Raw genomic sequence first — 144179 nt, forward strand, 5'->3', positions numbered from 1 at the left:
GGGAGATGATTTCTGTTGTTTAAGCCTCCAAGTCTGTGGTACTTCGTTAATGTAGTTCCAGCAAACTAATACGACGTTAAATCAATACTCACATTCTATGTGTTTTTTAAACGCTAGTTTTTAAACGTAAATATTCGAAGACTGTAATATTTTAATCTGTTCCGACACTTCTGTTTTTTTTTAAGGAGACCCACACCTGGTGTGAAGCCCAACAAGGGGCTTGAACTCACCACCCTGAGATCAAGACCTGAGCTGAGATCAAGAGGCAGACACCTAACCGAATGAGCCACCCCAGTGCCCCGGCACTGCTGCACTTTGAATATACTGGAAGCCACCACCAGCCATAAAAATCAAAGTGGCTGGCGTCTCTGCGTGCGCCCGAGGAGCCCCCGTGCGGTGTCGGGGCTGTGACGAGACAGTCGAGCTGCCCGCTGTCGGCTCTCCGGCGCTGGGGAGCCGCGGTGTGCCTGCACGCAGCCGGCCGATCTGGCCCGGGAGCCAGCTGGCACCGCTGGGCTGAGCTCGCTCGGTGGGCTGGCAACAGCCCAGCCCCCTCCTCCCAACCCCCACACAACCATCTGGAAAATGAAAATCATACCTTCTGCTTCCTGCCAGGCTGCAGGGACTCCGTGAGGGACGGGAGAGATTACCCACTAAGCCCCCACATTCCTAGAGAAGCCTGTCCTGGAACAGGCCGGTTGTCTAGCCTTCGTGACCCTAAAAGCACAAGGCGCTCGGCAGAGCTCTCTCCAACTGCCCTGGCCTCAGGAGCCCCGCGACCTCCAGCCCACGTGACTGCAGGCGAGGCTGCGCACAGGCGCCAGCCCCTCCGCGGGGTCCACTCCTCCCACTCCCGGGGCCGGGGCGTGTGAGGCCAACTCCCGGCACCTGGGCATTTGTGAGACTGCAGACTCCCAGCTTCTGCCTTTCGCCCTGGTGAGGCACGTGTTACCGCTCAGAGTGGGGAAGAGCTAGACGGTAGGGCAGGAGGGAACTGGAGTCTCGAACGCATTCCTGCAGAAACTCGCAGTCAAGCAGCCTGGTGACCGTTTGGAGGAAAGTGCGCTGCTCTCCCTGGAGGCTCCGAGGGGGTGCGGATCCGTCCGAGCTTTTGCTGGGCCACGTTGCCCCACACCTCAAGATGCGCACGCAGCCCCAGAGTTGGGCAGTGTTTAGCTGGCTTTCCATCCCGCACCAGCAATTAATTTGTAAATTAGGGCCCTGAAATCCATAGGTGGGCACAGCTCAGTTTTGGAGTGTCCCTGAGAAACAACGCAGCCCCTCTCCGAAGGGCCTCTCTGCGCCTTCCCTCCCTCCGGTGAGGGCTGGCCCAGGCCCCAGGGAAGATTCGTGCTGGTTAATTGCACTTTCCTGGCAGCGTTTCCAGGCTCATGAAATTCGTCTCTTGCCAAAGGCAGAGGATCAGCTGGCAACAAAGAGCGCGGGCTGCAGCTAATCGGGTGTAATCATTTTTTAATGGCACCTTCTCCCCCTAATTATCAAAATCATGAGACGCACTTCAGCAAATGTAGAAAATGTTGAAAAGTTTAAAGAAGGAAATGCTCCTGCAATTCTGGAACTCAAAAATAATCCGTGTTAACATTTTGAAAAATGTCCTTCAAATCTTGTACGTGTTCAAGTGTGATCGGCACACAGTTCCACGCTGGGCTCCCCAGATTCTTTGACAGCAGGATTTTCAGTAGCCGCATAATACTTTCCCCAAACAGACTCTGAGCCACTTGAGGCTAGGACTTGTTCCTTTTCGTATTGCTAGAATCTGACACACCGTAGGTGCTCAACAGAATTTTGGTGAATAAATGAAAATTTCCCGAGTTCACTGTTTACTGCATAAAAGATGATCCATTTTTGCTAATTTCAGTCCCAGCTGAATCTCTGAAGGCGATGTAAGTATTACAAAAACTATATATAGAGGTCGAGTGCAGTTACCCTCAACAAGCAAGGCCATCTAGAACTTCTGTGGCCCTTTAACAAACCTTCAGTGGGACTACTGCCTCTGCTGACAAATGGGGAAAATTCTAGAAAGGAAGAAAATCCTTGATTGGGGTGCTTAATAGATTGGTCACAAAGTTAATTCAACATTGAAATGGTTAGAAGATGTCAATTCCAACAAATGTAAAAGAAATCAACAGTCTGGTCTCACCTGGGAAACCCATGCTGGGGAAGAGGGGGGCGGCTGGGCTAGTGTGGGGCAGAGCGGAAAGCCTCCTGTTGGCTGCTGCAGTGCAAAATCAGGCCCCTTACCTGTGGCCCCTCTGGCATTCCACCTTGTCTCTCCCCTCCCTGGACAAGCAAGCTATAGTCAATCTCCTTTACAGATTCTAAAACCAGGCTTTCCTGTTAGAGTCAGGGCCAGAGACTTTCCACCTCCTCCTGCCCTGGGAATATTTTACCTGGGCCTTAAGTCCTAGAACATCGGTGGTTTCTGGGAATGAAATAGAAACAAAAATCTAGCCTTGTGTCCCCTCCTCTCACTGAACAGGGTGGGAGAGGCTGAGTCAGTCCAGGTCACTATGAACCTTACAGGAAACGTCAGTGCACAATCCCTACTTCCTTCTCTGGGACGTGGGTGGCCTTATCTCCTTGCCCTGCGGCTGAGGTGGGGCGTGGCAGGGAGGGCTCACCTGCTTTCTCCCCCACTGTGGGCAGAAGCTCAGAAACTGGTGGTTTACCTCCAAGAGGATGTCATACACTCCTCCAGTGGCCCCGAAGCAGCCAGAGCTCAGCGGGCACCCCAACCCATCCCAACCCATGCACTCATTAGCAGCCCTCCGCCGAGCCGGACCTGGCCTGGCCTGGAGGGGAGGCCGTATACTGGAAGACATAGGCTCGAGGAGACCAATTTTCTTTCCGCCCCCTGGCTCTGGCCCCCAGAAGTCAGGGAACCTCGGAACAACAGTGACCAAGCATGTGCCAGAGAAATAACTCACAGGGAAAATGGTGCAGGGGACTGCTTAATCCAAGATGTGGGGGTAAGACAGACCTGAATTCCAGGTATCACTCTGGCCTGACTCGCCATACCACCACCGAGCAGATGTGACCCCTCTGCGCCTCAGTTTCCTCATTTGTACCCTACTGGTACCTCCCTGGGAACTGGCGGGGGGGCTTAAGTGAGATGTGCCACTCCAGCGCTGTGAATGGGGCCTAGCACGGATGAAGCAGTCAACAATATTAGAAACGATGAAGGCAATGACGACGATGCCGTAAGTGTGACACAACCAAGAGGAGGGGGCAGATGCTGACTGAGGATTACAGTGGGCACCCTGACTCCCCGGTTTCGGTAATCTCCTTCTCTGATTTTCAGTGATTTTTTTTTTCAATCTGTCAGCCCACGACATTCCATCAGCCCTGAATGCTCACTGATGTTTTTGCTTAAAGCAAACAGGCTGTATTAGTTTAGTGTGGTTGCAGGGGAAAAATGCTGCAAACCGGTGTCTTACAACACAGAAATTATTCTCTCACAGTTCTGGGAGCCAGAAGTCTGAAGTCAAGGTGTCGCACTACCTCAGTGCTCTGGGTCGTCACCCCTCGCCTCTTCCAGCTTCTGACTGTCGGCATTCCTTGGCACTCCTTGGCTCATAGCCGCCTCCCTCCAATCCCTGCCCAGTGGGCACCCTGCCTTCTTTCCTGTGTCTGTTTTCTGCTCTGGGTGTCTCCTAGAAGGACACTTGTCACCCACCTGGATACTCCAGGATTATTTCATCTCCGGTTCCCTAACTTCATCACATCTGCAAGGGTAACACTCACAGGTTCTGGGCATTAGGATGTGGGCATATCTGAGGCAAGTGGCCTTTCAGTCCACTACTCAGGGTACCTAAGAACATGGACTTCAGAATCACACTAACCTGGTCTCAAATACCAACTCCACCACCACAAACTGAAGAGATCACTTTGACTGAATTACTTCACGTCTTCGAGCCTCAGTTCTTGGAAAAGAGCCAACAATGCCAATTGCTCAAGGTTGTTTGTGAGTCCTCAGTAAATACTAGCTTGCATTCATGGTGGGTTGACCCTACTAGGCTGCCAGCTCTCTCTGCTTGCTTCACAGGTCTGTGTAGCGCAACTCTGCAAGCAATCCACGCTCAGCGCAGACGGGCTGAAAACCTGGCTGAACAGTGACCGAGGCAGCAAGCATCGCAGAGAACGCGAGATTCCGCAGGTGACAGGAAAGTTGGGGCCAAGTTCTCCAGAGATCCGAAAGAGGCCACTAGAGGGCCCAGCAGGAGGGCCTTGGGCAGAGAATAGGGCCACTACGACAGGCACAGAACTGTACTCAGTTGGCCCTGTTACCATTCTCTGGAATCCCTCCCTGGTGACGTCCTTCATTGGAGTGGGGCAGGGGAATCCACTCTGGAGAAGCCCCAGAATTTCATGAACCCCAATTCCCAGAGTGGGACACTTTTCCAGGCCTCAAATGGGAATTCACCTCATCATTTCCCCCATTCCAAAAGGGCCAGCAGCACTGGCATGTTACAAACATGACAATACATCTGAATAACCCAGGGAGCTTGCTAATGCAGGTTCTTGCCCCCACCCGCCAGACTGGCTGCAGGAAGCTTTAGTGGTGTGGAGATAAGAACTAACCATTTCAAACAAGGGCCTCAGGTAATTGACTCACTTGGAGAAAAACCAGCCATGATAATGAAATTATAACCCAACCAACCCACCCATAGCTGCGGGCTCATTCCCCAAACTTTCTAAGAGCCCATATGTCAGACTGGAAAGAGTAAGAAGTTGGGAGCCAAACAGGATTGAGATCCAAACGGAGGTCCTCCACATAATAGCTGTGGGACCTTGGGCAAAATACTTGACTTCTCTGGATCTCAGCTTCGAGTTCCGTAGAGTGGGAATAATACATCTCTCAGGGTTGCAGTGTTAATTAAATGACGATTACACAGAATGCCAGCAGTAGGTTGAGGCAGAGACTGCCACTGTTCACCGATTCAGTCCCTCTTCTTCACTGATACACAGCTAGGCTGCATTTCCAAACACCCCGATAATTAGGTGTGACCGTGTGACTGGTGCTCACCGAGTAAATGACTGTGTTGTGTGCTTGTGCTGGACAAAGGCTTAAGGAACAGTGCACCTACTCCATGTTTTCTTTCATCTTGTACCAACTGGATGCAGATGGCAGGCCCCAGGGAAGAAGGGAGCAACAGTTACGGGAGGAACCTGGGTCTCTGAACTGCTGGACAGAGAAAGGCCTCCAACACCAAGAAAACCTGCCTTGGAATTTTTTTGCAAATGAGATTAAGCCTGTATACTTTGAGAATCTATTTTTCTTTTTAAAGATTTATTTATTCAAGAGAGAGAGCAAGTGCATAAGCACGGGGCATTGGGCAGAGGCAGAGGGAGAGAAAGACTCCCAAGGAGACTCCATGCTGAGCGTGGAGCCCAATGTGGGGCTCGATTTCATGGTCCTGACATCATAACCTGAGCCAAAACCAAGTGCCCAGGAAATGTTCGTCTTCTTTCTGCACCTCCAAATAATAATTATACATTACCTAGAACTGGTACAGGAGTTTTATTCTACTCAAAATATCTTTATAGGATAAAACACGAGCTCTCTGTGGTAGGCTGAACTCAAAGATGGCCTCTCTGAGATTCCTGTCCACTGCTTATTCAATCAACTGAACACAAATCTAGGTACTTTTATGACGGAATTCTTCAGATGTAATTAAAGGTCCAAGACAAGTGACCTAAAAATGAGATTATATCAATGGGACTGATTCAGTCACATAAGCCCTTTAAAAGACAGAAGGGGAGGGGCACCTGTGTGGGGCAGTTGGTTAGGACCCCAGCTCAGTTCCTGATCTCAAGGTCATGATCTCAGGGTCTTGAGATCAAGCCCTGCCTCAGGCTCCCTCCTCAGTGGAGAGTCTGCTTAAGTTTCTCTTTCTCTTTCTCCCTCTCCCTCTGCTCCTCCCAGCTGCATTCTCTGTCTCTAAAATAAAGAAATATTTAAAAAACAAAACAAACAGTGGCACCTGGGTGGCTCAGTCAGTTAAGCGTCCTACTCTTGGTTTTGGCTCAGGTCGTGATCTCAACTGTGATTCAACTGTGAGAAGGATCCACACGCCCTTGCTGCTTTGAAGGCAGAGGGCTATGTGAGAAGGACCTGGGGGCAGCCCCTGGCTGGCGGCCAGCAAGGAAACAAGGCCTTCAGACCTACAGCCACAAAGAAGTGGATCCTGCCAATTACTTGAAAAAAGATTCTTCCCAGAGCCCAAGATAAGAGTTCTGTCTAGCCAACATCTTGATTTCCAACTTTGTGATACCCTGAGCCTAGACCTTACCCAAGCCCACCCAGACAGTCAGAAGGGTGAACTAATTTGTGTTGTTTTAAGCTGCTAAGTTTGTGGTAATTTGTTACAACAACAACAAAATAATATATTCTCTAAATGCAGACATGGGAAGTTAGACTAGTTGATATGCAAGTACCTTTTCAGATTTCCACTCGCTCAGTTCCTGGTGCTTGGTTGTCTATTCCGAGCCCCTTGCCCTATGGCTCTTGTAATCTGGTGGGAGCACAGTCTGGATGTTAGCTGCAGTTGTAGGAACAGAGACAGTCCACTCCCCACTTCACGAGCCCCTAGATCCCAAACTTAGAAGTGGCACTTCTGACAAGAAAAAAAAGTTGAGCAAAGCGATTTCAAAGCCCAATGTGCTCACCTTCGAGTAATGGTGGCTGAGGGCCCTACTATGGGGCAAGTTCCGGGTAGCCTTTGCCTGTTCTCACTTAGGTGGTCTTCATCTATTTCCACCACGCTTATTTTTCAAGTAGATTTAGGGCTCTGAGATAAGTGACATATTAGGTGTTTTTAGTAATGTGAATTATTCACACTGATTCCAATAATAAAAGGGTAATTTCATATAAGCAGACTACAGGAGTGCTTTGTGGGACCTCAAGGTCAGGAAAGCATGTGGGCCACAGGAAGATCCTAGAACCAGAATCTGGAAAAGCAGCCAGAGCTCTCTCACTATCTTGTATCTTGTCTCAGAAATCTTTTTTTATCTTATCTTACTGCAAGTAGGCTTCTCTCTGCTTCCCTGGTCCAGATGACCAAAAAAAAAAAAAAAAAAAAAAAAAAAAAAAATGTGACCGTGAACATGGCCTTTGTTTAATGATTATCTTGCCACTGGCAGAGAAATAACTCTCTCTCCCTGCCACTCCCCTATTCTGATTCCAAATTCCAGGGGAAGGGACACAGACTGGACTACCTTGGTTCAAGTCCCATTCTAGATTAACTCACCAACTACATTGCCAACCCCCAACACCAACTACATTGCCAACCCCCAAACCCAGGTGGTGAGTGGCTGTGGGCAGTCTTATTTATGAATGTGGCAATCAGCCCACCCTATAAAGCTGTGGAAGGAAGGGCCGCGGAGGGGACAATTCCTAGAGAAAACGTAGAGGGACAGACAAGGCAAAAAGGGTTCACCCCATTCCTGATACCATGGTGAGATAGTAGTTATATGGTGCTAGACTCTGTGCCTCCCACTATCTCAGTATCACTAACCAACATGGTATAGTTGTACTTCCTTGTGAAGCCATTCACCCACCATTCATTTAATAAACAGCAACTGTACATCGCAGCATTATGGTAGGTACTTGGTACGTAATGGCGAAAAAGATCATACTTTGCCCCCTTGGAGGGGCAATACTGCCACATAAATGGAAAATTACAGTACTGTAAATAAATATTGTACTTAGTCTAAAACCCAAAGCAGATCAAGGGCTGGGCTGAGGAGGTTGTCAAGAAATGCTTCCTAAAGAACATGATACCTGAAAGGAATCTTGAAAATTAGCGAGATTCGTAGAAATAGGGGAAGAGTGTTCCAGGCAACAGCAAGTTTCATCACAAGGAAGAGCATTAGGAGAAACCAAAAAGCAGTACAGAAGTTGACATGAAGTGTATTGGGGTGAAAGTATTGGGAGATAGACTAGAAAGGCGGACAGAGACTGGATCTGAAGGGACCTGGAAACCATAAGCACATGATGATGGCAATGGGCTTCCTACACAGGCATTACCTAGGTAAACTGAGTTACTTTCTTGAAAGGTCACCATGGCTTCTAATGGACTGGGAATATCCGAAGATGGAAATACACAGGTGGGCGGTTGTTCCAATAATCTTGGGGTGGCCAAGGTGAACAAAGCTTTGGAGATGGAGAACAAAGAGATTCAAGAGATGTCATGCATGGGTCGAGGAAAGGCCATACAGTAGGAGGGGTGGTGAGACAAAGATACATAAATAAAGTTATTACTTGAAATAGTGGGAAAAAGACTGAGATTGATTCTACCAGCACTTATTCAGCAGACCCACAAAGCTGAACCACGAACATTCCTGCAAACCTAGTCTATAAAGTTTGAGACTACCTGAGCAAGGAGGAGCTTATGGGTTACCTGTCAATGTGGGTGCCTGGGTTTTCTTGTCTCCACAGGACAAAGAGGAAGAAAACACTTCAGGATCATCGTTACGAAAATTCAGTTAAATATAACGCAATGCCCAAATGGTGGGGGTGGGAGGAGAACTGAAAATTTGATGGAGTCTCAACCTCCAAGTAGAACTGGGACAAAAATGACCAACGAGGCAGAGACCCAATTTGGGTTATAAAAAGCTAGTTCATCAGTAAGATCAGTACTGACTATAAAATCAGAAGCAAATGAAGAGTCAATTAAGTGCAAAAGTTTTGCTGTGATGTTATGCAGGAAGATCCAAACTGCACTAAATATGAAATTCCCTGCCAAGGAGAAATACAATCTTCCCTGGTGGCAAAAGTCAGAATCTCATGACATCAGCCAGATAACCACGAAAGAATGTATCTTGTAATACCAGATGTCTGTAAGCCATCATGAGACTATGCTCTCCCCACTAACTAACCAACATTCATCATTTACTGACTTATTTATTTAACAAACACATTCCATTTCATAGCCCTGTTCTTATTATGCTGACAGGTTGAATAGAGATCTACCTAAAACATAAGCTTTCCAACAGACATTGTTTCCTTCAATGTTGTGACATATATCTTTCTAAAACAGTTGTACACATTCTACCTTTCTGTATTAAAAACAACAAATTAGTTATCTACTGCCTTTTTGTCCAAATAAATTTTATAAATTTTAATCTGGCTACTAAAGAAATTTTTAATTAAAAACTTTAATTTAAAATGTTTAACCTGGCCACAGTATCTCGCTATATTCATTGCAGAAATTTCCAAAGAGGGATATTAAAAGCATATAATTCTAACACTCAGAAGCTATCAATTCTATAAATTAGGGTATATTGACAGCATAGGTGACAGAGAAAAAAAGGAAACTGTAAGAAAAATTTTAAAATCTCCTTATTCCATATTATTATTGTATTATTATTCTAAATATTTGCTGCCCCACCCTTGGGGGAGTTAATACTTCCCTGTCTGACTGCATCAGCCCTGGGTGTGTGACTTGTGTGGCCCCCAGTGTGGGAGGATTATATATCCCCACCCTGTTGACCTCAAGAGTGGCCATAGGACTTGCTTTGAGCAATGCAATGGTAACAGAAATGTGCACCACCTTTAAACAGAAGATTTAGGAATCACCATGTGCTTTTCCATCTTCTCTCTTTCTTCCATATGATGAAGGATAATTAGAAGGCAGGCAGGCACGGACAACTATACCCCCCCTCCCCAGCCCTAAGAGGAAACCGCCCTTCAAAGAATTTTACATCACCCTGGAAGGAGCCCTCCACCCTTTTCCATGTGACAAAAACCTGACTGGATGACAGGCACAGGGAGGGTTAATCAGATTAAAATAGCCCACCAACAAGCTCATAAAAACCCCTAGACTTGGAGACTCCAGTGGCAACCCCTTCGGGTCCTCTCCCTCCTTGGCAGCTTGTATTATCACTTTGCTATCACTCAATAAACCTAAACCTTGCTTGCTGGGGCTCCTGGGTGGCTTAGATGGTTAACCGTCTGCCTTCAGCTCAGGTCACGATCTCCAGGTCCTGGGATAGAGTCCCACATTGGGCTCCCAGCTCAGCAGGGAGTCGGCTTCTCCCTCTCCCTCTGCCTCTCCCCCTGGCTTGTGCTGTCTCTCTCTCAAATGAATAAATAAAATCTTTAAAACAAAAACAAAAAAACCCCTTGCTTTCCTGCCCACCACTCTGTCTGATCTACCACTTCATTCTTTGAAGTGGTGTGACCAAGAACCATGGGCCCAATGGAGAAAAAATCCTGTAACACATGAAACCAGTGTAGGGGAGAAAAAATAATTTTCCTTCTACCCTTCTAAGTTCTAGGCTGGGGCCCCTACAACAAAAGAGAAAAACAGAACAAAGAGAAGTTTAATGACATGTTCTAGGAAAGGAAAAAGAATTTTCACTCTACCCTTGAGTTCTTGGCTGAGACTCCTGTATTAATAATAGATCAGCAAGAGAAAAACGAACAGTTTATTAATATGTACATCTCATGTACACATGGGATATAACCCAGGGGAAAATGACTCTCTGAGGTGGCTTAGAATTCAGGCTTAAATACTGTCTTGGGGCGCCTGGGTGGCACAGCGGTTAAGCGTCTGCCTTCGGCTCAGGGCGTGGCCCCGGCGTTCTGGGATCGAGCCCCACATCAGGCTCCTCCGCTATGAGCCTGCTTCTTCCTCTCCCACTCCCCCTGCTGTGTTCCCTCTCTCGCTAGCTGTCTCTATCTCTGTCAAATAAATAAATAAAATCTTTAAAAAAAAAAATAAATAAATACTGTCTTAATAGGAAAAGGTGTCTGTAGGGACAGGTGGGGGGGATGTAGGCTTCTTAGGGAGAGTAAATGATTTTTAGAAAAGATGAATGGGCCCTTAGGAGAATGGATGGGAGGTATGATAGTTTGGAACAGTTCATCTGGGTGTGATGTCAACTTCTAGTCTCTCCTGTGATGAAAGTCAATCCTCCTCAATTGATGAAAATCCCAGGGAGTGGATTTATAATAACTCAGTTCATTTGGAGGGTGTGTCTTTAGGCAAACAAGGGGAGTTCAGAGAAAGCTTCTCCCTGCACTTCCTGTTTTTTAAGTACCTACAGCTCAAAATAATCAATATGCCCAAGTGGCATGTTTGTTACCCATCATTCCATACCTTGTGTATACATGGGAGATACCCAAGATAAAATAACTCTCCGAAACGGGTTACAACTCAGGCTTAAATAACATCTTCAGCTGAAGACAAAAGAAAGAAAAGCGTGGAGAAGGCCAGTTACAGGCAGGTAACCAGAAAGAGCATGGTAAACAAGAGTAAGTTGTTACGCAGACTTAAGTCAGTTGCCTCCTCCATTGATAAGGGTCCAAAGTTGTCTCCAGGGATTAACATTTCTCCTTTCTGCTACAGAGAGGACTGGGGATAACTATAAATTTATGCCCTGCTTTCAGGTAAATAGGGAGAGAGCAGAGCTTTTCTTCTGTTTCTTCTCAATTACCTTCAGCTCAAAATAATCCTTATGCAAAGTGACATTTTGGTGTGACATATTCTGCTACCCTTCATTACCAAAGTCCGAAATAGAGGCTGCTATATGAACCTGCCTCCCAAAGTGAAAAGAATTAAACAAAACTACAGACAGCCCACAGCTGACATGTAACACGAAGAACATAACTTTACTCACTATGAACCACTGAGACTTTTGGAGTTGCTTGTTACCACGACATAACATAGCCTACACTGACTGATACACCCAGAGTGTCAATTGAGTTTTTATATCTGAAGAGAACTTTCAGGCACTGAGATAAATAAGTTGAGTTTCAACTTACATTTTATATATTTAAATAATGTATTTTAAAACTTATTTTCTAAGCCTTTAAACTCATGTAATTTTATTTACAAAGTGATGAATTTTGTGTTAATATTTTATTATCCGATTTTATTTGGGTTTGATCAATAAATTTGCTTAACTGGCAAATTAGGCTTATAAATTTGATAAAGTACACCCCGATATTTATCCAATTTTTAAAATTAAGCTTTAGAAAATTCAAATTACAATCTAATATATTTGATTTTCTCAAGTTCTTCAAAATCCCAAAAAAGTATTCACATTTCTATAGACTAAATCTTTCTAAACATTTAAAACACACTAAATATAAACAGTTTAACCATACAAATGTAATAATTTATAACTTAAACATTTAAACAGTGACTTCAAACTTCATTACCTCTATGTTCTTATGAATTATTGATTTTATAAGTCTAATTAATCAGTTTCTTTACTCGCCTTGTCACCCTAAAAGGCAGAAAAAAAACACCACATGCTATAATGATTACAAAACTTATTTCTAGATAAAATTCATTACTAGACATAACTTACCTTGTCATCAGAGTCTTTGTAAGTATTTTTGCTTACTGGCAATAACAGAATATTCCAGACCCTCGTATTTCCTGCCTTAGAATATGCAATGTGCTTCTCTCCAGGGAGCCCTGAGCCCTACCATGGTCTTCTGCCTAGATCGTAGAGAAGACGGATCTACTTAGTAGCCCGTGGGGGCCACAAAGGAAAAGCCAGAAATTCACAGTAACCTTTGGCCTGAAGTCCTTGAGACACTGAACCAAAAACTCAGGTGTTTAAGACACTGAGGTCCAGTAGACTACTCCAATGCAATTCCTCACCAAGGTAATTGCTATACATGTAGAAAAGCCGAGAGAAAGCTCTACATATAAAGAGGAAAAAATTGACCTGAAAGGGTAGTTTGGGTTGGGGAGGGTGCGGTAAAGAAAAGAGGGAGAAGAAGTGGGGAGAGGGGAGATTTGGTAACCTCTGTAAAAACAATTGCATTTAGTAAGAATTTTAAGAAAAGTCTGCCCTTTTCCCCCTGTGTAAAATGAGGGTTAGAACAGTAAGGGCCGTGGGATCTTTGTGAGGATTATGCCAGGCACACATCAAGGGCCCCATAAACATGAACTACCATTATTGTTTTAAACTGGAATTCCAGAATGGGTTAGAGCTGGGGACTGGACACTGCAGGAATTGCAGAAGCCCATTCCCTCTCTGCCTCCCTCTCCTCTTTTACAACTGCTCCTCTGCATGTCTGCTTCAATCCTGTAGCTTTCCTGCAAACTGGTTTCTTTCCTGTGTCCATAATGCCTAAAAGAGTCACTAACAACATTTTTTGTTTCCCACCTCCTCGGGGCGCCTGGGTGGCTGTCGGTTAGGTGTCCGACTTTTGATTCCTACTCCGGTCATGTTCTCACAGTCATAAAGTTAAGTCCCACATGGGGCTCTGTGCTTACTGGGGAGCCTGCCTGAGATTCTCCCTGTCCCTCTGCCCCTAACCCCACCCGCTCTCGCTCTCTCTCTAAAAAAAAAATAAAATCTAATAAAATAAAATAAAAATAAAATAAAAAGATTTCCCACCTCCTCGTTTCAAGACAGCAGCCACTCTACAGCTGTATTTTCAGTTCCAAGCCCAAATTTCCAGAGCGGTGCTTCTATGAAGAGATGAGCATATGGGTACATTTTCTGGCTGTGCATGCTTGTATGCACGTTCTGACAAAGACCTTCTCCTCTCCTTGACCAAACTTTAGTCAGGCTCCTCTGGGCTCTCTTCTTGCCTAGGCCTGGACCATCCATGTCCACCTGTCCTCACCAGGGCTGCAGAGCCCAGTCTTAGCAAGAATCCCCCACCTTTGATATCAGCTCACGTTCTTCACCCCTCACCTCCCCCCCCTTTTTAAGATTTTATTTATTTGACAGAGAGAGAGACAGAACACAAGCAGTGGGAGAGGGAGAGGGAAAAGCAGGCTCCCCACTGAGCAGGGAGCCTGACATGGGGCTCGATCCCAGGACCCTGGGATCATGACCAGAGCCAAAGACAGACATTCAACCGACTGAGCCACCCTTGCTCCCCGATATCCCTCACCTTTGATGTATCAATCCTTGGTCTGCCTTTAGCAAGAGTCTGGTTGGGTCGGTTTAGCAAGAATCTTGCTACCCTTGATGTCTCCTCTTGGAATGTCCCTCCTCTAACCCCCCCCCCCCCCCAGTTTTTGGCTATACATTCCCACTTGTCCTTGTTGTATTCAGAGTTCAGTCTATTAAAAGATAAACTGAGGCATATTTAAAAATTTAAGAGTTTGAGCAAAAATCAATTCAAATTGAGCAGCATCCAATCTAGCAGATAGAAAGGAGTGCCAAGTAGCTGTACAAAATGGAAGACATAGGCAAAAGGGAGTGGAAACAAGGAAGTTATACTAGGCAAAGACTTGGATTGGTTACTGCAAGGTCATTTTCCTTTGGGAATGGCGGGCATCAGTGAGGCAGATTACCTAACTACTGCTCATCGAGCGATTCCTGAGGAACTGGCTTATGATTGATTCCTGATTAACTGGTGTATGATTTCTGAGAGAGAACCCAAACTCTGAGAGAACCAAAACTAAGTCTCCATTTGGTGACATGGAGCTTAGCATAAGCAACTCCATTTTGGGCCTGCTGTCTTGTTTTTAACAGCCTGATCTCTGTCCTGTTGTAAAACCCCAAGGACAACAGTCCCAGATAAAATTTTCCTTCCTGTTTTAACAAGTGTCAGAATAATTTTCTTCTTTGACAGTGAATACACACACCCAGGACTTGGGTTGCACTGCAACAGTTTTCTCAACTATTTTTCATTTAACAACACATCTGAACACATTCAATGAAATATTTTCAACAGCACTATTTTATTAGCTACTTACCATTTCTCAGATGCCACAAGTAAAATGTGACCTCAGGGTCAAGATAAAGCCCTCTCAGCTAAGACCTCAGAAAGATTTGAGGGAGTGATTCTCAGACCCTCCTGGCTAGACAAAAGGGCTTCTACAAGAATAGGAGTACTTTCTTTCACACAGCACTCTGACCTGCAGCCAAAAGTAGAGGTCTGTCTAGAAAAGACTGGTGGAGACGGCTTTTATCTGACCTAATGAATCCCATTAAGATTCACAGAGAACACAACGTTTTTTTGTTTTTTTTTTAAAGGTTTTATTTATTTATTCATTCGACAGAGATAGAGACAGCCAGCAAGAGAGGGAACACAAGCAGGGGGAGTGGGAGAGGAAGAAGCAGGCTCCCAGCAGAGGAGCCTGATGTGGGGCTCGATCCCATAACGCCGGGATCATGCCCTGAGCCGAAGGCAGACGCTTAACCGCTGTGCCACCCAGGCGCCCCCACAGAGAACACAACGTTTTTAAGAGAACTGAGCAAAAGCACCACCGGCTTACAGCGAGACAGAAACCATTCAAACTAAAGCCACTGACTCCCAGCCACGGGCTGGAAGCAGACTGAGCAAACTATTTAGCTGCAAATCAGGCCTTATGGAAAAAACAAGCAGGGTCCAGAAGATGGTGCTAAGAATGAAGTCACATCCACTTGGACCATGTTCCCAGGGGTGGTTCCTTGGGTGTGGTTCTGTGGGTGCAGAGACTTGGGACCTGAGTAAAGTTATCTGCCTCTTCTGATCTTAAGTACAATGTTAACAGGGACAAAGTAACTATAATGGACAATCCCTTTCAAACCAGGGTGTATATATAAATACCAGCACAATGTGAGTAAGGTAATTAAGTTGATATTTTCAAATGCTTCTGGTAAACCAAGTAAGATGAGGACAATGGCTTCAGCAACATGAGGTTACCCGTGACCCGAACAAGCAGTTTCCGGGAAAAGGTGTGTGTAAAACCCTGTAGCAACAAGTTCAATTCAGGCGTGAATGGAAGAAATGATGGCAATGACAGAAGCAGAGATTTTGGATATTCCTGAATTCCCACCCAAAAACAGAGTAATTAGCATAACCAAAAATATGTGGACAACATTTGCAACGAAAAGTGGTGCACCCCAAAGCACAAGTGAGCCAGAAGACCGGAACAGGATCAGTGTGTATGTGGGAAGACACAGAGGGGGGCTAATGAAGCAAATGACAAATTCAGAGAGACAGAAAGAACAGTGGTGGAAAGTCAGGGGCTGGTGGGAAGTTGCTGTTTAATGGGTACAGAACTTCAGTTTTGCAAGATGAGAAGAGTTCTGGAGATCGGTTGCACAACAGTATGGATGTCCTTAACACTACTGACCACATACTTTGAAATGGTTATGGTGGTCAATTTTATATTACATGATATGCATAATTTAAACATTCAGGAAACTAATCTCACATTAGAAAAAGGACTAGAAGAATCAAGATGAAATTTATGGGATGCCTGGGTGGCTCAGTCGGTTAAGTGTCAGCCTTCAAAGAGGTCATGATTTGGGGTCCTAGGATCAAGTCTTGTGTCAGGCTCCCTGCTCAGTGGGGAGCCTGCTTCTCCCTCTGCCTGCCACCCTGTTCTCCCCACTTGTATTCTCTCCCTCTGATAAATAAATAAAATCTTTAAGAAAAAAGATTAAATTTCACACACAGAGATTTTAATAAAAATAGCAATACTATACCATAGCTACTAAAGAAATTTTAAAAAACCTACGTGAATGAAAAATAACCCTAGATCAGAAGACTTAATGTTGTTATAATTAGTCCCCAAATTAGTCTAATGACACAATGCCATCCCACTCAAGCCTAAATTTTCAAGGAAAATATGAAAGGCCTAGAAAAGCCAAATCTTGAAAAAGAAGGCCTATGTTGGAAGACTTCTACTACCTTCCTTAGAGACTCACTCTAATTCACATATTTAAGATAGTGTGGCAGTAGCCTAAGAATAGGAAAAAGGAAGCAGTCCACAAAAGCTTTGGGGAGGTGGTGGTGAAGGTAACAAAAAACTCGGTTTTCATGTTTATATTTTCATTATCAAGAATCAGAAAAGGTTCTATAAGCTTGAAAGAAAGGTGATTACCATCTGAAGGCAACGTCTTCAGGAAACACCACCTGGAGGACTTCTAATTATAAAAAAACCCCAAAACCAAAACAATAACTACCACAACAACAGCAACGTAGTTTTCCATTTTAAATTTTATTAAAGTACAGAGTTAACAAGTTTTGAGTTTTCTACATAGGAAAGGACTGGTCAACTTCAGATGCTTCATAGAAAAATGAGCATTCGAAAAAACAAATATAAACCCACAGTTGCCTTTGTGACTAGAGGGAAGAAAATAATTTTTAAAAAGTTACCAAAACTCTAATCATATCCAAGACTATTATAAATTTCAAACAGTAAATTTACCATACATTTTACATTTCAAATTCTAAATAGAGCAAAACATAACCACATAATTTGGCTACAACTAATTGTTTTGGAAAAGTTTTAAAAATTAACAATGTTACAATTATAAAACTTTCATAGAATTTTTTTTGCAAAGTAAAAAAGGAACTTAAATCTTTAATATAGGAAAGCAAAACAATCCTCTTAAATTTCTTATAAATAACTCTCAAGACATATATTACAGATCTGTTGCATGCTTTCTTTACCTGAGAGAATTTCCCAGGATCCTTCACCCAGAGGATTACCTTAAAGAGTTCTTCCATCATTTTACTCACATGATATGATTAAACTCCTACAGAAGTGGATTTCTGTCTATCCTTACCCAATTATGTTTTTCTGAAGGAATTTTGCTTAAAACCAAACAAAAAACCCTCTTTGGTAAAAGCCAAACATTTCCCCCTTTCAAATTGAATGCCTCTGTAAGTGATTTACTGAGGAAGAAAATTTAAAAATTTTAAAAAGATAAAGATCTTTAGAATGACCAGCATTAGTTTGAAAGATCTACGTAAACAGCTCTCTAGCTCTGTAACGAAGGTCCAACATGAGAGAGCCCATCTCTGCCTGAAATGCAACACTAGATGAACGTGTCTGAGGCTTTACAAGCATTTTAAAGATGGCGGGAAACATGGCGGTCTTAAGAACAAAGCAGAGGCAGTTAGTTCTATTAGGAGAGTATCCTAGAGAGAATTCCATGAGCGGAGTGACTACTGCACTGCCCCGGTTAAGGAGGACCCAGTGGTCTCTCTAGACAGGCAGGGTCCTAGCCCAAGGTCACACCCTTCTAGATTAAAACTGCTTTCATTTCCAAGAGGAGTAGAATACACATATAAGCCAAAATGAAATGCTATTTGGAAAAGGCAGTCAAAGGAGAAAAAAAGACAAGGAGGCTTAAACAAAGGCTCTGGAATTCCCTTTGCAGGGTAACATAAAGCACCAATGGTGACAAACTTCTGGCTGAAATTAAATAAGTATATAATCTTAAATAGACAGAGGGGGGCAATATGGGGGTGAGGGGGAGGATTAGCACTACACAAAGGTCATCCAGAATGAAGGATCCTCTGAGGAACTGGAAATTAAAAAAATGAGGTGTTGGGGCCCAACTGCTGGCCATTCCTGATGGGCACCAGAACCCCAAATCTCCAGTAACCCCACCTTCCAACAGCCCACATGCACACAGTCCTTCTACTCCACGAAAGAACCCCAAACACCTCTGGGGAACAATTCTTTCAAGCCATTTCCCAAGAAACAGAGAAGACAAAAGCAAAACTAGCTAACCAGTATTACAAAAACTCAACCCAGTAAGGACCAAGTCAGGTTTCCAAATGCTTTTGACAGAAAAATCTCCGGCGTTCAGTCAGATAACCCATCTAGGTATACAGCAACATTCCCAGGAGAATCCCTTCCCCTACTTAGTGTTTTTATTCATGAAAATGAGAAGGGAAAAAATTTCCACATCGAAGGAATAGCACAGAAGAAACATACACACAGAGTTTTTTAAAAAACTTCTCCCACTTGCATCGCTAAAGGAGTCTGACCAGCAGCTACTGGGAATGTACTTTTTTTAAAATCACGTACAAAAAGTTGTAGGAAGCAAAATTATTTTAAAAAGAGATCAGTGAATTTATCCAACGAACACCATCATTACAGCAACTCAAAGCAATTGGCACAATTTTTCCAGTTTCTTAAATCACAATAGCACAAGAATGTAGGTTCTTTACACCCACAAACGTTGACTCATCACCTGAGTATTGTTTATGACAATTAATAATCATTAAAGTCAACTTATTTATATGCCCTCAGTCCTTAGGGTACATCCACATCTCTCCCATCATTCAGATAAACTTGCTCCGATTCTCAGTCGAGAATAAAAATCAGAACGACTGCAACTGTGCCTCTTGTGTCAGACCAAACTTCAAGAACAACTTTGGGCCACAAACCAAGTTGTAAGCAGCTGGCAAACATGGGTTGGCTGGCCAGCTGAAGAAGAGAGCTCTGAGGGCCCTGCCACTGGCAAGGAATGTCCTTTCCTTTCTGTTTCCCTGCGCTTCCTTCTGCAGGGGAAGCCCGCCAGCAAAGACCAGCCAAGGAACAGGAGCCTTGTCAGCTGGACTGTGCCCTGCCCTAAGGCCAGTTCTGAAGTCACACCGCTGGCTGCCCAAACCAGGTAGACCCTAGCAGGAAGAAAACACAATGAAACTAGCATCCCAGCTCTTGATGGGGCTCTTCTCACGGTCTTTCCTAAAGCCAACCTCAGCTTACCCAGAGCCCTGTGTCACCGCACCAGCCGCTGTGCAGCTCCTGCCAGGGGGCTGTCCCACCCACAACCCATTCCCTCAACCTGTCCCCGACCCACAGAGCTCCCAGGCCCACTGGCTTAGCAGGGCCTGCACGTGGCGGCTATCCATGTTGTGATGCCAGAGGACCTTTCAACTGCCAAGCTCAAAGAGCTTCTGGCCTAAAATAAGAAATTGGATAAAGTTTGCAAAACAAGGCTCTCACCCATACACGAGTGCCTTTAAAAACGGAATCTCAAACATCATAAATAAGGCAAGATTCTAGAGGAATTCGTCCAGTGAATTTGTTCCCCTGCTTGTGTTCCTGGGAGGAGGGCAAAGGAGCAGAAATGAAGAATTTGCCTAATTCCCCACACCAACATTTTGGCACACTGGGACCCACTTCTGCCCAACTCGGCAGGACACACAAAGTACAGGTCAAGTGTCTCCACTCTCAGACCCTCTGTGCCAGAGAGCTCGAGCGGACCCTTTCCACCCACATGAGACACTCACGGGGGCATCGCCACCGCGTCTCCACTGGGGTTCCTAACAGACTTTCTGCTGAGAAAACTCTTCCCTGACTGAGGACGGACATCAACACTGAACATGGATATCTTCTTGGGCAGCTGCCTAAAGTCAAATCTCTTATGAGTATTACTTTACAAGTACATATTTTTGGAAATCTCCGTGGATGCTGCTTATGGCTTAACTAAACACCCTCCTCCTCACCACGCCCCCCCCCCCCTATTTCTTTTAAGTATATTTGGCCACTTCTACAACTTGTACGATAGGCCTTATCTGGTCAGCCCAGTTTGACGTGCTGCCTGGACTCCTCACCTCAGCAAATTTACTCCAAAAAACCATAGTGAATATGATCATTCACATTCCAGATCCAGGAAACAAGAGCCCTTTTGCTTGTACAATTTCAAAGGCCTCAAGGTGGAAGAGAAACCGGCTGACTTTCACAACTGAAAGAGGGGGACAGCAGGCTTCAGTCAAGAAGCGACTTTTTGGGTAAGGTCCTACAGTATTATTATTACTAGTACAAACAAGTAAGAACGACAGCCCTCCATCGTTCAGACAAAGAAAACAACATGGATATTGTTCTATAATCACGTGAATAACACCACAAATAGGAGTCATAATTATTGCAGGAACTTGGATCAGGAAGGAATAGTACAGTGGGGGAACCACATGGTAGTGACGGCAAATTGTGCTTTTTCACATTATAGCAAAGACGTTGAGCCCAGAAAGGATGAGGGGACCTCTGGGAACGGCAAGGGCACAGAGTAAAGTTGTGACTCCCAGCATCACAGCTTCAAAGGGAAACGTCTGGGGGCCAGGAGGAAACAGCCCAAGGGTGGAGTTAAAAGCAGGTGCTTCCTCTTGTACCCTATAAATACCAAGAAGCTGGGAGCAAGGAGCCTGCAGGATGAGCGCGGTCCGCGATGAGGCTGTGGTCGGGGGGCGTGACAGAGGTCTGCATTCCGTCAGGGCCTGAGGGCTCAAGACTTTGGCAAGTTTTTCTAGTCCAAGGTAAGAATGACAAGGTAAGATTTATCCCTGTCATGCCCCAAACTCTGTTTCGGTAAAAAAACGTACAGAAGGAAAATACTAGCCTAATTTCTATTCCAGTTTTTAGGGTTTAGACACACACAAAATATATTATCACTCAGGATCAGCTTGGTTGAACATTTCAATTCTTTTAGAATAAAATGGCTATTTCTTTTTGATTTTCTGAATTAAAAAGCCAATCAGGTGATTTTTTTTTTTCTGAAAGCCTTTTTCAGACCCGCTCAAACCAGTCAGAGGATGCCAGCTTTTCACCAAACACCAGTCACGGCTCAGACCCCGGGGACACTGTTCAAAGGACGTCACTTCCAACCTGCAGGCCTGCTCAGATCCTCCTCACACAGAGAACTGCCGAGAGGGACAGCAGAGGGGAGCGACCAGGGTCCCCAGGTACAACAGCACACACATCCAGCAGGAGGCCATCTTGACCCAGAAGATGGACCAGCTTCCGCTGAAGAAGGTTTCAATGTTGGCACTTTCATAGCTGTGGAAACGAGAGCCAACTGTGGTCAGAGCAGGAAAAGAACAGGCAGGGAAAAGGTCTCTTCCAGAAGGGGTCTCCCTGCTCCTATCCCTCCAGCCTTTCTGGTTGGTTCCCCCCGCCCCCAATAGCTCGATTCAGATACAACTCACACCACGTATGCCATTACCCCACCTCCTCCCAGCCCCTGGCATTCGCTAGTCTACTTTCCGTCTCTCTGCATTTGCCTATTCTGGACATTTCATATAAATGGAATCATGTGGCCTTTTGTGACTGGTTTTTAAAGTCTATTCTTGTCGTAGCATGGATCAGTACTTGATATCAAGACCTGATTCCTTGTTATTGCTGAGGGATAGTTCACTGTATGGAGATAGCGCATTTTGTTTCTCCCTTTTTGGCTGTGATAAGTGATGCTGCTATCAACATGTGTAGACGTTTTTGTGTGGACTACTTTTTCTTCCTGCTGGATATACACACCTAGGATTAGAACAGCCAGATCATACCGTAACTCTGTGTTTAACATTTTGAGGAACTGCCGAAGATTTTCCAAAGTGGCGGCACCATGTTTATGACCCTAGCAGGAGTTTTTGTAAAAGGGTTCTCATCTTTCCCACATACTTGACAACAACTGTTATTTTCTGCCTTATTAATTATATCTCCCTCCATCCTTTAAGCTTCCCACGTCAAAACTTTCCAGGAATTACCAAAGCATTAGATGCACTGGGGACATATTAGAAACTCTCTCCTCTCTTCTCCCTTAGGATGTTCTGGAAAAATCTCCCCAGTGAAGCCTTCTGCTGGCCCCGCCATCCCCAAACCCCATCTGGTACTCCTCATTCCTCTTCCTCATTTTCCTCCCTAATAGCACTACCTGCCACATTGCATTGGATCATGCTCTGTGTCCGCTGGATTATAAACCTGCCGTTTATAACAGTGCGGCACACAGGAGCCACTCAGTTGCTGCATGAATGGATAAAACAAACCACAATGAGCCTAAATGTCTATCCCATGTATATTCTGAGTTATAACCAATTATGATCCAACCAAAACTTTTGGATCAGTGAAAAATGATCCAAAAAGAATTAAAAAGAATTTCTATGTAGTGACAGGGAAAGTTAGATCCATCATGTAGTGCCAACTTTAACAAACAAAACAAAGCAAAAAAAATCTCAAGGGGAAACACATATAATTGTATCTACATCTTAAAAATTGCACAGGCTTGTAAATGCACGGAAAAGGAATGAAGGGATACTTGCTACCTTAGCGCCGGTTGTGGGGCGTGGGCAACAGCAATTCCCAGGATTAAAAGCACGCCCACAGACTGCTGAGACCCCAGGACTGTTTCTGTGTAGGTGACCACAGCAGGACTTGCAGAAGAGTTTAGCTGACTCCAGGAGATTGGATCTGTGACTCAGTGGGTCTCAGCACTTAAAAAATAGGACTCGAGCACCTGGGTGGCTCAGCAGGTTAAGAGTCTGCCTTCAGCTCAGGTCATGATCCCGGGGTCCTGGGATCCAGCTCCACATCGCGCTCCCTGCCCAGCAGAGAGTCGGCTTCTCCCTCTGCCCCTCCCCCTGCTTGTGCTTTCTCTCTGTCAAAAATAAATAAATCTCAAAAAAAAAAAAAAAAAGAATGGGACTTAACTTGATTGTCTAAAGACTGTCCCTTCTAAAATGTCTAAGACGATGGGCCACTCACTTGAACCAGCTGGTGACGGTCATCATCACATAGAGGGAAGCCAAGAAGAACACGAAGTGGAAATAGGAGTAGCTATAGACGGTGCCTCTCTTCTCATCATAAATGACCCGCGGCCCCTCCTTCACATTCTGCTGCTCTTCGGTGTCTGTAAAGCACAGGGTGAGCGCAGGCTCGGTGAGTGGACACACGCACGCCCACCACTCTAGCAGAGCCACACTCACTCATGTCAATCCCAGGGGCTGGTGAGTAGGAAAGACAGCAAAAGCCGATTGTACCCTCAGGCAATTTCATCCACACCCTCCGCGCAAAACCCCCACCCAACCCCAGAACCGTCTCCACAGGACGAGTTTCCTAATATCACGTTCGTTGGAACGGAGCAGAAGAGAGCCCTTATAAACAGAAAACCTAGGATAAGCTCAGATGGAAGGGAGAGACCATGCCATGTGTTCTCAAGCCCCTGGGATGCTCCGATCCAAGAAGAAAAGGAAGTGGTAGGAAAGAAATTTTCTGAAATTTCATTCCTCTGAAAAATGTACTTCCTCCTTCTCTAAATCTCACTGTAGAATTTAACTTACATATGAGCCGAAACAGAAACGGATTCTTGCCGGCCAGAATAGCAACACAAAGAAAACTGGCCAGCAGTCACTCAGGAAGGACGTGAAAAGTAGACCAACAGTACACCAGCTTGGGAAGAAAACTTTCCTCTTAGCATTCATGTTATCTGGGTATGAACCCCCAGCACCTACAGACTAGAGCTAGGGGCCTGCAGTGCCACAGGCTGCACAGAAGCGAGGTTGTCTACTTACCCTCTCCATCGGGGCCGAAGCAGAAACAACACCGGGCTACCTGGAAGAGCAAACCCAACAAGGTCAGGCAGCTTTTCTACCTCCACGTCAGGAAAGCACTAAGGGCCATCCGTGTGATGTGCCAAGCCTTCCGTATGAACCGAGGCCAGGCTCGGAACTGCGCTCACATGACCCCTTCCAAAGGATCTGACTAAGGATCTGTTCTTCCCGAGCACTCCGGTGCTGGTGACAGGAAACAGACACGGAGGTGAGCCACCTAGAGCCCCTCCAACGGTGCTCACTTAGTGCTGGCTCAGCTACTTGCAGCGCTGTGAGCAGCCTCTGGACGGCAGCTCCCAGGCTTTCCCCCAGCCACAGAGCTGCCCTGCCCGAGAGCCAGCCTTCCTGGGCAACCCACGTTGGATGACTGCCCCTGGCAGGGGTGTACAGGTGCACCACAGACCCCTGGCGACAGCTCTGACGGGTCCTACCTGCTCTGGGGCACCCAAGGGGTCAACAGAGGCTTTGTCCAGCCTATGGTGTGCCCCTCAACTCGGCCCAATTTTGCCTCCTTCCCCTTCCTTCCCTTCCACCTGTGTTGATCCCTAATAGATACCCTGCACCTCAACTCTGCCTCAGCAGCGGCTCCTGGAAAACTCAACCTGAAACACAAGGTGAACGAGACAGGTCCCCACTCCCATGGAGCTCACTCCTGGTGATGATTTGCTCTACTTGCTGGGGTTATTATCATGTTTGCAGTTGAGGAAACTGAGGTCAGGCAGGATAAATAACAGGGCTGAAGTTCAAGACAAGTTTAGTGACAGAGCTGGAACATCAATGCAGGATGGGAACTCCAAGGTCCGCAATTCACAAGGGGCAATAGGTCTAGGCATGGGGGCGCCTGGGTAGTGCAGTTGTTAAGCGTCTGCCTTTGGCTCAGGGCATGATGCCGGAGATCTGGGATCGAGCCCCACGTCAGGCTCTTCTGCTGGGAGCCTGCTTCCTCCTCTCCCACTCCCTCTGCTTGTGTTCCCTCTCTCGCTGGCTGTCTCTCTCTCTCTGTCAAATAAATAAAATCTTTAAAAAAAAAAAAGGTCTAGGCATGGGAGGTCTAGAAGGCAGTGGAGCTGGCAGAATCAGAAATGGTAAAGCTGGGGCGCCTGGGTGGCACAGCGGTTAAGCGTCTGCCTTCGGCTCAGGGCGTGATCCCGGCGTTCTGGGATCGAGCCCCACATCAGGCTCTTCCGCTATGAGCCTGCTTCTTCCTCTCCCACTCCCCCTGCTTGTGTTCCCTCTCTCGCTGGCTGTCTCTATCTCTGTCGAATAAATAAATAAAATCTTAAAAAAAAAAAAGAAAAAAAAAAGAAATGGTAAAGCTAAGAGCTCTGGAAGCAGGAGGCCCACCTACATTTCCTATGAAATCAGGCTGCTGAACTGTCTGCCTCTACGGAGGCAGGGGTGCTGGGGACCGGGATAGATGGATGGGATGCTTTCCTTTGAAGAGTCTTTGGCACATTTTAAATTTTGTACCATGTTTCTGACCTACTCAAAACAATAAACTAATAAAAAAATTGGATTATGAAAAATTAATACATGATTTCATAAAGACTCTGGTAAACAGAGTAAGAAACATTACATATTGGAGCACCTGGGTGGCTCCGTCGGTTGGGCATCTGACTTCGGCTCAGGTCATGATCCCGGGGTCCTGGGATCAAGTCCCGCATTGGGCTCTTGGCTCAGCGGGGAATCAGGATCCCTGCTTCTCCCTCTGCCATTCCCCCTGCTTGTGCTTTCTCTCTTTCACTCTCAAATAAATAAACAAAATCTTCAAAAAAAAAAAAAAAAGAAAGAAAGAAAGATTATACATAGCAAGACCAGCTGGGAAGTCCTGGGTCCCTGGCACTTTCTGGCTGACAGTATTTTTACTAGAAAGAACACAGAGCCAGGGATAAGGACATAAGAGCTCGAGCCTTCATCTCATTTATGCACCTCCAGGCCAAGCCCCGGTTTCCCTACTACATCAGGGACACTCCTTGGATCAGAATCTTGGATCAAGTTGACACAGTCTAAGATTCACTGATCATTCAGAGGGCTCAAGACATGGTACCCTGGGGTCCTGGTTCTTCTGAAGCATAACTTAGCATGAGAAACTACTAACTCTCTCCTTCAAAGGTATATCCTGTGAAACGTGATGCAAGGACAGCAAACCAACTTCCGTTTTGCACGCTCCCCAGTTCAGAAAAAAACACTGGGACATTTTCCGTAGAATGAGAAGGAAAACATCCTCTTAAATCTAATGCAGAGACGTGCTGTTCTGTGCGTTTGCACGCTACACAACAGGAATATTGAAGCCGGAGCGCACCCGCTCCACAGGTGGTCACCCGGCCGTGGTGAGAACAAACGCCTGCCTTCTAGAGACCATTCTCTTCTGTGTAAGAAGCAGTAACCTATTCAGACTCAGCCCAGCTTTCTCCTTTTTTAAGGGACAGAAAGAGCTGTTGAATGCCTCTGGCAGACTGACAACCCTTCATAATGTTCACTATCTCCAGGTCAGGTGCAGGAAAGACGTCCCCAGCGACCCAGCTGCAGAGAAGAGTGTCCATGTTTCGACAGACACCAGGGCTCCTCCATCCAGGGAAAGCTACGAGGACACGGTCTGGGGCTGGGGGCGGCAGCAGGGCCAGGAGCTGGCAGCTGAGCTCTCGGGTAGCAGTGCTCAGGAACATGGACTCTGGAGCCAGAGTACACAGGTCACATGCCAGCAAATCAGAAGTTTAAGTAACTTTTCTGTCTCTCCCCTCTGTAAAAACGGAGATAAAGCGCTCGCTGGGTTTTTACGAGGATGAAATGCAATCACAAATATAATGCTTAGCACAGAGCCGGGCACGTAGCAAGTGCTGTTAAGTCTCAGCCATCATTGGAATCCCGTGTTCCTTCCGTTCTTGGGGTCAGGGCTGAGTCTTTTCCTGGCTGCCTCCATGGGATTAGCCCTTTTCTCACCTTGGTGGATGTTCCACTGAGGGCCCCAGCAAAAGACTTTTGCACAAGTAAGGAAATAACAGACATTCTGCTGACCACTGGGCATCTGCTAACCACCCTGATTCTCCGGACCCCTACTGTTCCCAGCTCCTTACCCAGTGAAGTGCCCACCTGGGGGAACTGAGGCAGCTAAATAAGCTCACGTGTAGGCAATGCTCAGCAGTGCGGCATGGAGCAGATGCTTGCCCCGTCCCTTCGCCATCTTTTTTCCTCCTTCAGAACAGCTATTACCCATAACCTCATGGTCACACTATGTATGAAGGACACAGACAGGTGTAACACAGAAGAAGGGACTGGAAGTTAAAACACACACACACGGAAGGAAACCGCAGCGAGCAGCCCGACAAAGCTAACCAGGCCTTGGGTGGGTGATGGGCAACAATGCCACACTGGAGGCTAATTTTGCTGGAGGAAAATCAAAGATTCAGTTTAATCCCGTCGCATCTAAAAGACATTGTTTTTTTCTGTACAAAAACTGGATTCTTTCCTGAGAAAAATGGGATCATGGAATGCAGATCAATAAAGATGCAAACAGACAGAAAGAGCCTTCTTGAAAAATGGGTCTTCTGAGATGAAGCAGGACAAGGGAAGGAAATGAACTTACTTCTAGTTCAGGAGCTGCGTATCGCCCCTGCAGGGCATCAGAACTTGACCTTGTCGTTGATGTCAAGCTAAGAAACAAACAAACACACGTTACATCCCATCAGAGGAAGGGCAGAGCTGCCTGGCCAGAGCTCTCAGGAGAGGCTCACGGCACCCTCCAGTTCCGGCTCCTTACAAAGAAGTCGCCTGTTTCAATATCCCACTTTACCCCAAAACCGACTGACCAATTCTACAGTTGATGTCTTTTTACATAGACTGCATTAGATCATTTTAAGCAAAGAGAAGTTTGTCGATAAAGAAGTAAGATATCTTTCGGTCCTATTATCTTGGTTTTCACTCTCCTCCCTCCAACACCAAGCCAAAAGGATTTTCTGATTTTCCTTTTATCTTTCCCCAAGTTTTGAGTAGTCTCACTTAGAAGGGATCAAAACCAAGGAAAGAACCCAGAGACAGCATTAAAAAAAAAAAAAAAGCAAGGGCATGGAAAGCAAAGATCACAGCTATTTACTGTGATAACCAGCCTCTCACAGAACAAGGTTTTCTGTTTGGAAATTCAACAGAGTGGCTGTCAGTGTGATTAAAAAAAAAAAAAAAAATTCTTCCCACCATTCTCCCTATACCCAGAGAGCTTATAAAATCTGGCTTATAGGGGTAAAAAAGGCATTTCTTCTGGGGAGAAAAAGGGAACATTTTAAGCAAATGGAAATATATACACTCCTCAGGGTTCCAGGTAACTCTATTAATTCATTTAGCAAATATTTACTGAGGGCCTATGTCAGGACCTGTTCTAAGTCCTGGGGACTCAGTGAAAAAGACAACAATCCCTAACTTCTAGCACGCAAGCATCCTCTGTGCCAGCCTGGGGGCGGGTGGGGGCGTGGCCACGGGAGAAGTGGAATTAGCAGACTCATTTCAACCAAATAAACCCCACGAGGCAACACTGCCTTCTCTGCTCCTTCTCATCCTTTCTCGAAGAGAGAAGAGATCAATGAAATGCAAATAAACGATAAAAAGCCTTCCTCACAAAAAGGTCCTCTGGGATCCAAGCACATCGCTTCCTTCATGGGCCACTCAAGTCCAATAGCATCACTTTCACTTCTGCTCGGAACGGATGGATGCTGACCGAGGCCCAACCGCTCCTGATTCCTGACTTCGAGCCTCATCAGAGGAATTTTAGAGATACTTCCCAATGGCGGTGCACCCAAGAAACACATACACCTCGCCCCTGCATGTAAGAGCGTGCTGTATTTTCCACGTGTGAATTATGATTTAATATAGCGCATCATTTCCGTGAAGGAAAATGTAACTTTTTAGAAAAAGATCGATTATCTGTGATTTGCACCTAAAAGATGATATTCCTTCTTTAAAAAGGTTAGAAAAAATACTGCACTTTTTAAAGATTTTATTTATTTATTTGAGAGAGAATGAGAGAGAGAGAGCATGAGCTGCGAGAGGGTCAGAGGGAGAAGCAGACTCCCTGCTAAGCAGGGAGCCCGATGCGGACTCTACCCTGGGATTCCAGGATCATGACCTGAGCCAAAGGCAGCTGCTTAACCAACTGAGCCACCCAGGTGCCCAAATACTGCACTTTTGTAAATTCTTTGGAAAAAAATGGTTTTAAGAAAAACAAGCTTTTGATTGTGGCACCTCTGTCACCTTCCTTCCATCATCAGAGAGCAGTAAATAGGGAAGCTTTTGGTCTTATTTCCAAATACCTGTATTCAATTACTCAGCCATCAAAAAAACCAGAATCTCACCATTTGTAATGTCGTGAATGAACTAGAGGGTATTATGCTAAGCGAAATAAATCAGTCAGAGAAAGACAATTATCATATGATCTCACTCATATGTGGCATTTAAGAAACAAGACAGAGGATCATAGGAGAAGGGAAGGAAAAATAAAACAGGATGAAGTCAGGGAGGAAGGCAAACCATAAGAAACATATAGGAAACTATAGGAAACAAACTGAGGGTTGCTGGAGGGGAGGGAGTGGGGGATGGGGTGACTGGGTGATGGGCATCAAGGAGGCCGTGTGATATAATGAGCACTGAGTGTTATATACGACTGATGAATCACTGACCTCTACCTCTGAAACTAATAATGCATTATATATTAATTGAATTTAATTTTGAAAATACATAAATAAATACCTGTATTCAGTTCATCATTAATGACAGAGGACTTCTACAAGTAGATGCCACTATAAAATATTATAATTCAGCCATGGCCTCCACCCACAAAATACTCTTCTTGCAATTACCAAGGAAACATTGTTTTTACAAATGCCTTAAAAGCCTAGGACATTCTTATTGTCTGCATTCTATCACTCAGATCCCTCTGTTTGGTGAGTGCAAGACATGTTGCTAAACAACAATTCCCGGATTACGCAGAACCTCTTCCCTTCCAGGGCTAAGGCAGGAGCAACTTTCACCTACTGCTTCTTGTGGGGTGTGAAGAGGACTGACCGCATTTGGTTGGGACAGGGCTTCACCGTACCCACAAGTCATAGCCCGTTGACTATCTTTAGCCCCCACTCACAAGAAACCAGCAGTTCCTTGCAGTTATTGTGACAAACAAAAAACTGTCGTTCCCCCCACCCCCCGCCATGCCCAGGGCCTCTTCCATATTGGCAGAATGATTCAAAAATGCAGGTGGCTCTCTGCACCTGCTTCAGCTGCTTTGGGACCTGCCAAACTTCCCTAAAGAAAATCTCTAGAGAGCACATCCAGACTTTTCTGTTGGGGAACACAGATTCTGCTCCCTGACAAACTTACAGGGCCCTTGGGAGATCTCATGACGATTCCCACCCTTTGTGTGAAGTTCACTTCATCATGTTCCCGATGCACAGTGTAACTGGTGACTCACAGCTCCCAAAGGAGACCACAGTCCTATGTGAACTGGGGGGAGGCCTTGACATGCCCCCTAATGCACAGCCAGGAAGATTTCTAGATGGTAGGTGAGGGAGCAGCAGGATTCTCAAAATAAAGCTTGTATACTCCTCCTCCATGTTTTTTTTTCTCTTAACTTGTCCTCCTTTCTTAAATAAAGGTAGCAGACACAGAACACACCAAAAGAATAGATACCATGATTTGCCAACTCTTCTTAGTTTAAGCCAATCTTCTCTCCAATTCTGTCTTACCAACCTTGTACTCATTTGTACACGGTCTACCCTATTGCCATGAATGTTTCATTTTGAATTAGCAAGTTGACATTTAATAAAGAGTCCTAGTTTTTCCAATTTTATATTCAAATTCCTAAACATTTAGATAATAATTATTTGCCTCATAAGCATAGTTAAAACTGAAACGGCCAGGACCACTATAGCACAAGTACCTCCTAATAATAAAATGAGGCAAGTCATCCAGCTTATCCTTGTACCTCAGTGAAGTACCTTACTCCAAATAATCCCAGGGGAAAAATGACTACGAACCTGCCTCTCCCAGCACTCTAGCAGGAAACTCAAGGAGGGTGGGGTTGGCTGGCTCCAGGTGAGGAGATAGCGCAGTAAGCCTTCTAGGACCTTACAAAGAAGTTAACCCCAAACCCAAGCAATCTTGGGACTTTCAGTGAAAACATGTAACGTTCACACTACGCCATCTTCAGGCTTCCTACAATTTCTATCAAGAATTCTAGATATTCCTGGGCACCCAGCTGACTCAGTCAGAAGAGCATGCAACTCTTCATCTGGGGGTTGTGAGTTCAAGCCCCATATTGGGTGTAGAGATTACCTAAAAATAAAAATAAATAAATAAAAGAATTCCAGATATACCTTTAAAAAAAAAAAAGGATGGGGCTCCTGGGTGGCTCAGTTGGTTCAGCATCTGCCTTCGGCTCAGGTCATGATCCCAGGGTCCTGGGATCGAACCCTGCGTCGGGCTCCCTGCTCAGCAGGGGAGTCTGCTTCTCCCTCTGCCTCTGCTGCTACCCCCTGCTCGTGCACGCTCTCTCCCTCTCTCAAATGAATAAAATCTTTTAAAAAATAATAAAAATAAAATACAGTTGTGTTTATATATACAGAAAAAAATCACCACTGTCTTATAGTGAGGTACCATTTCTTTTGTTTGTTTTTGTATCACTAAAAAACCCACACAGAAATTTGACAGAATAAAATCATCTGTTTTTGTGGGTTGCTGAATGCCTGATCACACATGAGAAAAAGTGTTTGCTGCTTAGATAAAACAGGGCTGAGATTTGCTACTCAGTATGTGGACAGACCTACCACATGGGGCTACCTGGCAGCATGGAATTTTCACCCCATCAGATTTTCACTGCCACTCATGAGTGAGAGATAAGAAAACCTCACCTCTTTTGGAATTCAGGGGCTCCAGTGGAGGCTGGTGTAACTGGTTTGATATTCCCAAAGGAGAACAATTTTCAAAACTGACCGTAGCTCCTTGAAATCTGTTTAAGTGCCAATAACCGGTGTTGCTGAATGCTAGTCATTAGGCTGCGACACCGTGGTGCTGCTGGAAGGTGGGGACGGAAAGCAGCATCCACACAAGGGGGGCCCTGCACGAACCTGGAAGCTCCGGGGGCGCTTGTGTGATACGGGGCCTCATTAGTCATCTACTTTCTCCTCACATAATTCACAATATTTTTTACATGCCAGTAGAGAAAAAACCTGAGGGATAAATGATGGAATTAGCCATGCTGCTGCCATTTCCCCCTGAAGCCCAATAAAAACAGACTCAGGAAGGAAAAGCTTACTCAGAAAAAGAAGAGCTGAGAATCAGCATTCACAATTTGGGCGGCTTCATGGTTTTCCTGACAACATTCACTGACTTGGGCCCAAATCCCACCCACTGCTTTGGGTCCAGTTGGTATGCAGCGAACAACTATGGAATTAACAAAAAGGAAAGGCCAGACGTGGTCACCGAGGTCCTTTCCGCTGCAAGGAGGATCTGCCACTGGGTCGGGGACAGTGTGAGAACCAATGTTATGGAACCCTCACTGGGACAACCACCGGCAACCAAGCAAGCACTTCGTGGCCTGACACGTGACTGAGAAAGTACCCAGTTCCTGCGTCTCCAAAACGTCTGCCTATAGGTCCCTCTCTAACAGGAGGGAGTGTGAGAGGTATACGAGACAACACCAGCCTGCACAGAAAGACATCGTATTTACATAAGCTAAACGCCCAGGGTTCTTCCGTTTCCGCCACAGGAAGGCCGTAATACACCTATGACAAGTCGAAATTTTTATACATTGAAACTTAACAAATAAAACATAAAACCCCAAAGTAAAACCTATCCATGGAAAGGTCATCGCCAAAGAGAAGCTTAATTATCAGTGAAATATGTACTCAGAATCAGTAACTAAGCATTTCTACCCGTTACTTTTCTTCCTCGGGCAATCTCTTAAACATTCCAAATAAAGGTGGCACCAACCCCACCACGAACGAGCATGTGAAATACAGCTTTAACAGCACTGTGGGTTTCAGCATAAAAGAAAAGGGACGTTTCCTGTCTTTCTTGGGCCAAGCACAAAATGACCATGTATGTACTGCTTTGTACTCTATCCATCAGCAGCAGAACAAGTGGTATTTCCCGTGGATCAGAAAGCTGCCAAACGCGCTGGCACATACCATTTCTCCCCCACTTTGTACTCCCTCGCCCTCCGATACTGCTTTAGCGACTAGTGTGCAACCCTTTCCTCAAGGGTGGCGATGTGCTGCAGACCTAGTATAGTTACCCGTATAAATACGAGTAAGGAGAATGAAGTCCGAACACTGAAGTCGGAGGCTGTGACACGCGCTTTTTACTTCAAGCTACTTTCCCTCTTCCTCAGATGGGATTTGTTTTCGCCGTTGCTAAAGCTTACTTACATTTTTCTCTGTGCTGTTAACGCCTCAAGTATCTGCTAAGACTTACCATGAATATAAGATGCACACGAACAAGAGAGTGGTGCCCAGTCCAGTAACCAGGTTTTCGTCTCTGTACAGGTCCTGACCAAAGTCTGGCACGCAGATCGTCACATTCTTGCCGTGCTCATCTAGCGCTTACAAGGAAAAACAAAGTAATCACAGTTAATTGGAAAAGCCTGTTGTAGCTCACGGACGCATTCACTTGGGGAAAATTCGGGTAGCTTAGAAGAGTGAAGGCTTATCGTTGGAAACTTCTCTATATCTACGGTCCCACTGAACTCAGACTAGATTGCTGCTATTTCAAAGCACCCCCCCCCCCACCTACGCAGCCTCTTCGAACAAGACCCTCAGATTCCAGCTGAGTGCCACACGGTTCCTCCGTGCCGTAGGGTCTCGCTCTTTTCAGTACTCTTCAAACACGTGTGAAAAGTAAAACGAGACCCATTTTTCAGTTGACTGGGCAGGCTCTGAACAGAGGTAGTATGCAGACATTCTTGAGTTTCCGCCGTGTCTGTCCTCTCTGGAAGCGTGTCGAGGCTACGCAACAACCAAATATGTATGGCGGCACGACTGCCGCCTTGTCCAAAGCCTCTACCCGGATGCGAAGTCCCTTTACTGTCAGGAAGAGGATGGTCGTGATGCCATTATCCTTTGCTTACTTCTTACCTCCTGTCCCAGGAAGGGTCTCCCATTATGGTCCCTTTCTCTACACTTTCTTTTTTTCTTTAAGTTTTTATTTTTAAGGGGATGTCTGGGTGGCTCAGTCGGTTAAGTGTCTGCCTTGGGCTCAGGTCATGATCCTGGAGTTCCAAGCCTAAGCCCCACGTCAGGTTCCCTGCTCAGTGGGAAGTCTGCTTCTCTCTCTCCCTACCTTCCCCCCGCAACAGCTCGTGTTCTCTCTCCTCACTCTCTCTCTCAAACACGTAAACAAAAATCTCAAAAAAACCCAAAAAACGAAAGAAGATTTTATTTTTAAGTAATCTCTATACCCAACAAAGGGCTTGAACTCACAACCCCAAGATCAAGAATCACATACTCTACCAACTGAGCCAGCCAGGCACTACCCCTCTAAATTTTGTTTTAAAAAATATATATGTCTTGTTTCTATTTTGTTTCTTTTTATTGATCTGGTCTGTAAATGTACTAAATCTACAGTGCTAATAAAAAAGTCAGTTTATTTATAAACAGGGGAATTACTTAAGGAGAAGTTCCATTCTCAACGATACTGTAGTATGTATTAAGTCCATTTGTTACTATCGTGCACAAAAGCTCTGTTTACAAGGGAACAATACAAACATATCATTTTGTTCACTGTATTTAATAGGTGTAACTGGTTAATAGTTACTGAATCACGATGTAAAGAAATGTGACAATATTCAGGTATGTGCTTTCTGAGAGTTTCAAATTACAGTCTAAGGACATTGCTGACACCCACAGAAGAGAATAAAACTACCCAGGCAAAGGTGAGGGGAAAAATAGCGTGTGTGGGTCGCCTGGCGGGCTCAGTCGGTAGAACATGTGACTCCTGATCTCAGGGTCATGAGGTCAAGCCCCACGTTGGGCGTGGAGCCTACTTTTAAAAAAATGAATAATAAAAATAAGGGCTAAACACAAACACATCCTCGGGCGCCTGGCTGGCTCAGTCAGCAGAGCATGCAACTCTTGATCTCAGAGTTGTGAGTTCAAGCCCCACACTGGGTGTAGAGACTACTTAAAAATAAAATCTCTTAAAAAAAAAAAAAAGTTTTAAAAAAAATAGTGTGTGACCTGGGAACACCCTGATGTTTTCTGATTTCTTAAAAATTTCAAGAGCTGGGGTGCCTGGGTGGCTCAGGTGGTTAGGCGTCCAACTCTTGATTTTGGCTCAGGTCATGATCTCCGGGTTGTGAGATCAAGCCCCACATCAGGCTTCACGCTGGGCATGGAGCTTGCTTGGGATTCTCTCTCTCCCTCACCCTCTCCCCCCTCCCTAAATAAACAAATAAAATAAAACCCCTTTTACAAACACGCACATTCTAAGTATTAGAAGACAGACTACAATTATTACTGGCACCCACATTTGAGACAGCAAAAATAACTGTGTGTGCTGTGGTGTAAGGAATCTTTATTCTTAGGCCAATGAAAAAAAATTTTTTAACTGACCAAAATATGAACTTTTCTATTTAAGTAGTACCACCTAAAATTAAAAGTAAATTTTCTGCTAATTATAAGTGATACCTGCCATTTAAGAGAAAAACACTCTAGCCAAAAACCTCATTACGTTAAAACCGAAATTAATAGTTGTAAAAGAAAGCCTTAAAGAAACTAGACCTAAATAAACACAGAGTCAAGATAGAGCTATTTAAAAAAAAAAAAAAAATTAAATCCAGGATAGACTATACTTAATATGACCTAAAACTGTATCACTTTGCACAATAAATAGTTAAAAGACAAGACTCATACACATAATAACATGTATACAAAACTTTCAGAATTATCTTTGCATTTACTTTCTACATTTAAAAAAGGAAAACACCTTTAATTTCCTATTCCAGAGAAAAGATAGCACATTTATTTAACTTGATTTATACATGATCAAATGTACCCAAACATACACACATTTATATATACTTATGTGTATATACATTATACATTTATATACACATTTATATATCACAAAAGTGATACAGATGGTGAAATATAATGAGTTCAGAAATCAAAATAAGAAATGGTCTTTTGGTCTTTTACTGGCAAGGGGCTCAGATGATAACAATTCATAATATAATAGGGCTCTTACAGTTCTCAAATAATCATTACAACCACTCTACAATAATAATAGCTAACCCTTATAGCGTACCCACGACCCGCCAGGAACATATATGTTCATACACACATACACGCTCATTGAATTCTTTAAAAACCACCCTATAAAATAGGAATCTTATTTAATTACCTTGTTAAAATAATAATTAGAATCCTTAAAGACAAGGTATCTAGGCAGAGAGAGGTAAATAACCTTCTACAAGTTATTGAAATGGCAGAACCAAGCTATAAACCCAGGAGGTCTGACTCCCAAGCTCATGCATGTTCTGTTGTCTCTAGAAATAAACATTATTTAAGAAGCGCAATTCAAGGTCACACAGTCAGCCTGTGTTAGAGCTGGGCTCAAATCCTGTCTCCTGCTTCCCACTCCCACGTTCTTCCCACTCTCTCTTACAGTCAGAGAGATGACCACCTAAACAAAAGTAAATTAATAACCAACGAAAAAGACAATGCAAAATAAGCAAAACACAATAATGTTCCTTGAAAACACAGAGCAGGAAAATGCAGATTAGGCCCCAAAGCAAACTCAACAGCCCATCTTTGTTCCTGTCTTCCCTACACAGTGAGAAGACTCAGAAGAAGAAATTTTCATTTTCATATCAGACGTTAAGGACTTTATTTAGTGAAAAATCTAGATCATCTCTTCTGATTTATTGCATCTTTGACATTCTAAACAACAGCTCAGTAAAGACATATTCCTTCCTCCACAATGAAATACTCACACAGCAAACACGCACTCCCTAAGAAGGCAGGCTGGCTTACCTACTTCTACAGGTTTGCTGGACAGAGCCGAGAAAGTGAGATACGTCACGTAGCAGCTTATGAGCCCTGACTGTAGTAACCCCGAATGGGGCTGTCCTGGAAAATCAAAGTGACAGATTTTAACACAGTGTTTTAAATTTCAAAAATAAGAAAGCCTAAAAAAATAGGTGCCCATCCCCAAATGATACTCCTCAAACTTGGGCCCCCATCTTTAAAGGAAAGAAGACGTCAATAACATTTTCCAAACAACACTAAAAAGACAGGGAAGGGGATGGAATTATACACTGAGCTTAACTGTGTTATTTTAGAGAAGCCAGGTTCTGCCGAGTTCTCCACCACCACGTTATTTTAAAAAGAGCTGTACTTAAACATACTGCCTAGTCCTGAGGTTCGTGAACACTAGCTCTTAAATCTTCAGACCTCAGAAGAAAATTCACCATCATTATTTGTGAGACCACGTGGCTTAGTGAAGAAAATGGGAGACAGATTTCATAGGGCATGGATTCCAGATTTTCCAAAGCTATCAGACACTTAAAGTCCATGATAGTGGAAAAAAGCTCGACCTATCAATACACCAAAAAAAGAAAACCCAAAAACCTTTGGGAATACCAGTTCAGGTCAAAGAAGAAGGCACTAGGGCTCAGCATTCATTGAGGGAAGAGCTTTCATATGTTATAATATTTAAATTAAACTGCTTCAATCATTCAGAGTAACCAGGATATGACAAAAAGGATTTATCATTTGTTGGTGGAATTTTCAACCACCTGCCTACACGAAAGGATTTTGTTCATCCAGTCTTCCCTCTGATTAAATTTGTTTCGAGTTTTAATTACTAAATTGTACTACCAGGGAGCCTGGGTGGTTCAGCCAGTTAAGCGTCTGCCTTCAGCTTGGGTCATGATCCCAGGGTTCTGGGATTGAGCCTCACATCAGGCTCCCTGCTGATCTGGAAGTCTGCTTCTCCTTCTCCCTCTGCCCCCCACTCATGCTTGCCCCCCCCCAAAATAAATAAAATCTTTAAAAAATAAATAAATAAAAATAAAATAAATTGTACTAACCAATAAAGCTTTAGAAATAGTCTTTTATAATGTTGCTCTTTGGCACGGGAATAAGATTAACTTTAGCAACTAACGGCATTAAGCCAAATATTTCAAAATATTATAACTATTTTAAAAAATAGGATTTAACCCAAATGGTAGTTTAATCTGAATACTAGTATGTTTTAGGAGATTCTTAACTGATCAGTTAAAGGGACTAGGAGATTAGGACTCTCAATTTCAGTAATGTACTTGAAATTTTCAGTACCAGAAAACCTTTAAATTATTCAATACTAGTTCACTTTTTTTTAAGTTTATTTACTTAATTTTGTAATCTCTATACCCAACATGAGACCTGAACTCATGACCCCGAGATCGAGAGTCACACACTCTTCTAATTGGGATGGAGTCAGCCAGGCACCCCAAGACTGGTTCACTTTTTAAATCACCATTTTAGAAATGATTTGAGGGGCTACAAATTACTGGCCACCTTTTCCTTTTCCTATTAGAAACCTGGATATCATTTGCATTTCATCACCTGTAGAGTAAGATACCTTCAAGAAAATTAGACCATGAATACTTCTTTCTATAAGCAAAGGTGGTATTCTGGCTTAAGACATCAGAAATTGTTTATAAAGGAGAACTCAAGCCTGTACTTTCTAAAGCACTTTCAAATCCCATTATTTCTTTCTTTTCGCCTTTGTGGGTTTTTTGTTTGTTTTTAAGTAAGCTCTATGCCCAACGTGGGGCTCGAACTCATGACCCCGAGATCAAGAGTCACATGCTCTACTGACTGAGACAGGCGCCCCTCCTCCATTTGTCTTTGAAACAACCTTGAGCCAGGAAGGTTTACAGATTTCTGTTGGCTTTGCTGAGAAAGGACTTGGGCCTGAGGAAGGTTAGCTCGTGGGGCCAGCTGCTGGCTCAGCCAGACTGGATTTCCTGCTTCTTGACTCCTAGACCACACGGTCCCTGACTTCTGACCCAGAGGCCTTGGGTGAAAGATGAGTCCAGAAAGAGCTCCTTCTGGAGCCTTCTCATTCAAGTTTTACACAGGGATTATAGGGAAGAACTGAATATACACTCAAGCCATCTTCCATTTAACGGCTCCTTGTAATACATTATTTAATAATGGTAGCATCTATCTTCCTATTTATTGACTTCACTATGTTCACATCTCTCTTGACAGGGGGCGTGCCAAGTATCACATTCAGCCCAAGTGTGCGACATGAAGAGGAGACTGCAGTCCCACCCTTCCTCTGGCCGACCTGTCCACGGTAAATTAAGGAAAAGACCATAATTTAAAAACACAACTAAAAACATGAGGTTTTGCTCAAATTTACACACAACAACATATAAATAAGGAGGAAGGGAAAAAACTGTGCTTACGATTTTGGACGCAGGGCAAGATGGCTACCACTGAAATGAGCAGACACAGGCCCCCGTTCAGCCCCAGGAGAATTTTGTTTTCCAGGCAGCCTTCTTTCTGGGTATAAAACACCGCCATCAAAATCAAGCCCCCGGCGGCCACGGAGTACATGACGAGTGTCACGAACGCCAGAGCGGCGTACCACAGCTTGTTGGTAGCCGTGCCTGCAGTCCTGTTTCTCCACGAGCGGGGAGGGGGGGGGAGAGAAGACAAGTCCATGAAGCCCCCGCTCTCCGACCACACTCACCGGCCCGCAGGCTTTCAGGGCGCTCTCAGGCCCAGGCCGTCACACACCCGGTCGTCCCGAACGCCGACCCTCTTACCACAGTGACACACCAGCCAAGGCAGGAGGTGCAGGTAAAACACGCAGACCAGTCTCGGGTCAGGCTCAGAACGTTTTCCAAGCACTAAAGCATTCTGGTTTTATGTGTGTTCAGCAACGAAAATGCACACCCACAGACCGGACTCCCCCCCCCATTCTGAATAGGAAGTACCCTGGGGTCGGCTTCGGCAGGTCTTAAAAAACAGTGGCTCGTAGACGGCGTTCTCCTCACGTGTTCCCACTGCACACGGAGCCCGCACGTGCCGCCGCCTCTCCTCAGGGAGAGAAGCAGCAAGCGACCCTCACTCACAGAAACCCTGGCTGGCCTCGGCCCCTTCAGCGCTCTGCGGCACAGGGGCACCCACAGTGGTACTGCCTCCCCAAAACCATGCCACGCACATGAAGGGAGACTGGGAGGAGAATAAAAGCCGCTAGGAAAGGAGGAGAAATTCTCATGGGATTTACAATAAGAAACTTAAAGAAGAGAGATTAATTTGCTTTCTAGTTTATATAAATATTAAAAAAGGGACGGGAGAAATAAGTGGTGGTTTAACAACCTATAGAAATTAGAACAACAACAAAAAAGAGCGTTCAAAACCACTAAGGACGGACAAGAGGGAGCATGGAGTGAATCACTGTCATCTGCCTTATGATTAAACGGCCCCATTGTAACCACACGCTAACAAACCTTCACAGAGAAAGCAGCTTGCTTAATGTTTTCACAAAACTGGGAAGTATTCAGGCAACTCAGCTAAAATGTTTTAATTATGAAAAAGTTATTGCAGCCAGAGACAAACAGGGAGGAAAGACAGAAATGATAATGACCATCATATTCCTGAAACCAAGCCAGGCGCTCAATGACCACAGAGTTAGTCTAACATAAAAGGCACACAAAGGAAATGACAGAAAATGAGACTTGAGAAATGAAAGAAAAAAAATGCTAAAAGCCAAATGGTAATCAATGACACAGAAACAGAACGCTTCGTTTAGAAAAAGTGAACATGGCTGACCAGTGTGTGGGTGAGGTGGGACTGTTTCTCCCCTGGTCTTCTGGGCTGTTGTTGGCATATGAACGACTTTCTTTCTTTCTCTCTCTTTTTTAAGATTTTATTTATTTATTTATTTGAGAAAGAGAGAAAGAGCACACACAAGCAGGGGGAGGAGCAGAGGGAGAGACAAGCAGAGCCCTCCTCGGGGCGCAGAGCCGGAGGTGGGGCTTGATCCCACGACCCTGAGATCATGACCTGAGCCGAAACCATGAGTCAGACACTTAACCAATTAAGCCACCCAGGCGCCCTGAGAAGAGGAATTTTTTTTTTACAAAAAGAAAACAACTCCTGACTGCAATATTTCTCTCCTGGCTCCCTCCTCCCCCACCATGTCCTCATCACCATCAGCAAAGTCTACGAGTTCCAACTTGGGAACATACCAGATCCTAACTGCTATCATTGTTGCAGCTACAGTCATCTTTTACCTGGATTATCTCCCACAGGCCTCCTTACTTGCAACTCTATCCCTCTCTAATCTTTTCTGGAATTAAAATATACATTGTATCATGTTCTCTGTTTCAAACTCCCGTGATGCCCTTTCATCTCACACAATGACCCCGGAAGCCCAACATGATCTGACCCAATGCCCTCTCCTATCTCACCTCTGGGGCCCACCCCTCAGCACTGGGGTGCAGCACCGAAGATGCCCGTCTGCCCCTCAACAAGCTGGGCATGGGCCCAGCAGAGTCCTGCCTCCATCTCCCCTGCTTCCTTCTGCTTGTGGTTATCTCCCTCACACCTGATCATGAAGCCTTTCCCTGCCCTGCTCTCCCCAAAGCCTGCTCTCTCTCTCTCTCTCTATAAACATGATCTACCCCTGCCTCCTGCCCTCCCCAACAGGAGAAGGTAAGCTCCATAGAGCAGGACCTCACTGTGTTCACTGCTCTTCTCCTGCTGCTGAGTGCCTGGCAAAAACAGCTCATTTTTGCAGACATCCCAAATAGGTGCCATGACTTACTTATCTTTATACTCTGGCACACGCTTAACTACTCCCCAGAAATGTGAATAAACACTAAATGGGAAGAAGCACCTGGAAGGAGATGAGAAAAGGATCAGACAACGGGCACAGTGCGCCAACACGCCAGCGCACGGGCGCCAGGGTGGGCGAGTTGGCTGCACTTGGGCTCAGGACTCGGTAACACCCACCACAATGGAAATTACCAATCTAGCACATGCAGAAGTTGGGTCTTTGTGAGAAACACCTGAATGTACCTTCTACTTTTTGCTATTTCATTTTTGATAAAGAATTGTCACTTCAAATCGCAAAATTTGAGGTAGAAAGAAATAAAACATGTTAAACATCTAATGCAACCATATTATTTTGCAGGTGTGGAAACTGAGGTCAGAGAGGCCGAGTAATATGCCTACGAGGAAACAGTGAACTGGAGGAATGGGGGCACGAACACCTGGAGCCTCCTGGTTTCTGGGCCCAGGGCCTTGGTCCTACTACCACTGTGATCTTTTCCTTCTCAAGAAATTTATTGCGAAGAGAAAACAGAGAAAAAAAGGGAAGAAAAAGCACTTTGGTTGTTCCATTAGGAGTGATGTATTATATTTTCTAGACTAACCTTGTAAACAACAGTCTTTGTTAAAAAACATACCCCCCCCAACTAGTAAGTTAGATTAATTTACCTGAAAATACATTATTGGTGATCTTTCTAGCTTAATCCTAATTTTAGGCAGACAAATCAACTATGAATATGTTGACAAAAGGGATTTTGCTGGGGTATTAGCCTCAACACTGGGACAACAGCAACATCACTTGTTGCAAAGCTCTTAAGCCACTCTTATTGAGTGGTTTCTGGAAGGATTTCATAGCAGCCAAACTCTTCCAAAATGCCTGTTAAAACTTGGCATCAATAATTAGTCCCAGCAAATGGCTTCAAAATCAATCAAAACAGTAAAATAAGAACTGAAGAAGCACAAGTATTCTCAAGAGAACATACTACTTAATGGGCAAATCAGGCACTCACTATTGAAGATGTTATTATTTTAAAAGTTCCCTATTTTGAAGTATGCATTTGAAAATTTTAGGCAAAATTTAGGATGTGCCGTAATCATTTTAAAAACTGACTGTAAGTATTTGGGAACCTACTCCAATATTTACCAAATTATACAATGATAACACTGGCCTTTCACTCACGCACCTCTTGATTTGTTCTCTAAAGAAACAAAACCAAAACCAAAATAAAACTACTACTACTACCAAGCTGAGGAATGTAATCAGAATGAAAAGTATTTTCAGGGGCGCATGGGTGACTCAGTCTTAAGGTTAAGCATCTGCCTTTGGCTCAGGTCATGATGCCAGGGTCCTCCCAGCAGGGAGCCTGCTCCCTCTGCTTGTGCTCTCTCTCTGTCAAATAAATAAATAAAATCTTTAAAAAAAAGAAAGAGGGGAGCCTGGGTGGCACAGCGGTTAAGCGTCTGCCTTCGGCTCAGGGCGTGATCCTGGTGTTCTGGGATCGAGCCCCACATCAGGCTCCTCTGCTAGGAGCCTGCTTCTTCCTCTCCCACTCCCCCTGCTTGTGTTCCCTCTCTTGCTGGCTGTCTCTATCTCTGTCAAATAAATAAATAAAATCTTTAAAAAAAAAAAAAGAAAGAAAGAAAAGTATTTTCAAAGAATTTGGACCATATATTTTGTTTTGTCCACAATAAAAATTAAATTTCAAATTCATACATTACTTTCTGATTTTTTTCCAAAACAGTATAAAATAATATGATACGAATAAAATCTACAAAATAACAAAAGTCTTACTAGGTAAAATAGGTATTTTCATTCATATATTTTTAAAAGATTTCATTTATTTGAGAGCGAGCATGAGTGGAGGGGAGGGCACACAGGGCAAGGGGAGAAGGAGAAGCAGACTCCCTCCTGGGCAGGGAACTTGAGGCTCACACACTCCATCCCAGGGCCCTGAGATCACGACCTAAGCCAAAGTCAGATGCTTAACCGACTGAGCCACCCAGGTGCCCCTTCATTCATATTTTACAAGTAAAGTAAGACAGTGAGCAGTGCAGTAAAGTGCCTTGTCTGGAGTCACAGAGAGCCCACCGGCCTTAGCACTCAAGGGGCTGACCCTTTAGTTGGGCAACTCTAGTTGTCCTTCCCTCCATGTGGCTCAGCAAGAGATAAAACTAGCTATGAATAGTTTGGCATTTCCCACTTATCCTAGGATGTGACTTCCATGTTCAAGGCAGTTAGGAAGACTCTGTATTTTTAAATTCAGGACGGCTCTCTAAGGTAGCACAACAGACCTTCCTAACGAAAGGGTCCTTATACTCTTAGGCAGGTAGAGAAGGAACCAATAAAAATTTAAGTAAACAACTATTCCATTACATATACTTTGCAGAAAGTGTATTTTCAGCTCCAAAGTACTTTTTTTTTTTTTTTTTTAATCTCCTAAGGGTGGAATCCCACGATTAAGTGTGCCCAAGTTTTCGGGCACATACCATTCCAACCGGGGAGCCAGGGCTGAGAAGCACCAGCAATGGGTCTGCCTGCGGCTGAATCACAACAGCGGCCGGCTCAGAGCCGAAGCGAGAGGGCGCGGGAAAAAGCCAAGAAGTGGAAAGAAACGAAATGGAAGAAGGAGAGGTAGAAAGGAGAGAAAAACCGCATGGGAGAGGAGTGAACGAAAAGGTCCCAAGAGCAGGTGTGAAGGGGAAGTGCCGGCAAGCCGTCTGAAGCGTGAGCGGGTGCTGACCCAGCCAGCGCTACTCAGAGTCGAGCCTCCATCGACACCGTCCCGCGGGCGTTTCTCTGAGCAACGGGTGAGTTCACGTGGAAACCTTCCCCACATGCACATACCAGTTCTTGTTCCATTTATGTGCAAACTCCACGAGCAGGATGAGTTGGATGCCTATAAAGATGAAGCCTCCGATGGCTCCCACATAGCGCCAGGCTGCAAAAGAAGACCGTCCAAAAAGAGATGAGGTGATTGTTCCAGTGTTGAGCTCAAAGGAGAGTAACGACTATAGTCCATCTTTACTGTGTTCTCACTGCACCTTTAATTTCCAGGCAATCACGTAAGATGGGTGCCACTATTATACCCACTAGACAGATGAGACAAATCCAGAGTCTATGTAAATCGACAAGCCCCCAGGGCCAGTAAGGGACAGAGCTGGACTGTGAACACAAGCAGTGTGGCTGGGCAGCACCTGAGCTTAACCTCCACACTGCAATCTCCAGATAGCCTAACAGAGGCAGCCATTCATAAAATCAACAATGACCCACAATTTAAAAGTAGAAACACATACATTATGAGGTAAAAAGGCTTCAGATTGTATTGCCTAGGGAGCCACCACAGACTAGTAGGGAAATGAGGTTCAGAAGGGACTCAGATGCACTTCTCTGCGACAAGGACGCTCTAACCTTGAATGAGCCAGGTCACTCCTCTGGGTCACAGCTTATCTATAAAAATGCCCAAGCTGCACTAGAGGACTGCTAGGCCCCCTTCCCATCCTAAATCTACCGTTTTCATACCTAAAAGTGTACCCGTGGGGAACAGAAAACTTGCTAACAGCATTTTAGGAAAAAACAAGACTTAGATACAACTTCTTAAGCACTACATAAAACTAGTATGACCCTAGGGGCACCTAGGTGGCTCGGTCAGTGAAGCATCTGCCTTCAGCTCAGGGCATGATCCCAGGGTCCTGGGATGGAGACATGGGGCTCCCTGCTAAGTGAGGAGCCGGCTTCTCCCTCTGCTTCTGCCCCTCCCACCCAGCTCATGAGTGTATGCTCTCTCTCTCTCAAAGGAATAAATAAAATCCTTAAAAACAAAAACTAGTATGACCCTAAAAACTAGCCGGATCCTAGTGACCATCTGAGGGACTGTGGGCTGTTCCTTATGGACTGACACAGCATGAATGTTTTTACTACCTGAACTGAAAAATGAATTCTTTGGGTTAAAACAATGCTTTGAACCACTGAAATTCAGGCTTTTCCCCCTCCCTGACTCTTATGAAAAAAGGCCCCTGTTTCAGGTATGAGTAAAGGCTTCAAATTAAATTAATTTTGGTAAATTCTGTGAAAGAGAGACATAATTCAATGTTATACAGTTTCACGTAAGGTAAGTTTAGAAGTAGGAGTGGAGGAAGCCTCTCTGATCTGATCCCATCATAGCTGCGGCAGATCTGAAGCTGTTGAGAATCCCGGTGTTGGGTGTAGGCGGATTTCCTGGGCAGTGCTCAGAAAGAACGAGGCCTCCCTGGGCCTATTCAAACAGGGCTGATGGTGTCACGCTGACATGCTAAACTGGTTTTCAAACAAATTTGAAGTGCCCCATTTTCCCTTCAGGCCAACACCCTTAAAATTATCATTTGAATTCTCCAGGCTGCAGAGTAAGACCCTGCCAGAAAGGGAGGGAATAGGGGGGCAATCAAGAGGGAGTGGGGGGAGAGGCGGGAATAGGAAGAGAAGAGGGTGGAAGAAGTATGGGCAGGTAAGGAGGGAATTTTTTATTAAACCACAAGAAAATCACTAATTCAAAATACCAAAGGCACCCTGGACTCAGTTTGCAATGATTTTACAAAATGGTAAGAACAAAATAAACAGGTACCCCAAATACCCCAACTGTACCATTCAGAAAGGTCTCCTGATCTGGAATGAAGAAAGCTCCCGAGCACATGGCCGCCAGCAGCAGAAGTTTAAAGAACCAAAAGCTGGAAGGGGGGGGTAAAAAAAAGAGGAAATGTATTTAAATGATATTCATGGAAGGACAAAAGAGCTCTTAGAAGGTAAGCACGGAAGCCCATGTTTCTGCAGTTGGTACTGTTCCTTCCAAATCGAGGGGAAGTAATTAAGTGACTGGAGACTGCCTTTTCCCATAATTAGACCAACTCAGTGTGGCCTCTGATTGTGTAAAACACCACTTTGTGTGTGTGTGGGGGGGGGTGTTGTAGGGACAGGACACAAGAAATAAAAACTCCTGTCTCTGCTGCAACTCCCATTGTGGTACTAAGTGTTACAAATAGGATTCAGAGTTCTTAGGCCACTGAGGGGTGACAAGTCCCACCTTCCCTAAAGTCAGTGTCAATAATTTCCAGTAGAGAAAGAGCAGTTAGATGGTCTGATGAGTACTAGACATCGAGGAACAGTGTCCTAAGTATCAGGAAAGGGCAAACTACCCAGCCCCGCCCCCGAAGACTAAAGACTTACCCGTTATGAATATGAGCTCTACAACCCTTGCTGCTGTTGATATTCAAGGTCAGGAGGCAGAAGATGAAGAAGAAACAGGCCATTCCAAAGCAGACTCTATACACCGCAGAATACCCCACCAGCTTCTCACAAGTGTCACCAGCTTTAATGCCTTTACAAATATCTTCGTAAAATGGAATCTGAGGAAAGAGAAAAAAGTTGTCCATTTTAAAACTGGGTAAAGACGGGGCACCTGGCTGGCTCAGTCGGAAGAGCATGTGACTCTTGATCTTGGGGTGGCGGGGTTGAGACCCATGCTGGGTGTAGAGATTACATCATAAATAAACAAACAAAGAAACAAACAAACCGACTTCTAAAAAATAATAATAAAATAAAGCCAGGTAAAGACAGGCTGTCATGAAGTGTTTGTTCAGCCTACAAGTCAAAATCCAACGTGGAAATGCACTTTGTGCACAGAGAAATGCAGGCTGAGAAAAAAGTCCCGCTTCCAAAGGCTTATTCTTAATTTTCTTTGAATCTTTTTTAAAGACATAGTGCTATAATGTACCACTTCACCTTTACTTAGCCTAAATGAATTCTGAAATCTAGCATTAGAATTTTAAAAAATTATACTTGTAAATACATGGATATATTTTTCTTGAAATGCATATATAGAATAAAAAGTGAAAGTCTTCCTTCACTCCCACCCCAAAATATCACTTCTCTCCTCAAGAGTTAACAATTTGGTGGGTATTTTTATTAGTTTACGAGTGTGTCCCCATCCCCAATACTCATTCATAATACACCCACATACATACACATACACTTGTATGGTGCCATATATACAGTAAATAAGCAAACAACTTGGTTAAATGAAAGACTCTACATATTGTTCTACAGTAGGTTTTTTCCCAATTAACAATAAGCCGTGGAGATCTTTCTCTATTAATTATACATAAAATTCCGGTCTACTTTTTAACCATTATTTAATATTTTATAGTAAGAATAGATCAAAATTGATAAGCATTCCCACAGTGAACATGCTGGGGAGGATTTTTTATTTTCTGTTATTTGTGTTTTTTTGCTATTACACACACTGACTCAATCAACACTGTTACGCATGCTTCCTTGTCCACGTACCATTATTTATATGGGATAGACTGCCGACACAGAAATGGAATCAAATTTTAAAGTTTCAAGTGGTAAATTCAAACCATGCTTTCAAAGACTGCACCAATTTATATCTCATCAGTAATATCTGAGACTGCTCATATTTCCAAGTTGAACATCCAATTTAAAGATAATATAAAGGTTCAGAACAAATGGCCCCAAGATAAGGCACTTTGGTATGTGAATTGAGACTCAAAAAAAACTTTGACCTTTCCTGCTAATTGCCTAAAAAAAATTTAGATGGGGGGGGGGAGAAGAATTTCATAAAGGACCCGCTCCAGGAAGAGAGCTACTGCCATAGAGAAGTACAGCATACTAGGAACTCAGTGTGGTAGACAAGTAGGAATTGAGCAAGGTCTGTTTATAAAAATTCCTCTCTCTGTCCCTTGCTTCTACATGGCCCAGCAAACATTTGTTTACCAAACATTTATTCCTCTTCATCTTCCTGGGAATTGCTTTTCTTCCCTTCCCCCTTCTCCTTAGAGTTCAGGATGACATATCTACCTCATTTTGTCCATCTTTGGAATCTCATGTTTATGAGATTATATGGATTCCACAAAAGTACGAAATTAAGTTTGACTTTCCCAGATTAATCTGCCATGTCAATTTAATTTTTAGACCAGCCAGAAGATTCTTAGAGGGTAGAGAAAAATTTTCCTTCCCAACAATAAAAAACACTACTTGTTTCAATGTCCATCTTCCTCATTACAAGTAAGGTTCACAACTTCTGTTAAATTTATGGCTATCTGTATTTTTCTCTGTGAACTGGATGTTAACTGGGCTTTTATTTTTTTATTCACCGGCATTCTTTATGAGTCTTAATCTTCTGATAAAGGTTGACAATGGTTTATTCTAGTCCAACTAAAAGGTTTCAATGTAAAATCTATGCATATTATCAGAATAATAGAAATCTTACATAATGAGAATAAGCAGGATATTTCTACTAATGTTGGAAAATAAAGATTTAGTCAGTGGTTAAAAAAAAAACCTTGTTTCTTATTAACATTGTTAATAACATTCTTATTAACATTAAATTTGAACATTCTTCAGAACAAAAAATAAGTTGAAAATCACACCGTAACTGTTATTCAGAAGACAAAAAATATTGCAGAGGAAAAAAATGACACAAGGTGGAAGTAAAATTGAACCATGACCATTTAGTTTTATCCTCAGAAAAGATCTTAACCAACAGTAACTGAGGCTATTCAGATTTCCATAAGCAAAAAGACTACATTTAACCAGAGTTCATTTTCTTGAATGAGGATTCCCTCCCCTCAGAAAAGGTCCATAGTCATTACTACACCCTAATCTGAAACATGTTTTTCTAAAACATGTTTTTTCGAGTTAGTGCCTCAGGCAAAAACGCGTTGCTGCTGAGACCCAATTAAGTATAGCTCCTCGTTTGTGAAGAGATAGATATGAAAGATTTTATTTAAAAAAATGTCAAATATTTTGTATAGTCACAAAGTTTCTGCAACTGCAATTTTTTTTTTTTTAGATCCAATCAAGATGTAAATGCATAGAGAGAGACACTACTGTATTTCTGAACAGGCTACAAAACAAAGTAGCAGACATGTAGGATTGCCAGATAAAATACAAAATATGTAGTTAAATTTGAATTTTGAATAAACAATGACTAATTGTTTAGTATAAGTATGTCTGCAGGAGTGCTGACAGTAATGACTCCTCACTTGATGATCTCTCTTGGGGTCCCTTGAAGATTAATATACATAGCTTAGAAATGTCTGCCAAGCCTAGGATAGGGGTTGGGGGGAAGGCTTGTTTTGGCCTCCTGTGAATCTGTTCGATATAACATGGTTTTTCCCTTCCTGAGGCACAGGTGGTGCCACAAGATCTAATTAAATGCTGGCTGTCAATTAGGTGCACGCAAACCTTCTGATCTCACTATAGTACCCTTCTGCATGTCCCCTCACACCGTAAAATCTGGATTAAGGTCTGGACTTTGCAGAGAATAACTGTGCAGCTGCTGTGGATCTATCCCCTGCCAGATCCGCCCCCCATTCCTGCCTTGCCCCCACTGTCAATAAGATACCTAGTTGCTTGGTTCATTTTCCAGTCTCAAAATTGCCTTCTTAGTTTGGGGAATACTTTACTGTTCCTCTCCTACCTTCTAACAATGCCCCATACAATATTTGGGACAACTGATACTAAATATTGCATGAGACATACTTACACTAAAAAAACCATTCCCGGGCACAAGACAAAGCTCAAAAAAATTCAGGGTCTCGTTGCAAGGGGCCAGGTGTACGCTATGCTAAGAAGTCTGGCCCCCATCCTTAGGCAAGAGAAAACAACGATTTAAGCTACAATGTGGAGGACAGATTGGGAAGGTGACCAGTTTCAGGCAGGAGGATAGGTTGAAAGGCCACTGGTTTAATAGTCCAGGTAATGGATGAAGAAGGTAAACCACTGGCAGGGAGACCAGAAATTCTGTAGGTAGAGGTCATAGTTGGTAGGGCTATACGGAAGACAAGAATGAAGAGAAGGAGGGGAGCAGGTGCTATTTGGTGGGGAGTAGGGCTGGCAGAGGACAAAAAGTGGAACTAGAAGAACAGATCAGGAATTTGTGTTAACATATAGGGTTGGAAGCACCCTGGGGCATACCAGTGAGAATGTCTGGTCTGGAAATTGCTTCAGGACAACAATAAGAACTAGACATGAGGGGGCGCCTGGGTGGCACAGCAGTTAAGCGCCTGCCTTCGGCTCAGGGCGTGATCCCGGCGTTACGGGATCGAGCCCCACATCAGGCTCCTCCGCTATGAGCCTGCTTCTTCCTCTCCCACTCCCCCTGCTTGTGTTCCCTCTCTTGCTGGCTGTCTCTATCTCTGTCAAATAAATAAATAAAATCTTTAAAAAAAAAAAAAAAAGAACTAGACATGAGGACACAGGAAGGAGCCCCATGCAGGTAATGAGAGAAGTCAGCAAGTGCTTTCTGAAGGAGTCTGAGTTTTTAGCTGTGTTTTACCATGAGTGAGCAAACTCACAGGGTTAAAATCTTCAGATATTCAACATCCAAAACCAAATAATCCAATTAAAAACTGGGCAGAAGACAAGAATAGACATTTCTCCAAGGAAGACAGACAGATGAAAAGATGCTCATCATCACTTACCATCAGGGAAACTACAAATCAAAACCACAATGAGCTATCACCTCACACCTGTCAGAATAGCTAAAATCAACACCACAAGAAAAACAGGTGTTGGTGAGGATGTGGAGAAAAAAGAACCCTTGTGCACTATTGGTAGGAATGCAAACTGGTGCAGCCACTCTGGAAAACAGAGGTTCCTCAAAAAGTTAAAAATAGAACCACCCTATGATCCAGCAATCACAGTCCTGGGTGTTTTCCCAAAGAATACAAAAATACTAATCCAAAGGGATACGTGCATCTCTATGTTTAGAGCAGCATTATCTACAACAGCCAAATTATGGATGCAGCCCAAGTGTCCGTCAATAGATGAATGCATAAAGAAGAGGTGGTATGAATATATGTATACATATATATACGTGCGTGCATATACACATATGTACACACATACATATATGCACAACAGATTATTATTCAGCCATAAAAAAGAATGAAACCCTGTCAGCTGCAATGACATGGATGGAGCTAGAGAGCATCATGCTAAGCAGAATCAGTCAGTCAGGAATTTAAGAAACAAAGCAAATGAGCAAAGGGGAAAAAAAAAAAAAAAAGGAGAGAGAGACAAACCAAGAAGCAGACCCTGAACTACAGAGAACAAACTGATGGTTTCCAGAGGGGGGGGGGGTTGCGTTAAATAGGTGATGGGGATTAAAGAGTGCAGTTGTCATGAAATGAGTGCAGGGTGATGTATGGAAGTGTTGAATCACTGTATTATACACCTGAAATTAATATAACACTGTATCGTAACTAGCTGCAATTAAAATAAAAACTTAATTTAAAAAATATTTTCAAAAATAAATAAATAATAGAGGCTCCTGGGTGGCTCCGTTAGTTAAGCATCTTGATTTCTGCTCAGGTCATGATCTCAGGGTCCTGCGATTGAGCCCAATGGCAGGCTCCCTGCTCCACAGTGGGCTTCTCCCTCTCCCTCTGCTAGCACGCATGCATTCTCTCTCTCTCTCTCAAATAAATATGCAAATCTTAAAAAAATAAATTGATAGATAGAAAATAATAAATTCTTCAGAGAGTGACATAATGGGAGATCCCACAGAAAGTGAATGTTTCAGAACCTTTAGCGAGAAACAAAAGCTATACCCATATTAAGTAATATGGTAACAAATAGGTATTATCGCTTTAAATCTGTAAAAGCTATCTTGATGGAGGTATGACACCACCTCACTTATCAGGCTGTTTTATTTATATGGGATTTATTGCTCTACAATATTCATTCGACTTTTTTCCTCCCTCCCTTCTCTCTTCTACTCAATCAGCAAAACGAATTCCTGACGTCTTCCTCTCCCCCCAACTATAATACATGCAAGTCAGTACCCCTTTCATCTCTACCAGCCCATCTTTTACCTTCGTTCCCCCCTCCCCCCAACCCTCCTCATACCCATTTCAATGAGAATGCTAATGCCAGCAGAGCCTAAACTTCCATTCTACCATCCCCCCAAAATCCCCTCCCTTGTTTACTCCCAGAGGCTCTCAGGCTCATCAAAGGGTGAGTATGTGGCACTGACTATTTCATCCAAAATAAAAGTAGCCAAACAATCCTTGCTCCGTGTACTAAGACCTGCCTTATGTTCTGTGGGTGACTTAGTCATTTAGTTCTCAGTAAGTGGTGAGTATTTTTAGGCAAAGAACCTCTATGTTGAGCAAGCCAATAGAATTTACCAAGGGGAATTTGCTCTGGTTAAATATTTGCTGCTCCAAGCTCCATCCCAGTTTTAGAAAAAGAAAACACACATCACACACAGACTCCACACTGTCGGGTGAAGACGACGGGCCTGCTCAGGGTGTTGCCTCTTTAAGTCTGGCTCTGGGCATCCAAGGACACTACATCTATGTTGGTTCTGTAGGGACCTGTGGGCAAGAGGTTTCCTTTCAACCCTCAAGACAGCCAAACTCAAAGCCATCAAATTATCAGTAAGAATAAACAAGGACTCAGTGGACTTCCAACCTAACTCCACTACTAACCTGAGCAAATTCCACAATCTCTCTGAGTCTCAATTTCCCTATTTGTACAACAAAATAATATTGCCACCACCTTATGAAGTTGTCCTGAGAATTAAATCAGTCAATCCTTATAAAGTGCTTGCCATGGTTTCTAATCCTTAATAGCTATTAAGTAAACTTCCTGAAGTGCCTGGGAAAGCATGTGACTCTCGGTCTTCAAGCCCCACGCTGGGCAAGGGGCCTACTTAAAAACAACCCCCCCCTCACAGTAAATTTCCTTAAATTCTAAGGTGCTATCTATTTATAAAAACAACTTTTGGGGGAGGGAATCAGCACATTATATGAATGTCTGACGGGTTCCTGCATTCTGATTTAGACATGGGGGGAATAAGCATCTTAGAAATCAGCAGATGTTCTATTCACTACCAAGGATTCATATTGCAATAGTCACCACTCAAAAAAATATATATATCTGAACTCCCAAATCAGGGGAGATATTTTCAAAACATCCGCATAAGTATTAAGTGCAAAGAGATGGAAGCTAGAAGAAAATCCACATAATTTTTCCTATACGGGAGAGATGCTAGCTATGCTCCCCAAATAATTTCTACCTCAGATTAATAAATATAAAAAAACCACCGAAGAGCCACAGAAAGGCCCACATAACGCTCCGGCTGGCCAGGGACCCAGATGCAGCAAACCTACAAGTAGAGACTTCAGGAGGGTTCTTACAGAAACGGAGAGGAGGAGGATGAGAGTGGTACCCCTCCAATGGGAAGTGTTATTTGGGAGAGATAAGAAAATGGTACATTCTTACATTCTGTCAGATTTTTAGAAGGCTATAGGAATCCAAGGTGCCAAGAGAGCTTTGGGCAGGTTGGCTAGGGTAACAGCATGAAAACTAGAAGAACTGGATCTGCAACTTCTGTTGACAATCCCTTACTTGAACTTGAATTTCAGAACCAGAGCCTCTTTCTGTCTGCCCCTCCTCTTTCTGGAATTGTACTTATCTTCAAACTTCCTAAGACGATTTGTTGTTCTCTGTGGAACAACAGGTCCGTGCCAGTGACAACTGTCTGCTACCCACCGAGGGAGAGGAGCTATGAAACGGGGAATCCTGAGGCCAGCTTCCGTGCTCCTGGGGACTGGGGACCACCTATAGGCTCATTCCTCTGAGGCCCTTTTTGGGATGGGAGGGGGCGATTTAAAATCAGTACCAACAACCAATGCCTGCTTCTCTTTTGTGCGGGTTTCTAAGTACTTTTAAGAGGCAAGTCTACAACTCTCATTATTAAAAGCCACAAGAAGAACTAAATTTACACAGTCTAGTTTCATCTGACCCCGTCACCTCTGAAATCAGGAACCCAATGCTCCCAACGGTAACTCTGCTGAATCTCAGAAGCATGAGACGAGACAAGCATGAGTGCTCACAACTCCTTCACCACAAGCATTTCATCAGGATCGAGCAGCCACAAATTTGATTAGACGGAAGACAACTCTGATCCAACTGTAAACAAAAAGCTTTCAATCCAAACAAGACAATTCCCAGAGGGCTGACTAATTTTGATGGAATGAAGGGATCTTCCACACGTTGGGGCACAACGACCAACTGATGTCAATCTCTGTAAGAGAATTGGTTAACATCAAAGGTGCAATGTACAAACTAAACCATGCCAGTAACCGGTCTTGAATGAGAAGTCAGTCAATCCCAGCGAAAACTTATGTAACTCTTCAGTCAGGCAAAGCATTTGGGGCCAGGGAATGGGTAGGTCCCGTTTGCTGAGTTGGGGTAAGCCTACAAAGAGAGGCAGAGGAACTCAGGTGTAGGAATCCTGGTTTCTAGCTTGAAAAGCTGATCCAATGGATGACCAGTGGGAAACAGGAATCATAAAAGAGCAGTTTCAAAGTGGTGGGGCAATACTTCATTTAAAAGCAAACTGCAGGGGCGCCTGGGTGGCTCAGTCAGTTAAGTGTCTGCCTTCAACTCAGCTCATGATCCCAGGTCGTGGGACTGAGCCCCAGGGTGGGCTCCCTACTCGGCTCTGCCTGCCACTCCCCTTGCTTGTGTGTGCACCTACGCGCGCTCTCTGACAAATGAATAAATAAAAATCTTTTTTTAAAAAACTGCACTGGAGGTGCCTGTGTGGAGGGGAAGCGTGAGCAGGTGGCTAAGCAAGCGCGCGGCACTCCAGGAAGGGAGCCGGACCAGACATAGTTTGGTAGACCTGCAGAAAGGGCAGAGGAGCATTCAAGGGCAGGAAGTAAACTCCAAGAGGAATTTGGGGAAGGAGGGCAGGGGGATGGAGGTGGATGGAGGTGGACACGGCCCAGAACCCTGGGGAATACAAATATTGAGGGGCTGGGAAGAAGGAAAAAACTCAAGGAAGAAACTGAAAAGGTACAGAACTGAAGACAAGAATTGGAAGGAGAGGCTTTCCAGAAGCAGAGCGCGGTCAGCAGTGTCAAATACCGCCAATGCGAAGAGGACTGAGAAGTAACACTGGGTTTGGCAGCCTACAGTCATTTGGGACACTGAATCAGAATATTCTCTAGAGCCAGTGGGAGCAGAAGCCAGAATGCAAACGGCTGAGGAGAGAGCCAGGGTCTGTGTACACATCAGGAAGTGAAGCCAGTGGGTTTTTTACCCATGCTCTCTTTCAGGAAACCTAATGGCAAATGCAGGGGTCCAAGGATCATTCCTAAATTTTATTAATTTGTGATTACACAGCAATACATAATTATATGCCTGTTGCCAAGGAAAATGTAAATTACCATAAAGACAGAAAATACAAGGGGCGCCTGGGTGGCTCAGTCGGTTAAGCGGCTGACTCTTGACTTCAGCTCAGGTCACAGTCTCAGGGATTGTGAGATGGACCCCACTTCAGCTCCACACTGGGCACCAGCCTGCTCAAGATTCTCTCTCTCCCTCTGCCCCCCTCCCCCACCTCACGCTCAAGCACGCGTACCCTACCCTCTCCCTCTCTCTCTTTTTCAAAATAAATAAATAGATGAATAGATAAATAAATAATAAAATAAAATATAGACAAAATACAATCCTCTTGCCCATTATTCCGCCAACTCTAATTTGATTGCTTTCCAGAGCTCTGTGTACCTTCTGGACACTTAGCTGGGCTGCTATACACTCCCTGTGTCTTGCAGATGGTCACATGTCTGTACCAACCATAATTCCGTTTCTATTCCCCAAATGGCAGACGTTTAGACTGTTTCTGATTTTTCATAATTATTTCATCAATAATTCATAAATAATGCGTACTGGATATTTTCCCCATTATTCATATTTCTCTCTACACATATAAAACATCAAGGAGGACAGATACCGAGAAGGTAATTTGGGGGTCATAAAGTTAGTACGTTTGAAATTTTACCAGATACTGCCAAGCTCTCCCCAGGGGTTTCTGAGAACTCTAGGTTTGGAGCAGCAGGGAGAGTAGAAGGCAGGCAGAAGAGCCACAGATTCAACTTTCCGAGCCAGGAAATCCCCCACTGGCCCTCTCAGGGTCAGCATCTCAGTCCTCTTTCTGGGGGGTCTTTGCTCACAAGCACTGCAAGGGGGGGGACGGTGGGAATGGAGCCCTCTGGGTCCAAGAAAAAAATCTACACCTAACCCCAGGGACAACTTAAAACTCACTAAAGGACCGCACTTTGTTTTACTGGCAAATAAGTTATAGTCCCCTCTGCCCCTCCCACAGAACACAGGGTCTGAAGGAGTTTGTACCCGTCTCCAGAGAAACAAGGACAGTGAAGAATCACTCGTGAACCCAGAGATGCTGGGGTTTCTCCAACAAGAGGACTAAACATCTCAACAGGCAGAACTTTCTATTCGGATCCCTTAGCAGATGAAGACATGTTTAGAGCCTAAGTGAGCCCCAAATCAGCTGTCTTTGTGAATATGTGGACTTGGAATACAGTGGCGATGTATTACACACAAATTCAGCTGTGTGCTTGACTGTCTTCTATAAAAATTTTTTTAGACCCAGTAAAACTAGAGTTTGCATGTGAAATCTTTTTTCCATACTATACATTACGTCATACAATTAGATATACATTACAGTCCAGAGTTAGTCATTCGCTCATTCATTCACATCTATGTCCAAGTATTGTTCTAGGTTAGGGGAATAGAAGCAGTGAATAAAATGGGTTTAAAAAAATCCATGCTGACAAGAAGCTAACTTTCTGGTGAAAGGCTCTACACACAGAACCATGTGTGCTCTACTTTATGGATATTTCAAGCATTTTCATGGTTAATTTTGACTGTTCATGATTTTTGCCTTAGGTAGGCTATGAGAATCTAATATCCCCCCAAAGACTGGAATCTACCACACCTCTAACTTCAAGTTTCTGAGAGCCCTTAGTCCCCAGTCCTCGTACTGAGGATCATGGCATGGCGGACATTTAGGTTTCTGGCCCAGTATCTTTCCCATTTTCCCATTTACGGGACTTGGGATGGGGAGTCCTCAGCATCAGGGGAACCAAGGTACCCACACACTCATTTTCTACCTCCCCACTTTTTCCTGATCACCAAAACACTTTGTTTGGCTACATAAAGAGAATACAAATTATTTGTATCTGTGAATAATTTACCATTTATTTCAAAAGGCCACGCAGACTAAGACAAATACGGTGTTAAACCTGTCACACTAAATGTATTCTTGCATTATTCTTGTCTTGGTGACCTAGCCTGTGGATGACACATCCCAATTATCTACAACTTAAGCAAGGACTCTGGTGCCCTCGACATAACTTTTAACCACTGAAGTTCTCCCCCCAGGGAGGAGAGATTGACTGCTTATGACATGCATAGGGCCACTGATGATTGAACACAAGAATCAAAAACTCACAGCCTGTGGGTCAAATCCTGCTAGCTTCTATTTATGAAAATAAAGCTTTACTGGAACACAGCCACACTCATTTGTTGGCACACTGTTTTGGTTGCTTTTGCCCTACGACGGCAGAATGTGAGTAGTTGCTAGAGACCACACGGCCCCCAGCCCAGAGAATGTTTTCTAGCTGGCTCTCTACAGGAAAAGTTCACCAGCCTAGACCACCAGGAACAACAGCTAGGGAGTAGTGTACAACTGGCCAATATAAATTAACATCTCAGAGGCAAATGACAAGTGGTGATAACTTACTCTACAGATCAAAGCCAAAGAAGGCGACACCTGGGTGGCTAAGCTGATTAAGCTTAAGCATCTGCCTCTGGCTCAGGTCATGAGTCCTGGGATCAAGTCCCTCATCAGACTCCCTGCTCCGCGGGGAGCCTGCTTCTCCCTCTGCCTGCCGCTCCCCCTGCTTGTGCTCTCTTTCTCTCTCTCTCTGTCAAATAAATAAATAAAATCTTTAAAAATAAATAAATAAAAAACCAAAGGAGGAGCAGAGAGGTCCATTTGGACTGTCTTCTGAGTGTCCCAGGACTCTGCCCCGCCTTCTCACCTCCACGGAGACACTTTCCCTCCTTTAGAGCGCTGCTGTCCCAGAATGGAACTTGCGCTTTAAATGAATCCAACTGTACATCTCCCATCTGCCATTTTTAGAGCAGCAATTTCAGTATTTTAGTTTATCTGCAGGAGGAGAAGGGGGAGGACAGGCCTGGGAGTCCCAGTGCTCCTCTCTGTGGGCCAGAAGCCCTCAAGAGCTCCAACAGAAAAAAGTCCTCACATCTGTTATGCAAACACACCCTGTGCAACCAAAAATAAAACCCACTCTGATGAAAGCCGGCATTTCGAAAGATAATTTTAGACTTATTTGAAGACTGTAGAAACAGTCATCACTGAAATTTAAAAACCACACCCCCCAAATGCCTGACCCCCTAGTGACTAAGCTCAAGGCTGCTTTAGAGGGAGGGCTACACACGCCATTCCCTTACAAACCTCCTCCCTCACCTCAGCTCCCCTGTCTCCAGACAAGGACACAGAGAAAACGCTCCTGAGCGCTCATGTGACCCCAAAGGTTAACCGCAGTGATGGCTAAGCTGACAGCACTGTCTCCGAGTCTCTAATGGAGTTCAAGTACTTGTAGCTTTCAAACACACCCGTGTGCCTACAGGCAGTCCAACATCAAGGGGCTCCTTCTGCATACAATGACCAAACCATTCTCTTCTTCCCCTACCTGGGCTCTGGTTCTAGGACAATGGCTGTATTACTACTCATATCCCCTGCACCTCGCCCAGTGCTTGGCACTTACACAGGAAAGAAGGAAAGACAGGAGGAAGGAAGGAATTATTTGACTTAAAGGACTTCTTCAAGCACAAACTCGGATTACAGTTTAACCAAGTAACACGATCACCCTTTTAAATTCTGAAGAGCATCAAGACTCAACTATTCACAATATTTATGTTTCCTGCTCCCTCCGTTTTGAGGCTACCGACTCTCTATTCATTCTGTGTTGTGCCATTTGTCTGCTCCCTCAGGCCTGTTTTTCAGATGACAGAACTGTTCGTTTCCAACTGTAAGCTCTTGTCAGCTGTTTAGCTGCAGAATGCTCCAAGGTCCCGTCAGCAGACAGTCGATGAAGATATGCTTTTGAAGATGACAGAAAAGGGGGTTCACTCTCCCCTCCCCACAGCCAGATCCATCCTGAAACACAGATCCCCTTTAACACCTGATGCCCCCCAAAAGTTTCTAGGTAATGGATCCTCCAGTCCAAAGACAATAACTATTGTTTCTTGTTCTCTGGCTCCTGGCAAGCTCATTATTTCTGGACAAGGATCAAAGTTCTCTACCCTTGGTTCAGATTTTTTTAAAAAGACTCTCAGCAGGGTATCCATTAGTTCAAATCACTGCTTGTAGTACAGAACTATTTCCCACCATCATTCTCCCAGAGTTCACTTATGAACAGGAGGGTGAGGCCCAAGCAAGGGGAGGAGTGAGGGATGGGAGGGTTGCGGGGACTCTGTTTTCTCCCACATGGTGTTAGGTCTGGATGGAATTTAGACCAAAGGTAAAGTTGTTTGGAAACATGTGCTCCCAAAGTCACAACCACTTGCAGGGGAGGGGACCTAGAGCATTAAGAGGTGGAACCTCACTGCCAGGTCCCCACAGGAAAATTCTCATGAGACCATAGTAAAAATAGTCCCTTGGTGTCCTATCAAGTACTTGAGGTTGGAGGGCCCAAACCCACCTCTAACCTCAGAAACATACCCATTGATACACTTGACACATGCAAGCTACGACAGTACAACGAGCTCAGCTGCTGCTCAGAAAGAGAACTTCTGGAAAGCATTCTATTCCAGCTGGATTAAACAAAACAAAACAAAACAAAAAACTCCAGAATCAAAGAACTGGTCAGGTCAGCAATTTCATTTCATTTCATTTCATTTCATTTCATTTCATTTCATTTCATCATTTATTTTATTTTATTTTATCTATCTATCTATTTATTTAGCTAATTTGACACTTGTTCTAACACAAAAACATAAAATGCCAGCGAAGAATGGGGAGCTGTACTCTACAGAGCTTTAATGCTTCACACTAACACCTGATACTAGGTCTCAGGTGCACAGGTTTCCTAACATTCAGCTGGTAAACATCAAAACAAGAGCCAGACTTTCCAGCTTCAGCGTGAATGCCTGTCATTCTAAGCTGGGACAGACTCCTCAGTGTTTTGGATCAAAGAATATTTTTCACTGCTATTTGTTTGCTTTTAAAATATAATGACACCAAACACAACCTGAAGGCAGTTTCTGTTTTACATGCAAAGCCACCAAATAAATAAAGACTAGATCTGTGGTTGCTCTCATTTTCTGTGTCAGACCAACCGTCATTCCTGGAGCCCAGCCTGTGGTCCTCACCACAGGAAAGCAGCAGGTAGGGAAGATAAGCTAAGAAAGCTGCTACAGGCCCGAGGCGGTGCTGCTTCCAGAAGGAATACTTCTCCTTCACCACTGGCTCCAGAAGAAAGATAGCATTCAGGAGGAAGGATAAGTTTGCTAAGGCCTTCCCCATTACACTACTGTGAATATCCGAGGGACGACCAAACCTAGGGGTGCGGGCAGGAAAAGCACCGGCCAGGCAGCCAGGAGGCCAGCTCTCCTGGGGTTCCAGTCTCAGTTCCACCTGGGGTCACAGCCATGGACAAGCCACGTCCCTGAGCCCCACACTCTCACCTGTCAAAGGAGGACTCTCAATAGGATTCTGACTTAAGATTGTCCCACTTTTAAAACTTCTAACCTTTGGGGCATCTAGTGGGCTTGGAGCCAACTTGATCTTGATCTTGGGGTGGTGGGTTCAAGCCCCACATAGGGCGTAGAGATTACTTAAAAATAACATCTTTGGGGGCCCCTGTGTGGCTAAGTTGGTTAAGCTGCCGACTGCGGATCTCGGCTCAGGTGATGGTCTCAGGGTGGTGAGACCCAGCCCTGCGTCAGGCTCTACGCTCAGCTCAGAGTCTCCTTGTCCCTCTCCCTCTGCTCCTCCTTCCCTCCCTCCCCCCATGATTTCTCTCTCTTGGACTTGATCTCTCTAATAAACAAATAAATAAAATCTTTAAAAAATAACAAAATCTTTGAAGAAAAAAAAACGTTCTAACTTTCTATTTAAATCATACCCTAAAAGACATAATTATTTTCTCTGCATAACCCTTAACACCATATGATATTTGCTGTCTCTTCACAGGGCAGAACACATCATAAATGTAAACTGTATCTTTTTTCCATTTCTTATCTGTTTAACTAGATACTTTAACTAGAAACTTTGTTTTACTTTTTTTTTTAATCCCCTGTGACTAGCACGGAGGCGGCTTTTCCCACAAACAATACTGACTTCTAATGCCTTCATATTCCTCTTTTTTTTTTTTTAAGGTTTTATTTATTCGACAGAGATAGAGACAGCCAGCGAGAGAGGGAACACAAGCAGGGGGAGTGGGAGAGGAAGAAGCAGGCTCATAGCGGAGGAGCCTGATGTGGGGCTCAATCCCATAACGCCGGGATCACGCCCTGAGCCAAAGGCAGACACGCTTAACCGCTGTGCCACCCAGGCGCCCCGCCTTCATATTCCTCTTAATACTACAGATTAAAACTAAAAAGGTAGCTCATTTGCCAAATTTCAGACCCTCAAACATACTGGATCAAAGCTCTGTCAACACTAGGAACCACCAAAGTGTTGCTAAATGTCAATGAACTAATTGTTCAGGAACAATCCAAATCCAAATAACACAACTGGAATGTGACATCAAGGAGCCTGGTGGGGGTAAATCAGAACTGACTGGAGTGCACAGCGGAAACCCAATAGATACTTTTACGACCTGTCTGGGTAAAGTATGTGGTCGGCACTGGATCTAGAAGAAAGAGAGGGAAGGCATCTGCTGGGGTACCAAGCACTGTCCTGAGAAAAGCATGCGGGGAGGCGCCTGGGTGGGTCGGTCTGTTGGGTGTCTGCCTTCGGCTCAGGTCATGATCCCAGGGTCCTGGGATCAAGTCCCACATCGGGGTCCCTGCTCAGTGGGCAGAGTCTGTTTCTCCTTCTGCTTCTGACCCCCACTCGTGCTGTCTCTCTCGAGCTCTCTCAAGCTCTCTCTCTCAGATAAAAAGATATTTAAAAAAGAAAAGAAAAGCAAAGCATGCCCTGATCAGCAAATATACATACGGAAATAACCAAAGCTAGATATGAATGAGCTGCCCCAGGGAAAGGAGAAGGGAAAGGAATGAGAAGGGTCAGAGGGCAGTGTGTGTTTCAGGCTCAGGCAAGGCGGGGATGACCACTTTGTTCTGGGTGATGGGGATACTACAAGATTTAGGTGTGGCCTTGGCACCAGACTGGCTACAAACAATTCTTTAACTATTTCACTTTCATCTACTTCCTCATACTCTTATACTAATGCTGGTAATATACATGAACTTCCCCTCTACCATATCTCCTTCTCCTTTCTCCTCCTGATGAAGACAATAATAAACAGTGAAAATGACTGAGAAATACAGATCAAAAAAATTTAAATATCACACCTCCAGGGAATGTGTTGTGAGAGATGGGATTTTTTGAATAAATACAGAAAAATTCTTTAAGCCTATCTTGTTACCTTTGTTCAAAGGGTCTAAATCCACAGTTAGCAGCCTTAACATCCACCTCCTCTCCTGCTCCCTGGCAAATTTTGGACTTCAAATAAATGTAGAAATTGTGATTACACTCTGTACTTAAGATTTTTAAAGTGGGGGTGTGGGGAGCCTGGGTGGCTCAGTCAGTTGAGCGTCCGACTCTTGATTTCAGCTCCGGTCATGATCTCAGGGTCCTGAGACTGAGCGCCCCCCCCCCACCAACTTTCCTGTCCAGAGCTCAGCAGGGAGTCTGCTCAAAACTCTCTCCCCCTCTGCCCCTCTCCACCCCCTCAAAATAAATATTTAATTAATAAACAAACAAAGGGGGGGTGATGAATGTTACTTGGGGAAGGAGAGGCCTGGTTTAGATCCAATTCAGTGTCCCACCTCCACCCCACATTAGTCCTGAAACTGAGAGGTCCATTGAGTCCAGTGGACCAAAGTGATCAAGACAATTTGTAAATAGTTACTTGGATAAAAATGCCTGATTCCCCTTGAGCGAGAGGGTAGACTACTTATGGTAGAGAAGGGCTTCTTGGATCTCAGCCTGGGGCTATGGGCGTACATTTGCACAGCACTCTAGCACATTCCACTCAGCAACTCCCCCAGTGCTCACTCTAACAGGTGGGGGTAAGGGAAGCTTCAAGTCCAATTTTATATTGATAGCTTTGTCAGACATGTGTGAACGCAAAGAGTTTAAGCTGCTTCAGGAGTGGCAAATCCATATGCCTTTCTTCGGGGGCAAGACGTAAAGGTAAATGGGTGAGACACGGTGTAAGTAAACATCCTGGAATGGGGCCTCTGAGGAGCCACGGCATGCTCACCCCTCCTAAAGGAGCCAAGTTTAAATTTTAAACTAATGATAATAAAAACCACTGGCCAAACAAAAGAGCCTGTGGGCCAATGCACGAGTCCTGGGCTCACCGGCCATCTCTGGGTGTGGCACTGGCTGCCGGCTGGGGGCCGGGATTCTAACGTCAGGCTGGCCGACTTGCAGTAAGTCCCAGGAGGGAATGGAATTTAAGGGCTGCTTTTCAGACACTGAAGAGGGGGCGCCTGGTGGCTCAGCTGGTTAAGTGTCTGCATTCGCTCAGGTCATGACGCCAGGGTCCTGGGATGGAGCCCCACGTCGGGCTCCCTGCTCAGCAGAGAACCTCCCTCTCTCTCTACCCCCTGCCCCCAGCTCATGGCTCTCTATCTCAAATGAATAGATAAAATCTTAACCAAAAAAAAAAAAAAAAAAAAGACACTGCAGCCGTGAGTCCTGCTTCTGCGCACACCCTATAGACCTTGCCCATGGGTCCTTAAAACCCACTCTGCCCTGCAGCGTTATCACCCTGTGCTGAGAATAACCACAAAGCTCATTTCAGCCGCAGCAAGAAGCACCAATCACAGGAGGACGGCAGTCTGCATTCGTACTTACTCAAAGGAAAATGGACCTAAATCCATGAGGAAAAAAGACTGTATAAAGTAAAACATGCTTCCAAAAGAGACCAAATAAGACTACAAATGAAGCAGAATGTCTTCTAAAGCAAATGAAGGGACACACCTGGCTGACTCAGTCGGAAGAGGATGTACTCTTGATCTCATCAGGGTCATGAGTTCGAGACCCACATTGGGCACAGAGTTTACTTTAATTAATTAATTAACAAATAAAAAATGAACGAACAAAAAAAGGTTGCTATCAAAAACAAAGACCTTAGTAGCCTCTCCTCTCAATACAAGGAATAAGTCTGCAAAATTTAAGTTTAGGGGTGCCTGGGTGGCTCAGCTGATTAAGCATCTACCTCCAGCTCAGGTCATGACCCCAGGGTCCCGGGATGGAGCCCTGCCGTCGGGCTCCCTGCTGAGCAGGAAGTCTGCTTCTCCCTCTGCCTCTGTCCATCTCCCCCTGCTTGTGCTCTCTCTTTCTGTCAAATAAATAAAATCTTTGAAAAAACAAAATTTAAGTTTAAAGCAAACATATAACAACACAAAAACCAGCCTTCCACAACGTGAAACGTGTGTTTGGGTTCCGAAGAAAATAAAATGCAAAGATTCAGCCAGTTCAGGCACTAACATAGCACCCATCTCAATGAATGAGAGCACCCTGGGGACAACTGGGATCCGAGTGAAGAAAACGGATCTAAGACGGTTCAGGTTAGGCACATTTAAGGCTCTTCCTATGCTGGCCTGGCACCCTGAGCTCACAGGGAGGAAGACCTGAAGGCCACGTAAATCACCTGTCCTTCCCTCTCCAAGGCAGGTTTGGTTTTAGAGGCCTGTCCTCCTCCACAGGAAACAAGAACCTTCCTTTCTCCTCCCTCTTAAAAAGCCAGGGCACATTCCAAGGGGACAGAAACTCAAAGTGTCATCATTTGCTTCCAAGTGTACAAGTTATATCTTGAGGTCAGGAGGCTTAAATCTCTCAAAACAGCCCCCCCCCATTTTGGGGTTTTGTGGGGTTTTCTGGTCATCCTACATTCTGAAATGACTTTTATGATTTTTAGTCCCCTAGCATCAAATATCTCAAGACTGATGAGGGAGCAGAAGGCAAGCTGATGACGAAGCACAAGCTGACACCCACAAACCAGCCCCCCGCCCAGGTGGGATGTATGTGACAATCCTCAGTCACTCCAGGCTGCCCTGAAACTAAGAGAAGGAAAAAACAGCTGCTAGAGATCACAGTCCTGCAGGACAGGAGTCTCCACCAGTTTACGAATGTCTTAGTGATTTACAAGCAAAAAGCATTCTAACCAACAGCCTAACTTTCAGAAACCCGCAGACTCAATTTCCTGGAACTTTAACAGCACCCTCCCCTCCATAGTGATATGGGAAACAAAGGCAGAAGGGAATGTAAATTAAAAAAATGTCCTTATAACCTGCAGCCCATTGCCAAATACTTGAGGCAGGCAAAGTATAATGTTCCTTCAGGATACTCCAAGTGTCTCAGTACCTTAGTAGAAGCAAAAAACAACCTTAACCTGACAACAGCCAGGCCTCCAGCATCCTCAGAGTCTTCTTTAGCATATGAAAGAGCTTTTGGAGACCTTCCTTTGTCCTTACCTCCCCCAGCTCCCAAGTATGTAACCAGCTACCCCTCACAGACCCGGAGCTGCAGCTCTTTCTGCCCACGGGTCCTGCCCCAGTGCTTTAATAAAATCACCTTCTTGCGCCAAAGACATCTGAACAATTCTTCCTTGGCCTTCCGCTCGGACCTCACCAACCTTCCAAAACCACATCAAGACTAACCCCGCTTGGGGCGCCTGGGTGGCTCAGCAGGTTAAGCCTCCATCGCTTGACCGGCTCAGGTCATGATCCTGGGGTCATGAGATCGAGCCCAGCATTAGGCTTGGAGCTCAGTGGGGAGTTTGTGGAAGATTTTTCTCTCTCCTTCTCCTCTCTCTCTCAAATAAATAAATAAATCTTTAAAAAGAGAGAGAGAGAGAGAGAGAGAGAGAGACTATACCTGCTTGAATTACCTGACTGATGACATGAATGACTGGCATTAATACGGCTCCTGCATTTTAGGAGGGGAAACGGGCCCCAGGAGAAGACAGAACTCACGCCCCGCATCACCAGCACTGGCAGAGTTTGCTCTGAGCCAAAGTTCTCATAGGAAAGAGGAGTTTCCCGAGTGAAAGAGGCAGGATGAAGTTTGGCTCCGCAGCTCCTTGCGGTTCCCTCCTGCTCAAATTTAAACTTGGGCCACATTTTGAAACCAAGGCAACAAATGAAAAGAGGGCTGCCCTCGTGTTCCTCAGCCGCGCACCAAAGGCCCGTGTGGCTCTGGACAGAGTCCCGTCCTCCGCACACCGAAGTGAGAATGCTGGGTGGGAGGCAATTACACACCCCCATCCGGGCGGTCACAAGCATACATGCTTTCTCCTCTTCCCATCACATCCTCAAACTTTCCACAGTCCAACAAAGCGGGGGCGAGGACTGAAGCAGAAGCCCCGTGTGTGTCCCCACAAGGGGACCTTTCAACGCCCACCCGCAAGCATCACAGGAGGATGAGGTCAGCCTCCATTCTATAGGCTGCAAACAAGCTGACTTTGTGACCAGCTGGCCTGCTCCCTACGAGGCCCTAAAAGTGGAAAAGGATTGGTTTCGCCCACAGGGACCTCATTCCCTATGCAGAAAGCCCAGCCAAACCATTTTTAAATAAGTACATACAGGACACAGGCATAGAAACACTTAGGAGAGCCGATGCGAGGAGTCAGGGTTGTCCCCCCACCCTTCCTCCCTCCCTTTCTCTGCTCTGACCCCAAATCACACTGTACACATACACCACTGCCGGGCTCACCTCCCTACATATCTGTCTGTTTCTATAAGGACACGCTCCTACTCAAGAATCCATAACGGCTTCCAATTCGCCCTCAGACCATGGTCAAACGCCTAACCTTGGCACTAAAATTCCTGCAAGGCCATTTTACCTACCCCGTGTCTCATCTCTGACCTTCTACACATGCCTGGTCTTTGTTCTTTGCCCTCCTGTCTACCTACACAGCCTAGTCACTAAAAACACTTTCTGCCTGGGTTCAAATCCCAACTGTACCACTTAGAGCTGGAGCCCTCCGGCAAGGTACTGAAATGATCCAATGCCTCAGCCTCCTCATCCGTGAGGCAAGAACAACCACAGCACCGACTGCCCAGCTGAGTGCAGCAGTGAGGAACCCAGAGGATTCAGGTAAAATGCTCAGAAGAAAACCTGGCACGTGGTATCACCCAATAAATATTAGCAATTAAAATAGTCATTATTATTACACAAGTCACTTCCATGAATCCCTTAGTGATACCATTCAACATATTCTATTTTTTTTTTAAAGATTTTATTTATTTATTTGACAGAGATAGAGACAGCCAGCGAGAGAGGGAACACAAGCAGGGGGAGTGGGAGAGGAAGAAGCAGGCTCATAGTGGAGGAGCCTGATGTGGGACTCGATCCCACAACACCAGGATCACGCCCTGAGCCAAAGGCAGACGCTTAACCGCTGTGCCACCCAGGCGCCCCAACATATTCTATTTCTTAAATGTTCTACATAGACTTGGAAATCATAAACACTGGCTGAAGTTGTTAAGGACTGTGTCATGGAGGCAGGTTACTTGGATGGTCATCAAATGTTAAAATTATTATTATTAAAGTCATATTCTAAAATGTATACCTGTGGCTCCCAAAGGACACCCCCCCCCCCCGAGTAACAATGTTTCTGATGGGTTCATCACTATATGTTTGTAGAGTCTCGGGTTTTCTTTTTTGGATCCAAAGCCTAATTCTATGGAAACTGAAAATTTCTGCAGGGCTGGAATTGCACCAGAGCCACCTGATACCCACTCAGAGTTCCCACCACCGCCACAGTGGATCCTCAAAGCAACCCCTGCTGCATGTAGAAAGAGAACATGAACCTACCCGAAAAACAAAGGTGATAAATGGGAGATCAAATGCCCTTTCAGTATTCCTCCTCTCAAACTTCCTGCCACCAGCATACAAGATCAAGCCACGGTGTGATGAAGAGAATGGGCGCTAACTGCCACCAACATGGAGTAGAGCCTGGTATGGCCTAACAAGGCAGCCTTCGCTCTGGGCCTCCCTGCCTCCAAATTTCCAAAGCACTTCATGCATTCCCTCATATGACACTTAATAATTTCTACCTTGTTTCATGCCTCAGAACACTTCACACCCTGTCTTCTGCCGGAAAAGCTCCATCTCTCACAAGTTTGAATGCCCCAGAGCTCCCACTGCAGTGCCTTACTGAGAAGAGAGCCAACGTTTAAAGCAGTCCGCAGAGAATTGCAATTTCACAAGCTTTCACAGTAGTTCCACTAAATTCCAGACCATACATCCACAATTACCAAAGCATTGCCCAACAGAACTCTTCAAAGGGCCTAATGGATAAGAATATATCAAGTGCTCTTAAGGAAATGGTTGTTTTGAAGCACTTGAGAGTGTATTTAAGATAGTCCGAACAATCTGCATGAGGTTGGGGAGAACAGACTCTTGCTCTGGAGTTGCTCCTGGTGCTGTCACCCTCACTGTGGACGGGGTCCATTAGAGTGCTGTCCCCGGCCTCCTCCCCCTCCTCACTCTGTTGGGCCCCAGGAAAACAGGGTTTGTTTTTTTGTTTTGTTTGTTTGTTTTTTTAAGATTTTATTTATTTATTTGACAGAGAGAGACAGCCAGCGAGAGAGGGAACACAGGCAGGGGGAGTGGGAGAGGAAGAAGTAGGCTCCCAGCAGAGGAGCCTGATGCGGGGCTCGATCCCAGAACGCCGGGATCATGCCCTGAGCTGAAGGCAGACGCTTAACGACTGCACCACCCAGGTGCCCCGGAAAACAGGGTTTGGACAGCCAGCCTTTCCTCTGCCCCTTTCCCTTGGATAAGAGCTGCAACACGCCTGCTGCTCTTTCCGGTAAACTGTGTACCTCTGTAGGGCAAGTCTGGCCCCACCCAGTGAGACTGCTGCCTGGGTGGGGTTCCCCAGTGAAAAAGTCTAACTCATTTTGGGGTTCAGTAGTAGGAAGCCCACTTCTCTGCAGATCCAAGCCACACTGTCTCCCATCAGCTTTATGACGGATAAAGGTGATGTCTGGCATCTATCTGCTGACGCTGTAGTCTTTTTTGTCAATTTGTTTAGAACCTAGAAGGGAGGGGCGCCTGGATGGCTCAGTCGTTAAGCATCTGCCTTCAGCTCAGGGCGTGATCCCAGAGTCCTGGGATCGAGCCCCACATCGGGCTCCCTGCTCTCTCCTGGGAGCCTGCTTCTTCCTCTCCCACTCCCCCTGCTTGTGTTCCCTCTCTCTCTGGCTGTCTCTCTCTCTGTCAAATGAATAAATAAAATCTTTAAAAAAAAAAAAAAAAAAGAACCTAGAAGGGAAATGTTACTTCTTGGGCTCTCTCAAAAACCCCAACATGTCCGCCTGTCGTCTGGCTGATTAAAAGGCCTTCCGTGGGGGAAGTCCCCGGAAAGGACCTACGCGTCTTCCGCAGCAGCACATCACCAGGCCCACCGCTGCAAAGATGGCTAGAAATCCATCCCTCACCCTCAGAGACCCCCAATCTACAAATGACATGTCAGCAAAGTACAAATCGCCCTACGGCCCACTCCTCATTATCTGTGGGGTTTTCTAAGCTTCATCGTACTTCCCATGTAGGCCAAACTGAGTTTACAACAGCGGCTACTTGAGACACCGGCAGCCACCTCGCGACAAGGGAAAAGTACAGAAGTCTGCAAGAAACGACTGAGGAGGAACAGCTATGAACAAGGCTGGGACAAAACACTCTACACCCAAAGCATCGGATTGTATCTGTACCACCGCTAACCTGCAAGACGTCGACTGGCTCCCCTGCTTGGCAGGAAAGCACCCTAGAGGCTTCTGGAAGGTTCAGAGAACACGAGTGGACCGCAGACCGCACCACGGAGGCAGGGCCCCGTCCTCTGCCCTGAAAGCTTCCCACACACCCTCCTCAGCCTGCGGAAACGGGCGGGGCTGGAAAGAGGCGGACTTACGTGCTCTTTCATCTCGGTAGCCACGGTTCTCGACATCATGACGCAGCAGAGCAGCACGACGAGGATGAAGTACAGCGCGTACATGAAGCGCGTGCTCCGGGACTGTCGGATCTTGGGGCAGCAGTCGCAGCACAGCGAGCAGCCGGCAGAGCCGCAGCAGCAGGCCAGCTAGGGGGACACAACACAGCCTCTTAGAGCCTCGGGCTACAGACCCACGCACGCCGATGGCCGCAGGCCCAGCGTCTGGGCGTGGTGCTTCCGGGCCGCCCCGCCCCGCCCCCAGCACGCGCGGCCACGGCAGCGCGGGAACGACGCCTGCGCCACGGTCACTCCGCTCGTGTCTTTCGGGGAAGGAAGGCGCGCAAGCGGAGAAGTCACGGTTCACCCGGAGCACCGTGATCGGGACGCTGAGATAAAACATAGATTCCCGAGACCAGCTAAGGAGTAAGAGAAGAAGCCAAGGACGAGAAAAAGGACAAAGTGAGGTGGGAGGAACGTGAAGAACGAGAAGCTGGCCCAAGACAGGGACTTGCCAAAAACCCGTGGGGCCCAGAATGAGTTGTAGAAACACCTCGGGATGGGTTGGAGGGGAAAGGCCACGTGGGCGAGTACGCAACCTCCTTGCAGCCTGAAGCGCCGACGTAAGAGGCGCGTCTCACCCAGGCACTATTTGCCAGGCTCGTGCCCCTAATGGTGAGCTTTTAGGCCAATGAGCAGGCACGGGCAGCGAGGAGCACAGAGATCCCTCTCTATCTATCACGAACAGCACACGCACCTTTTATTGGGGTAACGGCGTTTTGCTTTTTTCCCATCTCTGATGGGGCTTCTTTGGTCAATGCAACCAGACCATAATTTGGGAATATTAAGTAAAATAGGGATTACGTTTTCAAGTTTGAGACTGGTGTTATTTTTCTTTTTAAAGACCATTCTTTTAGACCATTCTTAGGTTTACAATAAAATTGAGAGGACGACACAGAGATGTCCATACACCCCTACTCCCACACATGCATGGCCTCCCCCACTAGCAATACCACTCACCAAAAGGGTACTTTTTTTACTAAGGATGAACCTACGCTTGCATATCATCATCACTCAAAGTCTACAGGTTACCTAAGGGTTCACTCTTTGTGTTGTACGTTCAGTGAGTTTGGAGAATGTATAATGATCCAAAATCATAACACCATACAGAGTATTTTCACTGCACTAAAAAGAAACTAGATCTTCAGGAAAGCATAGGGCGATGTGGGCAGTGTTGTTAAAAGTTCAGGCTCAAGGGACACCTGGGTGGCTCAGTCGGTTAAGCCTCTGCCTCTTAGTTTCGCCTTAGGTCATGGTCTCCCCTTAGGTCATGGTCTCCCCTTTGTGAGATCGAGCCGGTGTCAGGCTCTCCGCTTAGCACGGAGTCTGCTTGAGATTCTCTCTTGCTCTGCCTCTCTGCCCCCTTTCTCTCTAATAAATAAATAAATCTTTAAAAAAAAAAAAAAAGGTTCAGGCTCAAAGTCAGCCTGCCAGGGTTTGGATCCTGGGTCTGCCATCTATAAGCTGTGTACCGTGAGCAAGTTACTTACCCTTTTAAGACACAGCTTCCTAATTTATAAAATTGGCATAGGAACAGTATTTATGCTTGTGCTATGGTCTCAAAGGTGACCTGATCTAACACACCTGGTATTAGGAATAGATTTCTCTTAAGCAAACAGGGAATTTTACAAAAGAGATTACCGTAACCTGCAAATAACAACTATACCTACATATGTTAATACTGCAGTCAGGGCGCCTGGGTGGCTCAGTTGGTTGAGCGTCTGCCTTTGGCTCGGGTCATGATCTCAGGGTCCTGGAATCAAGCCCCACATCAGGCTCCCTACTCAGCAGGGAGTCTGCTTTTCCCCCTGCTCATGCTCTCTCTCGCATGCTCACTCTTTCAGATAAATAAAGAAAAATCTTAAAAAAAAAAAAAAAAACAAAAATACTACAGTCAATATAAAGTCTAAAACCTAAAAATTCAATCTCTTCGTGATGATTTGGAAGGAAGTTTGTGGTGCTGCGTGGTTTGAAAACAAGCATCAATTCGAATACCACACTGTGAACATCACTTACAATGAGAAGAGATCACAGGTATACAGGTGTAACAGGCTGTAATCCTAACTGTTTTCTCATCTTCCCTCATTTACTTCAGGAAACCACCACTGTAACACCACAGCAGTAGGTCTCAAGCCTTAACCTGCCTCAAGCTTATGTACTCCCCTTGGTCTGTAGGCAAACTTACTTCCTTGAGATCTGCAGACCACCGGTCTTAAGGAGGAAAGGACGAGACTTCCCCAGAGCAGAAGTCCTGACCACACTGGAACACAGCTGCTGCTGCCGCCAGCAGGTCTGTTCAGGGTCATGTCTATGACTATCCACCCGGGCCACACCGTCTCCTGCAGGTAGCCCACGCCCAGCCCCCAATGTCCCACACCTTCTTCTTTAAAACCCTCTGGCTTCACCTGGACAGGGAAGACGATCTTTGCAACGTCAGTCCACCATCTTCCCAGGCTGCCAGCTTCCTGAATAAAGCAACCTTTCATTCCCCACCATCACTTGTCTCCCAAGTATTGATTTTTGAAGCAGCCAAGCCTGAGTTCAGAACTGGTTCTCTGTCCAGTAACACCATTCATTGTTTGAGCAACTCTGTGTACTATTTCATCACTTCGCATGTTTGCTAATGCACTCTTTCCATCTTACGTTCAATTTTGCAAACTGTCTTCCTCAAAAGACTCTTCTGGCCTCATAAGGCTAGGCCACTGCCTTGTAAGATAAGTCACTCTGCTTGGGCTGGGCTAACAGATCCCCCAAGAGAGAGCCCAACACTGCTGCATGTGTGGGGTTCTGATAGGTCACCTTCTTTTATAATTCACTCACTCACATCCTCTGTCCCCCACTTTACTGACCTCTTTCCATCCATAGGCCCAAACTCCCCCCACCCCTTCTCTCCCCCTCTCTCCTAATGCTGACAAAACAATCTTTTCTCTGGGCCCTCGCCTTCCTCCTCCTCACCTCCCAAATTCTTTCCCAACTGCCTCCTTTGTTGGCTGCTAACTTTTTTTGGTTCTATGGTTTTAAATAACCAGTCTTACTATATTTCAAACTCAAATGCAATAAAATATTTATTCTATTTGGGAAAAGAAATATTTTTAAAGCAGTTAATTCTTCCCATGATAGAATATTTCCATAGTACAATCAATATTTAAACTATCTCCACAGAGGGGACAAATAAACAGATTTTATGTATTTTATTTATATTATATATTTATATAAATTATTTTATATATTATTATTTGTTGTTATTTAAAGGGAAGTAGTAACAGAAGGAATGTGATTATAGAAAATGTGAAAAGAAAATCATACTACTGCTTAGAATACTCCTATCATTAAAGCCATATATCATTGTATGGATTTAACTTTTTAAACTTTCCTTATTTTTCACTTTCACTCTTTATAGTGCTATGGTATTTTAAAAATATACATGCTCATGTAAGTGTGTGTATCTGTGTGTGTGTGTGTGTGTGTGTGTGTGTATATATAGGTGTGTGTGCATATATACCCATACCTAATATTAGAATCTAATAGCCATTCTCTACTAGCATAAGAGTTACTCATCAAATCAAACTATGCCAATAACCAATGATACAAGTGCACTATCTTAACCTAGACATTGATATATACCAAGCATATATTCAAAATGGCATTCTTAAAAGAAATGTTATGCTAGCATCTAAAAAATCTCACAGTGCTGCTGACTTACCGCTTCTTTCAGAAAGAGCATAATTTGGAGTAAAATGGGTTCACATCCAGCCCCTGCCACCTACAGGTTTATTACTTTGAGCATGTCGCTCATACTGATCTTTACCTTCAAACTGGAAAAAATCAATTCCTGGCCAGCCTAACTTCCAGCTCTGTCACAAGCTTGGAGGGTAGTTCCAGAGGCTTGTTACCTCTGGCTCCAGAGAGCCTAAACCTTTTACTGAACAAATTAAGGTATAAAAAACAAATAAATGTAGAATGTACAAGACAAGAGTGAACCCTAGTGTAAACGATGGACTTTAGATGATAATGATTGGTCAATGTAGGTTCATCAACTGTAACAAGTGTACCACCCTGTGGGGGCTGTTGACAACCACAGAGGCTCTGCCTGCTGGGGGCAGGAGACAGCTCTGTACCTTCCTCTTAGTTTTCTTGTGAACCTAAAACTGCTCTAAAATAATAGTCTGTGTTAAAAACAATAATAATAAAATAAATGAACAAAATAGGACCCCATCAATGACTCAGTAGATAGATGTTGAATGAATAATACATGATAAAGTCATAATAGCAAAACTCCTCAAACAAAATGGCTGGCAACCCCACTCCACAGGGCCAAATTCACGAGTCATGCGACGCCCTCTGAATCTCTCACACCAGCGTTATATTATGAAGAGCATTAAGGGCTCTAATTTGCAGATACTGCATACTCTGCTTTCCCACAAGAAATTATTATACACTCAAGAGAGACCCAAGAAATCTCTTCGGAAGATAATGCTCGTAATTCTTCTGTAAATTCATTCTGCTAATATGTCTGCAGAAGGGTACAGCGATTTAGTATAAGGTTGTTCCTTAAAAGCATGAAAACAGTCTTTTTCTCTAGCTACATGGGGACAGGAAAAATGAATAACGGGCTATCTATACAATAGGGTTTAGTTAAAAAGGGTAAGTCAGTGTTGTAGACTGAATCTCTTCTCCCCTCCCCACCCCCTGAAAATTCCAGTCTCAACCCCCACTACCTCAGAATGTAGCTATCTTTGGAAATAGGGTTCCTAAAGAGGTAATTAAAGTTAAATAAGGTCACTGGAGTGGGTGCTAATCCAACATGACTAGTGTCCTTATAAGAAGAGGAGGTCAGGACAAAGGCACACACAGAAAGAAGACCATATGAAGACACAGGGAGAAGACTGCCATCCTTAAACCAAAGAGACAGGCCTCAAAAGAGACCAACCTGCCAACTCCTTGATCTAGGAACTCCAGCCTCCAGCGCTGTGAGAAGTGAAATTTCTGTAGTTTAAGCCACTCTGGCCATGGTACTTTTTTATGACAGCACCAGCAAGCATAGCCCATATGCCCTGATATTTTATATACATGCCCAGCTGGGGGGGGGGGCGCTAACATACATGTGACCACAATGACCATGGACGCTGATTTATCTGTAGAGTGGGTCTAGGTATGGGAGGAAAAGGTGACGTCAACTTCTCACTATGCTCCCCTGCTTGGGTTTTTATCATGTTCACGTATCACTCTTACAATCAAAAAAAGAAAAGAAAACTGCCCAAGAAAAGTCAAGTTTGAAGATATTGATATAGAAGCATTTGTAAATATGGTATGGACTTATGTGATTTTTTTTTTCCTTTCTGAAGAACCTTCCCCTCCCCCAAACATAGCAAAAGAGAAAAATCTTCAAGGAGCCTTTTATACCCTCTATGTAACTGTTCAAAATAGCAATAGTGTGGGGGCACCTGGCTGCTTCACCTGGTGGAGAGTGCGACTCTAGATCTCGGGGTGTGAGTCTGAGCCCCATGTTGGGTGCAGAGATTGCTTAAAAATAAAATGTTTATTTTGGGGGTGCCTGGGGAGCTCAGCCGTTAAGCGTCTACCTTTGGCTCAGGTCATGATCTCAGGGTCCTGGGATTGAGCCCCGCATCCGGCTCCCTGCTCGGCGGGGAGCCTGCTTCTCCCTCTCACACTCCCCTCGCTTGTGTTCCCTCTCTCGCTGTCTCTCTCTGTCAAATAAATAAATAAATAAAATATTAAAATAAAAATAAAAACAAAATAATATATATTTTTTAAAGATTTTATCAGAGAAAGAGAGAGAGCATAGCAGGGGGAGGAGCAGGCAGAAGGAAAAGAGGCTCCCCACTGAGCAGGGAGCCCAATATGGGACTCAATCCCAGGACCCTGAGATCATGAACTGAGCCAAAGGGGAACCGCTTAACCGACTGAGCCACCCAGGCATCCCAAAAATAAAATCTTAAAAAAAAAAAAAAAATTAGTATGAACAGCAAAGGCTTTTGGAAACAGAAGGGGCTTTGTCCTTGCCAGAGCAGAGTCAGAATGAGAGGGTAAGCCAGCTACTTGCTGCTACTGGGAGGTGGGCCTCCCTGCTTAGAGTTACTCTTCTCCTATCTAAGGACACACACACACCCACAACAAATAAATAAATATCAGTCTCCCCTCCCCCTCCCTGGCTTTGGGCACAGATAGTTCTTCCAAAGGACTGACCTTAGGCATGTGAGGACATGAGCTAGGGCTGGTTTTAACTTCCCTTTGTCAAATTAAAAAGCACAGTTCCTTTATTACTTAGAATTCCCAGCTGGCAGCAACACCAATTAGAAATAGCAAAGAATCAGGAAGAAAGCCAAACAGATGTCACAGAATCGGCGCACACACACAGACCGTGTATTTTATTTATGACCCTCCCTCCCTCCCTCCCTCCCTCAAGTCTTATTTTCGCAGTTAGCACAGGCTTGCTTAAGCCCACAGCAGCTCCGAGGGAAAAACTGGTGGGAATTCTCTGGCCCAAGAACCAGAAGACCTGGATTCTAATTCTGTGTGGCTTTGAGTAAGTCATCGTTCCTCTCTGGGGCTTTGTCTTCCTCCCTTGAAAACTGAAGGAGCCTAGGTAGACAACAGATAGTAGGTAAGAAGGTTTCAGCTCACATCACGTAGCCCACCAGCGGCGCTGGCCTGGAATGCTGTCTGAGGGGCACCCTAAGGCTGAATGTCTCCCCAGAAAAAATCAGTACCACCTGCCAGAGGCAGAGTGGCACTCACACTATGTTCTTGTCATCCCTGCAAGAGGTTATCAGACGTCCCCACCATCCATAAATGCTTAGATGTTGAAAAATGAACTGCAGGGACATGTGGGTGGCTCAGTCAGTTAAGCGTTTGCCTTTGGCTCAGGTCATCCCGGGGTCCTAGGATGGAGCCCCTCCCCCCATCTGGCTCCCTGCTCAGCAGGGAGTCTGCTTCTCCCTCTGCCCCTCCCCCCCACTCATGCTCTCTCTCCTCTCTCAAATAAATGAATAAAATCTTAAAAAAAAAAAAAAAAGGAAAAATGAACTGTAAGAGGCAAGCACTCGGAGTTAACTCCAAAGCAAGAAAGAGAAAAACCAGTTCTAAAGAGAAGCAAGAACTAGAAAGTGGAGCAGCTGAGAGCCCTTCAAACACCCCCCAGGGAATGTGAGCATCGCTTGCTTCCAGCCTCTGCCCTCGTGGTACAGCTCACGCAGGGCACTGTGCTAACTCACCCAGCACGTTCCCTTCGCTCCACTTAGGAAGGCAAAGGACACTTTGGCCACAAGAACCATGCCAAAGAGGATCACTATTTTTACCTTCAGGGCTTTAGTTTGGGGACAAGTACATCCCTCAGCAATGTGGAAAGCATGCATTCAGAAAGACTTATTCCTCGAGAGTTCTGGAGAGCCAAGTTGGCTTTAGCGTGTCTAAAATAAGCCCAAACTGCGGAAGGGAAGAAATCTCCAAACTTGACACCACCCTTCAATTCAGGTGCTTTTCCCAACGTGGAAACATAGGAGCCCTAGCAGAGCTGAGGGAAGACATAAAAGCCTTCTGTTAACTGCAAGAATTGTAACACTGTCCCTCGGTAAAGGGTGGGGAGACGAGGCGGCAGCAGCAGCAAAGCTCCTCAAATACTAAAGTCGCTGAAAGTGTTCAGAGCAGAACGCAGGGGCCTGGGCAAGCTGCGGGTTTACATCACCAACGAAACAGAGGCAAAACATTCAAGCATAAAACTGGCTTCAAATTTTTTATTCAAGGAAACAGTGTTCTCAAACTCTATGTAGATTTCCACATTTTTTCAGCAATATACAAGACCACACATACCATACAATACCGTCTCACAGCCCGCTTTGCTTTGTCCTCCTTTGAATAAAGTTTTAGGGTTACTTACAAATCACCAGGGGTCCGCGGAGAGGTACGGAACAACTGATTCTACTCAGACAAGCAATACTTATTTAAACTCTAGAGCCCACAACCAACATTTTGCAACTCGTTCTGGCCCTGCGCCCAAAAACAGCTTCGAGCTTGTAGAGACCTTTTTTTACTACAAGAAGGCAGAGGTGGCAGGAAATAGCAACTCTTGCCACTGTGGTGTCACAAGCTGTCCTTTCCTGGGAGCTGTGCAAGGGAACAAGGAAACTCGAAAGCTGGGAGGAAAGGACACACACCTCCATCTGCTCGATAAGGAACTGTCTCACCAAACAACAAATACCAGTGGCCGGTGGTCCCCAGCGCACAGAGTGATCGTATGGAAGGAAACGCAACACAGAGGACACGTGTCAGTAAACTGCTTGGGGGCGTACAGTGCATTTCTCCCATACAAAAGAATAGAGCGCAGCTTATTACAGCGTATTTAATCCACAATATTAGATAACAATAGCTAACACTTATTATCTCTTAGTCTCTGCAAGGCATAGCTATTATTATCAGCTATTTTATCACGCCAAAGTTACAGAGCTGAGACAGAGGCTCAGAGACGTTAGGCAACTTCAGGTCAGCAGGCTGATGAGTGGTAGAGCCAGAATTTCAATCTGGTTGGCTCTCTGCCATTCTGCCCTGCTTACTGCTGGCATAGAGAGGGTGAGCAGGTCAGACAACACCAGCCTGAAACCTTGGGTTGCCGGCAAAAGGGAAACCGGTTGCGTGGGGAGGAGGCGGCAGGAGAGGAAACACTTTTTCTTGCCTGCCCTTGGCTGTACGGTAAGACTCAAAAATGATCTGAAGAAGGCATCTCCTCTGGGCCCCTTGCTCTCTCCCAGGCAATGTCGGGCCCCAGTGGATCTGGATGACCTCTATTCAATACAGCCCTGCCCCCAAGCAGCCCAACCACGCCAATCGCCAAGCTCCCTGCATCACCATGCAGTCCTATCCCACATGAAAAGCCCTATTCCTAATCCTATGGAAATAACCAGGCCATTCATTCACTCCACTAATATTCATCATACTCTACACCTATGCACAGTGTTAATTCCCAGGAATGCAGCAATAAAAGCAAGAGACCTTTTTCCACCCTAAGCACGAATACAAAGATACAAGTAAGAATGACCATGCTGTTTAGAAGACAGAAAGGAAACCTGGATGTTCAATGAAACACTAACCACCAAAATTCTGGTACAGTCACATCATTAAATATAACACACCCACCACAATGATTATACAGATGATACAGAAAAATGTATTGCCATGGAAAGACAAATGCAGTGTAGTAACTGAAAATAGTTAACACAACAGTATAGAGTTATGATAGCATTTGGGGTAACAATATAGTAAGACAGAGATCAGCAATAACAATAACAAAAAACAATCTGGAAGGATATTCCAAGTTGGCAGCAGTAATTAATAAACTTGTAGGATCAGGAGTGACTATGTTTTTTGTATTTTCTAAACTCTTTGCAACAAACACTTAGCTTCTAATTAGAAAAAACATAACAGGGGCGCCTGGGTGGCACAGCGGTTGAGCGTCTGCCTTCGGCTCAGGGCGTGATCCCGGCGTTCTGGGATCGAGCCCCGCGTCAGGCTCTTCCGCTGTGAGCCTGTTTCTTCCTCTCCCACTCCCCCTGCTTGTGTTCCCTCTCTCGCTGGCTGTCTCTATCTCTGTCGAATAAATAAATAAAATCTTTAAAAAAAAAAAGAAAAAAAAAAAGAAAAAACATAACAAGTTTCTATTTTGGAACAAAACAAAACAATGTGCCTGTTCTATCTCCCAGGTGGTAAGCATTTCAAATATTTGTTAACTGAATCAACCAATGAGTAAATGAAATCTACTTTAGCTATGTGACTGGGAGAAAACAACCAGAGGGAACGATCACTGAAACTGAGGGATAAAATAAAAAAATCCCGACTGGACTGCATCTTTAAAATTGGTTAAGATGGTAAATTTTCTATTCTCCTTACTGCAATAAAAAAAATGAAAATTCCTTAACCCTTGTAATATTTTTTTAGTGTTTAATGGATATAAATAAACTGCCACTTGGTAGAATTTGAAGCAATTAAAACTGAAATGAGAAAAATTACACAGCTACCTAAAAGCTCAAGGTGTTGAACAAGAAGCTATACGTTTGCCTAACCTAGAAATGAGCTCCTATATTTCCTTCATCTAAAATTCTTAACGTTTTCTCTTTTGAGTTCAGAGAATCCCTTAGAGCTCCAAGGTTTTCACAATTGTCCCCACAACCGTGGCAACCAGACCCTGGGCATCTGCCAGAAAGAAGTTTCTGACAGGTAGTTTGTCTCGCAGGTTTCAACACCCTCATGCTAGGTTTCGCCCTCAACAGCACTTCCATGAAAAGCACTGTCAGCGGTCAACGTCCTTCCTTAAATGGCACTGGGCACCCAGGGACTTTGGGACGGATCTGAGGCAGGCAGGCTGTGAACACACACGAAGCCTGCTCCAGCCTCTGGGTTACAATGGGGCCCGAACAAAGCCGTCCTCCTTGCTGAGACTCTCTTCCTCACCAAGTCAGGGTTACTTTCAGCACCCCACCATAAAAAAAAAAAAAAAAAAAAAGGTGATCAAGTTCTCTGTCCTTAGGCAGCAGTTGGATGGTTGGACTCACTCCATCACACCATCCTCAACTTCCACCTCCTCTAAAAAAAATACCACACTTGATATATTTTAGTAGGTGGGTGGAGAGAGTCTATTAGGTTTAAGGTTAGAAGGTTAACTTCGTGGCAGTTCAACAGGAAACAAACATTCCCGGGAGGCAGGTCTCGTAGTCTGTCAAACTCGGCACTAGGACATTCGGGTGCAGGAGTCGTTGCTGGGGGGCTGGTCTGTGCACTGTAGGATGCTAGCAGCGTCCTGGGCCTCTCCTCTACCCACCAGATGCCAGGAGCACCCTCCCTGTCAATGAGAAATGTCTCCGAAAACTGCCCTCCTCCCCTTTCACTGCGAACCACTGCTTTAGGGGGTAAGAGCAAGAGCTATGAGGGTCAGGCTGTCTGGGTTCACCCCCAGACTTGAAGGCTGCCTGGTTATGCGGCCTTGCACCAATTCTTTATCTCTAGGTAAAGAATCGTAAAATGGGAATAAAAACATGGACCTCACAGGGCCATTATGAGGATTAAATGAAACAATTCAGATAAAGTTCTTAACACAGGGTGCTCAGAAAAAAAAAAAAAAAAAGCCAGCTGTTATCATCTACACACTGTCAGTCCTCTCCCTCCTCCCTATTTGCCCAATGTTTTTGGTCCTTCGGGTCATATGGAAAGAGGTAAGGGTGGGAGGGCGATGGGACCAACGGATTAATCTCTCATCTACAGTAATGTTTTCATTTCCTGCTTTACCAGGGCTGATAAATGCCTCTGTTGAAGGAAAATACTTTTAGAAATAAAACCTCCTGAGATCTGAACCCAGGAGGGCATTCCAGCAACCTGGGAAGAAGCTCCCCAGTGTGTGCAGAAGCACATCTCACCTGCCCAAAGCTAAAGCGATCTTTGTCCTTTGTTTCCGCTGAAGAACAAACAGGGCAGCAGAACATTCATTTGCACCACGGAAGCCACAAATGGCTGCAGGAGAAAGGGGCTAAGAAAGAGGAGATTTGAGGGAGAAAAAAAAAAGGTGTAAGAACATGAACCCTTGAAATTCAAAATGGCGTAGGGTAGGATGGGAAGAAAAGTGCTCATTTTTTAAAGTTTTAAATCTTCTCCGCCCAATAATGGGGGAAATCCTGCTCATTCTACTGATCAACAGGCAGTTAATGAAACACAAAACCCAAAATTTGCCTAATTGTGTCATGGAGGTCACACTGCAATGGAAAAGGCTGCCAAGCCCAGGGATGCTTTCTGCCAGCCCAGGCCCCACACCGGGCCAAGCCACAGGGCGCTTCACAGGCCGGCAGCGGAGGCCACGGAGCCAACCGGAGCCAAGGATGCTCTGAGGGAGAGAAGAGAAATGAGCTTGTTTCACCGGCTGCGACAGCTGGAGCAGCGATGACCTCAGAGCTCAGGTGGGTCTGCAGTTTCGAGGGATGGACAGGGCACTCCCCTCCTTGTCAAAGGGAAGTCAACGGGCCACTCCAATGTATAAAACGCACAGATGCGCTCTAATACTCCAACAGTGCTTACATGTTCACGCAACAAATTTACCAAATGCTGACTAGTGACCAGGCAGTGTGCTAGGAGTGGGTAGTACAGTTGCTGCCCTCCTGCAGCTTGCGTGCTAGTGGTTTTTTTTTTAAATTAATTTATTTATTTGAGAGAGAGAGAAGCACAAGCAGGGGGAGGAGCAGAGGCAGAGGGAGAAGCAGACTCCCCACTGAGCAGGGAGCTCGATGTGGGGCTCGATCCCAGGACCCAGACGCTTAAGCCACTGAGCCACCCAAGCGCCCCAACATTCTCGTGGATTTACATCAAACTCAGCATCCCCCAAATTCTACCTAGCACTTAATTTGGAAGCCCCTGGTCCAGTCCAGTCCTCTCACGTTCCTGATGTGGCCCAGAAATGTTTGGTGATGTGGCTCAAAGACAGACTTAGAGATGAACCTCAGTGGACCAGGAAAAACACGCTGCTTTAAATAAGCAAATTGGGAGGAGTCAGCCTTTGGGTCCCATACTTCCATAGCTATAGTGCAACAGACCAACAGATACTCCAAGCAACTACATGAAGTCACCGTAAATAAGTTTAAAGGACACTGCGGACCACGGTGAGAAGGCAGTGTCTAAGTCTCCAGTACCTTTGAAAGGTTTCTGACACAATGGTTAAAATGAAAGGCTGGCACATGATGAGGTAACCCTGAGGTGGTCACAAAAACTGAATGCTGCTGACCAGCCAAGGCAGGGCTGGTGACCGCCCAGTCCCCCAAGCTACCTCCCCGCCCCCACCGTCCGTGTTCTGAGAAGGCAGACAGCAGGAGAGCCCCTCCTCCCACCCCCATCCCACACACAAAGCGTGTGCAGTGTCAAGTGCTGCCAGCTTCCCTCTCCAGGCTGCAGAAAGGAGGCATGACTCAAGAGACAGCTCTGCCCCTCTGCCCGCCTGGCAAGAGGCCTCTCGTGGAAGGTCCGTCGAGCTCCAGCGGCTCTGTGCAAGGAAAATCCTGCACACACCACCCACCTTAGTTTTTCCAACAGTCAGGATTTCACTGGATCCCATTCTTTAGGATTCACAAATAGCCCCATAGAGGGTGACATCTTGAACCTCTTTTCACATAAATGAACGTGTAAATTGGAGACAAAAACGTCAGACACGGGGCCTCTGGTTTGGAAGACGCACAGCTATACCTGGATGGCTCTGGCACTGGGTGGGGGGCAGGGGTGGGAAGGGGAGCAGAAGAAAGGCTCACACTGGCTTGGACTCCTCGTTTCTCTTGGGAAAACTCATGCCCTCCCACAGGTCACCCTCAACCCTCTCAGTCTTTCAGGAGGAAAACCTGGCGGCCACATGAAAGGTCCTGGTTTAACAGCTTTTGCTTGGAGCTCAGGTAACAGCTGCACTGTTTTCCTACAGCTGAGAAACAACGTTCTCACACTTAATTTCACCATCCATCAGTCAGTCAAAACTTCAGGAAGCCTTATCAGCTCTGCTGTCCTTACATCTTTAAAATTTATCTCCTTCTCCCACTTCCAGTCTAAAGAGGAAGGAATGAATAGGTGTGCCTTTCCCCCGGGCAAGTGTCTACAGTTAACTGCCTTTTTCTTTTATCTTTTTTTAAAATATAGTATCATTTCATTTTTTAGAAGATTTTATTTATTTGACACAGAGAGAGTGCACACAAGCAGGGGGAGCAGAGGGAGAGGGAGAAGCAGGCTCTCTGCTGAGCAGGGAGCCTGACGTGGGGCTCCATCCCAGGACCCTGAGATCATGACCTGAGCTGAAGACAGACACTTAACCCACTGAGCCACAAAGGCGCCCCATAATTGCCTTTTTCATTTGAAGGGCTGCCCAGATGCCCAGTGGACCTCATCATCACCCCCTACACTCTTGTGAACCTGGTCCTCATGACAAAGCCAGCCGGTACAAAAGCTCCAGCAGCGTTTACGAGGATGCTTTTATTCAAGTATGGCTGCCTTGATGGTACCAGCTGGCAGATAACTGTTATCGCAGACAACCCCCCCCTGCAGCCAACCCCCAACTTGAGAAACTTCCTGTTGATGTTCTTAAAATGCATTTGCAAAAGGAACCAGGGCCAAACGAAGGAACCTATGAATCATATTTTTTTCTATCAGAAGACCAACAGAAATGAAAATATTCTTCCATAGGGGACCCCAACCTTTACCTTATTTTCTACTCATCAGGGGCATTGGTTTTTTTTAGCAAGTGGGAGGTGGGGCAGGGGGGAATCTAAAAAAGAGGTTTCCCCTGGGGCATTCTTTTAATGAAGCAAGTTACTTACTCATGTTGGGAGTGGTGTTCCCTCTGCTTTTTGAAAACTGTGAAGACAGAGCTCTTCTATCAGTCCTCGACTGTGAGGAACAGTACCCCAGCATTGAAATCAAACACAATGGACCACAAAGCCAGGCTGACACACACACCAAACGAACAGTGCCTGAGCTGCAAGGTAAACAGGCCCCAGGGATAGACAGTTCAGGAAATGGACCTTAATTACTGTTATTTGTTGAATCAAACCTAGAACTTCTCAAGTCTGCTAGGTAACATGGATGATGGAACAAATAGAGGGCTCTTTTGAAGATTTCTGGATCTGCCTCACCCCTCCTTCCGTCCCTGGGGCAATCCAAGGCCTTGGTGTTCAGGGAGCCCCAACAGGCGGGCAGAGACAGGCCGGGGTTGGGGCAGGGCTGAAGGATGGTGCCTCTGCAGTGGGCACCCCCACCCTCCAGGAATACAGCACACAGGAATCTGACAGCACAGAGGAAGCTGGCGGGGGCAGGGGAGGCTGGCAATGAAGTAAGAAGTAACTGAGAAACCTCTCTGGACCCAGACTTGGTTATGGTGGGAAGAGGAGCCTGGGGAAACTTCACCTACCCTACTTATGCAGGCAGGTGGCAAACAGAAAGAACACATCACGAATATTAATGGAAAACCAGGAATCAGAAGGTGATTATTTAGCTTGCTTCTTCATGAACAAACAACTTGGAATTCTAGAAGACATAGATAATAACCACATTCTGCTGTCAAAACTGATCGAGTTCATAGCACTAACTTTCTCATGGTACTCAGTAAGGAACACCATGCTTTACAAAGAATATCCCACTAAAAGAACAAGTTTGAGAGGCAACGTTCTGATCAAATTAAAACTCATTTGACAGACTAAATTCCTGGTTACCCTCAGGCATCCAGAATGTCATGAAACGAAGCATTCTGAAGCAAGAAAAACAAACCAAAACAAAAAGCAGTTGTCGGGCATAAATGGAAACCTGAAGATTTGGCCTTTGATAATACAACTTCCACTTCACCAACTAGAAGGTGAGAAGGCTTAATGCACAGATATTCTAGCCAATGTCGAGCCTTCCCAAAGAAGGCAAGGAAGAAACTGGGGAAATACAGAGAAAATAAGCTAAAACAGACAAGAGAAACAATGACAGAAGCTACTAACAAGTTTCTATGAACACAGTTCATCGAGCACCTACTACATGCATCATATACTTTACCTGATTCTTTATACATTACAGAATTATAGTTCATCATAACCCTATGTTGTTATCCATCTCTATGACGCCTGAGAAAGTTGATCAAATAATGAAGACACACCTAGCAAATGAAAGAACTGGAATTTCCTGTTTCAGTTGGGCACCTCCTAAGTCCATTTCTTTCCACTGTTTTATAATGTTTAATTATCAGTATAACACTTTGGGGCAGGGGAGGGTAAGAGGAACTAAACACTGCTCCTTGGTAGTCTACACAATGCCTTTCTGCAAATTAGAAAAAGGCACAGCATGAGCAAGCCAGCAGGGACTGCATCTCAGCTCTCACTTTCCCTTTCAGCCGGTTTCCTTTGTGCAGTACACAAACTGTGCAACGTAATATGGCAGTCCTAGTGCTAATGTTTCCCCAAACTGCCTCCTGACCTGCTAATCCTACTGCCTGGATTAAGTTCCTTTTCTAAATTGTCTTAACTTCATAAAACGCATCTCACTGGAATTAGGTCTCGTGGGAATGATTTATTTAAAATCCGTCCCCCGCACTAGCCTCTATATTCCATCAAAGCAAAGACTATCCATCTTGTTCTAGGCTCTCTGCAGTGCCTAGCCTGGTGCCTGCCGCAAAGCTGGTGCTCCCTAAATATCTGTTGACTATTTGGGAAGCTCACTGTCTACGAGGAGCGACAGCACTCTTACTGAAGTAAGTGGCATGGGGGCAGGCAGAGAGCTAATATGAACAGCGCAGCCCCCAAGACGGGGTGTTACTTCTAGCGGAGGTCATCGGGAGCACTCACAACAGAGGTGGTGTTTTATTTTGCCTGCTTGTTTATTTTTTATTAGCTCCAAATGTCGGGCACAGACCAAAGTCAAATATAAAAATACTTCTACCATCTAAAAGGCGGCATTTGTTTCCTAACTTTTCTCTTTCCATTTTTCTTTTTTCAAAGTAAGTTCTATGCCCAGTTTGGGGCTTGAACTCACAACCCTGAGGTCAAGAGTCACATGCTTGACTGACTAAGCCCACCAGGCACCCCTCTCTTTCCATTTTAAAGATTATAATGGTAGGTAGGCCCATTATGGGATCAGGATGGTGTGAGTTCTATGTTTCTGGGGCGTGTATCCCAACTTCATTCACTTACGAGGGCCGAACTCTTCGCTGAGGCTTGTACTTCCCTTCATGAGGCTACACTCTTCCAGTCTCACACTTCCATCAAAGTGTCACACTTGGATCGTGACTTCGCAGACTTCCTCGCATTCTATCCTGGTAACCACCCCACTGATGGGCAGGAAGGGCGGCATTATTCCCATCACGGAATTGAATGTAAAGCCTGGATAAGTTACGTGCACTTTCCGAATGCGTCCTTGTTCTTTCTAACACAGCACCGGGCGAGGGGAAGGGTAGAGAGTGGACACTGCTCACACGGGAAGGGACAGTTGAGCGACCCTTGATACCGTGATACTGCCGTGAGAGCACATGGCTACTCCACGGGCAGGTGTACAAGGCAGTCGCAAAGACAAGTGTGTCCACGCACGCATGCACGTGAGTCTAAGAAAGACAAACAAAGCCCCAGCGCTCTGGCACTACTTCCAAGTGTCAAACTTTGCAGCAAGGTCCACAGTTTAAGAAGGCAGAGAATTCCATGCTGGGCTGCTATCAAAACACCGATAATTAAAGATGAGAGTGTCTTAGGCAACCAGGGCGAGCCTTCTACTCAGTACTCATTATAAATAATAGTTACCTACCACTTCTTAAACACTTCCTCTGTATCAAGGCACTGCACGGAGGTACTTCTGTGACATTCTTTCATTTAATCTGCAGGAGAGCCCTGCGATGTAAGTATTGCAATCCCCATTTTACCCACGAGCAAACCTGACTTTCTGATGGCAAAGACCATCAGGATTCCAAAACCTGTTTGGTATATCACCTCATCTCCAGGAGACTTGGAGTACACTGTTTGGAAGCTTCCTCCACCTGCCCCCACAGAGACACAGAACATGGAGACACTGGAAAGCAGGTATGGGCACGCAAGGCCCGGGGGCAGTGAGAAGAGCCCACTGGATCTGCATCTTCCTCACCCCGCCCCCACGGAGCACCAGTCCAACAGCCTGCTGTCAGTCAGAACACAGCCAGTGTCTTTCTGAAGGGCATTCTTCATTCTCTTAAGTTCTGGCAGTGGTAGTAACACGAATTTTTTTGAATAACAAAAAATTATGTTGTGTATTTTCTAGGTGCCAGGGAGGGTCCTAAATTCTGGGCATAGATTCATTTCATCTTCACAACCCTATGAGGTAAATACTCATTTATACCACTTTTTCATTGGTATTTTTGCGATTTGTTCACAAATGAGAAATATGACTGAATTTTTTGGCATGAAAATGTACCACTTTTATAATCAGAAAAAACTGTAAGCTATATGGACTCTGAAAAGCTGGAAAGACAAAATATGAAGTGTTAAAAAGAAAATCACAGGCCCAAAATGGTGTCACTTAGGTTAACACCCCAAGTCAGTAAACCAAGACTTACTACCTAACCTAACTCAGTGTCAACTCTCCAGAAATGTATCCTTTAACCAGTCAACATGGAATTTCCTGGTCAGCACTGGAAAGTTTACTGACAGACCCCTTCTACTCCCCTTTGGAGGCAACCGTGCCTAACACAATGGATTCTCTGCTAGTAATTTCCTGCCCCCCCCCCCTTAAAAACCTTTCTTTTTCTATGGCCAAACAGAGCTCCCCTCTACTTGCTCCATGTGAAACTCCCAGACGCAGGAATCCATGAATGAAGCCAAATCTTCAAAATTTACTCAGTTGAATTTGTATTATTTAACAAAAGACACAGAGAAAAAGAAGGTCGTTTCCATTTTTCACACATGGGAAACCTGAAGTGGATAAAAGGGAAGTAACTTTCCTAAGGTCCTGAGATGGTAATTTAGTCCGCTAGACCCTAAAACTGACCCAGACTTCTGTGATACTGCCTCTAATATGAAGCAACCGTCAAGAGCAGCTGACATACACGCGTGATAAGATTATCTCTACAGAGAGGGAGGGGATGTTTGGAAGTTTCAAGCAATTATTTGGAGCTCCAGTTAAAAACGTAGACACTAAGCATAAAACAGAGTGAAACTGAGTTTGGCACCTGTACCACGTCTAAAATCCTACCCAGAATCCAAATCTCCTTGTACCACCAGCTACCTTCTTTCAACTATTATATTCAGTAGAGATTTGTAAAGCTGCTTACATGTTCATTCATTTTGATTCTGCACAAAATGCCCATTTCTAAAATGTACCATGGTTCATTTTTTCCATTGCTAACATTAGAATTCCTCCCACTCTTTCTAAGATACGTAAAAAAGATAATTCCAAACTCTTCAAAGTTAACTAGTACAAGAAGATACAAAAGCAAAAGACAGAAAACAAAAATTTTACTTAGGCTTAAAGCAAATTTAGTGGTAAGTTCTTCAGAAAATTCCCTTTCCCTCAAAATACCACTTTCCAAGATCATAGATCACATATATGTATCACCTGAATACTTTAGATACATACAAGCGAGTGTTTGCTAATTTCACATCTTGGAATCATCCCCTTTCAGGCTGTAGAAAACAAAATAGTTTTGGGGCACCTGGGTGGCACAGTCAGTTAAGGGTTTGCCTTCCGCTCGGGTCATGATCCCGGGGTCCTGGGCTTGAGCTCCGCGTCAGCTCCCTGCTCAGCATCCCTGCTTTCCCCCGCTCCCTCCCCTCGCTTGTGCTCTCTCTCACTCACACTCTTTCTCAAATAAATAAATAAAATCTTTTAAAAAGATAGTTTTGTGACCAATTTTGAGGTTATCAAATAATTGCAAAATGATCAACAGCACAAGAATTTGACCCCCCCCCACATTAAACATTCATAGTTTAAGTCCGCACTACAAAAGCGTGAAAGTGAACGAGTAACAGGAACTTGCTCCCTAACGCAGGTGGGAATCTCAGCCAGTGAAGCAACACAAAAGTACAGCTCCCCCATATCAGAGTTACGATGATGAACATCTGTGAGGATTACAGGAGATCAGCCACATAATTTATCAGCCCACGTGCTGGCACATAAATCTACAGCAGCTTGGATCAAAAGCTCGTTCCATTCAGTACGAGGTCACTTAACTACTCTGCGCCTTGGTAGCCTCAACTACAAAACAGAAATACTAGTAGTTTCCACATCGTGGGATTATTAGCACTTACAATGCTAGTGACCAGTATTATTCTTAGTGCCCTCAGAGAGGAAGAAGCTCAGAGACTCGCAGGGGCTGGGATGTGAACCTCGTTACTCCAAAGCAGCTATCACCTCATTTCCTCAAACTCCACCTGAGAGCTGATGCTTAGGGAGACTTAACCTGCTTGCCAGCTTGCTTCCCAATGCTCAAGGAAACTCCCGAGGGCTCCCTTATCCTGGCAGCTCCATCTGCTCCAGGAACTCGCAGCTTACACCTTCCTCAGCCCCATCACCCAAACCTCACATCTGACCAAAAAGCTATTCCCCTTTGCATCCTGGTTTGCCAACTTTTTCCCAAGAGGGCTTAGAGGGGGTGGGGAGCGTAGAGTTATAACTATCTAAAAAAATCACAACAGGGGCGCCTGGGTGGCATAGTCAGTTAAGTGTCCGAATCTTGGTTTCAGCTCAGGTTATGATCTCAGGGTCATGGGATCGAGCCCTGCGTGGGGCTCCGCACTCAGCGTGGAATCTGCTTGGGATTCTTTCCTCTCCCTCTGTCCCTCCCCCCTGCTCTCTCTCACTCTCTCTTTCTCTCTCAAATAAACAAATCTTTAATAAAAATTTACAACAACAAAGGCAACCACACCCATCTGTGCAGCACAGATGGACTCTAGCACATATGGACAATTTCTGCCAACCCGTGAGGCAGTTCCTTTTATTGTTATCTCCACGGTAGCAATGACACACTTGGGCTCAAGAAAATAAGTCACCCAAGGGTCACAGCTCATTAGGGGCGATGATAAGGGCTAAACCCAGGCGTGTGACTTCAAAGGCAGCATGCTTCAACTACAAAAAAGTTAGCATTCTTAACCACCTCACCAAGCCAATATAGAAAAGATAAAAGGGGGGGCCCTGGCCAGCTCAGTCAGTGGAGCCTGCAACTCTTGATATGAGTCATGACTCTGAGTCCCATGTTGGGCATAGAGAAAAAAGATAAAAAGATAAAAAGGAAATAGCATTTAAAAAAGTAATTTTGGAAAACTAAATCAAAATTCATTTTCCAATTAACTTACTGCTTGATAAATGAAAAATATTAAATAAAGAACTGAATACCACTCCATATGGCAAGGAAGTGCACTTCAGTCCTGCCAACCCCACCACGAAAGAGCAGCTTCACTGTCATCTATGCGTGGCTGCAGTTTCTACTGCCACAGTATTTATATTTTGTGATTTGTACAAACAAAATCATCTCTCGTGTCTCTAACAACATCTACGACAGCCCTGTGTTACTTATAATTAAACCTCTGTAATATTTAATCTCATGATCACACAGAGATGAGTCAACTGCCTAAGAATGCCTAGTCACCAGTCACCAAACTGCAATTTCCAGCCCCCTGACCGACTGTCCCCCTGTGTCTATATCCCAGATGAATGATTCATCCAATGTATAGTCAATTTTTATTTTTTTAAGATTTATTTATTTATTTACTTGACAGAGAGAGAGAGAGAGAAAGAGAGAGCAAGCACAAGCAGGGGGAAGAGCAGAGGGAGAGGGAGAAGCAGACTACCCACTGAGCAGGGAGCCGATGCAGGGCTCGATCCCAGGATCCTGGGATCACGACCTGAGCCGATGGCACACGCTTATCCGACTGAGCCACCCAGGCGCCCCTATATAGTCAATTTTTAGAAATTAAGAATTGAGAACCCAGAAATAAATCCTAACATTTATGGTCCAATGAATTTTTGACAAGTGGGCCAAGGGAGAAAGAGCAGTATTTTCAAAAAATGGTGTTGGAACAGGATATCCAAATGCAAAAGAATGAAGTTGGAACCCTTTCTTATACCATACAAAAAAATTAACTCAAAATGGATCAAAGACCTAAATATATGAGCCAAACTATGAAACTGTTAGAAGAAAACACAGCACTAAATCTTCACGACCTTGGGTTAGGCAAAAACTTCTTAGACAAAAGCCTAAGCAATAAAAGAAAAAATAGATACATCAAGATTAAAAGCTTTTATGCTTCAAATGATAGCATTAAGAAAGTGAAGAGACAACTCAAAGAATAAGAGAAAATATCTGCAAATCACCTATCTGATAAGGATATCTAGAATATCTAGATAGATATCCTAATATCTAGATATCTAGAATCTATGAACCTGAATATCTAGAACATGTGACAGACTATCTAGACTATATGAAGAACTTTTAAAATACAGTCATAGGGGTGCGTGGGTGGCACAGTTGGTTAAGCGCCAACTCTTGATTTCGGCTCAGATCATGATCTCAGGGCCATGAGATCGAGTCCTGTGTTGGACTCCGCACTCAGCAGGCAGTCTGCTTGAAATTCTCTCTCTCCTTCTGCCCCTCCCCCTGCTCACACTCTCTCGCAAATAAATAAATAAAATCTAAGAAATGGGCAGTGGATCTGCATTCTCCAAAGAAGATACAGAAATGGTTAATAAGCATCTGAAAAGATGTTCAACATTATCAGTTATTAGGAAAATGCAAATCAAAACCAAAATGAGATGCCACTTCACACCCACTAGGATGGCTGTAATTAAAAGAAAAGAAAAAAGACAGTAACGAGAGTCGGTGAGGACGTGAAGAAATCAAGAGCCCTCACACAGTGTTGGTGGAACGGTAAGATGCAGCAGCCTCTTTGGAAAATGATTTGGCAGCTCCTCGAAATGTTAAACACAGTTACCATATGATCCAGCAGATCCACTCCTAGATATACAGTGAAGAGCGATGAAAACATGTGCACACAAAAACTCGTACACAGATGGTGATCAAAGAATTACTAAAAGGCAAAGTAGAACCAACCCCAAACAACCATCAACTAACACACAGCTGAGTAAGATGCGGGACATTCCATAAAGAAGAATGAAATACTGGTACGTGCTACCACGGGGATGAACCCTGAACACGCGGCCAGTGAGAGAAGCCAGCCAAAAGACCACATACTCTATGGTTCTATTCGTACGAAACACGCAGAAGAGCCAAATCCATGGAGTCAGCAAGTAGGTTAGCCGTTGCCAGGGCTCTGAAGACATCTGGGGGGAAAGTGGGAATGGCTGCTAACAGCCATGGAAGGTGACAAAATGTCCTACGCTTAGACTGTAGTGATGGTCGCACAACTCTGGGAATATCCTAAAAACCACTGAATCGTACAGTTTAAATGCGTGAGCTGTATGGTATGTGAACTGTATCTCAATAAAACTCTTTTAATTTTTATAAAGAATTTCTTTAATTAAAAAATAACCCAATAAAGTCCTTTTTAAAGAAATGGGGAAGTGTTAAAAAAAAAAAAAGAAAACCTCAAATCATGAATTTTTAAAAGCTGGGTATTTCTCCTCAACAGAAAAGTAAAAGCTTAGGCATTTCTCCAACTCCACTTTAAGAACAAAAAGGAAACTATGAGGTTTTTTTGAACACCTGTTAATTTAAACAGGAATCAAGTGTCCCCAAGGACAAATTCCTAGCACTTAGAAGCTGAAATCATTTCATGTGTTTAACTTATTGGCCAGCTATAAAATGCTTTGTAAAGTTTACATCAAGTTTTTCATGGATTTTTCTACATTGTTTTCTTCAGAGACTGCACACTGGCGACGGCCGAATCCTGGTACCAGACTTGCCTTATACGACAGCGGCCCTTTGAAACGTCTCCTAATAATCCACGGCCGGTTTAACTATCATCTTGGCGCTGACCTTTATGGGTGGCATGTTCTTTTTTTTCCAGTTCTATTCACCTCAATACACTTAAGTTGTGAAAAATCAATATTTGCATATGCAAATGATGAATAATGCAGATACACCACATGCCAGTACGAATCGTGCAGCCAAATTAATCATCTCCGTTTCCTGTCTTAATGCAAAAGTGGGTTTAATCTATTATGTCTAAACCCATTTCCTAAATACATAACACACATAGCGCCACCACCATCCTCTCCTTGAGGGGCGGGAGTAGTATCAAGAATGAAAACAGTTGTCAGAACACGCGATTACACACATTGAAATTCACACATTTAGGTTTGCTAAAACCTAAGACTGAAAATTTTAAAAGTAACCAACACATGCTCATGATAAATTCAAAGAGCACAGCAAGATGTTAAATGAGAAACAAATGCTCCCTGCATTATCCCCTACCGCCCAACCTCCTAGTTCTACTCCAATGTAGTAACCACTGACGACGGCTTCTACACCTATCTTCTCTGTGACAGTCTACAGTCTACTATGCATGACAGCTCCTATGTATTACAATAGATCTCGAAAGCGCTCAGAAACCTTTAAGCATTCACAAGCATTGACATACATATATACCTATATGCCTACTCCTTTTGAAAACCATAGTCACTGGGTTCGTCATATACATACTTTTCTTTAATCCCTATTTAACAGCACATCTTGGACCGGTCTCCCTCTCTGCACAAATTTACCTCATTTTTTAATGGCAATGTAATATTCCATTGTATGGAAGGCTAATAAAATTTTATTTTAAATTAGTTTTCACTACCAATGATGAATTAGGATGTTCCACATTTACTTTCCAATTTACAAAAAACAGTCGAATTTATTCCTTCAGAAGTGAATAAACATGAAACCACAAAGGCTGGTTTTTCTATCACCTTGTCAACTTTGGGTATTATACTTTTTTTTTTTTTTTTGAGTGCGAGAGAGAGAGAGAGAGAGAACGAGAGAGAAAGCATAAGCAGGGGGAGTGGCAGGCCGAAGGAGAAGCAGACTCCCCGCTGAGCAGGGAGCTCCATGCAGGGCTTGATCCCAGGACCCTGAGATCATGACCTGAGCCGAAGGCGGACGCTTAACTGACTGAGCCACCCAGGAGCCCCCGGGTATTAAACTTTTTTTTTTTTTTATATAATGATTTTTTATTATATTATGTTAATCACCATACAGTACATCCCTGGTTTCCGATGTAAGGCTCGATGATTCATTAGTTGTGTATAACACCCAGCGCACCATGCAATACGTGCCCTCCTTACTACCCATCACCGGCCTATCCCATTCCCCCACCCCCCTCCCCTCTGTGGCCCTCAGTTTGTTTCTCATAGTCCATAGTCTCTCATGTTTCATTCCCCCTTCTGATTACCCCCCCTTTCTTTATCCCTTTCTTCCCCTACCGATCATCCTAGTTCTTATGTTCCATAGATGAGAGAAATCATATGATAGTTGTCTTTCTCTGCTTGACTTATTTCACTTAGCATTATCTCCTCCAGTGCCGTCTATGTTGTAGCAAATGTTGAGAACTCATTCTTTCTGATAGCTGAGTAATATTCCATTGTATATATGGACCACAACTTCTTAATCCAGTCATCTGTTGAAGGGCATCTCGGCTCCTTCCACGATTTAGCTATTGTGGACATTGCTGCTATGAACATTGGGGTGCATATGGCCCTTCTCTTTACTACGTCTGTATCTTTGGGGTAAACACCCAGTAGTGCAATGGCTGGATCATAGGGTAGCTCAATTTTTAACTTTTTAAGGGACCTCCACACTGTTTTCCAGAGTGGCTGTACCAACTTGCATTCCCACCAACAATGTAGGAGGGATCCCCTTTCTCCATATCCTCTCCAACAATTGTTGTTTCTTGCCTTGTCTATTTTTGCCATTCTAACTGGCGTAAGGTGGTATCTCAGTGTGGTTTTGATTTGAATTTCCTTGATGGCTAATGATTTTGAACATTTTTTCATGTGTCTGTTAGCCATTGGAAGAGATGGAATCCTTCCTGGAAACCTATAAACTACCAAGATTGAAACAGGAAGAAATTGATTTCTTAAACAGGCCAATTAATTATGAAGAAATTGAGTCAGTGATAAACAACCTTCCAAATAACAAAACTCCAGGCCCGGACGGTTTTCCTGGGGAATTCTACCGAACAGTCAAAGAAGAAATAATACCTATTCTCCTAAAGCTATTTCAAAAAATAGAAACAGAAGGAAAGCTACCAAACTCATTCTATGAGGCCAATATTACCTTGATCCCCAAACCAGGCAAAGACCCCCTCAAAAAGGAGAATTACAGACCGATTTCCCTAATGAATATGGACGCCAAAATCCTCAACAAGATCCTGGCTAATAGAATCCAACAGTACATTAAAGGGATTATCCATCACAATCAAGTGGGATTCATACCTGGGATGCAAGCGTGGTTCAATATTCGCAAATCAATCAGCGTCATACATCATATCAACAAGAAAAGACTCAGGAACCATATGATCCTCTCAATCGATGCCGAAAAAGCATTTGACAAAATCCAGCATCCTTTCCTGATTAAAACCCTTCAGAGTGTAGGAATAGAGGGTACATTTCTCAATCTCATAAAAGCCATCTATGAAAAGCCTACTGCAAATATTATTCTCAATGGGGAAAAGCTGGAAGCCTTTCCCTTAAGATCAGGAACACGACAAGGATGCCCACTCTCGCCACTATTATTCAACATAGTACTAGAAGTCCTTGCAACAGCAATCAGACGACAAAAAGGGATCAAGGGTAATAAACTTTTTAACTGCCAATCTGATTAGTGAAAAAAAAAATCTCCATTTTTAATTGTATTTTTTAATTATGAGTAAGACTGAGCATTTTCTCACACATTCACTAGCAATTTGTGTTTTTGTTTTTTTTCCTGAAGTATCTATCCCTAACCTTTGTCCATTTTTCTTTTGTGTGTCTTTTCCATTGATTTCTAAAAACTCTTCTGGTACACTATGGAAAACAGATCTTTAATCTATGAATCATTGTGCCATCGTTTGTGTTTGACATTGTTTATGTTTTGCTCTGGACAAGTTCCTCATTTTTATATAGTCAAATTCATCAATTTGTTTTATGAATCTTCCATCACAACTAGAAAAACCTTGGCCATTCCAAGATTATTATTTTAAAAGTTCACTAATCTTTCCTCTTAACATTTTTTATGGACCCCTTTTAACTCATTTTAATATGGTTAAGTGTTAGAGCTACACGTTATTTATTCTGATGTAAAGGGCATGGATCAAACCTCAAAAGACACTTACTCACAACTTAAAATGTAGGTACTGTTATCCCAACAGAAAGTGCCAGTCCGTCCCAGAACAGGGAACATTTATGAACTCATATTTTGGGCCAGGTACTGTTCCAAGTGCAAAATCCTACGAAGATTCTCGTGATTACCCCGTATCACAGGTAAGCAAACTAAAGGACAGAGGAGAGGCCCACCACCGGTAACGGGCAGAGACTACACCTAATTCAAGCTGCCCATCATCAGAAGTGGCTCTTAACTACCAAAATATACCGCCTCTGGACGATCAACAAAAAAGCCCAAAATGCACATCAGAAATAGGTCTAGATAAATTCTCGCACTAGAACGCATGCTTTTTCTATCAAATATAAGTTCATGTAACTGCTTACGTAAAGTACTAAATCTTTTTTTTTTTTTTAAAGATTTTATTTATTTATCTGACAGAGAGAGAGAGAGCACAAGCAGGGGGAGTGGCAGAGGGAGAGGGAGAGGCAGGCTCCCAGCTGAGCAGAGAGCCCGATGTGGGACTCGATCCCAGGATCCTGGGATCATGACCTGAGCCGAAGGCAGACACTTAACTGACTGAGCCACTCAGGTATCCCGTAAAGTACTAAATCTTAATACAATATTTCTGAGCAACTTTTAAAGTAACCACATCCAAAGCACAACCGGTGTCCTTACGTCAAGTTTTCACTGTATCTCATATACTGTATATATTCTATACTGTATCTCATATGTGTCGAGGCGGTGCTGTGGTAGAATCGTCTACTTCACTTGTGTCCTTTTTCACCTCTACAGCTGTGCCACACTGGAAGTAGGATTCAGTCTGTTTGGCAAGAACTCCAAACTGTATGAAAAAATTGTCAAGCCCAGAGCACTCGGTGGCTCTTATCTGGGCAGCATCCCATCTCCCTGGGGCTCTGTGGGCCATAGGTCATAAAGGGGGGGGCAGAGTCTTCACAAAGGCTGGCGAGTGCTACTAACACCTGGGGTTTATCAAGCATGCTATAGCTCGGCTCTGCGGAAGAGTCCCTCAAGAGACAGAACTGTGGCACCCCAAATACCAACAGCGCTGCCCTGGGACACACTAGCTCCCGTCAGTCCTTCCAAATGCTACAGCTCACTTAACAAGCCCATAACTTTTTCTTTATCTCTTCTAATAATGCCTTATAGAATAGATCGTTTGTGATCAAGAGCTCTGGACTTTATAGTACTAATTTTTATTATTCTCAAAGTCTTACAAACATCAGGAAGAGGGAATGGAAGGATAATGCTGACTGGAAGAGAAAAGGGGCATCTCCCAAATAATCTGGGAATACCCTCAGTCTTTCCATAATGAGGGGCAAATGGAATGAACATTAATTAGCCTTCTTCTCCAGCACTCCGAGCCCTGCTTTCTTTCCGCCACACCACAGCAGGAAAAAGACGTCAGAGACGCAGCTCTGCTGGACCTCTTGCTTCCAAGAAAAGGCAATTCCGTGACAACCCTCATCGCTCTCCTCCCCCCATCATAAGGAAATAATTTACTGCTTCATGCTTTCCAAAGCCTGCAACGAGAAGCTACTGCTCGGCATAATAATTTGCATAGAGCGGCTCACTGGTTAACCAGCTCTTTGTAAATGGTCTAATACCTCTTATTCAGCAACCTGCAACGTTCACAAATGACATCACTTGGTAGGAAAGCACATTCTTAAAAACTGCTTCCTGTTAAATCTTATAATCCACGGCAGAGCAGAACTTTCTGGGGAAAAAAGTTAAACAATTATTTGGGAGTTTAAGGAAGAGAGAAGACCAAATGTGTAGTACAATGATTTTCTTATAGCAAAACACGGTATCAAAAACCAATATGGGACATCAACCATAAGATGTTTTAAAATCTATAGCCATGAGCTCTTTGTTGAACTGCTCTGCAAAGACACTAGACGTCTTCAAGATAAAAAAATAAAGAAATAAAAAGCCACCCATTCACTCTCTTGTCATTTAAGAACTGTGTACTGGGCACTAAGCATGGCCGAGGCCTGGGGAGCAAGGTGGCAGCCCCGATGTCTCGATTTGCTGTTGGTCTTGGAAGAGGCCCTGAGCTCTGGGGGGCCTCTCTCCTCTTCAATAACATGAGAGGGTAGGCATGTCATTCCCTTCAGGATCCTTCTAGCTCCAGAAGTCATCTGTGACTTCCCAGATTCTCACAGGCCACAGGCTATCCAAAAACAGTAACCCACCACTAGGACTGACAGCTATCACTTCACCAGAAAGTCAGGAGTGAGACTTCAGGAGGCTTGCTGCCAACCAAAGACTTCCCAAGATGGTTCTCATTTCAAACTGCCTGACCATTACCCTTAAAAACTATCTGAGTGTGCTAAAAGTTCCAAATATTTTGGCTTCCGACTGAGATTTCTCATACCCAGAGGCCCAATTCCCCTTTGTCAGCATGTCCCAATGTACAGTTTATGGTTTGGGTGGATGCTGGGGATTCCCATAACCAGCAGGATCAACCCCACCGTGGTCCTCTTATGGCCCAGGAGCCACAGCGCATGCCCACCTTCAACACCGCCTGCCTCTTCTGACTAGTATACAGAACTCTTGCCTCCCTGTCCAAGATTCTAGCTGGTGGGTCATTTCAGCCTTGGGAGGCTCACAGGAAGAATTAAACCAGAGCTCCCCAAAATGAAGGAGAGCTGCTTCCAAAGATAGGAAGTTCCTGTCTCTGTAGTTATTTGCTTATTATAGTAAAAGAAATCTGAACAATTGGGTAGGCGGAGCAGAAGACCCTTCCAGCCACTTCCAGCACCAACTTTCTGGGAGTTGGTCCAAAGGGAGGCAGGGGGGCCAGCCAACTCCCTCATGCAGCTAACAGTAGTGTGAATTAGTCCATCGGGTTTAGTGAAGAAGGTCTCCAGCATCCAGGGCTTCTGAGCTATTCGTCCTATAGTCAGTCCTGCTATACTTGCTTTGAAAATGCAAATTTGTTCCAACAGGATTGATACATATTTTTTTAAGATTTTATTTATTTATTTGAGAGAGAGAGAGCATGCGAGTGAGTGGGGAAAGGCAGAAGGAGAGGGAGAAAGAATCTGAAGCAGATTCTGTATTGAGCACAGAGCCTGACATGGGACTCGATCTCACAACTGTGAGATCATGACCTGAGCTGAAACCAAGTGTTGGACACTCAACCAACTGAGCCACCCAGGCGCCCCCCAACAGGATTGATATGAGAGTTGACAGCATGTCACCCTAAGATATGACACTTTGGCATATTGAGTATTTTGAATTAAAGGCACTTAAGAAACAGCAGGTGCAAGAAGGGTGCTCTGGCCTTCCTTTTCCTGAAAAAAGGAGATAAATTCCCATAAGAAAGGTGCCCTCCCTGTACCAGGAGGAAGACTTTCTCATGAAAGACCAGAAGCTGAGATGGAGAGAATCCTATAGAAACAGACCTCGTTAAAATAATTATCTTTCCAGTAAGTCTCCTCATAAAGTTAAATCACTTTTCCACACAACTGCCTCTCTTTGTTCAACCTAATATAAAAGCAAGTAGGTTTCACCATTTCTTTACGTCTTCATTATGAGGGCTCCCAAGTCACATAAACCTTACATTAAATAAGTGTGTATGGTTTTCTCCTGTTAATCTGTTTGTGTCTGCCAGAGATGCCAGGAGGGTCAAAGAAAACTTTTTTCTCCCCTGCCATGTTAGGGAACAATTTGAACATAGCAGGATATATAATTTTGTCTGTGAGAGATACCCACTGAAGGCAGAAAACTACACTCAGCTATACTGAGCTACATAGGAATACAGGAAACGCACACAGTTAGTTCAGCCAGCACTTATGAACTTCCAAGACACAGGTGGTGTTACCCGTTTCCATCCAATTTCAGATAACCTTCCTGCCGTGACTTCACAGTAACTCACAAGCTGCGACTGTTCCAACACCCATTTCCACAAGCAAATTTCAGACCTTTTCAAAATCAAGTGTCAAACTTTTCATAGTATTTATGTATTTCTTCTTCACCATTTTTTTTTTAAGATTTTATCTATTCATCTGAGAGAGAGAGAGAGAAAGCACAAGCAGGGGGAGCTACAGGAGAAGCAGGCTCCCCGCTGATCAGGGAGCCTGATGAGGGGCTCTATCCCACGACCCTGAGATCATGACGCAAGCTGAAGGCAGACGCCTGACTGAGCCACCCAGGTGCCCCTCTTAACCATTTAACATTTGTAAAACTGTAATACCATTTTAACTAGTTTTTTTCTTTTTTTTTTTTTTTTTAGTGTATCACTGACAACATTTAGAATTCTATGCCCCAACCTCATCTTTCCCTTGGCCTGTGGTTTTGTTTTTTGTTTGCTTGTTTGTATTTTAAAGTTTTATTTATTTAAAAATATAAATAAATAAATAAATAAATAAATAAATAAATAAATAAAAATTTTATTTATTTACTTGAGAAAGAGAGAGACAGAGCATGCATGGGGTGGAGGCAGACGGAGAAGAAGAAGCAGACTCCTTGCTGAGCAGGGAGACCGATGCAGGCTTGATTGAAGGACCCTGAGATCATGACTTAAGCCGAAGGCAGAGGCTTAACTGACTGAGCCACCCAGGTGCCCTGGACCTGTGGTTTTTATTGTGCAATTTTGCATAGTGTGATTTTTAGAAATGTATATTCACGTTATGTTACAGTAGGACTATTTCCAGTGTTCTAACCTAAAGAGGCATGGGCATAGAAAAAAATTACATAAGACTTACTTACAATAGTTCTGCAGGGTTTTTTGGGGGGGGGGTTTGTTGTTGTTGTTGTTTTAAGAAATACACTAGGGTTACCTGGCTGGCTCAGTTGGTGGAGCATGTGACTCTTGAGCTCAAGGCTGTGAGTTTAAGCCCCATGCTGGGTATATAGATTACTTAAAAAAATAAAACCTGAAAAAGAAAAAGAAAGAAAGAAAGGAACTGAATGTCTAATAAAAGGAAAATAGTGAAATAATGTTGATATGATCAATTAAATGTGATACAGTGATTACAGTGTTTGCTTTTAAGAGTTCCTACAATATGTAAAAAGAATCCCTGTGATATGTAAAAATGTTCACAGTATCATGTGATAATAAGTTAGGATATAAAACAGTACATAAAGTACGGTCTGATTTAAATACTAGAAACCAAAAAACCCAAAACACTAACAGGGATTGTTCTCTCTGGAATTATAAATGATATTTACTTTCTTCTTTATACTTTTCTGTATTTCGCAGATTTTCTATGATAACTATGTATTATTTTTATAAAGCAGAAAATAGTTTTAAAATTCCACGAGCGTTGGGGCGCCTGGGTAGCGCAGTTGTTAAGCGTCTGCCTTCGGCTCAGGGCGTGATCCTGGCGTTCCGGGATCGAGTCCCACATCGGGCTCCTGGGCTGGGAGCCTGCTTTTTCCTTTCCCTCTCCCCTGCTGTGTTCCCTCTCTCGCTGGCTCTCTCTCTGTCACATAAATAAATAAAATCTTTAAAAAAAAAAATTCCACGAGTGTTACTTAATTCATCATTTGCTATAAATATTCAGAAGTTTACCTAGTAAATTAACCCACTGATAAGAGTTTCCATCAATAGTGAAATTCTGACTCATATCCCTTCTTCAAGATGCTACAATACTGTTATCCTTACGACAACTTTATAAAAAATAAAAAGGTAATAGAGGAAGACAGAATGCTTAAAAATATTCAACTAATATACCCCCCTGAAAAAAAAGATAAATAAGAAAGAAGGGAAAATGAAAATGGCTTTATATAACCTTAAGTTCAAACATGAATAATTACATTAAATGTAAATGATCTAAACATCCAATTAAAAGGCAAAGATTGTCAGGCTGTATCAAAAACCAAGTCCCAACTACACGTTGTTTATAAGAGACACACTTTTAAACATAAGACACAAATGGGTTGATGGGGCACCTGGTTGACTCAAGTCAGTAGAGCATGCGACTCTTGATCTTTGGGTAGTGAACTGAAACCCCACATTAAGCATAGAGCTTACTTAAAAAAAAAAAAAGACAAAAGACATAAATGGGTTGAAAGTTAAAAGGGCGGTATGGCCATCATACAAAGACTTGAAGATAAAGAGCATTTCCAGAGATAAAAGAGATCATTTTATTAAAGGATCCATTCAGGGGGCCTGAGTGGCTGTCAGTAAGCATCTGACTCTTGATTTTGGATCAGGTCATGATCTCAGGGTCCTGGGATGGAGCCCCATATCCAACTCCTCCCTCAGCAGGGAATCTACTTGAGATTCTCTCTCTCCTCTGTCCCTCCCCAACTTGCGCAGGCACACTGTCTCTCTAAAATTATTAAATAAATCTTAAAAAAAGGATCAATTCCTTAAGGAAACATAACAATCCTAAATGTGTCTACATCTAAATACAGCTTCAAAATATATTAAACAAAAAATGAAAGAACTAATGGGAGAGACAAAAACACAATCATTTTAGAAAATACCCTTCTTCCAGTAATTGATACTTAGATGATCCCCCACCACCACCAAAAAATCAGTAAAGGAGATTTGACCAACACCAGCAAACAGCTTGAACACTATACCCAATAACTGTAGAATATATGTTCAAGAGCACATGGGGTAGTCACCAAGATATATCATATTCTTGGCCATAAATCAATAGCTTTAAAAGGAATTAACATGTACAGAATATGTTCTTTGATCACCACAAAAGTAAATTTGAAATCAATAGCAAAAATACTCCTGAAATATCCTCAAATATTTGGAAAATAACAACACACTTCTAAATAACCCATAGGTTAAAGAATAAATCATAAGAGAAGTTAGAAAATACTTTATACAGAATAACAAAAACAAAACATCAAAATATGTGGGATGTAAATTATAGCTTTAAATACTTATTTTCAAGAAAAATGAGAGCTTTAAAATAATGATCTAAGCTTCTGCTTTAAAAAAATCAATAAAAGGGCAGATTAAACTCAAGGTAATTATTAAGACAGAAATAAAGAGCAGAAATCAATAAAATAGAAAACAAATGACAATGAAAAAAATTATTTCTCTCACAAGGCGTTTTCTGTTTTGTTTTGGTTTTGTTTTTTTTAGAGAAGGAGAGAGGAGACAGACAGAGAGAGAGTCTTAAGCAGGCTCCACACCCAGTGCAGACAAGGCAGGGTCGATCTCACAACAGATCATGACCTGAGCCGAAATCAAGAGTCAGATGCTTAGCTGACCGAGCCACCCAAGCAAACCTCTTTCCTAAGCTTAATAATAAAATTGACAAACTCCTAGCTGGAGTCATTAAAAAAAGAAAAAAGAGGGTGCTGGATGGTCAGTTGGTTAAGCAGTCTGCCTTTGGCTTCGGTCATGATCTCAGGGTCCTGGGATCAAGCCCCACATCCAGCTCCCTGCTCAGCGGGGAGTCTGCTTCTCGCTCTTCCTCTCCCTCCGTGCTCTCTCACTTTTGCTCTCTCTCAAATAAATAACTAAAATCTTTTTTAAAAAGTAAAAAATAAAAATTAAAAATTAAAAAGAATGCAAATTGCTCATGTCCGCAATATCGATTGTTAGTTATATCAAGATTAATATACTCTAAGTCCTAGATTTCTACAAAGGACTCACATTTAGAAAATTTACTGCATTAACCCCAATCAGAATTGGAAAAATCAAGCAGGGGATGACAGTATCACACCTATAGTAGAAGGATCAATCTGCTGGTGGTGTGAAAGAAATGATCATGCAATGAAGGGACGACAGGGAGGAAAACCAGTTTATACAAACACATTTCCACCTTCCTGCCTCTAAGTCAACCCCCTCAACACCCTGGTCTTGCTTCAGAGGTTGTCGTTTGCCCTTGGTCAAACCACGATGAGTGGGAGGTATAGTGCTCACTGGTGTAGAGTTTATCATAGTAGCTCTTCACACCACACACTCCACACGAACTGCCTCACTCAGCCTCCATTCCTTCCTTCTCTTATGGGTCTTCTAGCACTGAAGAATCTGGGAAGTAAAACCACACTTCTCAGACTCCTTTGCTGTGAGGGGCCTGACAATTGGTAACACTCACAACTGGAAGGAAAACAAAACGGGGGCCACCCTCCTGCCCTGATGTCCGCAGCCAAGCAAGGTCCTGGGACAGGAGAGGCAGCTGCACCGGCTGGACTCCGAGGTCTGGTTTAAGCCACCAGCTTCATGGGTGTCAAGAAGCAGGCACGGTGGTGACAGCGGCTCCGGCTTCCAGACTTCTGGAATACAGCTATAGTCGTACGTTCTCAAATCCAAGAGTTTAAAGGGTGGTCCCTGATTCTTGCTCCTCTAGTTCTTTTATTTCTTAAACGGCTAATTCCCCACAGTAAGTCTTACCCTTCTGCTTAAAATGATCTTAGTTTCTTAATGACACCCCGGCATCACCACTTCAGAGAAAACAAGGAGAAAAGGATGTCTTGTTATGATCCTTTTCAACAATTATATAAGGGAAGCAGGGAAGCAAGACACAAATTTCCTCCATTTGATGAACAAAGAAATCAAGGCTCAGAAAACTTAAGAACTAGTAACAGTAGTGAGGCCCCAACCACCAGAGGGGTTCAGATGTATACTTAGGAGGGACATTTAAAAAAAGACGTCTAAGCTTTTGGGACACCTGGGAGGCTCAGTCGGTTAAGTATCTGCCTTCAGTTCCGGTCATGATCCAGGGGTCCAGGGATCGAGCCCCGCATGGGGTTCTTTGCTCAGGGGGGAGCTTGCTTCTCCCTCTGCCTGCCACTCTCCCTGCTTATACGCTTTCTTTCTCAAGACAAATAAATAAATAAAATCTTTAAAAAAAAAAAAATCGAACCTTCAGATGGGGAATTAAAAGAGGTGCCTTTTAACATCACTTCTAAAAGTTTCTCTGTTTCCATGATCTGCCCCAAAAATCACCACAACAGCAAAACCTGATCTTTCCAGAACTAGACTCTAGGATTTTCCAAAGAATAAAATCCTAATGGATCAAACAAATTTAAACAGAAAAACATGTTGGCATGTTTAAATGTTGGCAGCTTACAGAGCTTAAGAGTAAATGAACTTGAGCATCCTGCAATCTGCAGACAGGAAGAGTCCAAGCCTCTTCGCTATGCACACCGAGGACCAGCCCCAGGTTTGCTCAGGTTGTAACCTGCTCCTCCTTCACAAGAGCAATCTGTTCAGATCTCTCTCTTAAATCAACCACAGGCCCACAAAGGAGTCATGGACGCCAGGCCAAGAAACCAAACTAGGGCTTAATACCTAACTTAATTGTGGCTCTGCCCTCTCTCCCTGAAAGGTAGTCCACCCCACCCTCTACCCCTCTCAAGAAATATAGTCTTCTTAACCAGCCAGTCAAGAATTTCGCAGTCAGCACCAATGAGATCATCTGTCACATGCGCCCTCTCCATCCCCACAAAGGAATATGAGGAAACCTGCATGTTAAGACCCCCTGCTCGGGAAGCCTGGGTGACTCAGCCAGTTAAGCGTCTGTCTTTGGCTCAGGTCATGATCCCGGGGTCCTGAGATCAAGTCCTGCGTCAGGCTCTTTGCTCAGCAGGGAGCCTGCTTCACCCTCTGCCTGCTGCTCCCCTTGCTGTGCTCGCTCTCTCAATCTGACAAATAAATCTACACCGAACGTGGGGCCCGAACCCACAACCCTGAGATCAAGAGTCACATGCTCCACTGACTGAGCCAGCCAGGCGCTCCCAATTCATGAATGATTTAACAAGGCCAATTAGATCTTCAGTTTTACTCAGTTGAATTTCGATTTTTAATACCCCAAACCACATTCCACTGAAATCCCACATCTCCCACATCTAGCTACTAACCTCTCCTCCATCGTCACGGGTCTTAAAAGATCATAACCTCTCCTACCTGGCTTCAGTTCCTTAGCTCCCCAGTATTCTCTAACCCACAGTGCCATAGCTTCTGCTCCTTGGAAACCAAGACTGCCAAAACCCCCAGGAATCTTGGACTCTTCCTTTCGAACTTCTAGGGTGTAGGGTGTCATCTGACAAAAAGCCAAAACATCTCCCACCCCAAACCCCCACTCTTTCCTCTCCAGGCAGACTGTATACCCTCCATCGCTTTATTCTTTTTCTGTTTTTGCTATAGGAATGTCTGCCTTTTAAAGTTTTGGGTTTGATTTCTTCTTTTGTTTTCAGATTTTTTTTTAAAGTAATCTCCACACCCAACATGGGGCTCAAATTTACAACCCCGAGATCAAGAGTCGCTGGCTCCATTGACTGACCCAGCGAGGCGCTCCGAAAGCCTGCCTTTTAAATGGAGATATCTCCACTGCTGGTCTTATCATTCTACATTAGGTCTTTTTGAGGTCATAAGATTCCTTTGAGAAGCTGAAAAATGGTAAGAACCCTCTCCGAGGAAACACTGGGTAACCACAGGGCTACACAGAAACCACGAGAGCCCATTCCTGAGGACCCAGTTTCGTGCATGCTCTCCTGGGTTGGTTCATTTACTCCTAAGGAAATGACCCCCCCCCCCCCCCCCCCCCCCCCGCCGTGAACCCGCTGCTTCCTCCCCTTTCATCAACATAAAAGCTCCAAAGCTGAGATACACCAACCTCAATCCAGGTCTTTGAAGAAGTTCTGCTCAGGAGAGATCTTACACTAAGAAAATCCAGCATCAATTCACTAGTTGCTCCCAAGCATGAAAGTAGGCCTAATTGATGCCTTGGCCTAATATTATTCTAGGTTCCCATTGAATATTTATCAATTGACATATTGCTTTAGGGGTTGTAAGCTTTTTGTTTCCAAACAAAGAAGTCACCAGTGTCCTTAGGAATGTTACAAAGAAAACCACAGGCCCAAAATGGTGTCACTTAGGTGAACTGAACCGCAGTTTCAACCCCTGAAAATGTAACTTTTAACCACTCAACATGGAATTTCCTGGTCAGCACTATGAAGTTTACTGAAAGACTCCTTCCCCTTCTGCTCCCCTTTGGAAGACAACCTCGCCTAAAACAATGGATTCTGGACCAATAATTTCCTTTCCCTCTCCCTCCTACCTTTGAAAACCCTTCCCTTTTGGGGCGCCTTGGTTTCTGCTCAGATCCTAGTCTCAGGGACGTGGGATTGAGCCCCACTTGGGCTCAGCGCTCAGCATGGAGTCTGCTTGAGACTCCTGATCTCTTTCCCTCTGCCCCCCACTTATGCGCATGTGCTCTCTCTAAAACACATATTAAAAAAAAAAAAAAGGAAAAGAAAACCCTTCCTTTTCTGTAGACCTTTGAAGCTCCCTTCTACTTACTAGATGGAATGCTGCCCGATTCATCAATCGATTAGTAAAGCCAATTAAGGCTTTAAAGTTTACTTGGTTGAATCTTTTGTTATTTAATAGGAATAATGCTACCAGAGCTGAAGAAAATTCATTCTGATAAAGAATCCTATTACAGAGAACATTTTCATTACTATGGTTACAAATACTGCCATTGTTTCTGAGAATACCACTGGAGGAGTTCAGGGAGCATGGAGTTGACAACAAAAGACTGAATTCTTCCTTGTTTGGTGAACCACACACACTAAGGATCAGAGCATTAGGAGACTCAACCCTCTGAAATTACTGAGATACAATGCAGGAACAAAAAACTGGAAAATAAATCCTATGAAGACCTCGTGGGCTTCATTCCAAAGTGTAGTTGGCCAGTTTATAAAAACAATACTTAAACAAACAGAAGTCTGATTTTCCAGCTCTCCTAGTTATCTCTGCATAAATAAGATTTAAGGGGTTGTATGCATGTATTTTTCCTACTTTTGTTTTGACTAGACAGTTTTCATGAGGGGGAAAAATGCTGTTTAATCACTGTATACTGCAACCTTACTTCAAATCTGCAAGTTGTTTCAAAATATAATCTGTGATAAAAATCCACTCTAACTTTTTCCATAACAGCTGCTTTCCTTAAACATCAGCTCGGCTTTAATTTCAGAAGGCAAACTACAGAAGAAAAGCCAAAGTAAAATCCTGTTTCTTTTAAAATTCAAGCAGATGTTTTATGTAATCAAATCAATCCACTATTTGAATTTCCTTACATACACGCTACACTGACTCCTACATTATGTTCAAAAGTCTTGCAAAGGTTCACTTTAGACTACTTGGAAAATCTGATCATTAAAGATAATCACAGATTAGTAACTTGATCAATATTGCTCTCAGGATCCAATCTCAACCCTAAATTCAATTGGCAACAACAAAATGTAACGAAACTTCACTAACAGTGCTGCTTGACTCAACACACAGAACACAGGATCTTTACAGTGTTAAAAAGAAAACCACACACCCAAAATGGCGTCACTTAGGTTAAGACCTCAAATTAGTAAATCAAGACCTAATGCCTAACCTAACTGCAGTTTCAACTCCTCAAAAATGTAACCTTTAACCAGCTGACATGGGAATATCCTGGTCAGCACTAGGAAATTTACAGATACATCCATTTCCCTCCCCTTAAGAGGGTGACCTTGCCTAAAACAATGAATTCTTTGCTAATAATTTCCTTTTTTCCACCCTTCTCTACCTTTAAAAAACCATTCCTTCTCCACCCCCTCTACCTTTATTTTTAATTTTTAAAATTTTTTAAAAAGATTTTTTAAATTTATTCGACAGAAAAAGAGAGAGCACGTGTGCACGCACAAGCAGGGGGAGTGGCAGGCAGAGGGAGTGGCATGACGCAGGACTCGATTCCAGGACCCTGGGATCATGACCTGAGCCGAAGACAGATGCTTAACTGACTGAGCCATCCAGATGCCCCTCCTTACCTTTAAAAACCATCTCCTTGCTGGGTTCATGAATCAGTTAATAAAGCCAATTAGATCTTTAGAATTTACTCAGCTGAATTTTTTTCTTGAACAATAGTTAAGTTATAGTTTTAATTACAGGTACTGAAAACAATTCAAAAGATAAAATGGAACAGTGGCAGTGGCTATTCTGCACACCATCTTACATTTTAAGTTATAGTTTTAATTACAGGTACTGAAAACAATTCAAAAGATAAAATGGAACAGTGGCAGTGGCTATTCTGCACACCATCTTACATGAGGACTTCCTTTTTTTTTTTTTTTTTTTTTTGGTAGGTTCCACACCCAATGTGGATGAGCTGAGATCAAGAGTTGGACGCTTAACCGACAGAGCCACCCAGGTGTCACGAGGACTTCCTTTTTTAGGTCAAATTATCATAGATGAACTGAAATGTAAGTAGACAATGCCATCCTTACCACTCTACCCTTGTGTTCACATTGAAACACCTGGGACACTGAAAGATAAGCTTCTAAGTCTCACACTTGACTCACTTCCAGATCTTGAATAGCTGTGGGAAACCTGTAGGTGATATTTATACAGAAAACCAGGCAGAATCAAGCAATGGGGAAGAGAGGATCTCATTAGCAGACACAGTCTGAGGCTGCTTTCCACTCCCCACAGGTCGGCCCTCTTCAGCCCTCCCAGCCAAGGCATCCCACGCAGCCCAAAGCTATTTGTCAGCTCGCCCAGGTCAGCTATAAAGCAGCCCAAGAAAACAAATCCGAGTGAACAACCCTCATGCTAAGTCTCCAACCAACATGGCCACATTCACTCTCTTTACTGCTCATTCACTGCTCTTTACTGATAAGTGACAGACTTACTTCCCAACAGCCCAAGCTTGCCTAACTACACAACATCTCTGAACACTTTTTCTGTATCAGCTCACCAGTGAGGTATCTAAGCCAGCAGTTCAACATCAGCCCATCACCACCCTTTGTCAGTGCGGGAGAGCAACTCTGTGGGCACTTGGGTGCCTTCTGCCTGCATTGTACAAAAATGAACAGAAAAGTAAAAGTGCTGATACTAGTGATAAGAAGACAGGACTCAGACTTAATGTAACTGAAACGGCGCGAAAATAATGACTCAAACACCATCTAGATAGGTAATATCTATACAAATAAAGGAAAGGAAAAAGATCAAAGCTAAAGAAAATGCTAGAAATGACTGAAATATATTGTCAATGATGGCATCGAAAGGGGGTGTAATTCGGATTGTCTTCATTATTTTTGGTCTTTTAGAAATAGAAAAACACACAAATCTATTAACACATATGCTTATTAACTAACCTTCACTCATTCAACTTTATTTAACACCTCTGGAGAATGTGTCATGTTTGAAGGCGAAAGAATACCTACACCTGAACGTCAGCCCAGAAAACATTAACGGCTGCAAAGGAGTGGCTTGTGTCTGTTAAAAACTTCCCCGACCAAGGGGCACCTGGCTCAATTCGTGACCCTGGGGTTGTGAGTTTGAGCCCTACATTGGGAGTAGAGATTAGTTCAAACAAACAAACAAACACTTCCTTGATCACCCAATAATTCCACAAAAAGAGTAGGACCAACTACCGCATCTACAGCATAATCCTAATTTTGCAAAGTAAAATCATATATACTAAATATGGGTGGCTGGACTTTAAAATATCAAAACATGGTTCTCTGGGTGATAAGTATAATGTTTTTTCCCCCTGTGTTTCACAAATACCCCTCAAAAGTTCAAAAACACACCAGTCATGGAGAGAATGAACTTTTGTGCCTGGCTCCATTCCAAGGGTGGAAGCATCACATGATGTACCGAGGACCTAACATTTCCAACCACTATAAACAAAGAGCGTAGGGAGAAAGAGTTTTGTAACCAAAAGCCCTCGACAGGGGGTTGAGCGAGGTCACAGTAGGAGCTCTGTCTAGGGGGAGAGAGGAAGCCCATCCATGCAGTAACCAGGAAACAATTCCTGTCCATCCCATGACCAAGTAGTGGGCGGTGTGGGCAGATCTAAGCACACGTTCGGGAAGAACTCTCACAGCAAAGGGAAGGTCATTACTAAGGAAATGCTTCTTGAGCTTACTTACTTATTGTACAAGTCTTCATGGACCGCCTGCGCGCGTGTGCGTGTGCGTGTGTGTGTGTGTGTGTGTGTGTGTGTGAAGCTCCAGTCTGGAGGTGACCAGATGCCCTGATGAGGAACACCCACTCCAGCTCACACCTTCTCAGAGGCCACACTCTAAGTCTCCTGCATGGGCTTTGGTGACCTCTAACTCCGATGAACCCAGGTTTTGTTAACCAGCGTAGTCACGGTGAGAAATGGTGAGAACTCCCAAGAAACCTTGGCACAACACAACTCTGCACAAACCCCTGCACGACAGACCTGACCAAACTTTAACAGCGCTTCTGGCAACCTAAGGCTGTGTCCCTGGGATGACCCAGCTGCCTTTTGCCTTTCAGTTCAGGTCTGGAAAAGCTCAGGGCTGTCAAAAGAAATTAACTGTCCTAGCCAACACCTGAGATAAGCCCCAGCCTCCCTTTTTTTAGAGCATTTACCAAAGAGGGCTTAGAATTGTGAATCCTTCCCATCCCTTTGAAATGTGTATGACTCTGGAGTATCTTTCTCAAGGACCCATAGGTCATTCCTGAGACCCACAGGTCTCAGTAGAAGGACCCTCTTAACCCACCAGCTAGCAGACGCAGCTGGCCTAATCACAAGTACACTAACCAACCCCTGTAACTTTTCACTTCCCTAACTCTAGGGCCCCACTCACTCCTCCCTACTCCTTCACTCCCCCCTTTAAAGCTCCAGGCAAATGGAGCCACTGTCAGTGGCTTCGGAATAAAAGGTTTTCACTGCTTTACCATCTAGTTTTGTGCGTCTTTGACCACGGATAGTCCCTGGTGGCATCCATGACTCCATTAACTAACATAACAGACAGTAGATACGGGCTTTCATTGGCCAGGGCATTCCTGCCCTTACATGAACTGACTCGACCACCGCTGGAGGGTGACTGTGCAGCCCCGGGATGGCACCATAGCCGCGATCCATCCATGTGGTCCTGCCGGCCTGGCGGCCTCAGTAGGCTCCTGCGCACTCGAATACGGCTGCGTCTGCCTCGGGTGAACGTGCAAGTTCCACGTCGGTGCACGAAGACGGGCAGAGAGCTGCAGCTTGATGAATGAAGCCTCTGACCAGGCTGCATGACTGTTCTCTACCTGCCTGCTGATGAAAGTCTGCATGTGCGGCAGAATTTCGTATGGAAGAAGCCAAACCTTACCCACCCACAACGGCTGGCAACTCCCAGTATCTATCCCAACAGTCCAGTAGCTGTGTATTCAAAACTGCCTGAGAGCCATGACACGCAACAATAAGGAGCACCAGGTACTTATTATTTATACACAATCAGAATAATGAGGGATGGCAGTCTCGTAGCTAAGAGCCCCAACTTGAGTCCGGTGGACCACTGTTCAAGGCCTGGTTCCACCACCAGGTAATAGCAGTCAAGTTCATTTATTTCTCCGTGCTTCAGTTGCCTCCCCTGCAAAAGGAAGCCAATCAGAACACGAATCGCCCCTTAAGGCTGTTGTGAAAAATGTACGCTATAACGTCGGCAGAAACAGCACGTTGTGGGCATGAAATAAACTTCAGCTATTGGTACTACTATCACTAAGGCTTACACTTGCCGGGAGTAAACCCTGTCAAGCTTTATTCTCAAATGGCCCTGAAAGCACGGTCTAGATTTTTCAATTACACAACTCATTTCACCTCTGATCGTGTGTACTGCCATTTTCTGTAGCTAGCTTACCCCACATCTCCACCCCCAACTAGCCCTTAAGTACCAGGAGAGCAAGGAAGCTTTGTTCATCAGCCGGTCTTCAGGGACCAGCCACAACGCTGGGTACCTACAAAGTGTGGAGTGACCACTCTCTCCTGCCATCTCTCCTTCCACTAGCATCCATTAGCAACAGCATGCGCAAACTCTAAGTGCCTATCAGAGTCTGTGCAAAACTAACATGACCTGGACACTGTCCAGGCGCAGGTGGGAATTGGCCAGTAACAAACTAAGAGTTTTGGGGTTCCTTACTCTGTGCCAAACCATGTTTTAGAGACTGTATGTCTAGATCACATATAATCCTCACAATAACTCCAGGAACTATTATCACACCCATTCTACAGTTGAGGAAAACCAAGGTTAATAGGGGGTAGGTAGAATGGGCCCCCGTTGAGCTCCCTGCTCAGCAGGGGAATCTGCTTCTCCCTCTCCCTCTGCCCCTGCTCGTGTTCTCTCTCTCACTCACTTTCTCTCAAATAAATACATAAAACCTTTAAAAAAAAATAAATAAAATAAACATCCAACTGGTGACTTGCCATTTCCATTTAATTTATAATAGGCATCTCAAATGTAACAAAGCCAAAAGAAAACGATGGGTTTTCCTTCCCAAATGTCCTCCTCCCTTCAGGCCTCCTATCTCACCTAGTAAACGGCACCATCACCAATCCAGTTGCCCGGGACAAATCCAGAATCACTCTCTTTCCCACACCCCACTTCTAATCCACACAAAAGTCCCATTCTACCTCTAAAATTAGCCCACGAGCCAACAACCGCGCTGTAAACACTACAGCCTACGTTAAGGTAAAACATGCTCTCCTCCTCGGACTACGGCAACAGCACATCACCAAGATGTAAGCTCCGTCAGGAGGCATTTCTCCTCACTGCTACAGCCTGCCTGCACACAGAGGAGACAGCATAAAAATATTCACTGAATGAGCAGCTCTGACTGCTCTCCCTGCCTCCACTGTAGTCCCTAATACCATTGAGTCTTCACAGCTCCCAAAGTGACCTTATAAGCGTAAATCAAACCACAGCTCTCACTGGAACAGAAACAAAACCTAAACTCCAACCCTGGCCGACAGTCTCTGGCCACATTTGGACCTACCTGCCTCTCTACTTCATCTGCTTCCCTGATGACACCCCAGCCACCCCGGACTCCCTTCTGTTCCTCGAAAACCCTGAAAGGCCCCTCACCCAGACCCTGACATGGATGCCTCTCCTTAGTGATCAGTCTCAATTCCAGGAGCATCTTCTCAGACAGGCTTCCCCAGCAAGCTACCCAAAGCCACTCTGCCACCAGGTCTGGTTACAGTACTAGTACTGACCGTTTCATTGCTTACATGCTTATGGGATGCCCCCACCAACAACAGAGGGACCACTGAGGGCAGAGATGATGTCTACCTGGCTCACTGCCCTATCCCTAGCTCCTGGCACATAGTAGGTGCTGTGATACTGTGATATAACCAGAAATAGAGATTTGGTTTTCCTCCCTGGTGTGGGAGGACAAGGAGACTTGTGACTGGCATCTGAAATGTAGGGCGAGAGGCAATCTTATTCGACTAAGCCCTTAACCTGTGGGATACTAAATCCAGGTGGTGTCATAACTGAATTGAACTGTTTTAAGTCCAGTTGGTATCCGGGGAGTTGGGAAACTGGTTGGTGTGGGGAGGGAACTCCACTCATTTGATACCGGAAAGATGCTCATATTAAACAAAAAAGATTGGTAGAATAGAATAATTAATGATTTTTTTAAAAAAAATTTAAATGAAAAGATTGGAACACTTGGCTTCTGATGGTGCTATGAGGTTCTTTTAACGTACACTTCTTAACAGCCCCATCCATCTGAAATCACAGTGTCATCACCCCCTCACTGCCTTGAGACCCCCCGCAGTGTTGCTTCAACCAGCCCAGAGAAAGCAGAAGTTAACTTTCCTGTGATGAATGGCCAGGATTTGGTTCTTTCCAAAGTCCTGAGAAGGGGATTTTAGAAAGAAGTCATTAAATCCTGCCAAAATATCAACCATACCAATAATTCTTTTACAAGACCACTTGAGTACTGGTAATCATTTTCAAAGCCCTAAATTAGCTGCTTAGAGTCACAGAAGGCCTCAAGGGGCTTTCATGGGACTAGGAGAGGACAGATGCTCCTAAATATCTGTAATTACTAAATAATGGGAAGTGTGGCATCAAATTGGAAAGCATTTGAAACAACAATGAAAGATTTGCAAAGCTTTCCTGAGATTGGGAAAACTCAGAAAATAGCCTTTCCGGTCCACCTTGGTCTCAAAAGGCCTGGCAAGGTGGTAAGCATCCTCTCTCTCTCCTTGCCTGACTTAAGCCAAGTCATTACACGTCAGGTTAAAAACCTCAATTTTCAGGGGTGCCTGGACGGCTCGGTCGGTGGACCACACCACTCTTGGTCTCGGGGTTGTGAGTTTGAACCCCAGGTTGGGTATGGAGATTAAAAATAAAAATTTTTAAATCCCACAAAAACCTCAATTTCCTCCTGTCTGAAAAGGCCAATGTGAATGCATGCCAAGTACAGTATTAAGACTTCAAAAACCAGAATAACTTCACGGAGCCACTGGATGGGGGACGGATAATCGGCCAGTTACAGAAACTCACAGTTTAACTCCTGCATCACTTACAGGACAGCCTTAATTGTTGTACGGCTGAACGCATTAGAAAGCAAAAACATCCCAGTACCTGAATGCCCCCGGAGTTAGATTCATTTGAAACAACACACCATTAAAATTGTGTACAAAAACGCTGTACAGAATAGGGAGGATAGAGAGGAGGGAGCTCCACATCCGGAAGGCTTTACCTATTTCGTTGTTTCTTACTCTGCGGGAAGGCGTGAAATTAGCATTAAAGAGTTAAAACCTACTAATTCTGCCCAGATGCGCTACTAACCAGTAGGAGTCGCCAATAGACATACATGTTTTAAGATATTATATGAGTGTAACTGGCAAGTTCAGTTAAAAGGAGGGACGGGAAGGCTCGCGCTCTTAGCAGGCAGCCGGGGTGCGTCCAACCAGGGGTGCGTCCAACCAGGGTTGCGTCGGGAAACTCAGGAAGAAGGGTTGTGTCTTCCCTGCGCCGGCCCTGACACCATAGTTTGGAAACAAGGTTTCGAGCCGTTCTCGAAGAAACAGAGCCAATGCTCTAGGCTTGCAAGATGCCAAGTGCACGCTGCCGGGGCCATATGACCCGAGTTTTGTTCGCGGCATAAGAAAGGAGACGTTGCCCAAACGCGCGTCTTTTTCTGGGCTCTTCGAATAGGCAGAGCCGGTGGGCTAAGGAGCTCAGCATCACACACTCGCACCGGGAGGGGAAGCCGAAACTCTCCGGGGGCAGTCGGATTCCTTCGCCCGAGCCCTGCCTGCCCCGCCCTAAGCGAAGTCCCTAAGACCTGACGGGAAGACCTCGGGGTCTCCTCTCGGGCTTCCCCGTGTCCCTCCCAGCCCGCCCACGGCACAGGGTTTCCCCGACGGCCGAGCGCCACGCTCGGGCCCGAGGCGCTCACCCAGACTGCGCAGGGTCAGCCCCGGACGACCCACCACCCGGCCCACTTACAGCCGAGGATCTGGGGCGCGCACGCAGGGCAGCCGGCGGTGCCTAGGCTCCGGGTCCCGTAGCCCGATTCACCGTCCCCTTGCCCTCCCCCCGCTCACCTGGCCCGCACAGCACTGCGCTGACATCGCGGCGGCCGACGACCACGGGCTTCCTCGCCCGCTGCCCGCTCCGCTCCGGCCCTCCTGGCTACCTCCAGCCGCGATCGCCCCTTTCAGGAGCAGCTCACTCCTCCACGCCGAGCAGCCCCGGTCGAAAGCCAGGCACCGCCGCCTGGGTGAAAACAACCGCCGCCAAACCCCGCCCCGCCGCTGCAGGCCCCGCCCGCCCCCTCGAGCCACGGCCGCCCTCAGCCCCGCCCCGCTCCCGCCCCTTCCCAGGCGCTCCGCAGCTGAGCAGGCTCGCCCGGGGCTCGCACTTCCGCTGGCGTCAGGCGGCGGGGCGGCTGCGATCACTTCCCTGTGCGGCGCTGGGCTCCGAAGTCCGCCCACCGTCGGGCGGGCCCGGCGTCCTCGTGCTCCTTCGCGGGCACGCCGGCGCTCGGTTCCCCGCGGAGGAGGGGAGCGGCCTTGTGATCCCCGGCTCCGGTGAAAGAGCTGCTGGCTAACTCCAGTAAAGCTTAGATCCTTAACAGCGATTGCTGAGTGACTTGCTCCACCGACGCAGTGGGGACCACCGAGTGCTGGTCGGCTCTCTGCCTCGCGCCGACAGAGATCTCCCCTGGATCCCTGTTTCTGAAATCCCTTTATCTCCCTTCTCTGCCAAGAAAACCAAACACTTCGGCGAAAGTCCCTTCTTCCCAAGCTTCCTTGAATCCATGGGCACTTTGGGGGATTCGGTGAGAGCCCTTTCCGCGCTTCCCTGGATACTGATAAATTATACAGTCTCCATCCCTGCCCAGGGACTCAGTTTGCATCCCTGCTTTCTTTCACCCCGACCTCATTTTAAAGAGTCCCCAAGTCCCCCCTAGTTCTCCCTACCCACATCTGCTCTCCTCAGAGCCACTTCACGAAGAGGAGTTTGTTAGTACGCACTTTGCGCCGAGCCCCTTTACGTAAAACACGACAGTACCCATTTTAGAAATGAGGCACTGAAGCCCAGACGCGTTAAACAACTGAGCCAAAGCTTCACAGCAAAGCTGAAGAAGCAAAATTGTGACTGGAATTCACTTGCCTGATCTCCTTGCACTCGATGCAAGTCTTGCCCTTAAATGAACTCACTTCCAAGACAGAGCCTTTGGCCAAGAAGCGTATTGTTGGGCAGAATACAAGCTGGAGAGTGGGAGGAAAGTTTTATGAGCTGTGCAGGATCTCCTAGAATCTCAAATGCCGGAGCTTAGAGGAAGAAAAGTAGTAGAGCAGGACCTACTCAGAGCTATGGAAAGTAATGAGAATTGGCTCTAACTAAAATTTGGAAATAATAATAAAACAAAAAAAAATTTTTTAAACAGCATAAATAGTAGCAGACCAGCGCGGCACCCTGCTCCCTGGTGGCCTGTGACTCATCCAAAGCCGAGGTCACTTTGGCCCCATTTCTCACCCGGGGAGACTAGTTGGACACCTAGAGTTTCTGTGCAGGTGGGAAGAGCCAGGCAGCTTCTGGGAAAGTGGAGGTGTGACATTTACATGTGTTCGAGCTGTCTGGGATCCAGGCCTCTTGTGCAGCTAGAGAAACTGAGGCTCAAGAAGGCAGAAAATGCTCACCAGCAACCACTGGGATAGAGTCAGAAGTGGTAGAAGGATCAGGCCTCCTGACCCTGAATCCTGTGCTCTTTTTGCCAAATCGATGCCACTGTGGGAAGGTTCTGTGACTATACCAATGCCAGCCTCCCAGAGAGTTAGTACAAGAATTAATAATCCAGGGATTTGTCAACCCTGCCCCAAGGTATGGAAAAGCAGAGTGGAAGCATGAGCTTCCACAGTCAGGAAGTTGCAACATTTAACTCTACGGAGAACTGGCTGGACCACCTCTTAGTCTCAGTGTTATCGTCTGCAAAACAGGACTAATAATACACTCTCCACGGATTAAATAAATTCACCCCTACAGACCATGCTGAACAGGGCCTGGCGTTCTTAAGCATTGACTAAATAGCAGCCCCAAACTGGTATTAATAAACAAGTTTAAAGGATAAGAAATAACCTATGCAAGCTGATTCCCCCCTCCCTGCTGGAAGATCTCGCAAGAAGGTGGCCTTGTGTGGAACTGTACCACCTTCCTTGCTCTGAGGTCGTGCGGTTACTATTTAAGGTCTGGTTGGTATCATCCTTTGCATCTGTGCTCGGTTAACAAGAATAGAGGTAATGTCGGCAGACATAAAACAGGGGCACCTTAATTTTATTTTAAGTGCTCTGAAGACTTTTTCGAGGAAGACAGATGTCCATGGTGTTCCTAACATGTAGGTATGTTTACAGTCCATCTCTTTTGATTTGGATGTTTCAGGAACAAGCAGTAATAGCCCTGCTTTAATAAGACTAGCTCTTGGCAGACCATGTGAAATATTTCAACCACAAAAATTTTCTTAAATTAACCAAATTAGCTCCTTTTATGCCATATAATTATATATGTATATATGACATAAATAACCAGCTTATAATTTGCTTTTTTTCTCCTCCTGAATTTGAAGTGGTTTTTTTGGTTTTTCCTTTTTAGGAAGTAGAAGTCAATGCTGAGTTTTAAAACACCGCTCACTGAACTGAAAACCATGGTATACACATATTATTAAAGAAAAAAGCTAGTCATAGACACCCACAAAACTTCATTATAAATTTAATGTCCAGTTCAAAAATGGCTTAAAAGCAAATAAAATTAATTATTCTAATCCCTTAAAACTTTCTCAACTTTGAAAAAAAAAAAACCCTAGTGGTACATTCTGTTAGTTTGGGGGGAAGTTTTTAGGTTTTTTATTTTTATTTTTTAAATTTATTTATTTTTATTTAAATTCAATTAATGTATTATTGGTTTCAGAGGTAGAGGTCAGTGATTCATCAGTCGTATATAATACCCAGTGCTCATTACATCACGTCCCCTCCTTAATGTCCATCACCCAGTTACCCCATCCCCCTACCCTTCTCCCTTCCAGCAACCCTCAGTTTGTTTCCTATGCTTAAGAGTCCCTTATGGTTTGTCTCCCTCTGTTAGTTTTTATTTTTATTTTTTAAATTTTTTTAGAAGATTTTATTTATTAATTTATTTGTCAGAGAGAGAGGGAGAGCACAAGCAGGGGAGGAGGGCAGAGGGAGAAGCAGGCTCCTTGATTGGGGCTCGATCCCAGGACCCTGGGAACATGACCTGAGCCAAAGGCAGATGCTTCACCGACTGAGCCACCCAGGCGTGCCTCCCTCTGTTAGTTTGTAAATATAAAAGAAGAGATTTCTCTAATCTTCACTTATAAACTCTCCAGGGACCTCAAAGTAGTAGTGGAAGTTGTATTAATTTCAATTACAATGAACAACAAAGTATTCATTTAGAAACAAAGCAAAAACTATAAATCCAGGACCCCAAGCAAAAACTAATCAGAGCCCTGTAGTACCCTCACCCCACTGCTTCTGGGAAGTGCATGCTCCATGATTTCCGTTAAATTAACATGTACACAATGTTTTTTTAAATGTCAAAAATATGACAAAACGTAGAATGAAAAATAACATCTCCCTTCTCCACACCTTACCTTTCAGTCCCCTCTCCAGAGGCTACCGCTTTCAATTAGGTTAGCAGTTTTCTCCTATTTACCTCCATATTTTCATTTTTAAAAAAGATTTTATTTATTTATTTATTTATTTATTTATTTGAGAGAGTGAGAGAGAGAGAGCACAAGAAGGGGGAGGAGTGCATGGACAATCAGACTCCCCCCTGAGCACAGAGCCTGCTGCTAGCCTCCATCCCAGGACCATCACCTGAGCCGAAGGCAGACGCTTAACCGACGGAGCCACGCAGGCACCCAGGCACCCCTAGGAGGATATTTTTTAAAATGTACTTTTTATTTTTCCAAATTCAAGTAATGACTGTAAATAAATTAGCAGTATGTTGCCTGGTCAAGATTTTTCTGTTAGATGCTTTAGAGAACTGAAGAAATCTTGTGTAATTATCAGTTATTTTGTCAGTATGGAAAGCTAATGATTACCACTCAAATGGTGCCTTAAGTGTTTTGCCTCAGTATTTTAAAGATTCTCCCAGAAACCCATCTTACATTACTAATTTGCTTGATAAGTCCTTTGAGTATACCTATAAAAAGGAAAATACTCCCAGGGAACCTAAATTCGAAATTAATGAAGAGGTTAGAGGGTTGTTCAATAGGTTTTTCAAAGTTGCTTCACACTTCTGGGAACAAATTAATTTTTTCTAAATCCTCAGGGTAATAGCCTAGACCTAATATCAGTGGGGAGAAAACATATATATGTATTATTTATGTATATATATTCCTGCACCCATCTCTGAGTTGTGTTGTGTATAAGGCCCAAGGACAGGCTGCCCCAAGATGGACCATTTGGCATGAAGATTTTTTTGACTTAAAAACAATCAAAACCCTGCAGATTCAAGAAAAGCTCTTTACCTCCCCTTCCACTGCCTAAATTTACACTGGAAAAGAGAGCCTGTACCAGGAGAGAGCTAACAGAGATCTCTTTATCTAAGGATAAATCTCCCTAACAGGGCAACCTTTATTGCCAAACATCTCCTCTCACCTTCTGACTAGTAGTCTTCCTCCCTTTCCTATCCTTAGGCCCCTCACCCTCTCCCTACCTCAGGATAAGCCTCAAGTTGCACGTGTAGGGAATGTCGTGTCTATGTGTATAGTTTCCCAGTAGGAAACTATACAGTACATAGGACACTAAATCTGATTTTCCTGTTAATCTGTCTCATGTCAGTTTGATTCTTAGCCCAGCTAGAAGGACCTTGAAGGGCAGAGGAAATTTTTTAGTCTCCAGTTTCTTCTCTTAGAAAAAAATATTTGTGGGGCACCTGGGTTGCTCAGTCGTTAAGCGTCTGTCTTCGGCCCAGGACATGATCCCAGAGTCCTGGGATCGAGCCCCACATCAGGCTCCCTGCTTTGCTGGGAGCCTGCTTCTTCCTTTCCCACTCCCCCTGCCTGTGTTCCCTCTCTCATTAGCTGTCTATCTCTCCATCAAATAAATGCATAAAATCTTTAATAAATAAATAAATATTTGTGTAAATCAGGAAAATTAACATTACAGTCACTATTCAACTTTACTATGAACTTTAAAAAACATTTCTGCAAACAGCTCATTTCTGTGCTTCTGCATACCAAGGAAAATTATTCTGACTTCTTTGGTTTTAAAACTCAATCCAAAAAACTTTCCATATCCCGATTTCAAGTAAACACAGAGAGGCTTGAGGTTGAGGGGAGGAAGGGAAGACAAAAGAGAGACAGGGAACCTTTTCAGTTTTCCTGGTTAATCCATTCTAATTAATTTCCTGGGGGGAAGAACAAGAGGTGAGCTCACTTCTTCAAATAAGAGTACTTTGGGGGCTCCTGGCGCTTGGTCAGTGGAGCATACTTGACACTTGATCTCAGAGTTGTAAGTTTGAGTCCCATGTTGGGTGTAGAGGTTACTTAAAAATAAAATCTAAACAAACAAAAAAAAAGCACCTCCTGTTGTGTTATCTTTTTAATATGTATTTAAAGAGACTACTCCTGTTGGTTTCTTATAAATCCCCTCTACATGATGCTTCCTTTGAAGCTAGCCCCTTAGGAGGTGATTGGTTTTAAAAGAGCTAGAGAGCTAACCTCCTGTGAAACCATCTAGTTTCTTGAAAATCAATAAAAGGCTTTCACTGAGGGTTTCACTTGAAAGATATTTACATTGTTCTGTGAAGATGTGGAAGGATCTTCCTGAGGTTTCACAGAAAGATAATGCAGCTTATTTATTTGTAATCACATTTCAGTTAGAGAAGAATGTTTTAGATTCAACAGTAGAATTTTTAATGTCTAAGAAAAAATGGTAAGAAAATATTCAAAAACTACTATCTTTTTGTTTCTCTCTTTAACACAAAAGAGGAACACATCCAACGAAGAAAGTTAGTGACTCTGAAACTCATGAGAAGTTCAGAAACAGCTGCTTTAAGATTTTTAAAAGTAAGCATTTATTTTAAAAAGTATGCATTTACTGAACTGACATCAATCGTTTTGAATATTTTTGTGTTTTTTCCATGACATGTCTACAAGATTAAAGAAAGATTAAACATTCTTATTTTTTGTTTTATTTTATTTTTTAAGATTTCACTTATTTATTTGAGAGTGAGAGAGCACAAGCAGGGTAAGGAGCAGAGGGAGAAGAAGGCTCCCCACCGAGCAGGGAGCCTGGGCATGGGACTTGATCCCAGGACTTGATCCTAGGACTTGATCTCAAGACCCCAGGATCATGACCAGAGCCGAAGGCACATGCTTAACCAACTGAGCCACCCAGGCGCCCCTGTTTTATTTTTAAAAAGCAGTGGGGTTCTGTTCCGTAACCTGACTACATTTTCTAAAGAAGCAAATGGAACCTTAGCCATTTTCGTTTCTGACCCACCAGCCAAAGTATGAACTCTGAAATGAGGATGTGTGATCTGAGCCACGGTAAACTGAGGTGGGACACAGACAACAATTTGTTTTTGGCTAGAACATGGGACCAATTAGTAGAAAATGCAGAGTTAAAGCAATGTTATAGACTTGGTGGAGGGAGAGAAACAAGGGAAGTAGGAGGGAAGCAAAATATTGGTCATTTAGTGGAGAAAAGGCTGAACTGAAAAATCCCACAGAACTGTCTTTCTTTCTGTGAAACCTCAGATAAAACCTTAGATACCAATTTGTGAAAGCCTCGTGCTGTTGTCAACCTGCAGATTCACCATCTTGTTCCTGAAAGGCTAATGGTGATGACTTCATTGAGGAGATTACTTTGGGAGGTTTCTCTTTTAGGAATACATGTTTTCCTGGTGCCGTTATTTTTAAATTCCTTTGAAACACAGAGGCTAGGAGCACCTGGGTGGCTCAGTCAGTGAAGCGTCTGCCTTCAGCTCAGGTCATGGTCCCAGGGTCCTGGGATCGAGCCCTGCATTGGGCTTACTGCTCAGGGGAGAGTCTGCCTCTCTCTCTCCCTCTGCTGCTCCCCCTGCTTGTACACTCTCTCACTCTGTCAAATAAATAAATAAACAAATAAATAAGCAAACAAACAAACAAACAAACAAACAAATAAATAAATAAATAAAATCTTAAAAGAGAATGAAAGAAAGAACAGAAAGAAACAGAAGCTTTTGGAAAAGCAGGAGACAGTAGGATGTCTTAGCTCTACCATAGGAGTAAGTGAGGTTTAGGGCTTGGGCAGGAGAAATACCAATAGGTGTAAAGCCTTCTTAGCTTTTATGTTTTAAGAATGTCAAATGGTGCCTCTAATTAAATGCCGACTGCAGCCAGATGCAGGTAGAGATTACCTTGGGCCCTCATCGTCTGTGCAAAGTTTGCCTCCGTCTTCCCTCAAGCCTTGCTCCGTGGGAATCCCTAAGAGGAAACAATACCTTCATCTAATCAGAGTTCTTTAACTCTGGCAATCTTTCACACAGGGAGTCCTTGGAGGAAAACAGGACTTTGAATATCTATTAGTTCACATAAGATCAAAATTTTCGGATGTGAACCCCTGTGGCCTCTAATTTAACCATAGGTATTGTTGACCCTGTATTTCAGGGAAGAGCCTGAGTCAAAAACCACTACCTTTTGTATGACAGGAAGCTGGAGCAAGGGAGCCAACCCCATTGTGTCCTACTGATTTCCAAATTTACATATATTGCCTTATTTCAATCTGAATCTCAAAGTGGGACAAGGGACCGTAAGAGTACCTCAGAATGGGGACTGCTCAGGTAGTGAATGTTGACTTATGCTTTCGTTCTAGTGGAATAATTTTAAAACAAGGGGGAGAAGATTTGGGGCTCAACATGGCAGACCGAGTGACTGCATTAATCTCCACTCTTTCTCAATATGTAAATTATTTTCTATGAGTTCAGTTTTATTTGATTTCATATATAAGTGAGATCATTCAGTCTTTGTCTTTCTCTGCCTGTCTTATTTCACTTAGCCAAATGACTTCAAGGTCCAGACACATTGTCACAATTGCCACGGTTTCCTTGTTTTTATGGCTGAATAATATTCCATTTTTTATATATACCGCATCTTCTTTATTCTCCCACTGATAAACACTTAAGTTGTTTCTGTGCCTTGCTGTTGTAAATAATGGTAAAATGAAAATGAGAGTGCAAGCATCTCTTCCAGATGGTGGTTTCCCCATACTGAGGAATTTCTGTATTGTTTTCCATTTTGGCTGCACCAATTTACATTTCTACCAACGGTGGGCAAGGGCATCCTTTTCCACATCCTTGCCAGCACTTATCTCTTGTCTTTTTGATAATGGCCGTACTAACAGATGTGAGGTGATAATTCACTACGGTTTTGATATGTATTTCCCTCATGGTTAGTGATGTTGCGTACCTTTTCATGTACCTGTTGCCATTTGAGTATCTTCTTCTTTTTTTAAAATTTATTTATTTGAGAGAGAGAGCACGCGCATGTGTGTGTGCGTGCACGCACATAGGGAAGGAGCGGGGCAGAGGGAGAAGCAGACTCCCTCCTGAGCCCAGGACCCTGGGATCATGTCCTGAGTCGAAGGCAGATGCTTAACTGACTGAGCCACCCAGCTACCCCTTGAGCATCTTCTTTGGAAAAATGTCTATTCATGTCCTTTGCCCATTTTTTTTTATTGGATTACTTGACTTTTACCTCTTGAGTTTTATGAGTTCCTCGTATATTTTAGATACTGACCCCTTATTAGATATGTGGTTTGCAAATATTTTCTCCCATTCCATAGGTTGCCTTTCATTATGTCAATCATTTCTTTTGCTGTACAGAACTTTGTACTTTGATGTAGTTCCACTGTTTATTTTTGCTTGTCTTGCTTATGCTTTTGGTGTCACATCCTAAAAATCATTACCAAAACCAATGTCAAGGAGAATTATTCCCTGTTTTCTTCTTGGAGTCTTATAGCTTCAGGTATTATGTTTAAGTCTTTAATCTGTTTGGAGTTAATTTTTGTGGGTGGTATAGGAGAGGGGTCCAGTTTCATTCTTCTGCATGTGATTATCCAGTTTTCCCAACACCATTTCTTGAAGAGACTATCCTCCCCCCCAGTGAGTATCTCTGAATCCCTTGTCAAATAATAGTCAACTACATATGTGAAGGTTTATTTTTGAGCTCTTGATTCTGTTCCATTGGTCTATGTGTCTATTTTTATGCCAGTACCATACTGTTTTGATTACTATAGACTTGCAATATAGTTTGAAAAGAGAAAGTATGGTGCCTTCAGTCTTGTTTTTCTTTCTCAGGATTGCTTTGACTATTCGAGGTCTTCTATAGTTCCGTATGAAATTTAAGATTGTTTTTTCTATTTTTGTGAAAAAATGCCATTGGAATTTTGATAGGGTTCACACCAAATCTATAGATGGCTTTGGTTAATATGGACATTTTAACAATATTAATTATTCCAGTCCTTGAACACGGATTACCTTTCCATTTATTTGTGTCTTCTTTTAATTTTCTTTCATCGAAGTTTTATAGCTTTCAGCATACAAATCTTTTATCTCCTTTGTTAAATTTACTCCTAAGTATATAGTTGTTTCTGATGTTTTTGTGAATGGAGTTGATTCCTTTATTTCTTTTTCAGTTATTTTGTTGTTAGTGAATATTCTTTCTCACTCATCTGCAATACCAAGTCATGAATCAAGTTTCTATATCTGCCTGGATCTGTTTCCTGGGCTGTTTGTCACATTCCATTCATCTATCCCTGCACTGTATGTACTCTTAAATTTTATAGCATAAATTTGAATAACTCTTGATCTCTGGTAGATGAAGTCCCACAACCTTCTTTAGGAGTGTCTTAACTCTTTGTGGACTTTTGCTCTTCCATGTAAATTTGAGAATCACTTTGTAAAGCTTCACAAAAAGCCTGTTGGAATTTTTACTGGAATTTCATTGAATCTATAGATTGTGAAGACTTGACATCTTTATAAGAATGACTTTTCTTATCCAAGGACACCATATATATTTCTCTATTTATTTCAGTCTCTCTCGTTAACTTTCATTAAAATTATATCATTTTTTCTACATAGGTTTTGCACAGTTTTTGTTGAACATATTCGTGGGTTCTTTTATTTTTTACTGTTATTGCAAGCAACATATTTTTATTTTTTTAAAGATTTTATTTATTTATTTGAGGGAGAGAGAGCAGGACCCTGAGATCATGACCTGAACCAAAAGCACACACTTAAATGACTGAGCCACCCAGGCACCCCTATATTTTTATTTTTAATTGTGAAATACAAAATAGCCACAATGAGTACATGAACATATACGTACAGTTTAAGGAATAATTGTAAAGCCATTACTCATGTAAACTCCATCGAGATGAATAAATACAACCTTGCTTATACTAGAAAAGCCTCCCCTGTGTTCCACTTGTATCACATCCTTCTTTCTCTACCCTGAAGATAATTACATTTCCTGTCTCTCTTTATACTTCTACTACCGATGTATGCGTCTCCAACTAGTTTAGTTTTGCCTCTTTTTGAACCTTGTACAAATGGCATCATGCTGTATGTATTATATTTTCCTAGTCATTGCCATTTTATGAGTCATCCATTTAATTTTGTTTTTTCTTTCTAAAGATCTTATTTATTTATTTGACAGAGGGAGAGAGAGAGAGAGAGCACAGGAAGCGGGAGTGGCAGAGGGAGAGGGAGAAGGAGGTTCCCTGCTGAGCAGGGAGCCAGATGCAGGGCTGGATCCCAGGGCCCCAGGATCGTAACCTGAGCTGAAGGTAGACGCTTAACCGACTGAGCCACCCAGGCGCTCCAGATTCATCCATTTTAATAAATCTGGCTGTTTTCATTCATTTTCATCAAAGTATATTACATTATTTGAATATACCACAATTTGCTTATCTATTCTACTTACATTATAACTGAACTAATGTAAGTCTGCACCTTGGTGAGTTACAGAGAGAGAGATTACACCAGGTGGAGTTGTCACACAAAGAAAACTTTATTTGCAGCATCTAGGACTTCATGGGGAACAAGTTCCAAAGCCATGAATCCCCGAATGGAGGTGAGTGGGTTTCTTTTACTTAGGGTTAGGGATGAATACTCAGAAAAGGGAGTTTTGTCATCACTTATAAAGGCTGGCATACGGTTGTGCAGGCTTACTCAGAAAATACGCCTATACATGTATCCTAGGTTGTATTAATGAAGTTTGAGCTCCTCCTTGGGCAGAGATTTTAACACTATAATGAGGTGGTGGTGACTGTTGAACATTCAAGGTCTATCTGTGCAGGTGTGAGTCATTGGTCCAGCTCAAACAAGAGCTCTTCCTGTTGTCTGCCTCTAAAAGATAAGGTTAACATTCCTGTGAAGAAAAAGGGGTGGGAGGTCAGTGGAGGTCTTGCTGGTGACAGCTTGTTTTTTTTTTTTTTTAAGATTTTTATTTATTCATTTGACAGAGAAAGAATGTGAGCCCACAAGCAAGGGGGAGGGGCAGCAGGCAGAGGGAGAAGCAGGCTTCCCATCAAGCAAGGAGCCCAATGCAAGACTTGATCCCAGGACGCTGGGATCATGACCTGAGCCGAAGGCAGACACTGAACCGACTGAGCCACCCAGGCGTCCTGTTGGTGACAGTTTTAACCTCATTTACCCTATGGGGCATGGTTTCAGTATTGGGTGTCTTGCTTCCAGCTTTCTGTTGTTTAAAACAATGGTGCTATAAAAATTCATGTTCATAAGATATGTATGTATTTTCTGGTGCACATGTACAAATATTTTTCTAGGTCAATGGATCTAAAATGTGGTCTGAGGGCCCCTGGGAGTCCTTCTGGGAGATCCTCCCTTTTCCAAATACATATTTATGTGAGTCCAAATTTTCTTTATACCCTTTAACCAAAACAGTATTTCACAACATATTGAAAGCAGAAGGAGATACGAGAATCTAGCTGTCTTCTATTAAGCAAACATTAAACAAGTCTTTAAAAATATAAAATAGGGGCACCTGGGTCACTCAGTTGGTTAAGCATCTGCCTCCAGCTCGGGCCGTGGTCTCTGGGTCCTAGGATTGAGCCCCACATCAGGCTTCTTGCACAGGCTCCCTCTCCCTCTGCCCCTCCACTCATGCTCTCTCTCTCTCTCTTTCACATAAATGAATAAAATCGTTAAAAAAATAGTAATTGCTTCGTAGAATGTAGTTATTATACATGAAAATATATTTTTTTAAACAAAAGCCAAGGTATGGAAGAAATCTAAGTGTCTATTGATAGATGAATGGATAAGGAAGATGTGTTATATATATATATAACACTATGTATCTGTATATAACACAACCATAAAAAAGGATGAGATCATGTCATTACGACATGGATAGACCTAGAGGATGTTACGCTAAGTAAAACAAGTCAGACTGAGAAAGACAAATACCATATGATTTCATTTACATGTTAATTATAATAAAGCAAATGAATAAACAACAAAAAGCAGAATCAGACCTATAAATGCAGAGAACAAATTAATGGTTGCCAGAGGGGAGAGGGGTAGGGAGCTGAGCAAAATGGGTGAAGCTGAGTAGGAGACACAGGCTTCCAGTTACGGAATGAAGAAGTCACAGGAACAAAAGGCACAGCATCAGGAAAATAGTCAATGGTACTATCATAGCATTGTATGGTGACTAATAGTAGTTACACTTGGGGTGAGCAGAGCGTAACATACAAATAAGTTGAATCACTACATTGTATATCTGAAGTAACATTGTATGTCAACTATACCTAAATAAAAAATTTTAAATATATTATTTTTGCTAATACGCAATAGGTTTATTATTCTTAAAAATGAATTGCAAAACTATTTAAAGTGTTCTTTTTTTTTTTTTAAGATTTTCTTATTTTTAAGTAATCTCTACACCCAACATGGGGCTCAAACTTTCAACCCAAGATCAAGAGTCACATGCTCCACTGACTGAACCAATCAGGCGTCCCTAATTTTTTTTAGTTTAAATTACCGATACTATTTCCTATCAAGAATTCCTATTCCCTCGGGGCACCTGGGTGGCTCAGTGGGTTAAGTATCTGCCTTTGGCTCAGGTCATGATCCCAGGGTCCTGGGATCAAGTCCCGCATCGGGCTCCTTGCTTGGCGGGGAGCCTGCTTCTTCTTTCTGCCACTACCCCTAGTTGTGTACTCACATGCTCTCTTTCTCTGACAAATAAATAAATAAAATCTTTAAAAAAAAAAAAAAGAATTCCTATCCCCTCAAGAACCTTTCTTGGTGGACTAAGAGACTGATTAATAGGAGAAAATCAAATTTAATAGGCATGTATACAGGGAATGCCTATTAGACACGGAAATTCCAAAGACAGTCAGGCAAAATGAAATACATAAATCATTCAGAACTAAGGAGAGGGGATAGGGGTCTGGGACTTCAGAGGAAAGGAATGCACTTCAAAGAACAGTAAGAAGAGCAAATGCTTCGTAATTACATATTTGTCCTACCATACAGATGGGTCGTTCAGTTGAAATTTATCTCTAAATAATCCTTATTCTGGGAAAGACCCCTAATTTAGATTCTTCTATGTGGTTAAGGGAAGTCAAAATTTTCTCTCGAGCCCACAAGTTCTCAAGTGCCTTCAGCTCAAAATAGTCCACATGCTAAAGTGGTACATTTGGGGGCAGCACAGAGGCCCTGCCCTGAACCCCTTCACTGTAAATAGGTTTAACCCACATAAACTAAATGTTATTTGGTGTCCTCAATTATCCGTAAGCATGTGTAAGGATCCTGAGACCAAAAGTTTGAGAATTGATACTTCAGGGCACGGTCTTCAAAGTAGGTGCACTGTCCAGGGAGGAAAAAGGTACAGAGAGAATTTAAGAGTCTATTTCTAGATTTCTAATGCCCATCTGTACTCTGTCTTAGCTTCCTACAGCTCTCCTTCCCTACCCTCCCATTCGCAATACTATCCCTCATTGCTTCTAAGGTGCTCTTTTCCCCCTCCACATGGTAATATTGTTTCTGAAATTGATGAATGTTACCATCTATATCCACCAAGCGGCGGTCTTGCCATAGTTGTCTTTGCCTGGCACCTTCTGGTCAAAACGAGAAAGTGCCAACATCAAAACTTGAATAGATGTCGGTGACTTAGAGGAAAACCCTCCTGAGACCAGAGTGAAGCAGTTTCTTAGGAATGCTGCTTCACCAATGCTCATGATGCCCCTGAGACAACATATGGAAAAAAAAAAAAAAAGACATTGAGTGGAAGAGTGATTCACATGAGTCACTCTGAAATGGAGACAGTTTAAAAATACTTTAACCTATTTATTTTACAAGGTTAAAAAAAAACTATGTCAGTAAGTTTTTTCAAGCTCCTTCAATAAATATAACATTTCAATTTTGTATTACTAATAATGGTCATTTATAAGACTTAAAAGCCTTAGGTTCATAGGAAGTTAAACAAAATGAAAATATATGCATTTTTGTTGCAAAGAATGTGTGAGGGATGGGGCGCCTGGGTGGCACAGCGGTTAAGCGTCTGCCTTCGGCTCAGGGCGTGATCCTGGCGTTATGGGATCGAGCCCCACATCAGGCTCCACCGCTATGATCCTGCTTCTTCCTCTCCCACTCCCCTTGCTTGTGTTCTCTCTCTCACTGGCTGTCTCTATCTCTGTCAAATAAATAAATAAAATCTTTAAAAAAAAAGAAAGAATGTGTGAGGGAGTACATACTTTTCAAAAACTTCTATGTGGAGTATACTAGCAAGAAGATTTGAAGACTGCTAATCTAGGCCACGTACAAACATGTAAATGTTCACAGGATTCAAGCCAGTGCTAGGAAAAAGGGGCATATATCTGAAACTGTGGAATTCATGGCGTTGGAAGTGCGCCATGAATATTTTATCTTTTACTTTTTTACTGGAACTGGAATAGAGTCCTAAGTCAGCAGTTACCTCCAAGATAAAGGAACTCTTTAAACCACTAAAACTAGGGCTCAGCCCAGCCCTGTGCCCTTGAGCCCAGAGTGAGTGTGAATAGGGGAGGCTGGCCCACTCAAGGGCAAGGCCTTGATCTGCAGGTAATATGAGACTCCTTTTAGGACAAAAGAGAGGAGGAACTGAGGAATGCAGAAGGCTGGGTTGAGGTTGAATTGAGGCCTATTTGAAATAAGAGCTCTGACGAGCACACGCAGGAAAGAGATAATTCAAGAAATATTTTAAATTGCGTTGGACCTTTCTCATAAACACACACACAAACACACAATTTTTTCCTCCTTTCTGAGTAATTCAACCCAAAACTCTCCCCACTTCCAGCCCACAGAATGTTCCAGCTTACTTTGGGAGGAAGACAAAAATATTTCATTTCATGTCCCTCTGCATTCAATCATTAATTATGGCTTATTTTTCAAGGCACTTATCTTGGCTGAAACTTAGAGGATCCTAGGGCTGGGATCTTCTTTAAAGAATAAGAATCCCTCTTGGGGCTCCTGGCTGGCTCAGTTGGTGGAGCATGGGACCCTAGATCTTGGGGTTGCAAGTTCAAACCCCACGTTGGGTGTAAAGAGTACTTAAAAATAAAATATTTAAAAAAAAAAGAATAAGAATCCCTTTTGTTCATGGGACCCTATTTCTCTGACACCCCTTTTCATGTCTCATTCACTTCTTGCCCCAAGGCAGCAGAGACTTCGAGTCATCTATCCCGACACTTTCATCCTTTCTAAGAGCTCTCAAATCAGACAAAACCAACACAAGAAAAGGACTTTAAAATTCTGTCTCATTGGTGCATCTGGGTGGCTCAGTCAGTTAAGCGTCTCCCTTTGGCTCAGGTCATGATCCCAGGGGTCTGGGATCAGGCCCTGCATCGGGCTCCCCATTCAGCCAGGATTCTGCTTCTCCCTCTGCCCCTTCCCCTCCCCCTGCTCATGCTCTCTCTCTCTCTTAAATAAATAAATAAAATCTTAAAAAAAAAAAATTCCCAAGGAAGTCATTTCCCCTCCTTCCAGTTAGCAACAAGTCAAGACAAGCAAGTTTCCTTACCGTGCCCTTCTGTGATGTGCATTATTTCTAGTTCACCCTTATATAAAGAGCTTATGATTTTGCAGACCTAGCTTTAGAGAGAAATCTTCTATTAGATTCTGAGAGGGTTTTGTCCCCTCTTCTCCTGTATTATACCCAACCGTCAAAACTGAAATTCAAATTTACCAGGGTTTGGAGATACCCTGAGGGAGAAATCTGGTTTCTTGCTTTCTCTGAACGTCCACATAGCTGTTTCACTGGGAAGTTTGTCCCGGGTATCTGGACACCATCCTGACCAAGTGGGAGTTCATTCTGATATTTTTAGAGGTTTGTTTAATAAAACTTCAAAGGACAGCTAATCTTCATCTTACACAAACTATTTCAAAGAAGAAAAGAAGGAAAGTTACACAATTCATTTTTAAGACTCCTGTAATCCTGACACCCACGCCAGGCAAGGTCAACACAAAAAAAGAAAATTAAAAATCACTCTCACTTATAAACAAAGATAGAATTGCCGCTGGAATTTTCAGTCAAATGAGCCAATAAACTCTCTTTTGTGCTTAAAACATTGTTTATAGGGGTGTCTGGTTGGCTTAGTTGGTAGAGCCTGTGATTCTTGATCTTAGGGTTGTGGGTTCAAGCCCCATGGTGGATATAGAGATGAATTAAAAAGAAAATGTTTTAAAAATAATAAATAAATACATACATAAAACATTGTTTATAAACATAGATGGAAAAGTCCTGAATAAAATACAAGCAAATCCAATTCAACAGTGTATTTAAAAACCCCATGATTTCAAAATAATCAAGGATGCATTAATATTAGAAAATCTATCCATATAATTTACCTGATTAACAAATTTAAGGAGAAAACCACATGATCCTTTCCATTGATGCAGAAAACATATTTGATAAACGTCAAAACTCATTCCTGACAGACTACAAATAAAGAAAACTTCCTTAACCAACAAATGGACTTGACCTAAGACTTTCGACACTCATTTCTACTGTGGTCAAAATCTGCAGAACTAGAGAAGCTAGAAGTGGTTCTTGTGATGTCTAAATGGGGCATCTATCCCAATTGGATGGAGGCCCCGATAATACCGGGTGATGATCAGGTGGAAACCAGTGGTGTGGAAGGTGAAAGAATTCACCTGAGGCGGAAGAAAGGAGATAGAAGTTTATTGAGTAGACGACGAGGGAGCTGCAGGAGGACAGCAGAAGAGAGGCTATCTGCAGCAAGGCGGGGCGGGGGGGGGGGGGCTGTTTTTAGAGGGGGAAGATGAGGAGGTGTGGTGACTATGGAAATGCGCCTGACTGTAAGTAGCCCATTGGTCAGTTAGGGTCTATGAATATTTTGAGGTGGGTCACCTGATGGGCTTGTGTGTATTCAGCCAGGTGGTCGCTGTGGGCCCTTTCTACATGCCATCGTCAAGGCTGTTAGCCTAAATGGGCCTCTACAGCTCTGACTTTGACATGAAAGAAACACCAGTAATGTGTCAGGTCGCTTGTCCAGGTCTAGGTAGTATGGCATGATTCATTCTCCCCAAGTGAGCAATTTCTCCCAAGTCACATCATCCCAGAAAAGCAGTGAACCCATTTTCAGGTTTCTCATGGTTCCTTCAGTCTGGTCACTAAACCCTGACCACTGGATACACACAGAAGCCACATGTGGAAGCAGCCCTCACGATCATCCAGCTCAGGTGACTTATCTTACAGGGACATCTCGGAAGCTCAGAGTAGAATGCCCAAAGTAAAATGCCAGAGATCAGCTTGCTCAGCTAATGGCACGTGTGGGATTGGGACCAGGCTTGACCCCCAGTCCCATTCTCTTCACACTTCCCTCTCATGAGCAGAAAGACATTCTTCTCAATTTCTCATGTACCTTAACCATCTTTTAAATATTTCAGGCTTTCGGGGGTGCCTGGGTGGCTCTGTTGTAGAACATGGGACTCTTGATCTCAGAGTCTTGAGTTCAAGCCCTGCATGGGGCATGACCCCAATAAAAAATTTAAATATACATATATATATGTTGAGATTCTCTGGATACCCATGATAATGGGGATTTACCATCCATCTTGAATAGCAGTAAGGAAGGGGAAGGGCAATGGGATTAGACAAACTGAAAACTTTTCCAGAAGGAAGGCCATGTCTATTTTTTAGGATCATTCTAGGGTCGGGAGTTTGCACTGCAGGGGGCAGGAGGTACAGACCACTATGTCTGATTGTACAGGTTGTAAATGGCATGTCTTTAGGGGGCACCAGTCACATCATACTCACCACAGGTTTGCACGCATATTACAAAGCCTCATGGAAGAAGCGACTGTATATTTTTTAAATTTTTTACTTATTTTTAAGTAAGCTGTACACCCAGTGTGGGGCTTGAACTCACAACCTCAAGATCAAGAGTCCCATGCTCTATCAACTGAGCCAGCCAGGAGCCCTAAAGCTCCTTCTTCTAGTTCCCACACCGGTGCTACTGAGTTACCTGCACTGCTGAGAAGGGGGTCTGACTGTAGCAGGGCTAGAATAAGATCTGGGGGTGATCCAGCCCTGCCTGACTCTGCAATTGAGATCTGGGTGGCAGGCCCAGATGCAGTAGTACAGGAAGTTTGGGGACACCAATGGCTCTTGAGCTCTACCTCTTCCTTCTCCTGGACTTTTCATCTCACCTGGCTCTGGCAGAAATTAGCTCCAAGAAGTATACCCACTGCCTGTTGTCAGTTCCACGCTCCTTTCTCTGGTGCCTGCTGGCCTCAGCCTTCTGTCTTCTCTGCCACATCACTGTCCCCCACTGCAGTCTCCATAACCTGATTTATTTTCCCTTTCTTTCTTTCTTTCTTTCTTTCTTTCTTTCTTTCTTTCTTTCTTTCTTTCTTTCTCTTCCTTTCTTTCTCTCTCCCTTCCTTCCTTCCTTCCTTCCTTCCTTCCTTCCTTCCTTCCAGTAAATTCTACCCTCAACATGGGGCTCAAACTCATGACCCTGAGATCAAGAGTTGCATCCTCTACCAAATGAGCCAGCCAGGTGCCCTTGCATAGCCTAATTTTCAATAAGTGCCTTGGGAATCTATAAACACTTTACTAGGAAGTAATTACTTTGGCATTTTTCTTTAGGAGGAATGTTTCTGTCCATAACAAGACAAAGATATGAAGTGACTGGCAGCACACTCTGCAGAAATTTAAAAATTTCTTGGGGGAAAAAGGAATTCTCAGAGAGTTATCAGATTATCAGTAGATCATGAAAGCTACCAAGAAGTTGTCTAAGGAACCCAAGATGCAAATAAGAATCACTTTGAGGAAGGGGGTTAAGAAATTGAGGCCTACATTAACTTCACTTTCATGTACAATCTCACTTAAGGAACCAGCTGTATTAGCCATAGTCCCAGAAGAAAATAGATGGTACACTCAAATTAAGAATATTTGGTGATGGTTTGACAAAGGGACTGGGCAGGTGGTGGTCAAGATATACTCATAACACATAGTATTGTATCCCAGGGCCATTTCTATCCCAAAGTCCAAAGTAGTGAGTGAGTAAAAAAAAAAAAAAAAAAAAAGAGATGAAATCAGAGGGCCTGATGGAGCAAATCAAATGTCAGTGGTAAATCCACTTGTTATTTTAGGTCCCCCCAAAACAGGAATGTAAAGAACCAGGATAAAATATTACAATGCAAAATCTCAGTGAAAATATCACTGGTTTTTACAAGGGCTTTTGCAAACTTACGGAGATGAAAGGAGCCTTTAAAGAAGTAAGTTTAAGTAAAGGGACAAGACCTGCATTCCAAAGGGTTAAAAAGAATACATTGGACTTCAGAGACTTGGATACTTGCATCTAGAAGCTAAAGGCTGAAATGAGCTCAGTGATCTCATCAAACACTGTCAGAGATTTCCAAAAGACATAGCAAGTGCCCTTGCTCACAAAGAAAATGAAATTCAAGGTTTGAGTAATGGCACTGTGCAGCTGAAATAGCTGGCAGGTGACCAGACTGAGAAGTTAAAAAACAGATGATAGATGGCTCACGAAGGGAACTTTTGTTAACGATAGTTGAAAAAGATAAAGGCCATTTCCAATCCAAACTGAGAGCTGAATTGCTAGCTCGGCAAGGGCTGGAAAACAGAGAACTTGGAACACAAATCTTACTCACTGCTTTAAGCCAAAACTCTACTGGAAAATGAATACAAAACTTTGCATCAGCAAGCTGATGTACTTAATAAACTCTTGAGCAGAAAGGCAGCATTCTTCCCATGAAGCTTTTTCAGGAAGATTAAGAATGGGAAGAGAGAAAACAGAAATCTCAGCTATAAAGTAGGTAAAATTCTACAGGCAGAAAATGCAGGAGACGGAGGATGAAACAAAGAAAACACAGATCTTATGAAACCCAGATTTCTCTTCATGATAACAAAGGTCATGACAGTTGACTACCTGCATGTACTGCAGAATGAGCTCTAGGGAGAAGACACAAATGCCTAGTTCCAGACATACATTAATGAGTGTGTATCAAAAGATAATAATTTTTTGGGGCGCCTGGGTGGCACAGCGGTTAAGCATCTGCCTTCGGCTCAGGGCGTGATCCCAGCGTTCTAGGATCGAGCCCCACATCAGGCTCCTCTGCTATGAGCCTGTTTCTTCCTCTCCCACTCCCCCTGCTTGTGTTCCCTCTCTCGCTGGCTGTCTCTATCTCTGTCAAATAAATAAATAAATAAAAATCTTTAAAAAAAAAAGATAATAATTTTTTGATAGCCAGGGAATGTCCAACCAACCCCAGGAAGAACCGTAATAATACAAAACTTCAAAGAGCTTTACTAATCCTAGATAGGTCTTTTGGTCCATCCTTTGAAACTAGTGAAAGCCTCTACTGTTACTGATACTGATTCCACCTGGAATTTTCTTCCTCTTATTTTAATGGAATAGATATGTTAAAGTGAACCTGGGTCTGTCACTGGTCCAATATCTGGTCCTAGGAGGTCATTTCAAGTATCTAAAATAATATCTATGTCTTATCTGTGTCTCAGTATAGCTTCATCAAGTATCTTACCAGGCAAACTCACCAAGATTTCACATTTATTCATACATTCCACAAACATTTGTAAGTGTCTTTCATGAGTCAGGAATTTATAAGTACTAGAGATACAATGAAGAACAAGACAAAATTCTTGCCTTTGCAGACCTAACATTCGAACCAAAAAAAACCCCAGGTAAGTAATAAAGAAAGTGATCATTTAATACGAGGCAGGGATAAGGGTTACAAAGGCCAACTAAATAATGAAAAGCAGTAATCATGGGAGCACCACTTTCCCTATGGTGATCAGACAAGGCACTAAGGAGATGACATGTGGGCAGAGAGACATGAGTGGAGCAAGGGAATGATGATCTCAGAGAGATCCTCCCAGGAAGACAGAATAGCCCGTGCAAAGGCCCTGAGCCAGAATCATGTCTAGTATATTGGAGAAACTGCAGATGTTTCAGGCAGAGAACAGTATGTTTGAAGGCTGAGAGCTAAGAGCTGAGACCTGAGAATGAACATACTATGTTCTCATACATATGAGGAAATGAAATTTCTAATGGCTCCAAAATTGGGAGAAGCTGTTGGAAGGGTAAACCCCCCGGGGATGCTATTGTACATTATAAGTCATGTTAAAGCGTTGAGACTTTGGTCTATTTTATTAGTATCATATGTGGAAGCCTTACTACATGTCAGACAATGTAATACAACCTTTACCAGGATTTTCTCACTTGATCCTCATGAATATCCTAAGAGCTAAGAACTAATATGATTTCAGTTTTATAGATTAGAAAATTGAGTCACAGAGTGAATAAGTAATTTGACCAAGGACCCAGAGCTAGTATATAGCAAAGTTGACATAGGATCCCATGTCAACTTGTGTCCCAAGCCTGAACTCTTATCCTCCACTCTTCTGCATTTTCTAATGATCCCTATGACTGACTGTAATGGAGAATAGAGAGAGGAAGGAAACCCGTTAGAGACAGGGGTTAAAGGGAGAGATGATGGTAATGGGACCTTGGTAGATGAGGAAGGGATTGAGAAGAAAGAGATGGAAGATTGAGAGAGATTTAGGAAATGGAATGGTTGGGATTTGGTATTTGATTGAATCCAAAGAGGGAGGGAGAGAAAGAGAGGAGTCAAAGATTATTTCCAGATTGCTGGTTCATGAAGCTCTGTGGGTACCATTTAAGGAGACAAGAAACCAAACAGGAAGGGCAGTTTGGGGCTTAGAGAGAAGATGGTGAGTTGTTTTGGATTAAGAATGGCAGAATAAGGACCTCTGAAAATCCACTCCATTATGTAAGCAACAAGATTACTTGCAAAGAATTGCCAAACTCTGAAAGTTAACCAAAGGCTTGTGAGAACCCAAAGAGCATTCATTCAAGGAAAACAACTGCATCTTTTTTTTTTAACTTTTTAAGTTTTTATTTTAACTCCGATTAGTTAACATACAGTGTTATATTAGTTTCAGGAATACAATATAGTTATTCAACACTTTAATACATCAACCGGTGTTCATCACGATAAGTGCCCTCCTTAATCCCTATCACCTATTTAACTTATTCTCCACCACCCTCCCCTGTGGTAACCATCAGTTTCTTCTCTATAATTAAGAATCTGTTTCTTGAGATGCCTGTCTCTCTCTCCTTTTCCCCCTTTACTCGTTTGTTTTATTTCTTAAATTTCATATGTGAATGAAATCCTATGGTATTTGTCTTTCTCTGATTGATTTTGCTTAGCATTATACTCTCTAGCTCTACCCATATTGTTGCAAATGGCAAGATTTCATTCTTTTCTGTGGCTGAATAATATTTCATTGTATATACATACACTACACCTTCTTTATACAGTCATTAATCAATGGATACTTGGGCTGTTCCCATATCTTGGCTATTGTAAATAATGCTGCTATAAACATAGGGGTGCACGCATCCCTTTGAATTAGTGTTTTTGCATTCTTTGGGTAAATACCCAGAAGTACAATCACTGGATCATAGGCTAGCTCTATTTTTAACTCTCTGAGGAAGCTCCATACTGTTTTCCATAGTGGCTGCACCAGCTTGCATTCCCACCAGCAGTGCAGCAGTGTTCCAATACTCCACAGCCTCACCAACACCTGTTGTCTCTTTTAGTCATTTCTGACAGGTGTGAGGTGATATCTCATTGTAATTTTGATTTGCATTTTCCTGATGATGAGTGATGTTGAGCATCTTTTCATGTGTCCGTTGGCCATCTGGATGTCTTCTTTGGAGAAACATCTGTTCGTGTCTTCTGTCCATTTTTAAATTGGATTGTGTGTGTTTTGGATGTTGAGTTTGATAAGTTCTTTATAGATTTGGATACTAACCCTTTATCAGGTATGTCATTTGCAAATATCTTCTCCCATTCCATAGGCTGCCTTTTAGTTTTGTTGGTTGTTTCCTGTGCTGTGCAGAAGCTTTTTATTTTGATTGGTCCCAATGGTTTATTTTTGCTTTTGTTTTCCCTGCATCAGGAGACATATACAGAAAGAAGTTTCTATGGCTAATGTCAAAAAAGTTACTACCTGTGTTCCATTCTAGGGTTTTTATGGTTTCAGGTGTCACATTTAGGCCATAAACCATTTTGAATTTTCTTTTGTGTATGGTGTAAGAAAGTGGTCCAGGGGGTACCTGGCTGGCTCAGTAAGTAGACCATGGGACTCCTGATCTTGGGGTTGTGAATTTGAGCCTCAGGTTGGGAACAGAGATTACTATAAAAAAAAAAACAAAACAAACAAATAAACAAAAAAACCAAGGCAATCCCTTTCACGAATATGGCACTGAAGGCAGAGAAGGAAGCCCCTGCCCTTCCCAGAGCCAAAGCAAAGGCTTTGAAGGCCAGGAAAGTGGTGTTGAAAGACGTCCAAAGTCACACACAAAACAAGATCCGCATGTCACCTACATTCTGACTACCCAAGACACTACGTCTCCAAAGGCAGCCCAAATATCCTTGAAAGAGCACCCTCAGGAGAAACAAGTTTGATCACTATGCCATCATCAGGTTCCTGCTGACCACTGAGTCAGCCATGAAGAAAACAACACACTTGTGTTCATTGTGGATGTCAAGACAAACAAGCACCATATCAAACAGGCCGTGAAGAAACTCTATGATATTGATGTGGCCAAGGTCAACATCTTGATCAGGCCTCATAGAGGAGAAGAAGGCATATGTTTGACTGGCTCCTGACTATGAAGCTTTGGATGTTGCCAACAAAATTGGGGTTATCTAAACTGAGTCCAGCCAACTAAATCTAAATATAATTTTTTTCACCAAAAACAAACAAACAAAAAAACAAGGAGGTGGTCCAGTTTCTTTCTTTCATGTGTTGCTGTCCAGTTTTCCCAACACCATTTGTTGAAGAAACATTCTTTTTTCCATTGGATAGTCTTTCCTGCTTTGTCAAAGATTAATTGACCACATAGTTGTGGGTTTATTCCTGGGTTTGCAAGAAAAACAACTCGGGGTCCCTGTGTGGCTCAGTTGGTTAATCATCTTACTCTTGATTTTGGCTCAGGTCATGATCTCAGGGTTGTGGGATAGATCCCTGCCCTAGGCTCTGTGCTCAGCATGGAGTCTGCTTGTCCCTCTCCTTCTGCTCCTCCCCCTGCTCTCTTTCTCTAAAATAAATAAATAAAATCTTGAAAAAAAAGAAAACAACTGAATCTTAGTAAGAATAGTGAGATTTGTGGTGTGTTAAGTTGCTCCACTCTCATCCTCCTCTCCCCAGCTCTGGAGTAGCCTCACAGTTTGAGTAGCTATGAAAACCAGCAACCTAGCAGCCACCACATGGGGCAGAATAGGTTTGGAGCTCCCGAAAAAGCCCAAGCCCCAGTAGAATTGCCACTATTTGATCTATCTAGAAGTTCCCAAAATGCTCCATTCTCAATACTTGTCTTTGCTTCACTTAAGAGCTCCCAGTGTGAGAACAGTCCTATCCCCAAGGCATTTATCATAAAACTATTAGCAGCAACTGTTTGATATGGCAGCTGTCTGAGGTGGCTATACCAGCTGTAGCTAATGAGAAGCTGACCAAAAAATTTAAATGGAAACACTGGGGAAGGAGATATTCAAAGGTGGCTTTGCAAGGATAAGGCATATTCCTGGGAATCTAGAAAGCTGTGCACATAGAAAGGACTGAGTAAGTGACAAGAATGAAGCAGAAAATCAGGGAAGTTGGGGCCATGAAAGAACAAAAAGGAAAATAAAGTCACAATTCACTGAATGCTTATTGAGTGCCAGGCAGATGCTGTGCTCAGTGCTTACAATATCCTGTCTCATGTGCACATATGATCACAATCCCCACGGAGCAGTTGAGGAAACTGGGAATTCATGAGATTAGGTAACTAGCCAAGCTTGCAGGACTAGTAAGTGGCTAAGCCAGGTTTGGAACTCAGGCTGTCTGACTTCAAAGTTTGTTCTGGGTCTGAATGTCTAGAATAGCCAAGAGTGTAAAATGCTGCTGAGAGGACTGTCAATAAAGATGTAAACTTGTCTTTCGGACTTCTCAGCAAAGAGGTCTTTGAGGAATTTCTCGAAGTTCTGGGTCAAGAAGGCAGATAGATCCTAGTGATTTGAAGAGTGAGCAGGAATAAGGAAACGGACGTAGTGTTCAACTGTTTGCTTGGAAAGAGAAGAGAGGTAGGGCATTAGTTGGAAGATGGGTGAGGATGCAATGTTCTTTTTTAGTGTACATAGTACAATGTAGCCAGTAAAAAGCCTGGTCTTTCAGGGAGTAAAAATCCTGGCATCCTAGGTCCAGAGGAGGTACAGGAGAAAGGAAGGTGAAGATGTTAGGTCTGATAGACAAGAGAACTGAAGTCTGACACCTAGAGACAAGTGACTTGGGTTCTTCTTAACCTTGTTCTCCAATCAATTTCATTGCTTGCCCTTTTCACTTTAGAGATAGAAGTTTGTCTTTAGAAATTAGGAAACAAGGCAGAATAGATGACCAAAAAACATCATAGTGAAGGAAGATTAATTATTTACATCATTTAAGTGCCCTGCAATTCTTTAAATGCAGTTATGTCCTCGTTAGTTTTATTAATTACCATAAAAGCATGCCAATGTTAGGTTTATAGCATGTCATCTTGACATCTATCTGTCTTCAGAGCATCCTAGGGATCCTCAGACACTATGCAGGAATTGGAAACTGTTTGGTCATACTGAGCAAACCGTGAGTTCTAACTGATACCAGGATGAAAAAGTCGAGACTTAATGT

General features: G+C 43.8%; 1 protein-coding gene and 1 pseudogene across 3 annotated transcripts; one reads left to right on the forward strand and one right to left on the reverse strand.

Moving 5' to 3' along the window:
• Positions 1-16918: 16918 nt before the first annotated feature.
• Positions 16919-118175, reverse strand: SERINC5 (serine incorporator 5). 3 transcript variants are annotated; one of them, XM_057307328.1, is made up of 13 exons: positions 117970-118153; positions 76524-76649; positions 70864-71031; positions 47060-47238; positions 46481-46563; positions 44708-44801; positions 39489-39700; positions 37063-37158; positions 33506-33632; positions 27639-27705; positions 24017-24056; positions 23211-23355; positions 16919-21515 (listed from the first exon to the last, which is right to left on the reverse strand). In XM_057307328.1, the coding sequence occupies exons 3-13, from the start codon at positions 70945-70947 to the stop codon at positions 21368-21370; spliced, it is 1275 nt and encodes a 424-aa protein (XP_057163311.1). In that variant the 5' UTR covers positions 70948-71031; positions 76524-76649; positions 117970-118153; the 3' UTR covers positions 16919-21367. The 3 variants fall into 3 exon arrangements, with proteins under 3 accessions (XP_057163311.1, XP_026354504.1, XP_057163310.1); XM_026498719.4 differs by lacking the exon at positions 76524-76649 and having other exon boundaries at positions 117970-118175; XM_057307327.1 differs by lacking the exons at positions 76524-76649; positions 117970-118153 and adding an exon at positions 73347-73685.
• A 23559-nt stretch (positions 118176-141734) lies between these two features.
• On the forward strand, positions 141735-142190 carry LOC113254923 (60S ribosomal protein L23a-like; annotated as a pseudogene).
• The last annotated feature ends 1989 nt before the right edge of the window (positions 142191-144179 follow it).

Source organism: Ursus arctos, unplaced genomic scaffold, assembly GCF_023065955.2.
Source record: "Ursus arctos isolate Adak ecotype North America unplaced genomic scaffold, UrsArc2.0 scaffold_5, whole genome shotgun sequence".
Taxonomy (NCBI): domain Eukaryota; kingdom Metazoa; phylum Chordata; class Mammalia; order Carnivora; family Ursidae; genus Ursus; species Ursus arctos.

Excerpts from the sequence above, each read along its gene's own strand:
- SERINC5 (XM_057307327.1), bottom strand. The coding sequence starts at position 73,427 with ATGAAAGGTTGCTTTATTCAGGAAGCTGGCAGCCTGGGAAGATGGTGG. Across the intron at positions 71,032-73,346 it reads AGATCGTCTTCCCTGTCCAG|CTGGCCTGCTGCTGCGGCTC; the intron begins GTGAAGCCAGAG and ends GTGTCCCCCTAG. Across the intron at positions 47,239-70,863 it reads CTACCGAGATGAAAGAGCAC|ATTCCATTTTACGAAGATAT; the intron begins GTAAGTCCGCCT and ends CTCTTTCCTCAG.